The 141,799-nt window shown below is 33.1% G+C and overlaps 8 protein-coding genes and 5 non-coding genes across 20 annotated transcripts; all 13 read right to left on the reverse strand.

The window, feature by feature from the left end:
• Positions 1-4,540: 4,540 nt before the first annotated feature.
• TRNAE-CUC (transfer RNA glutamic acid (anticodon CUC)) lies at positions 4,541-4,613 on the reverse strand. The gene has a single exon. It is a non-coding gene; the product is annotated as a tRNA-Glu (tRNA).
• Positions 4,614-5,774: 1,161 nt separating this feature from the next.
• On the reverse strand, positions 5,775-5,865 carry TRNAY-GUA (transfer RNA tyrosine (anticodon GUA)). Its single transcript is given in 2 exon segments — positions 5,775-5,810; positions 5,829-5,865. It is a non-coding gene; the product is annotated as a tRNA-Tyr (tRNA).
• Positions 5,866-8,298: 2,433 nt separating this feature from the next.
• Positions 8,299-8,382, reverse strand: TRNAM-CAU (transfer RNA methionine (anticodon CAU)). The gene is given in 2 exon segments: positions 8,299-8,334; positions 8,345-8,382. It is a non-coding gene; the product is annotated as a tRNA-Met (tRNA).
• Positions 8,383-8,911: 529 nt separating this feature from the next.
• LOC127799488 (haloacid dehalogenase-like hydrolase domain-containing protein At4g39970) lies at positions 8,912-12,959 on the reverse strand. The gene is made up of 11 exons (XM_052333557.1): positions 12,512-12,959; positions 12,285-12,378; positions 11,978-12,022; positions 11,823-11,873; positions 11,550-11,624; positions 11,422-11,455; positions 9,951-10,006; positions 9,809-9,868; positions 9,515-9,574; positions 9,370-9,416; positions 8,912-9,286 (listed from the first exon to the last, which is right to left on the reverse strand). Exons 1-11 carry the CDS (start codon positions 12,850-12,852, stop codon positions 9,238-9,240), a joined length of 912 nt encoding a protein of 303 aa, XP_052189517.1. The 5' UTR covers positions 12,853-12,959; the 3' UTR covers positions 8,912-9,237.
• A 3,674-nt stretch (positions 12,960-16,633) lies between these two features.
• On the reverse strand, positions 16,634-29,699 carry LOC127799489 (uncharacterized). 5 transcript variants are annotated; one of them, XR_008022642.1, is made up of 16 exons: positions 29,527-29,699; positions 28,431-28,496; positions 28,308-28,356; positions 27,677-27,786; positions 27,290-27,391; positions 26,014-26,088; positions 25,819-25,922; positions 25,638-25,719; positions 23,828-23,920; positions 23,606-23,670; positions 23,151-23,163; positions 22,985-23,065; positions 21,745-21,853; positions 21,517-21,655; positions 20,274-20,421; positions 16,634-17,581 (listed from the first exon to the last, which is right to left on the reverse strand). XR_008022642.1 is itself a non-coding variant. In XM_052333559.1 (15 exons), exons 1-14 carry the CDS (start codon positions 29,647-29,649, stop codon positions 21,543-21,545), a joined length of 1,185 nt encoding a protein of 394 aa, XP_052189519.1. In that variant the 5' UTR covers positions 29,650-29,699; the 3' UTR covers positions 18,312-20,421; positions 21,517-21,542. The 5 variants fall into 5 exon arrangements, 3 of the variants coding, with proteins under 3 accessions (XP_052189519.1, XP_052189520.1, XP_052189518.1); XR_008022641.1 differs by having other exon boundaries at positions 20,270-20,421; XM_052333559.1 differs by lacking the exon at positions 16,634-17,581 and having other exon boundaries at positions 18,312-20,421.
• Positions 29,700-31,958: 2,259 nt separating this feature from the next.
• LOC127798724 (uncharacterized) lies at positions 31,959-36,472 on the reverse strand. The gene is made up of 3 exons (XM_052332283.1): positions 35,660-36,472; positions 34,998-35,108; positions 31,959-32,723 (listed from the first exon to the last, which is right to left on the reverse strand). The coding sequence occupies exons 1-3, from the start codon at positions 36,305-36,307 to the stop codon at positions 32,526-32,528; spliced, it is 957 nt and encodes a 318-aa protein (XP_052188243.1). The 5' UTR covers positions 36,308-36,472; the 3' UTR covers positions 31,959-32,525.
• Positions 36,473-37,333: 861 nt separating this feature from the next.
• LOC127798768 (polyadenylate-binding protein 2-like) lies at positions 37,334-46,023 on the reverse strand. The gene is made up of 6 exons (XM_052332367.1): positions 45,849-46,023; positions 45,609-45,711; positions 43,504-43,574; positions 38,198-38,389; positions 37,935-38,062; positions 37,334-37,836 (listed from the first exon to the last, which is right to left on the reverse strand). The coding sequence occupies exons 1-6, from the start codon at positions 45,984-45,986 to the stop codon at positions 37,788-37,790; spliced, it is 681 nt and encodes a 226-aa protein (XP_052188327.1). The 5' UTR covers positions 45,987-46,023; the 3' UTR covers positions 37,334-37,787.
• A 1,078-nt stretch (positions 46,024-47,101) lies between these two features.
• LOC127798767 (uncharacterized) lies at positions 47,102-72,317 on the reverse strand. The gene is made up of 15 exons (XM_052332365.1): positions 72,021-72,317; positions 71,848-71,936; positions 71,367-71,433; positions 71,137-71,252; positions 57,795-57,861; positions 57,597-57,645; positions 57,284-57,369; positions 56,807-57,072; positions 56,671-56,726; positions 51,986-52,071; positions 51,012-51,104; positions 49,247-49,565; positions 48,217-48,872; positions 47,800-48,034; positions 47,102-47,666 (listed from the first exon to the last, which is right to left on the reverse strand). The coding sequence occupies exons 1-15, from the start codon at positions 72,210-72,212 to the stop codon at positions 47,425-47,427; spliced, it is 2,619 nt and encodes an 872-aa protein (XP_052188325.1). The 5' UTR covers positions 72,213-72,317; the 3' UTR covers positions 47,102-47,424.
• A 1,168-nt stretch (positions 72,318-73,485) lies between these two features.
• On the reverse strand, positions 73,486-73,681 carry LOC127800923 (U2 spliceosomal RNA). Its single transcript, XR_008022908.1, has one exon. It is a non-coding gene; the product is annotated as a U2 spliceosomal RNA (small nuclear RNA).
• Positions 73,682-73,826: 145 nt separating this feature from the next.
• Positions 73,827-86,491, reverse strand: LOC127798824 (uncharacterized). 4 transcript variants are annotated; one of them, XM_052332445.1, is made up of 2 exons: positions 77,024-77,443; positions 73,827-74,256 (listed from the first exon to the last, which is right to left on the reverse strand). In XM_052332445.1, exons 1-2 carry the CDS (start codon positions 77,354-77,356, stop codon positions 73,978-73,980), a joined length of 612 nt encoding a protein of 203 aa, XP_052188405.1. In that variant the 5' UTR covers positions 77,357-77,443; the 3' UTR covers positions 73,827-73,977. The 4 variants fall into 4 exon arrangements, with proteins under 4 accessions (XP_052188405.1, XP_052188404.1, XP_052188403.1 ...); XM_052332444.1 differs by lacking the exon at positions 77,024-77,443 and adding an exon at positions 86,071-86,491 and having other exon boundaries at positions 73,849-74,256; XM_052332443.1 differs by lacking the exon at positions 77,024-77,443 and adding an exon at positions 85,945-86,490 and having other exon boundaries at positions 73,849-74,130.
• Positions 86,492-90,821: 4,330 nt separating this feature from the next.
• Positions 90,822-91,018, reverse strand: LOC127800921 (U2 spliceosomal RNA). The gene has a single exon (XR_008022907.1). It is a non-coding gene; the product is annotated as a U2 spliceosomal RNA (small nuclear RNA).
• A 7,156-nt stretch (positions 91,019-98,174) lies between these two features.
• Positions 98,175-99,722, reverse strand: LOC127798843 (VQ motif-containing protein 22-like). The gene has a single exon (XM_052332472.1). The coding sequence runs from the start codon at positions 99,475-99,477 to the stop codon at positions 98,596-98,598; it is 882 nt and encodes a 293-aa protein (XP_052188432.1). The 5' UTR covers positions 99,478-99,722; the 3' UTR covers positions 98,175-98,595.
• A 14,802-nt stretch (positions 99,723-114,524) lies between these two features.
• LOC127799921 (probable trehalose-phosphate phosphatase H) lies at positions 114,525-117,477 on the reverse strand. The gene is made up of 12 exons (XM_052334212.1): positions 117,322-117,477; positions 116,948-117,227; positions 116,674-116,814; positions 116,499-116,570; positions 116,312-116,404; positions 116,176-116,232; positions 115,969-116,070; positions 115,688-115,765; positions 115,491-115,560; positions 115,122-115,192; positions 114,948-115,040; positions 114,525-114,834 (listed from the first exon to the last, which is right to left on the reverse strand). Exons 2-12 carry the CDS (start codon positions 117,197-117,199, stop codon positions 114,724-114,726), a joined length of 1,140 nt encoding a protein of 379 aa, XP_052190172.1. The 5' UTR covers positions 117,200-117,227; positions 117,322-117,477; the 3' UTR covers positions 114,525-114,723.
• Between the last annotated feature and the right edge of the window lie 24,322 nt (positions 117,478-141,799).

Raw genomic sequence — 141,799 nt, forward strand, 5'->3', positions numbered from 1 at the left:
AAATATATATATACACGCCATTGCTGGGGCCATGGCGACCCCCACACACATTCTATCTCTCTCTTTCTCTCGTGAGGTGGGTCGGCAATGGCGATCGACCCACACACTCTTTCTCTCTCCAAATACACACACAGATATATATATATATATATACACACACACAAAACGCATGGCCGCGACCATGGAAAAACTCATTCCCCAACTGTTGGCAATCGGGGAATGAGTTTTTTTTATTTTAACTAGTTTTTTTTATTATAATAAATAAAATTTAAAAAATAATACAAATAAATAAATTCTTTTTAAATATCTACATTTTAAGTAATTATAAATTAAGTAATTTTATATAGGTGTGTTTATGTGTATATAATTAGGTATGTATATAAATTAACTAATTATATATATAGGTGTGTTTGTGTGTATATAATTAATACTAATTTTAATTTTTCATAAGCATTAACTAATTTAACACTATGATTTAAAATTTAAAATTAGTTAATTTATAATTACTTAAAATGTAGATATTTAAAAAGAATTTATTTATTTGTATTATTTTTAAATTTTAAATTTTATTAATTATTTATTACAATAAAAAATTTAATTAAAATAATAAATAAAAAAGCACGTCTCAACTACTTGCAGTCGAGGAACGCCCATGGCCATGACTGCCATGGCCACAGCCATACATTGTGTGTGTGTGGCAGTCGAGGAACACCTATGATCGCAGCTGTCATTGCCACGACTGTGCGTTGTGTGTGTAAATATATATATATATATATATATGTGTGTGTGAATGTGGGGTAGTCGAGAACATGTGTGTGTGTGAGTATATATTTGTGTGTATTCGAGGGATAGAGATAGAGAGTGTATGGGTCGGTTGTCATTGGAAACCCACCTCGCACCCACTGCACAAAGAGAAAGAGAGAGTGTATGTGGGTCGACCGCCATGATCCACCAAGCAATGACGTGTGTGTATATATGTGTGTGTATATATAGTGCAAGAGAGAATGGGCTGTGAGTTGTTAGGGGTAAAATAGATATTTTAAAAATATTATAGGATTTGATGGGAGTGTGGGCTGTGAAGAGTAATTTACTGGCTGCCGATAAAAAAAATTTATATAAAAATATTTAAATTAAAGTTCCACCTTCTAATACACCTAAAATAAATTGACATTTAATTTATTTTAATACAAATCTTAATCAAAGCTAAACCGACCAAAAAGTTAGGCTACTCTATTACTAGGCCATGGCATGATTTGTTTTGCTAAAGAAGTCAAATTGCTAAGGAAGCCAAATTTGACAATTCATTTGGCGTGGATTTAAAATATCTTAAGTTTGGGTGTCTACTTTTTTTTTTTTAAATTATTTATCATAAAATTTATAAATTTAAAATAAAGAGTGATGACATTGTTTTAAATAATTGGACGATATTATTTTGAATAGTTAGAGTGTTAATTTTTTGTTTGAAATTCTAAAAATATGAATAACTTAATAAATTTTTTAAGTTTTTATCATATTATATTGGAAGAAAACGAAAAATAGATACAATACGAAATGAAAATGAAAAAACTTAGATTGCATTCTCTTTATTATTTTTAAGTCATTTTTGGTTTTTAATTTTTTAAAATAATAAAAACGCTTTATCTTTGTTGTTTTTAAAAATATATTTTTGAAAACAAAAAAAAATTGTAAATAAAACTCAAAATAATAAGAAATTATTTTGAATATTTTCATTCAAAACAAAATTTAAACTCAAAACACATTTATTTATTTATTTATTCATATTTTATTATTGTAATGGAAAAAAATATTATAAAATTTATTAAATTTAAAATATTTATATATTTTTAATAATATATTAACATTAAATATTTCTAATTTACTGAATAATTAAATTTATTGAATAAAATATTATTAAAAATTATTTTCAAAATTTCAAAAGAGAACACGTTTTCTAATTTTTTATTTTGAGAAATAATTTTTTAAAATGACAAAAAGAACTCGTTTTCAATTTCTTAAAAACGGACTATCAAAATAGAAAACTGAAAATGAATTCAAAACTTAAAACTGAAAATTGAAAAACAAAGAAAATATAATTTTTTTATAAAAGTAGAAAACATAAAATGTATAAAGTACATAAATAACAAAATATAAGGGTATTTTTTATAAATATAATTATAAAAAATAGATATTCCATAAAATATAAATTTTATCAATTTTTTAAACAAAAATTAACACGAGTTACTTATTTCTCTAACATAGTCACCGGAGTAATAGAAATATAATTGTTTATATTTTTAATGTAAAATAGAAACACATTTTTGATATTTTTTAATATTATAAAATAATCTCAAAATATTTTTAAAATTACAAAAATGACTCAAAATATTTTTTTAGTATTTCGAGGTAAAAAAAAGTTTTAAAAACACCAAAATAGCACAATGTTGGTGTTCTAGCGCATTAGTGTTGTCAAAGAGAGTGAATATTAATTATCTATTCGTATATACTTGCATATTTATGATATAATAATTTATGATAAATACAAAATAATTTATTATTTATGAATAATACCTTACTTTAAGGCTTTTGACGTAAAAACACAAGTCAAACACGTCACCCGCACGATCAAAAAATTAAAAATAAAAAAAATAATCTCACGTGACAAAACACAAAATCTTATGTTAAAACTAATCAAACTTTACCATATAATATACGACGGTGAGTGACTTAGTGTGACAATCTTAACCTCATCTCTTTGGGGGGAACAAAAAAAAAAAAAGGAAAATAAACCGCGGGGGCGGCTGCTGCTGCTGCTGGCGGGCTGGCAATTGATTGAAGAATTGACCGACAGCAATGCATCATGTGCAATAAATTCAACAAATGGTCCAATTAGTCAAACCATTCAATTGGGGGTAGCATTATCTATCCAAAATCAGATTGAAAATTAATTTTAACTACAAAGGACTAATCAAATAATTAAATAATGTGTATAATTTATTTTTTTTATAATAAATCAAATATGTAAATTATGGATAACAATCGCAAGATTTAAATTTTGTTAAGGTACAAGAACAATAAACCTCTAATCACCATATTCATTATCATATCTTTATATGTTGTCTTATGTTTAAAAGTTAATGGGCATCATTATTATCACTTAATAGTAAATTATAAGAAATATTCACATTAAAGGACATGAACAAATTTAAATTCACATCTTTGTTATAAGGGATGAGTTACCACAATCACAAGATTAACGAGAATAATGTATAGATCTTATTCATGTGGGTTATAAATTTTTATTAGTGGGTGAGTAATAGATTGAGAGTATGAAGAGTATTTGTGAGAGTGGCCCAAATCATGCTTAGTTTGAGTGAAAATTACCTTTAATAAAATAGGTAAGTTACAAACATGCAAGTATGAGGTTAAGCGAAAATAGACGTTGTATCTCTAATATTTTGAAAATAATATTAATCTTTTTTACTAATAAGAATATAAGATAAATTAATAATTATAGCAGAAGGTTGAAGTTACGGAGTGAGAGGTGATTGCTTGATGGAAATAGTTCGTCGTTTGGGATGGTGCTACAAGATAATATATGGTCAAAAGGGTACGCAAAGATTCCTCATGTGGTGACGTTTAATGTTTAAGATAGAAAAAGTCACAGTGGTGTTATGAACAAATTGGTGAAATTGTCCGAGAAAAGTAGTGGTTGTTTCTCTAGATAAATAAGCAATTAAATGATGTTTAGGCGTGATTAAGTAAGGGCAAAAATCCAAAAGACGGAAGATCCCTATAAATGAAGGGTCAAAAGATATTTATGTCTTTTAAATATTGATGGTAGAACACGTGACATATATACACGATAAGTGAAAGATGTAGTCCCGGGTTAAGTATGAATTAGACTTGGTGAAAAAAACCCATGATAAGTAGTCTTGGGGGGGGGGGGGGGAATGATTTGTGATGCAGATTAATGAATTGTTTGGGATAAAATATCTCTTGTTGTTTTTCGAGAGAGTGATTCATGTAGATTGATATTATCATGCAAAGAATACGACTTTTAAGAGAACATCATTCTCTTAGGAACATATTTTTCGTTTGGAATAACATCTTTTTTCCAAAAATTGATGCTTCTCCAAAAACATGTCTCTCATGTCTTTTTCTATATTTTTTTTATTTATTTAAATATATTCTAAAAATATATATATGCATAAAGAAATGTTACTTGGACACATAACACTTTACATAAATATATTATTATACATTTATATTAATATAACATATTATATAATATTTCAATACAAAACGTCACTTCAAGTGTTAACATTAAGAAGTACAAAGCATTTTCTTATTTTATTTTATATTTTATTGTAAAATGTTTATTTTTAAAAGATATTTTCTGCTTTTTATTATTCAAACCTCAAAAAACAAATAAAATATTATATTTTTTAAAAGACTAAATATTAAATGCTTAAAGCGTAATTAAAAAAATATACAAAATTGTTTTCAATATTGGGATGATAAAATAAAAGCTCAAAAAACTTTCCGTTGCCGGGACTTGAACCCGGGTCTTTCGGGTGAGAGCCGAATATCCTAACCAACTAGACTACAACGGATTTGTGATGTGTGCATGCATGCTGGTAATTTTAATTATAGTTTAGAAGTAAAATATTTCAATTGTATATTATCTAATGAAATTGCATTTAATAGAGATAATTATTTAGGGATAATTACTTATATTCCCTTATAAGATGGATAAATACAAACTACCTAATGTTTTTCTCCCAATTCATTTTAGATTTGTAAAATATTTAAGTTTTTTTGTATGAAGTTGAAAAATAGTTCTATATAATTTCAATGCACGTAATTTTCGAAAAATATATATATATTTTTTATTGTAGGAAACACGAGAAATTTTTAATCAACACACGGTCTTTATTTATGACTATCTCACCCTCTCAAAACCTAAAGGTGTGTTTGATTGGAAAAAAATTGAAAAAATAAAATATTTTTCAATTTTATGGAAAACAATTCTCATCTCTCCTAGTTGTAATTTTTTATGAAAATTGGCCAAAAACATACTTCAATATGTTGGTATCATAAAATTTTTTCATGAAAAATTTTAAGCAATCAAACATGCAAGTATGAATCTTTTTTATTGATATGACATTTTCTATGAAAAATAATTTCAATCAAACACACTCTTAGGCTCATTATATCCCGAGGTTTGTAGGTCAAACAAATGAATCATGAATCAAAATTTAAAATTTAATCCTATGAATATATGCAGATTATCGACAATCATACATTGACAGATTTGATCCATTGACCTTGCATTTATCCGAGCATGAGATAATCTTCAATTTGCGTAATCAAGCTTGTGATAATCTCCAAAATATTAAGCAACAATCATTGGCAACCATTGATTTTTTATTTTATATATGATAACTTTTTATAGAGTTGAACAAAATTTTTAAAGATAAATTGAATTGTAATAAGATTAAAAGTTTAGTGGCTACCAAAAGACAAATAGAAATAAAAAAACTATTTTTTGACGAAAAATTATATTTCCCTGCAAGAAAATAAAATGACTAATATCGACATTACTTAACGAGCACATATCACTTAATAAAACAAAAAAAATTAAATATACTCAACCGAAAAAAAATGCCAAAGGGATGCAGGGCTCGATCTTAAATGCAAATATTTAAAAAATAAAAGAGAACCAAACATATATGCATAATAAAATAAATAAATAGGGCTGAAAAATAAATTAATCCGACCTGCCGGATTCGAACCAGCGACCTAAGGATAGCCAAGGGGCGCACCCACTACAGTCCTCCGCTCTGCCAACTGAGCTAAGGTCGGCTGTGCTCTAGGTGCCGTATTGAAATATTTTATATGTTTTTTTGTAGGATCTAGATCCCTATATTTCCCATATGTAAATATCTTAAGATGATCACAAACAAGGCTAATCATGAAAATAATCTGGTCCTTGGTCAATTTATAATTTTATCTAATTATTTTAATTTTAAAAATTATATTTAAATTGAACTCAATTTAGTATAATTTTATCTATCAATTTAAAAAGGATATGTTCATGCTGACTTTATATGTTAAGTATCATATAATAATAATAATATTTATAATATCCACATGTATATATAAATAATATATATATAAATTGTTGCACATAATTTGTTTACTTTTTTTTATAAGTTATATTTTTTTTTCTTATAGGTACGTGAGTCCCATAAATATTATTATTATTATATGACACTTGATATATCAAGTTAATATGAATATGTTGGATAAGATTATACCCAATTGAGGCAACTTCGACCTAATTATTAAAATTAAAAGAATTTGATAAAATTATAAATTTGTGAAATAAATGAGATTATTTTCTTGATTAACCCTAATAAATATATGATTTTTATTTTTTCATTAAGGATATGAGATTTTTTCTACTTGATGTGTTGCTAACTCTGGTAGAAGTATTTATTTGATTTAGATCGATCCAATTAACAAGTACAATACTATATATATAATGTATGTATTGCTATATTTATTTGGTTTTCGGTCTAAAATTAGGATCAGATCAGATTATATCAATTTTAAAAAATCTTAAACTAAATATTAGATTAAACTTAATCCATGTACTTTCACTTTGTGGAAAGTATCAAATTATGGGGCAACATTACTCAAATATTTAATTTGGTCTATCAAGTTGAGAGAATAAATATGACATTTTAAGCATCTTATCCAACCAATTCATCTTTTTTCAAGGTTGGGTCATTCAATTGAGAATGGGCCTATTTGTCACAACTTAAAAGCTGTAACTTTTAGTTTATAGTTTCAAAAAAATTGACATGTAGTGTTTGTTTTAACTTATATAATTATAACTTATAGCTTTTACTAGTTTTTAGAAGGGGTAAAAGTTGACTTTTTCAAATCTATAATACCCTAACTTTTACAACTTCTGCTTAAATAATTACATTTTTATGACAATTTTGTCCTTATTTTTAACAAAGAATTACCTTATTGTCTACGCAATCATGGGTTTTTCTTCTCCACCGCCATCTCCATTTTCAAATCTCTTCCTCTCTCTCGTCATCTTCCTCTCTCTCTATATTTTAATTAATTTGTTTATAACACTTGAAACTTATACATATACACTAATTAATTTTTAAATTATCATTCTATAACTATTAAGGGTATTATGGACAATTATACCAAAATAAGTTATTTTACAGCTTATGATATCAAACACCACAACTACTTAATTACAACTTCTAAGAAGATGCAGCAAACAGGTTCACAACTTATTTTAAGTTTTAGAAGCTATAATCTAAAAAGCTATAAGTTATAATTTCTTTATTTAAGTTACAACAAACAGGGCCAATGACACATAAAAAATAACAGTCTCTTTTAACAATAAATTTATATTATTTTTATTTAAAATATATTTGTTGTATATTATTTTTAATATTTAAACAATTATGTTAATTAATTATTAGATGATTCAAAACATGATACATTTATTACCATCTAATAAAATTGTTTGAATACTAAATATAAGATGTAATAAATACATAATGCTTAAAAATAATATACATTTATTATTGTTTAACCATGGTTAGTTTTCCAAATATTAAATATACTATATCTTTACCATACTAAAGATAAAAAGTATTACTTTGTATGCTTTGTTAATAAAAGATCATATGTTACAGCTAAACAACTTGGTTGACAATTATGCTATTTCAAACGGGTAAATTTTGCATTTCATAATAAATTGATCATTTTATTTTTTATAATCATTTTTTTTTATGGAAGTAGAAATTATCCTGGAGAAGGTTAGCTTAGCTGAGAGAAAAAGTTCTCTCGAAAAAATGTAATAAGGAAGTTTTCTTAGACAATAAAATCTTTTCGAAGAGACTTTGCATATCAACTCATATGACGAACCCCAGTTGAGCCACTATCTCGAGGAATTACAATGGAAGTTCTCTTGGATAATTACAGTACTTTGCTAATAACTGTTCACTCTCATGGGCAAAGACACGAATTCTCCCGGACAAAGGTATGAGTTCCAATTTCTGTTATCGAAAATTAGTATAATACATGTTAATATAATTCAAAAATAATTTAATGTTAAAATAACATAAATCTCATAATTAAGTAATTTTGATATTTATATTAAAATATACAATACTATTTCTCCTTAACAAAATTTGACAAAAATTAAAATGGAATTTATCACAAAAATAGAACTGCGCCAGAAAAATATCCAAAAACCGTTGGGGTGAGAGAGGCTCGAACTCTCGACCTCAGGATTGCTCAGAGCTATGAGACCTACGCGCTAGCCAACTGCGCCACCACCCCAATTGGTTCTCTCTTGTCACGTTTAAATATACATTAGATGTGACAATCTTCAATCTCCTCCCCCCCTTCATTTTTTTATTTTTTTATTTTAATATTCTATATTCTCCCCTCAAAACAATTCATTCAGAGATGCAATAATGCAAGTAACTTCATGGCAGCAAAAATTATCTTTCATGACCATTGAACGCGATCTAACTCAAAAATCTGAAAAATGAAATAAGTTCACCTAATCATTAAACTTTTTAGGATGGCTATTAGCTTTAAATTTGTTATGTTAGCATTCGTTTTTTTTTCCCCCTATTTTTGATTCTATTGTTATGATTTTACGTTATTGCAGATTTAATTTAAACTTTTTTTTCCTATTTTTTCTTATTTACCTTTTGTTAGGTTGAACCTTATTTTCATTGCAATATTTAATGAATTTAACAAAATTTTTCCTTTAAATTTCAATAAGCGTACCAATACATTATTCAAAGTGAAACCACGAACCAAACTGATATACCAACTAATCCTACCCCCCTCGCATACATACCATGAATCGGAAAGTATCACATTCCATGTAACCATGTTCATGACAGTTAGAACAAGAACTTATTACAGCGTTCAATAATACCTAATGTCCTAAACTATAATATACGCCTCAGAGGTAGAGCGGTCAATGAATGTAAAAATACATGACTATTCTATTCAAAGTTACCATTTTGCACCTTTTTTCCCCACAAAGAATATGCTTGCCAAAAACAGGATGGAAAACATGATAAGAAGAGAGAGCCACAATCAGTTCTAATAGGATTCACCAGATGTCTAGGAGCAACAGAAGCATCTGTACCAGTTTAATGGAATGTGATAGGCTCCCTAAGTGGCAGCAACCAAGCTCTGAAGTAGCAATTCCAAGTCTTTCAATCTGCATGGAAATTATTACCATTCGGGTATGCAGAAGGAATTAAAAGGAACTACCCGGGTGCAGAAAGTGTGTGGCCACTGTACCTGATATTACTTAAGTCAGGGTAGATTCCTATTGCTTCCTTAAAATCCTAAACGAAGTTAAGAAATGAACTTGATTAAGTTTGATGTAACACCAGTTGGTGGGGCGGTTGGGGAGGGAAAGGAAAAGAACCAGGATGGGGCTGACCTGATCGGCTGTTGATGATGTATAAGTAATAACACAAGACATCCCAGCACCTGTGGCTGCCTGCACTGGAAACTTGGATTAGAGCATGGAGCAAGAAATAAATTTTCGTTCTTTTTTTTGTTTGTTCGTATTGAACATGGAGATGCTACTTATACCAGTATTTCGATTTTTCAAGACAATTCAACAATCAATTTAATCTGCAATTTTTTCTGTGACCCACAGCATGGCCATGAAACCCTTTTTAGATTAAGAAAAATCAAATATTTGAGTGACGATTACAACTAGGAGGTTGACCTGTAGACCAATAACAGAATCCTCCACGACCAGACATTCTTTCCTCGACACCCCTAGCCTCTGCAAGGTAGAATACTTAACAGATATTATTAATGACAAGCATCAGAATTGGAAACAACCAGTATAATACAATGAGGATTACCTCAGCAGCAGTCAAATAAATTGAAGGATCGGGCTTCTTTTCTTTCACATCATCACCTAGAGAGAAAATAGAATTGAAAAGGAACTTTTGTAAATAAGATAAACCGACAAACAAATATCACACTCCACTTGCTATCAGTTACTACCCATCTAACTGGAACTCTTAAAATGGCATAGCATGATTAACAACATGTCAATATCGATATTGCAGCATGAGTACAAATCAAATCAGTTAATGTACAGCACCACCATGCATATCCATTAACAAAAACGACTCTCCAGATGTTAAAAACATATTATACCTTGAATATAAGTAAAAAGGCTTGGAGAGTAATCAATTCATAATAGATTCCTTTCATTCCATAACAAAACTTATTGCTTCATTTAGAAAAATTGATGAGCACCCTAATCATGAACAGTAGGTTGACCGTTGAGTGAATTAAATGAGTACCCGAAACATGAATTGCAGGCTCAAGTCAATTGAGAAATTCATTTAGAAAATTTGAGCACCCTAATTATGGGTCCAAGTGACTTGAACAACTTGAGTAAAATCCAAGTATGCCCCCAAAATGGGCCAAAGGTAAGTTAGATAAAGGCTAAGCCTAAATCCTTACCAGAACAGAACTACCAAGTATCAATTTTGCAAATAAACTGTAAGCAATTAAATTAATCAATTTTGTCATAAACTGAACAACAGCAATGAAACTAAGAGTGTTGTTAAAAAAAAAAACCTGATTCATCTGTACATACAAGTTTGTGCGATAAAAGTATGTGTGTGTGTGTGAGAGTCTCTTAAGAGATTCCCTCCTAGCTCAGGCTGCCTTCTCCTAATAAAACAGACTCAAGTTCGCATCCATAAATTTATGCCTGTGGAACCTGATGCTTCATGAGAAGTGGGTAGTTTATGCACGTAACATTAAAATCTCAACTTCTAAATCTCAGATAGAGTGTAAAAAAGTAGAACCAGATGCACACCAATGGACAAAAAACAAATTGAGGCAACCTTAACTTAGCCCAAGAAATTAGAGATAGTAGAATGCTGAAAGGTACCAAATTATTGACCACCTTGATTTGCTATCTGATAAGAGTGACTTGACGCCTAATGTTCACTATGTGCTGATTACAGTGAAGAAAACAATTTATCCTCCCATTTTATGGATCCTAACTGAGTTGAATAAAACTCCTATTGAACAATAAATTTACAGGCATTTAGTTGAATAAAGTTCTCGACTTTGAGATTGTATTTCGATAAAAGTTTGAAGTTGAGTAACAAAGAGAAGTATCAATTAAAAGTTTGAACTTCAGAATGGGGCTGAGACATAAAAATGGGGCTGCAAATTTGTCATTTAGCAGTCATATGTGTCCTACGCAAAGCTCAATAGGAAAAACAGGAAGACATTCACAAAAAGTGAATAACTTATCAAAAGGACGAAACAGTACAGAAAATCACTATATGAATATGGAAAATTTACCTGCAAGGAAACAGTCAAGACCTTGGAAGCGCTCCTGAAACAAGAGGACAGCAATGATAAGCAAATGTTTCTGTTGAGCAAAATATGAAGAAAAAGGAGTATAAGAATTAATATGAGAAAGTAGTTACCATTCCAATGAGATTTTCAAGGCAGAGTATAACGGAACTTTTAGTTGCAGCAGAGCAAACTGCTAGCATTTTACCCTACAGCAGTAAGCCACAAAGGTTTACTAAAATATGACAAAAAGGGCACTTTATATAAAATAGGATCTTTCACCTAGAAAACAGCCAGTAGATTGAAGAAGTCTTCAACAATATGAATAGAGATGCAACTAGAATGAAAAGCTTTAAGTTACCGTGACAATGAGATAATTGGTTTTAAAATTAAAATGTCTATCTTACAGCAGCCTTGGCCTCATCCATCAGCCTCAAAACTCCAGGTCTAGGCTCCACCTGCCGCCATTAACGACACAATTCCATTTCTTGATAACCACTCATTGAGAAGATCCTATATTTGGATACCAAACTAAGAAACACATATCGAAACATCTCCTTACGGTTCCAGATTTGATAATCTCTTTGTACCTTTCCGTCTTCCAATCCTACAAACAACCCTAAAACTGTTACCACAGCGACCAAATTGTTCTTTCGCATGGATTTGTATTCTCAATATGACTTTTAAGGGTCAATTGACATTGTAAATGTCATGCCAAGATCATAACTTGGTTAGGAAAAATCATAACGAGGATGAACAACAGTAACAACAATAACAATTCTTCAGTACTTGAACTTTTTGCATAGCAAAATCCACTGTTCCGCAAAATAATTTGAGAGTTTGGCCAGCACATTTAGGATAGTTAGTACCTGGAGAGTATCAATTAGCTTCACTCTGTTAGCATCATCCTCCGGAGGTGTCTCGAAGATCGTCGAAGATGGCCAACCGTGCTCCTTGAAGTACCTAATCGCGCAAATTCCATACGGACACGCCAAATCAACAACGTAAGATACATATCTAACTACATATATATGATACGAGGAGTAGAAAATTCCAGAATTGTCCAAAGGGGGGGGGGGGGGGGGGGGGTAAAGACCATCTCATCTTAGGTTTTCCGCCGCCGATGCGATTCTGGAGCTCGTCGTAGAAGTCGGGGGCCCAATTTAGGGGCTGAGAGGGGGAAGAAGAAGAGGGGCAGCGGACGCCGAAGTGAGAGAAGGCGTCGTTGTAGGCTTGACGGTGCAAATGCTCCGATTCCAAGATCACGCCGTCGCAGTCGAATATCAGAGCTTGGAGAGCATTTCCCGCCGAAGCGGATACGGAAAGCCGTCCGGCGGTGGAGGTGGATCGCAGAGGAGCGAGCCGGAGGGTGGGGAGAGAGAAGGGGCGGGTGCGGGGACAGAGAGGGGCGAGCAGGAATGTACAGGACGACGCCATGGATGAGTGTGTGTGTGGCTTGTAGAGAGCGCCAAAGGGCTGCGTTCGGCTTTCCAGAACGATATAGAGCCAACGGTCAGAAAACGCCGAGGAAGAAGAAGACGGACTCACGTTTGCTAAAATATGCTTACCGTTAGTTTATAACGAAAACGTTATTTTGAGATTCACTTGTAGTATCTTGTTATATTTTATGTCTATATGGAAAATTATTTTTGGAGGATAAAGGCTTGTCCTCTTTAGTCTGTTTTTTTTATGAAAAATATTATTGATACATTTTTGTGTACATCTTAAATTACATAAAGATATATCAATGATAAAAAAGTCTCTCATGTGACGCATAAAAGCGCTGCATGTGATGTAAAGGGTATTTTGGTTATAATCATCCCTTATGTAGCTCAAGATATACAAAATTGATTTACATATAACATGATTCGTTTTCTATTTTCAAGTTTTTAAAATATTTAAAATGCATTTATTTATTATTTTTAAAAATACATCTTATAAAACACACAAAAAATTTATACAAAAAATTCAAAACGCCAAAAACATGTTTTGGCTATTTTCAACTAAAATCAGCCCCTCAATCTAAAATACAGAAAACAACCACAATCTAAAATACAGAAAACAACCACTGTTTTCACCTCTTCTCTTTCACCTCTCTTCTTTTTCTCTTCAAGCTGGTTCGCCACTCCACGACACCGCCATCATTGTCATCCACACTTACAATCGCTATCACTACCATTACCTACCACGGCCACCACCACCACCACCATTGCCATTGCACTACTTGCCACAACCATCACCACTGCCCTCCAAGTTCAGATTTGCCACCACCACTGCCCTCCATTGCCTTCCATGCCCAGATTTGCCATCGCCATTGCCATTGCCCTTCACTACTTTCCACGCTCAGATTAGCCACCACCCGCCATGCCCAATTCCAACTGCCTGTTATCACCATCTGCCATTTTTTCTCTTCCATTTTTTCCTCTGCCATTGTCTCCACACCCAATGTAATATAGTTTTTTTATTAATTTTTTTCAATTATATTTTTAAAATTTTGAATAAATTAAAATGTTGTTATTTTATGATTTATATTTTTTTAATATTTATGTTGTGGATAATTCAAATCTCAAAATTAATATCAGATTTTAATTTATAGGTAAAAATAAATTTATTTTGAAATTAATAGTTGTGTGAAATTAAAAATGACTTAGAATGTACTTTGTAATTTTAATATATTATATATGATTAAATTATATAACTTGTATTATATTTGAAATTCTTTAAATTAAATTTATAATTTATTTTGAATCAATTTTTTAAATAAAATATCATAAAATAATATTTTACAAAATTTCAAAACAAACGCATTTTTCAATTTTCTATTTTGAGAAATAATTTTTTAAAATGTCAAAAAGAACGTATTTTTAAAAATCTCAAAACAAACATTCAAAATATAAAATTGAAAATGAATTCAAAACTTAAATACAAAGAGAACACTATATATCTAAGTGAGGAATTTTTTTTTTTTGGGAAGGAGGCACAATGTATGAGCATTGTAAGGATTCAAAATTACTTATTTACTCTTAAAGATAGCTTGTCTTCTTTATCAACACGAGTCTCCACTAACTGCTAGTAAAAAAAGAACATGTATTTGCTATTGACCTATATTATAGAAGATTAATAGATCTTAAAATTAACTTAGGGTGTGTTTGATAGGGGTGAAAAATGAGGATATAATTTATTTTTTATCTAAATTTTAAAAAATTTCATTTAACAGTTTTTCAATTCTATAGAATTTGATTTTCGTATTAATTTAAAAAGTGGAGATTTTTCTTAAAATTAAAAAATTAGAATTTTTAGAGAGTGATGTGAGAATTAAAATTTCATGAAATTAAAATTCTACCCCACTTTTCATCCCTTCATCAAACACACCCTTAAAAAGAAGAAGATTTATCCCATCTTGTACAATGAATTGACCTTGAGAATCTCGATGGCTAACCTTGGATTTCTTACTTGGTCAAACCTCAATTTAACCTATATAAAGAGTTTAGTCTAAATATTTAGCTCATCTAAATATTTTATATATATGCCCTTTTTGAGTAAATGATTTAAGCATTACAGATTAAACCAAAAAATTCTGGTACTATCTGCACCCTTGCTAAATAATTTTAACTCGTTTACAATTATTTCATGCTTATAGAAAAGGGTTCACCTTTTAATTTTATAATAAATTTAATTTTTTGTGCCATATATCAAATTTGGTATTTGATTAATTTTATAATAGATTTTAATTTTTTAATAATACACCAAACCAAGTATAAATAAATATAATTAACTAAAATAATTGTTGACAAAATTACATAAAATATTTAAAAATATTCTTATTTTAATTTTAACAAAAAAAAAGAAAAGGATTGGGCCGGCCCATATGTCAGTGTTCCAAACAGGCCTCCTGTCCTACACTTTGATGTGTTTTACACTCATCTATCAGTGTTTTGTAATTGGTTTCAAATATTTGTAATTTTTAAAAGTAGTTTATAATTTTAAAAAAATATTGTTAATTCTTTTAAAAAGTATTATCGAGTTGGTGAGTGTCAAAATTGACGTCAAAATAATAGTGTACAAATAACATTACTATTTTTAATAATATTTGTGTATTAATATTTTATATATTTATTTTAATATGACAAAATATAATGCATTAATGTTTGTTGATGTATGAAAAATATAAATATTTTTTTAACTTATTATTATTATTATTAATTTTTTTTTTTTTTTTTGGGGGGGGGGGGGGGGGGGGGGGGCGTGCACTGCGCATACCGAGTAAGTTAGAGAAGTTGCCATTTACAAAGAAAGGCATTAAATTGCACAGAGAAAGGTCGGTAACAGCTTCTATACAATCTCTATAACATCTCCTCAACGTGTACACACAATAAATGCTTACACCCACTGAATATATTTTGTCTCCAAAAGAATTCTGGGTCAGGGACAAGTGACAACCCCTCTGGCTGGCTAGCTAACTCCCTCCAAATTAAAAAAACGACAATTTATTAATTAACTAATTCATCCAAAGACAAACAATACAGTATATGGCAACCCTGGGCATTTATTCATCAACCCATATACATATATATATACTAATCAAGCATCTTTAATCACCAATTAATTAATGGGGGAGCTTGAAGCCTGACTTAGAAAAGTGTTGGGTTATGGGTTGAAGAAGTGGTTGCCACACCTGCATTTCCATCCAAGAGGCTTGTAATTGGAGTACTTGTTGCTGTAATAAGAAGAAGAAGAAGAAGGGGGTAAGGATGAGTCCAAAAACTCCATGGGCATGGCTCTGGCGGCTGGCTGGGGGCGGTGGCCGGCGGTGGGCATGGTGGGGACTTGCACCGCCAAGCAAGGGTGGCACTGGTTGCACTTGTTGTGGCAACTGGGTGGAGTTGACCCCAGCCTGGTCTTCTCTTCAAATGATAAACCCTAGACAATTAAGGCATGCAGCAGCAGCAGCTAAGTAAGTGTTCAAGTTAGCTATATATATATAGCTAGTACTCTATCTAATAAACAAAGAAAATCAAAATCCAGTCACTATATATATATATTTATATTATTATATATATATAGTGTGTGTGTGTGTGATGAGTTGAAGGCTTACCCAGGAGGTGTGTGGAAGTGGTTGTTTTTGAGTGAAGGAGGCGGCCGGAGAGAGAGGATGAACAAGGGTGGCAGTAATGGCAGTGGTACAGAGAAGAAACAGTGCTTTAATAAGAGAATTCATGGCAGCTGCTGATGAAGCATTTCATCTCCCATTAGCTAGCAATTGGACAAGCTGCAAACTGAACAGTTGTTGGATGCATGGAATGGAAAGGTGCAAAAATTAACCCAGATGCAAGTAATTTAGAGAGAGAGAGAGAGAGAGGTTTGATTCAATTTGTGAAAGGAAGAGGAGGAAGAAGTGGGAGAGGGAGCACAAAAGAGGGAGAGAGAGAGAGAGAAAGGTTTGATTTTGTGAAAGGAAGAAGTGGGAGAGGGGAGCACAAAAGAGGAAGTGGGGAGGGGGGAGAGAGGGGGAAGTCAAGTGGAAAAGAAGAGAGACTTTTACAGAAAAAAAAAGAGCAGAGCAGAGGGGGGTGGGTGGGGTTGAAAAGAACAAGTCAGTGGTGGGGAGCACAAAAGGAGGCCAAGAAAATGAAAGGAAAATGGTGGAATTTGACATCAGATGAGGATGGGCTTTTGGGTCTGTCCTTTCTTTTCTTTCCTAATGGCTTTGGATAGATTAGTAGCCTAGCTTGCTAGCTAGCTGCAGGGAAAGCGAAAGGACTGTTTGTCCTAGACCTGGGCCTTCACAAAAGATGAACCACAGAGAGAGCGCACTGTATATATAATCATATATATATATATTATATAATCAATAATGAAAACATTATTAAAACAATTCATAAAAAAAAATATGAAAAGAGGAATATATATGGGTGGAATTGGTAAAACCTCAATAAATGAGGGTGAGAAGACTCATCACTCATCATCTTCTTGCTCTTGCTTTCAGGTTTCAGCAGCAGACAGAACATGGGAGAGAGCGTTTGACTGCGATTGATTGAATGAATTAGGGTTGGTGGGGGGGCGGGCGAAGTGGGATTTCTTACCATTTATCAATCCATGCCTGCCCTTCTTGTTGCTAAGCCATAATCAGTGCTCTCTCCCCCTTCCTTCATTTTAGGAATTTTAACTGAAAAAGAAGAACACATATACATACATACATACATATATATATTATAAATCTGGTCGATTAATAAATTCTCTCTGCCCAAAACCAAAAGTTGTTTTCATCCTAGAAAACAGTGGAATCTGGGTGGCCTGGGAAACAAGCTCTCCTCCAATAGAATCAGACATTGATAATGGATGGAAGTGAAAACAAGCAGAGAGACAGAGAGAGAGATAATAAAGAGCATTGGAGATGCATGACACTGATTTAGAAAGTAGCAGTAAGTTCTGAATATGTTTTTGCCCTAACTGTAAAATTAGTCATGCTGTGAAAATTACTTTCGAGAAAAGGCTTTTGTGCGATAATATCTTTAGGGGTGAATAAAATTTCGATTAAATGAAAAGTAATGGTTCAATTTATAAACTGATTTAGTTTAATTTTTAAATTATTTTAATTCTATTTAATTTGTTTATTAAAAAAAATTAAAATAATTAAACTAACTGAAGTGTCAAAAACGATGTCATTTTTGACCAAATTATCAAATTAACTTCTTCATTTCAATCTCCAAATTACTTCAATTTATTTATATTTTATTATTTTTATTTTTAATTTTTTTATTCATTGAGTTTGAACAATTATTCGATCGATTTAGTTTCATTTTTAAAAAAATTTTGATCTATTCAATTTGATCAATTTAATCGAACCGAATGCTCACTCGTAAACATAGTAGTACTGTTTCACATTACCTAATATGGCAAATACACAACAAAATCTAGGGACTTTGATAAAATGAATAAATTACATTATAAATCTTGTAAATTTTAATTTTTGTCATCATGGTCGCTATACTTTAATTTTTATTATAATTATTTTTTAAAAAAATTTCATCAAATTTTGTTATCAAATATTGATGTAATGTACATGTTAATATAATCTAAGATTACTTAATATTAAAATTAACACAAACTCACAATCAAGTGATTTTAAAATTTATATTAATATATACCATGTTAATTTTACTAGCAAAATTTAACCCAAAAAAAAGTTTGAAAAATTGAATCATAACAACAATCAAAATTTAGTGACTATGCTGATAAAAATTAAAATATAATAACTAATTAATTATAAAAATAAATTTAAGAACTAATATTATACTTTATCTAAAATAATACCTTTATTTAAGATTTTAGAGGAGTAAATTTGCGCTCAATCAACCCAAAGATGTGACTTTTGCACATCTTAATCGAGGTGTGCATTGAACCGACTGGAATTTACTAATTTATTAAATTAAATTGAAGAATAAAATCAAATCAAATCAATTGATTAATTTAAAAAATTTTAAAAATCGAATTCAAAGTATATAAATTAAACTAAAAAAATTGAAAAAAAGTAAAATAACCAATAAAAAACACACAAAACTAAAGAAAACAATATCGTTTTATAAATATCAAAATAACATCGTCTTAAAGTTCAATCGGTTCAATTAGTTCGATTATTCTAATTAAAAAATTGAACTGAAAATCAAAAATTAAACTTTTAAGAAAAATTAATCAAATTAAATTAAACTAATTCAAGAAAAAAAATCAAATCGAATCAATTAATTCGATAAATATAACTTTTCTCTCCCTAGCCTCCACAAAAATAAATAACGTAGTTACTCACTTTCATATGTAACAATATTTATTGAGTTAACTAGTCATTGAGTTGTCACACTCACAAAAGTCTCTGCCGTTACTTAATTGAGATAATATTAAAAAGCACTTGATTTCCACTCAATTAAAATTTGCCAAGTTATCTTCAAAATTAATTTTATTTTTGTTTATATATGCATAATCTTTATAGCATAAAATTTGAAGTCTAATTTTACTCACATTTTCATTAAATAAGGTGTGATGAATGATTTTATTATGTGTAAAGAAAATTAATAGAAGATTAGGCAAACATATTTGATAAAATTAAGGATGTAAATGAGTCAAAGTAAGGCTCAGTCCAAATTTGGCTATGAAAAGTGTTCAAATTCAATTTGTTTAAATACTTTTATGTTCGGGTTTAATTCGTTTATTTTAAAAACAAACTTCACCGAAAATATCCCTATACCAAATTTGTTTACGAATTGTTCCCCGTATCTATAGGTATAAAATCAAACGAAACTTGTTCACGAAATATTCATCGAAAATATCCCTAAATGAAATGAAAACAAGATACTAAGAGAAATGCTAAAAAGATGTAAAAATAAAAAAAAACTCTTAGATACTAAGAGTTACAAAATCTTATAATAATAAAAAATAAGATGGTAAATAAAATCCATTGGGATTTTAAACACAGTTTCAGGACCCATTAAAAGCAGTTATACGGATTGACCGGGCCAACCAACCATTACAGCTCTTGCCTTGTGCAGCATCAAGTGAAGGGGATCTATTTCTATTCTTGATAATGATGATGAATGATGGATCCATGAATAATTCAGTCCTTCAGGACTGATCCATCAATCTTAAATGCGACTAAGACCATTCCACCATTTTCAATTTCCAACCAAAATGCCTCACAATCACAAGACAATCTATTTTCACAAATATAAATACATAAGTAAATGCTTATGCTATGATTGAATTGAACAAGTTCTATATATATATATATATATATATACAGAGAGCATTTGGATAAAGAACTAATATGATCGGATTATGATAATGGAAGAGAAAGAAAGCGTACTGACGAGACTGATGAATAACAAATCCAATAAAGGAGGCTGGCTTGGCTGGCTGGCAAGCGTTCACTGCAGCGACTTGTCCTTGAAGATTGGATGGATAGATATTTTCATTCATCATTTTTCGTTTTCATACGCTTTCTGGTTCAGTACCGATCTGATTCGCGGATCGCAATAAGGTCAAGCAGCAGCAGCAGCAGCAGCGAGATCCCTCGCACAGAGGAATAATATCTCTTTTCTAAACATACAGAGAGAGAGAGAGAGAGAGAGAGAGAGGATGCCGAGCCGTCCGTTACGTGAACTTAGGATTCACTTGGCTGGTGGACCCCCCCCCCCCTTTCCCTTTCATATTTCCACTTTTGTTTTTCTTTTTATTTCTTTTCGAACAAAAAAAAATGATTTTTTTCTTTTAATTGAATTGTTTTGAGTTTATCTGATTTCAAGATTTAAAAACAAATTTATAAATAGAATATTATGCAAATTAAAATTAAATAAGATAAGATGATTAACAATATTTCAATAAATAAGAAAGAAATAAAGAGCTCTCCAATTTTTTTTTTTTTTGTAAGGTCAATTTTTGGCATAAATCTATTTCACTTTCTCTAAAATTTTCTCTAAAATTTACGATTTGCCTGCTCCACAATCTTAGGTGAACGGGATAAATTTGTTGCGAGTCGAACCCTTAGATAGACACAGGAGATTGCACAATCCCGCACCAAGGCAATTTCAAACTCCCGACTTCACAATATTCTAAGCTCCCAAATATGTGCGGTGAATCGTTTGTACTATTCTAAGAGCTTTCTCAGGGGTCTAGGGTTGTGCGCAGCATGCATTAGGGATGATATACTGGTTACAGAACATCATAAACTAAGCCCTACTGATGTCAACAATGCAAAAAAAATTGAATTTGAAGAAAACTTAACCCTTCAAGAACAGAAGGTAAAATGTCATTCATACGGGGAAATGTTATTTGGATATTCCACTTTGACACTTTTGATAACACTTGTGCATGAATGTGTGAATAGTATTTCCGAATCCAAAATAATAACCCTAAATCTCAGAGAAAATCCTTGTTTATTTAGAACTTTAATCAAAATCTGAGAGGCATCATCTTTGCAGCATGCATTAGAGATGATGTAATTACTGGTTACAGAATATCATAAACTAAGCCCTACTGATGTCAACAATGCAAAATGTTGAATTTGCAGAAAACTTAACCCTTCAAGAGCATAAGGTAAAATGTCATTCATACCCGGTGTAGCTTCTGATGATTATATGTCAGCCTGAGCCCAACCCCTTGGAATTCCTGAATTCAGATCGATATGAATCCTCATCTTCAATTACTGGAGGTATAACCCATGTGCCAAGAGAAGGTCCAGATATTTTACCCCCTAAAAATAAGTTGAATTAAGCGCAGATCATAGTCGAAATAAGAAGATTTTAGCTTATGTAGCTAGGGTTTTGACGGGCTAAGCTTTACCTTCTTTAGTGGCTTCTTCACATCTCTTTTGGTAATTCTCTGACAGTTTGGGATCCAAAGCTTTCATTGCCTGATCATACTTCTGTTCAGCTTCACTAATGCATTTTGCCTAGTGAAGCAAATAGATGAATAAATAAGAGGAGAAAAGATCTACAAGATCTTCATAATTGATGTCCTCTAATTATCAAAAGTTCCAGAACATACATTAACTATGAGCAAATAAATTTGTACCATTTCAAGTTCAGATAAAAGAAGAGGGTTGTGTTAGGTCTTTGTAATATCCTTACTTACATGCACTCAAGTTTGGATTAGAAGGTCGCATGTAGCCAACCTAAGTAGTTGGGTAGATACTTCATTCATTTATTAGGAATTTCCATGAATAGCATAACATGCATAAACATAGAATATAATGATGGACTTTCTTCTCCTGGGGTGCATGATTGAAATATTCAGGCACCCATATTTTTGGGGCAGCAACCTTCCAATGCACAAAGTACTGAACTTTTTCTTTGCAGAAACGAGAGAGAGAGAGAGAGCAGATCATGGAGGCCAGAAATTTTACTTAAAAGTCTCTCATGCATTTCAATTCTGTTTATTAGAAATATTATAAATAGCATGTGGGAGTCTAGCAAACTATGGAATCGCTGGCAAGTGGCGTGGCGACTCCAATGGTGGGCTGCAAGCAGTGAAGGGTGGGGAAGGGAGAAGAAAATGAAAACGAAAAAAAAAAAAAACTGAAAACATCTTCTCTCTTTTCAAATTTTTGAAAACAAAAACAAGTAAATAAACACTATTATGTCTTTTTTGTTAAAATAGTAAAAAATGAAAATTGAAAAGAAAAACTTTACCAAATAGGCCCTAAGCAATATGCCTAAGCACAATGACAACAGAAATATGAAGATGCTGTTGTTTTTCATGAGTTCAAAACTAATTTAAAAAAGCAAAATAAATTCAACGTTAAGACCATAAGCACAGCCTTTACAGGAATATCATTGACCAAATAATGAAATAAAGCAAGCCATGATATTTATATCCTTTATCAGCAAATCATTTGGTTTACAAATTTACATGGAATGAGGGGGAGAAATGTTTTGATTCAGCCAAATGATTCTCCCCTCTCAAAGTTCCTTGAGTAAAAATAACTGTTGGCAGGTCCAAGGTTGGCTGGTGGTCATACAGTAGAATAATATTCAATCAGCACGTCCATAGTAATTAAACCTAAATGCACCCTCATACCTACCAGCATGGTTGGTGCTGTGGAAGCTCCATATATTCTGACAAACATGCGCAAAACATTGAAATTATTCTCCAACACATCGTCCTACAGAAAGAAAATACAATCTTTATCTTTGAAGGAAAGGATAACCATGTAAAACATAGAAGCACCCTGCCATAGATGGACTGACCTCATAGTCAAACCTACAGCATTCTCATGTCATCTTGTAACTGAGGAATCTGTAACATGCTTCCTCACATTGTAAAAAAAGAAAATAGTAGGATTAATCTGTCTTAATCTATAGTAAGTTTCAAAGAAAAAGAAGAAAAAGACTAAATAGGACGGACCTATAAGCAATGCCAAAAAGCATGACAGATGCACATGAATATGTATTGTGTCCAGCCAAAAATAAAAGTTAGGTGTTTCATAGAAACTTAAAAATACAAAATGCATATCCAATGGTTTAGCATGCAGCAAGCTCATGGCACGGCTATAGGTACCAATGCAAGCGACTCATGTATAGTTTGCCCGTTTCTTTGATCACATGCAGATAGTAGTACAAGATTAAAAGGTTCACTGCTTGTTTGGTAAATAATATTCCTCCTTTGGAAGTAAAATTAGTAAATCTGTGAAAGGTACACTCACAAATCATCAGAAAGCTCGACAAGGAATTCAGAAACTGATAGGAATTCCATGTGCAGTTCATTGACCTTCACAACAGCGTTGGAATAAATAAATTAATCTTGTGAAGTATGCAACTCCCATGAGCATGAAAAATTAATAATTCTAAGAATGGAATTGAGAAGTATTATCTAGTTTATAATACCAAAAAACAAAAGTGATCTGTAAACAATCAAAGGAATATACCTTTTCTCCTCTTAATTGGTATAAAAGAAGATTCAGCACCCGATAATCAAATGACTTTAGATGAATTGCTCTCATCACATCCTCAACTACAATCTGTCAATCATCTTCTGTTAAAAGGGTAACATGGCGGATGGATGCAGAATGAATGTTTTCACACAGAATTTCAAGGCCACAAAGAGCTCCTATTTTGAATTAGTTTAAACAATTAGGCATCTGGTTTCTCCAATTCAGAAGTTCTACAACGTCCCTTCCCCAACAAAAGAAAACACACATACAATATTCAGAAATAAAGGAATGTGCTAGATTCACTTCACAGGGATCTGGAAGGATAAAATAGTCTCTTGAGCTGCATAGCCTAGATAAACAAATATGGTAGTAATAATATTGGTCTTGCTCATTTCAAGTTTTATAAATGCTTTCAAGCATAATCTATAACCATAACAAAGGATCAGTATCATTGACAGATACGTATTCGACAAAAAGGTACAATAACTTCTAGTTCTCTCTATATTGTATTTAAAACAATATTTATAAAGAAGAAGAATGTGTTCAATTCAATTCTCAAGGACCTGGAAGTATGCAAAAGTCTCGAGTAGCATGGTCAAGATTATGGTTGTGGAAAACCAATTCCTACATAGGACTGGTGAAAGATGAAATCAGGTTTAGTGAAGGGTCAACAAAAGGTTCATATAGAGGATTAGAATGGGCTTTATATGCAATAATGTCTCAACATCGATTATTATGCTAAAACCAAAGTTAGGAGATATATCAATGTCACACATATTTGGTCTAACGCATTCTGACATCAATTGAATCATAATGTGTTTGTTGATTGCTTTATCTAACTCAGCATGTTTAGCGGGTTTCATTCAATGGTTAGGCAAAGCAGGAAGGCAGACTCATGAGAAAAAATCTATGACATGCTGAAGAATAGGCTAAGAGGGAAAGTGGTTCAAGAATTCTTTAGGGAAAACATCATGAGATTTTTTAATTACCAGATAGGTTTCCTTCGTTACTACAATCTGAGCATCCTTGGGAACTTCCTAAACTGCTAACAGTTTCTCCCATTATCTCATGCTCAAGCTCTTCATCAGTATTGTGTTCATGGTTTTGTTCCTCTGTGCATTCTTATTTATTTATCCTTCTATTGTTCTCCATAAGGAAAGTCAATAATGGACCACTAGCAATTAAGTGATCAAAATCCCTACAGTTAAGGCATTGTGATTGTGACTCAACATTTGAAGTTCTCCATATTTCTCTTTTATCTTTATGCTCTCTTGAAGGTGGCATATTAAGTGAAAGAGAAGCTAGCATTGAATTATTGTTCATAAAAGAGGTATGGTGTCTATGAGAAAAATTATCTCTACACTTCCTATCATGAGTTATAGGGGATTTATGCTTCTAAAAAAGTTTCTCAATCCTAGGGACCAATGTTGCAAGCTGAGAATTCAGTTGCTATCTGGAGGCAATATCGTCTGGGCCATTTGGGCATTCATGCGCTGAGGACCTTGTAATATTAGGTCTAGTAGGTGGATGTAGATGCTAATGTGTTAGACTCCATGGCACTCGTAGGTATACTAGATTTCAACATTTCTTTTTCCAATAATTAGTTGGACCAAGGCTAGACACTATAAATCACTAAGGAAGCTCAAATCTAAAATAGGGACAATGTGGGCTAATGGGTATATGTGTATGCAAATATGGAATATATGTAATAATTGGGGTGAAATAAAATTCTTTTGGGGGTGTGGGGAATTAAGCTTATAAGGTCACAGTAATTTCAGCAATAGCAGCCAGGAAATATGAATACCTTCTTATTGCTTGTTAACCCACAACAGAGCTTTCTCTCTAAAGCCCAATATTCTTTGCCATGCTTGAATTCCTCTTTTATTCTGAAAATATAAAGATACAGAAAGCAACTCAGCAAAACCCAGTCCACAATGGAAAACTTAATATAGCTTGTTTCTTTCACTAAAAACAAGAACTCGGACCGTTCATTCAAATTTCCATGATGCTCAAGTAGAAGACATAGAGGTCTGAATGGATCAGTTTTAAAAAGCTCTATGAACTTAATAGGGCAGCTTTGATTAGCTTCCTGCACACAGGCAAAATTAGTGGACCTTTTCAGAATTCACAAACTAGTTTAGGTAACATTGTACTTCTCCATTTAAAGATTGCAGTATTACCATATGAAGCTGTCGTTCTAAATCTGTAACTTCTTCAGTTGGCAATTTCAGTATTTTCTCATTTAATCTATCCAACTGTGTCACCAGAACCAAAAGAATATTGAGAAACAATTAGAGAAAGAGAACAATTACCACAGAGTCACATTGTCAAACTTTTCATAGGTTGCAACACTATCTACCACAATTGTAATAAATTGAGAATCATCTATGCAGAAATTCTATGGATACTTCAAGCAACAAGTCTTCTTCGCTCTAGGCCAATAAAGAAAAGAAAAAGATGAAGGGATAAGCTTGGTTTTGATCATTTAATCAGGAAACTAGTAACGATCCTTCAATTGGGAAGCAGAAATATTCAAGGAAGAAAATAATGTTTTCTTCATTCAGTTTCATGGGTAACTGAAATAAAATCAAAACAAAATTCAAAATTCTCATATTTCAGTCAAAATGGACATGTTTCATGATGTTTACTGGAACAGTGATGTATCTCTCAAAAGACAAAATTCTCATATTGCAACTGGGATGATTTTCGAACATCACTTCCAAAATTTACCCAAAAGGCCAAAAAAAAAAAAAAAAAAAAAAAGGATTTAAGGTTGTGTTTGGATAGAGATTTCAAATGATGTCATTTTAAATTATCTAATTTTGGGAGTGTTATTGTATGAACATTGACCAAATTGTAATGTTTCAACTTATTCAATCAAAACATCATGAAACATGATGTTTCAACCCAAACATGAGAACTTCAGTTTTTTGCTTTCATTTCATTTCGGTTACCCACGAAACTAAAATGTTTCAATCATTTTGACCAAAATGAAACAATCTTTTCTTCCTAGCTGACAATTAAATTGATTTACAATTTTTCTAGTCCAAATTATTATATACACCTCAGCCATGTCCAACTAGTCATATTTAGCTATGAAAATACAGACATATGGTGTTTGGTCTATGCTTTCAACTATTTCATTAAAAGGTTATCTTAGTGGACGAGGCTCCCCATTTTGCACGGGTCAATAGAGGATCCATGATTTCAACTATTTCATAATGTTTCCATGATGTTAGGGTTCAGTTTCCAAACAAACCAACACAATCCATCAAAACAATATTTTGATCCCTGGAAATATGTAATACTACAACTTCGCTGATAAATGATTGCAGTCTGCCTGGTTATTATATTCAGATTCTTGACAGAGCTTCACATAATTAACGAATCACTTCTCATTGTTTCCCCATTCAAGAAGAAGAGAAGATAAGAGGACAGTGCAGCATGAACACATACCTGATATATATAGCTTTCTGTGAATGAAAGAATTGGTAAATATCTGAATATTGATTGAGGCTTGTTAACATCCATGTCATGAAACATGAAATAGGATCTGCACTGTAGACAATCATCACATCAGCAATTGGAAAATTCAGATGGAGAAGAGTTTGCAAGAGGAAAAGACATTTATTGATGTTCCAAGACTGTAATCATCTTCATTAACTCTTTTAACATCAATAAAGCTCAAGTACCTAAGTCAGTTGCTTAATTATTCACAAAGGAACAGATAACAGTAAAGAGCATGGCCGCATGTGAAATAAAAATTGTAAAGACCAATTTTCCGCTCCCATGTTGCAATGCTCATACTAATACCAAATCTATTTGTGATGTAGTATTGCTTACAAAATCTTCCAATGTAGACTTTGCATCTTGCATTGCCGTCAGACCAACCATAGCCATGTCTTCATGCTTAGTTTGAAATGAATCAAAACCAGACTTATCTTGAGAATTGGCTGCAAGAAATAGTGTCGGATGTATGTGAATCAGTGAATCAATGAACTGACAGAAATGTGTTTATGAATTTTCATGTGTTTCAAAAGTAATATTTGTCAAACCTAGCAAGATAAAATTCTCCCATGTTTCAGAACCACACCCTAGGCTTGCATCTTTTCCGCATCAAATATCTTGATAGACAACAGTTCAAGTTCAAAAATAAAAGATAGTGGCAGCCTATGTTTGAATTTCAGAAAACAAAAATATGGAAATAATTTAATTCTTAAAAAAATGAATCCCTAGTGCAAAAGGGATTCATTTTTTTAAGAATTAAATTATTTCCATGTTTTTGAGTTTGAATTTTAACAAGTTAACTTTTCAAAGTTTTCTTTGTTTTTTGTTTGGTTGGGGGGGGGGGGTGGGTGTAGTTTCTCTCATCAGAATATCTAGTTTGTTGTTCAAAGAACCAACATTGCTGCACATGTAAGGAAATTCAGAGAACAATATCATAATAGCTCTTAAAACAACCATAAGGTCACACCTTCTTCACTGGGGCAGGGCAATGCTTCTTCAAGAAACACAGCAGAAATCTGTCAAAAAGAACAATCAATATAAACCACATGCAATACTAACAAAATCAGAGTGAGCAGAACGTAGAGTATACCTCGGTCAAGTTCTCATATATCAGCTGACACTTTTTCTCCAAGTTGAGTTCACCACATGGATGTAGCTTATATATTTAATTTCAAAACCAGAAAGAATCAGCAAAGTGAATATATGCCTTTGCATCTTTTTGTAAGCAGCAGAACATGCTAATATAGCACAAGTTTACATTTCAATACAAACGTAAAATATGCATAGAGGCATATTGCATGGATAATTGAAATCTATAGCCAGCTAATGTATTAACAGATTGGCAAAACCAAGTAAAGATTATACCACTTAGCAGCTGACAGTGAAAGCCATGCTCCCATTAATTTCATTATAGGCCAATACTATTATTAATAAGGCAAGTTTCAAGTAGGGATATAAGACAGAATGTATACAACCATAAGTCTAGCTGTTAAATCGGTGCATTTCTTCCCTGTATTGAGAGGAAAGAGACACATGAGTTCTTTTTGACTAAGACTAGTTCTATATTTGAAGGGTAATTTTGCTGGTTTCTCTTCGGATAGGAAATGCCCAAATTCAGAAACCAATGTATTCCACAGTTTGCATAAAAGGCTACACGAGTTTCACCACCCATGCCATTTATTTCACTATTCAAGTTGCATATTAATCTTACCCAAATTGAGATTCTCTATTTTGTTTTTAGAATTATTTCTCCTTTTCTTTTCAAAACTTTAGGATCAAGAAAGCCTTCACACGCACTAAACTGATCCCGAAATAACCACAAGAATTGTTACATGTAAGTCTTAGCTTATATTCCAGGTGAGAAATTGCTGGTTCCAAATCCAGAACAGACTCCAAAGACCTCCGAATCACTGTTCCTTCAGCCAGAAAATACCCAAAAAGCATATGATGTTACCCTATTCTTCCACAATCCCACAACAAATAGGTCCAATCCGCTTCTCCTCTGAATGATTCCATTTTTGAACCATTACGAATTCTTCTTCTTTCTTTCTACTTTTCAAGTTTCACGTAACGATTGGGAGACCCATATAACATTAACAACGGCGATAACAAAGGTAGGTTGAGTCCTGGGGATGTTACGATTGCAAGAAGAAGGAAAAACACAAGTGCTCGAACTGAAGGATTACCAGAAGGAGGATCAGATTGGCGAGGAAGCGATCGGAATCGGGATCGTTTGGATTGTTGTCGCCTCGTGATTGCATCAGCTGTAGAGTCCTCTGAGCTCGCTCCAGCGTCTTCAGCTCTTCCATTTCTTTTGCCGCTCACAGAGAGAGAGAGAGAGAGAGAGAGAGAGAGAGAGTAATTGTTTTGAGTATTTACTATTTGAACACTCGCTATAAATATATAACAAATTAATACATAAATATTGTCAAAATATTATAATTAAATGTTAAATAACGTTTTCATAATTTTATTTGGTTTAAGAATTACTATTTTATATATTATATTATGATATATAAATCTATCTATTTAAAAATAAAAAAATAAATTATAATTATCAATACTATTAAAAAAACTTTTATTTAAATTTTTTTAATACTTTCATATATCCATAATATAAGTTACCCTATAATGTATATATAATATATACAATTTCTCTTTTTTTTTGTTTTGTTTTGATATAATGTTAGTAATTCCAGAAGTTCTTGATTATAGAGAAATTTTTACTTAAATTATTTTACCTTTTTTAAAATCTATGATATGTCTTAATTCAATTCAAATGTATAAATTTATCACGAGTCGAATCTTAGGGTCTAACCCTTATAATAGATACAAGTGATTGCAAAGAATTGCATGGAGATAAAATTAAACCCACGATCTCGCGATTTCATAATGCTTTGAACCAAATCATATCCTAAATTTATTTTATTTTTTGTTTGATTTGGTTTCATGGCATAAAATAATTTTTCTAAATTTCTTTAAATTCAAAATTGCTCACGATTATGAACTAAGGTTAATTTTAAATAAGATTATTATGAATTTAAATATATCACATAATTTGTGAGAATTATTTATCAAATTTATTGATTATTGTAATATTTTCGATAAAAAAAAAAAACCATTTTACAAATCTTTCCATCGGGTTGTCCCATTCCCACCAAGTGTTCTGTTCAAAGCACTCCAATACTGCTCCACAAAGAAAAAGGAGAACTATTTGCTGCTCTATATATATGTCAGATGACATATTAAATATAAGGGATAATTATAAAAATAATTCATTTTTTTGAATTTATAATTTCATCTAATTCTTTCAATTTTAACAATTAGATCTAAATTAGTTTAAATGTGTGTAATTTTATCCATCAATTTAGAGAAAGTGTTCATATTGAGTTGACATAATAATACTTGTAAAACTCATATATATATATAGATGAAAGTAAAATATATATATATATATAATTTGTTGCATATAATTTATTTATTTATAGATATTGCATTGTTTTTATTTTTTTACTTATGTCTACATGTTAGTCTCACAAATATTATTATTATATGACACTTAATATGCCAAATTAACAAGAACACACTTTCTTTAAATCAATTTTACATATTGAATAAAATTATATCTAATAGAGTCAATTTGAACTTAATTGTAAAAATTGAAGAAAATTGATAAATTTGCAAATTTGGGAGAATGATTGGATTATTTTCATGATTAGTCCTAAATATAATTATAATATCACATTAACACGATGACAGTGTTAAAACTTTTTTAGTTTAGGTATAAAGTCCAATAGCAAACTCTTATGGTTTTGATTTCTTAGCATGACTCTTCATTTGATCACCACCACTCTTTTCAATTTGGGACTTTTGCATTTGACTCCCACAACTACTTTTGCTGCATCTCCCATAGCAGTTGCTATTTCAATTCACATTTAGTTAGGATCTCCTCTTACAATCCAAGGTGTGCATGCAATTTTCTTTTCTAGCCTACTGACCAAAGAAAAAGACAAAAATTACATATAAAAACGACCTTCTCCCAATTTCGGCAAAACAGATAAGTTCATGCAAGTCCGCATGGACAGCTCAGCTGGTCACAACTGATAGGCACAAAGTGCCTTCAAGGTGAAGTTTGGGACAAGATAAGCTCATGCAAAAACAAATGCAAGTTCCAAATCCAAGATACATACTAAAATTGCTTCTTTAGAAGCATATCACCAGTTCCCTTAAGTCTACTAAGAGAAACAGTGAACTTCAAGTATAAAGCAAGAAGAAAGCTAGTTTGCAGCTGGACAAGTATGGCAGCTATGATTTTCGCTGTCCAATGCTTGGATGGATGGGAAATAACCAGTAATCATTTACTAACACAGAAAAACTAGTTTACAGGAGGGAAAAAGGAGTCTTACTATTCTGATTGTTCTGTTCTTTCATATATATATATATATGTATACACAAGTTTGATAGTTAAATAGTATAAATGATCATTAAACTTTGCACAAAAGTACAAAAGATTACTGAACTTTAATTTATAATCAAAAGATTACTAAAGTTCAATTTAGTACATAATTCAATAATTACCATTAATTGCAGTTAAAAAAGACTAATGAAATGTTAATATTTTTGTACTTTAATGTAAAATTCAGTGACATTTTTATACTTTAGTGCAAAGTTTAGTGACATTTTGATATTTTTTGTGCAAAATTCAGTAATTATTTATGCTATTTAATCGTTCACGTTATTAGCCACGTCAACATTCCGTTAATCTCTTTTAACGACAACTGACGGTAGTTATGAAATTGTATATTAAATTGAAATTCAAGGATTTTTTTGTACCTTAATGTAAAGTTTAGTGATCATTTATGCTATTTAGTCCCAAGTTTGAGACACTCATGGCATAGGATTAATCATTTCCTACAATCTTATGGTCCAGTACAAAGAGAATAAATATTTCAAAGAAGAATGGGTTACGAAAGGGTATAGTTCATTTTTCTCTTCTTTTCTTTCTCTTCCTTATGATGTCTTGCATCCCTCCAAAGTGGAACTTAGGAACTCGAGTATATGATTCCTACAACAAGACCATGATGCCAAACAGAAAAGCCATTTCCCTCAAAAACTAGATTTACCTTCTCAGCTTTCAGCGGCTAAGGAGACAGTGTGTCTCATTTGGATTTACTGCTACAAAATCCTAGGGACTTTCTGTTTTAGCTTCCTTCTGGGTAGTCAAAGATTGGATTTGGGAGATTTCCAGCTGTTTTTGCCCTGCTTCAGCTGAGTTACACGTTTCAATGGCTTCCTGCCGTTGACTAGGCCCCCGCTTTCTGTCCCACACCTTCCCAATTTTTCCGATTGCCAGAATCAGGTCAACCTGCTTTTGTTGCTGATCCTGAATTATTAGAAAAATCAATAAATAAATAAGAAGTCAGAATCATAATAGCATTGGACCACCATGGGAAAAGAGAGCATCTTGACACTCAAATTGACTGTGTAACATGCCAAACCATAAAGTTAAGCTTCAGACTATTAGAGAACATAAACCAATTAAACATTCTTCAAATCACCAAGCAAAAAAAAAAAAGAAAAGAAACATTATTCAAATCTCTAGCAATATTTTCAGATCTTTCTCCAAATAGTGCTACTGGTAGCTGACTGTATTTGGCAATATGAAGCTCACACAAGAATAGCACTGAGTGTATATACAGGACTGACTTTTTGGTTCTAGTTTTCACTGAGAAAACATGGCAGTTTGATCCAGCATCAGAAATGAAAGGTGAGATGATTTACCATGTTGCACACACATGTGCGACCCACATTTTATGAGCAAACTAGTAGCATAATGAAAAATGTGGGATCTTCTGTTCAGGGTTTGGGCTGAAAAGAACATGATAATTTAATCTAGGCATCAGTAAACCAACCTGAACAGTTGGGTGCGCTTATAAGTCCATAAGGGCATTAAGTGGAAATATCAATGATTACATATAACATCACAAGGACTGAACTGGCAAAGACAGAATATAATGTGTGCATTTAAAGGGGATGAGGCTGCAGCCACCATGACGGTTTAGCAGGAGAGAGACATCCAACAACCAAATGCATCTTGCCCAGAAGAACTTCTAAAACCAATTAAAAGATTTTCAGCTTCCATGTGTTCATTATGGACATAAATTTCATCATTAAACCTTTGTTTTCATTCTTTCCTTTTCTCTTTCATATGAGTTCTATCATTGATAACATGCATCCAAATATCCAATGCTAGTCCTAACTAACTCCAAGCCAAATCTTTTTATGACTCCACATTATCGATTGCCCTGAGTTTCGATTCTAAGCAAATGTTTTGTTCCATAGTTATAGAATTATCAAGCCACACTAATGTCCAAGTTCTCCCAAAGCACAAGTGCAAATGCAGCATAAGTGCAGGCAAAGTGAGATGCATGCTAGATATGTTTCCATTAAATAAACTCACTGTTCTAAACATTATTATATTGGTTTTACACAATGATATTATATTTTTATAAGCTAAATAATGATATAAAAAACTTGGATAAAGGTCCTCACGTTCAAGACATTGCAGAAACATGTTGCACACAATAATTGAAACTACATGATAAATCTTCGGCATATTAAACAAAAAACTCACTTTGACTTTGATATATTGCATGATGATGTGGGCTGACTGGCTGAGAACATAAATAATTAAACTTTTATACAAGTTGATTGTTAATAATTTAAAATACATCTTCTAATTCCATATAATTACCTTCGATAGGCAATAACTGAGCACATGACTTTCTCCAACAAACAATTCCATCTAAATGCAAGTGCATGATTCCATTTAAAGGGGGAACTGTCATAGGTTGCAGGTGGGAGCTGGTATTTTCTAATGCCATTAACAAGGATGGAAAATGACACGCACAATTTAGTAAATATGAAAATAAGAAAGCATTATTTGTCAAACACTGGATGCTGAACCCTGGCAAGTGACATGTGACATCTGGTTGAGCTTGTGAATATAAGACAACATAAGGCCTGACTTGGAGATACACAAACCTTAAAGTTCAGTGCAAGGATTTTAACAGGCCCCATCATCAAACAGACAAAGGCAGCCAAACAGTGTGCTAATAGGGATACTAATATTTCTTCATTCAGCAACAGTGTTTGTTGACTACTAATTGGATGACCAGGAAAACTAATCTCCAAGGGGTCAAGACATCCCAATTCCAAGATCACTTTTTACCAAACAACCACAGACAATAATATGACTAAATGATTAACCAATTTAAACACAACAGGAGTCCAATTCTGAAATGTAAAACCATATTGTAAAACCATATTACGGTTGCGTTCTTTCTTTAATTTGCAGATGCAGGACACATATAAGGTCTTGAACAAAGTTCGTGTTTATTTTGAAGTGTGTATGTTCTGCCAGATTTTGGCATGTTTGGAAATGATGTTACATGCCTTGTGAACCATTGAACTGTCTCAGCTGGTCAGTCCACTAAAGTAACACATAAAAGACAGCTCTTTGACAATGATTCTTCTACAGAAAACTTTTAACAGTAACAATTTTGCAACAAAACAGTCCAAAAAATATGTAATGTGCTCCAACAGGTAGAAATCAGATGAATTGAGCAGGTGATGAAAATTATGTTCTCAGATCTACCTGCATTGCAAGCAGAACCTTTTGAATTTCAGAAAGCTCCTTCTCCAATATTTCTTCTTGCAGTACTAAAGCTCGAGTTGCCTCTGAATTCTTTTGAGCCAAAGCTGCAGCCTTTAGACATAAACAGGAAACTAGAAATCATAAAAACAAATAAATCAATAAATCTTGCAAACTAGATTGACCAGTGCTTCTTCATGAATAGGATGCACTATCATTATCCCTAGTGCTATATTGCCTTTCATTTTTGTAAAAAGAACTAAGAATCAAACTCTATTTCATCAACCTGCTAAAAGAGTCACCTTCTTATCCTTTGTCCGGTAACATGATAGAGGAGTCATGTTCTTTTAACATGGAATTCTAGATGACATGTAACTCTAATGATGTTATGTTCAAGTAAGAATATCGAGCTCATAAGTTACATTACTCCAATACACTATGGAAAACAACATAGCTTAAACCCTGCAGGGATTAAACAACTGTAATATAAATCTTCCTCATGAATATGATTCTCTGGATAAACCAAATATAATCACAATTATTCGGAAGAACCAGTACTTTTCTCATTAGAAATGAATTTAAAATCTTCTTCTTCTTGTTGTTAACAGAGCACTGTAAAGCAAACCGATAAAGAGTTGTCGAATAGCAGTAGAAGATATCACTACCTCAGAAATAGGCTCTTTCAAAGCCTTCCTTGTAACCCTAAACCGAATTCCCAACTTCTCAATCTGCCTCAACATAACCCTAATAATAGTGGCCGAGCTCCGAAGATCGTCTTCCAGTTTCTCAATCCTCCCAACCAGAACGGCAACCGGATCCTCAGTCTTCCTCGCGTTCGCGCATATTCTGCTCCACTGCCGCCTCCGAATCGAAGCGCCAACGGCCACCGCAGCCGCCAACAGAACAAACTGCCACTGCCACACCAAAAACCTATTCCCCAACCACGTAAAAACCGGCCTCTGGAAGCTCGAATTCACCGCGAAACCAATCGAAATCGCGGCCGACGGCGCCAGGCACAAAAATTCCACAACGGAGAGAAAAGCATCCAAGTTGAGATTCGCAGCGCCGCCGGCCCTCCGAAAGCTTCCGTCCGGTGGGAAGGCTCCGACAGCCCAGTGTCGGGCAGCGACAGAATCGAAATTAACGGGGTTTGATGAATTGGAACTCGGAGTGCGAAATTGCGGAAGATTTGAGAAGCGCGTGGAGGATAAAGAGGGGAAGAAAGTGCGAGAGGGGAAATGAGTGTTTGGGGAGAAGGAGGAAAGGCGAGAGTAGGGATTGGCGAGGAGGTTTTGGGCTGCGATTGCTGACATTGTGGGGATCGGATCGGATCCAATCTCGCTGCGATTAAGCCATGGTTTTGTGCTTCTGCGAGGGGGGAGAGTCTGTCAAACTTTGCTTCATCCTCAGCTCAGCCGGAAGTAACGATACGCCCAACGGTTGACAGTTTTTCCACTGCGTCACGGCCTTACCCTAAGATGCACAAAAATACATGGGGTGACGATTCGACGTTTCTAAATGTTTTTAAAATGATAAAAAAGTGTGAAAAATATTTTAAATTATTTTTATAATTTTAAAAATATTTTAGTAATATTAATAAAATATAAAAAATATATTTAAAAATCCATTTTCGTCTACTAAAAAGGTAACTACGTTTATCCATCTCTAATTTTTTTCTACCTTTAACTTAAAATTTTTATTTTTTTTAAAATTTAATTAAATATATTATAAAATTTATATTTATTTTTAGATTAAACAATTATATTTATATTTTTTTATTTACACATTTTTTTATTTTTTAAAAAATATCATTTACTTATTTTCATTTCTTATTATATTTATTTTTTATTTCTGGACAACATAATCCTTATCCCCCCACCTTCTCACTCTCTCTCTCTCTCTATATATATATATTACTTGACACTCAATTTTAATATCTAAGATGAAATTTTATATTAATATATTATATATTTAAATTATTTTGACACATAATATATCAATACAAAAATATATAAAATATATTATATTATATTAAATAATTAAATTAATATATATAATAATTTTAAATATATTTAATTTAATTATATTATAATAATAGTTCAAAATTTAATAACTTTTATTAAATAATATATTTATAAAATTATAAATAAATATGTTAATATATTTATAAGCAAAATTCTTCGCAAACTATTGACAAACTTCTAATCTAACATATTTACCATTCTAAAAATTATTAATATTTCTAATCGAATGTAAAATTTAACAAAAACAAGTTTTATTAATCTTAAATTTGACTCATTTACAAATCAAAATTTAAATTTAGACTCAATTTCAACTCATTTACCTCAAAAAACAAAGTCAAACGAACTTTTATTGAATTGAACACCAAACTGCTCGCAAATAGCTAGACTCAATTGCGACCCTACTCTCAATTTGTGGTAGAAATAGACTAACAAGCGGTGGGGAAGAATAGATTGTGCCAAACAATATCCAAACCCAGGAAATAATATCCGGAAAACTTGAGAGCTAGCTAGTAAAGCATTCTAAAAGGAAGTTTTAAGACTTCAAAGGCAGAGATGCCAGCACACATGTTGCCAATACATTAGCTAGAGTTAGTATAATGTAATAAGATAATGCTATCCTGCTTGCTCTATGTGACACGATGCAAATAGGGATCATAGAGGCCTCCCCTCCTCTATCTTTATATTGACAACATAGCATAACGTAAGTTTCTGGATGGACCACGCCACCCCATCCATCAAAGACTAGCGCTTCTTCCATCTTACATGCTTTTTAGTAATAGGGCATGTATCGCATCGCCCTCCTGAACCTGGGTGCCTTCCTGCAAATGAGAGTTGATAGCAGAAGTAATGAGAAGGTGAAGAACTCGCCTAGCAAGAGTTGAACCAAATCCCAAATGGGGGGTTGAATCGGACTCACCCATATCCATATGGATTGTAGAAATAAGGAGGTACATAAGGCCTCCTGAACCTGTAACCCATGTAAGGGCTGAAGCGCCTAGCACGGTACTGCTTCATCCCAGGAACATTAGTCCTTTTAGGCATAACCTGCAAGTAAATACGTGTTAAAACTAGTGATATAGGAGGCAGGTAACCACGGGAAAACGACAAACTGCTGCGCACAAAAAGGTTCTCAGAATTCCAACCGGTCTTGTTTTTGGTAAGAGATGATAAGATAATTACCTTCAATTGACGGCCATGTAATTCAGATTCATTCAGAACAAGAGCCTCTTGAACAGCTTCTACTTCAAGGAACTCCACATATGCAAAACCCTTTGGCTGGCCAAACTTGTCAGTCAGAATAGTCACTCTGTTCACAGTACCACAAGATTGGAAATGCTGCTGAACTTCTTCAGGGGTGCAAGCGTAATCAACCTGCAATATTGATATCCAATGGTAAAGCAATTCAATTTGAAAGATGATCATGGGCATACTTCTCTTTGAGTTCATTTCTTTTAAGTGAATTCATATTGGGATTGATAGAAAGAAATTAATGAAAGGGCACGATACTGGCAACATTAGCACTTCAGTGGTGGGAGTTGAAAAGAAAAGATACCACAGCAGGACTGGAGGCAAAGTTAAAATCACTAAAACATCTTAATAATGAATATTGAGGCTTGACCAATTACATCCTTCAACAAAATAAATTCAATTGTATTCTCAGCAAAGCTCCTAAATTTGACCTGTACATGGGACAGTGTCCAATTTGAACTCTGTTGCACTGAAAAGACACCATGATCCCAATACTGAATTCACCCCTACTCCACATACAAGGAGTTTTCACACTAACTTCGAATGCAACACTCAATTCATATCTGAGAAGCAACTTCACACTGCAATTTTACTAACAGGTGACTCAAACTACACATTAAAACAGAATAAGATGAATGATACGACTTCAAAAAAGAGAGAGAGAGAGAGAGAGAGAAAAATAGAAACTACAAACAGAATTCCAGTATGAAATACTTTAGTTTATATGATTCCAGATTTCCAATTGTCCAGCCCTAACAGCATATCCACAGCAAAACCAAATCCACATAAACATTCCTCATTCTAGAAAATATGTTCTCTAGTTCACAGGAGCATATCCTGGAAGATTTGGGGCCTATTTTATGGTTCCAAATAACTACTTCACGATTGTCAAACTAAACAAATTCTGGAGGATGCATATGGTAATCTAATTCTGCAAAATCCATTTACTAAAAATCTCAAAACAACCTAGTTTTAGGAAGTGATAAAAAGATAGTTCCAAAAATGAAAATACTATGAAAAATAAAATTATACAAAAACTCCTGTCTGGGTTTAGGGCAGCAAAGATCCTACTGTACAAGAGATCCTTCTCATAACAAAAAATAAATTTTGTTTATATCCTTTGTTCCTAAAAACAAAAGATATACTTTTAAACCCCCCCCCCCCCCCCCCCAAAAAAAAAAAAAAAAGATACAGTTGTAACCCTAGTCATATACAAAGGAACACACCCCTTCAGATCGGACCCCAAATTTCAACTACGAAACAAATATTGATTAATGGAAAGGAAAAGAACAAGCACTTGTAGGACCAAATAAAATTAAGAAAACCTTCTGACTGCCAAATAACTAATATATGCAACATCTAAAACAAATTTCTCATCAAAGACCTTACACCCCTGATGTAACATCTGTTGTTAAAGGATGTGTAATGCATGCATCTGTGGCTTCGGAAAATTATTTGTCATGTATCCGTTTATCTTCTCTGATACATGATTCTTGTTATCCAGCAGTAGTACCTATGCATAAACTAGCAAGCAAGTCTTTCAGTAACACAGTGACAACCATCTCATTTATATGTTTCAATGTTTCCTCAGCAAATGAGAAAGAGGATGTCTGAAACCAAACCCAAATAGCTACTTTGTGATTTTGATTACTTGAGCTCAAAACTTGATCTTAATAGATTGCTCTACAACTTAATGATGTTTATCAAGAACAACACCTTCTGATATCAAGTGCCATAGAGAGACACCATCAGATCCATATATAAACACATTGAATATTTATAGTCCTACTAAAGCTTCAAGATTTAAAATACCTTGGAATAGATTGTCCTTTCCAGAGATAGGAACATATTGATTAATAATTATCACTGAAAGTAATTCATGGTCACGCCACCAAGAAAGATAAATACTGTGCACAAGAAATAATTCTTTCCACTACCATTATTTTGGTAAAGAAGCAATGGATTAAAACCAAAAGAACAAAGCGGTCAAGAACCCCTCACCACCTAGATGTATCAGAGGCACCATTGTCCACCTTCACCAGCCGCAATCAAGCTCCGCAGGTAAGATTTAATGGAAATGATTTGCCTTATCTTGCAATTTGTAGAACTTGAAAAATCCTTAACACAATTCTTTATGTATATCTCAAACTGTCTCCTCAAATACTTTTGTCAGGAGAAGTACAGATGGTTACTCTTTCTGATAGTTTTAGACTTTTTTTTTCTTTTCTTTTCTTCTTCTTTTTCCTTTTTTCTGTTCCTTCTTTTTTCATTTTTCTATTTTTTTTCAAACGCTTCTCAGTCTCTTTTTTAGGGGAGTCCTTTTTTCTGCCCCCTCAATGGTTCATTTAATTTCCTGTCCTTTTCTTTTCTCCTATCCTGTAATAATCTCATTTCAGATTAAAGCCAATTCGTCTATCTAAGCATGCTTGTGTAAATCCACCCTCAAAACACAGGGTAACAATTCCAGCACTATTGAGAATAATCCTGCGACCATAGTAAGACAGTAAGTCAAACCATGAGTCTATAGTTGAAGTATCCACGTTAAAACATAAAAGGAGAATAACTGATTTTGAATATACAAAGAAAGTCGAACTCAAAATAAACTACTTTGTGATAATTGAAACTAAGATTTATTATCTGCATGCATCTGAAAATCAATAATGATGGAGTTTAAACTGTTAAAGATCAATACCAGGTTTTATATGTACCATTCAACACAAGGGAAAAGAAAATTTTACATTCAAACATACATTTCTGTCTCTTACACATGATCTGCAAAAGAGGTGATCGTGATTTCTAAGTTTTGACTCATGTAATTTAGGAGGTTGAATTTACTTTTTAAGCATAAAATTTAATCATCGCTTTTCACAAATAAAAAATTGCTATTTGGTATTGGTTTCACATTTCAAGTCCAACCATGAATCAAGTGTACTTGACAATATTCACAAGGAATAGGGTGATCTATAAATGAATGAAAAGTCAGCATTTATGTAGCCAACCCCACATAATTGAATAAAGGCTTGGTATGTTGTTATTGGTGAAAAACACTGATGAAAATGAACACCAGTGTAAGCAATAAACATAGCATGCATCATGAAATCATTTTCTGTCGAAATGCAATAATAGCTTAACGGAGAATATAATGAATCAAATAATTCTAAACACTTGCAACATTTCCAAAAGATTTACTTGAAAGCAAGAGGATTTATCATCTACAAGTACCTTCAATCTGGAACAGGAAAAGCATAGTATGCTTATAGAATATTACCAAGTCCACTTTCCCTCTAGGACAGGGCATAACCATAAAATGGTGAAGACAATGAAAGCAGCAACAACAACAATAACAATCACAAGTCTTTAATCCCACTAGCTTGGATTGGCTACATGAACTCTAGACCCCACCAACATATCTTTTGTAAAACTATTATATCCCACAGAATTATTAAAATTTTATATGAAACTCCGAAAAACTGATTATAACAACTAGAAATAGAAGGAATTTAAATTAATGAATGTAGTTTGAGACAAAAGATTGGTCCAAGTATGGCTCTTAAGCAGATAAGCAAAAGAATAGGCATCTTTAACTGAGGGACCAACGCTTAATATAAAATAGGTTGCTGGAGGATGTTCGCCTGCCTCCGCCAACCATGACAAACAAAGCCAGTGGCTGGCATCAGGTCTCACACGCCCACACACCACCTGCATGTTGGTGTGTGAGATTCAAGAGCATCTGACTGCTGGCACATGCCATCTGCCAACCATCGTCAGCCTCACCTCTTGCTACACATATATGCGCTCACATTGACAAGAAAATAATTCTACAATGAGAAATCGAGCAAAAGTACTTGGAGATTTTCACTTAAAAAGCAAAGACTTTGCTTCATCCAAGATTCTCTTTTTCTGTGACATGGGTAGCAGACTTTTCACTTAAATTGCAAATAACCTTTCGACTTCCCACAAAAAGCTGAAACATTCATTTTGTATACTGGGTTTTCTTAATTCTTTCAGGGTTTAAAGCCTTTTTGCACAAGGTGCATGAGTCACACACGGCGTTTCCTTTACAGCAGCGCCTTCTGAAAGGCACTGCAACTCAGCCATGCCAAGGTGCACAGGGCTGCATCCCTGTGCTCCTCTCGCCTAGGCATGGCTTTGAAAACTATGATGCTTCTTGACCAGGGTTTTAAACAGCCAAACCACAATTCCTTTTGAGCTTTTTGTGGAAGAAGCTCGGTAACTTTAATTGAGAGCAGTCAAAACGCACTTAAGTTGCATTTTTTTATTTGAGTTGTGAAGCACTATAAAGTGTGCTTCTAATGTGGACCGTGGGATTTGTTGTGTTATGCTGTGGCTGCTCATATGGAATCCTTACACAAAAACGGCTGTTATCAGATCTTAAAAAGATTTGAATCAAATCAGACATATGTTTAAAGAAAAAAAAGGGACTCCAGTTTCCCAGAAATGCCCGACTTTTGATGGAAGATGAAGAGTTCAAACCTTTCATCTTTTCAATAAAGATTTCAGCATAGTTTTCTTTATAATAGTTTATACTTTTTATGCTTACAAAAGTTTACACCCTGTCATGTACTTAAACTACCAGACTGTAATAAGGAGGATATTGTAAGAGCAAGATAGTAATTGGGGAGGTTGTTAGGCGAAGCAAATTGTAATGCTTGTAACTGTTTGTGGCGCCAATTTTAGCTGTGGAACTCTTTAAAAGCGGAGTCCCGGCTCATTTGAAAGGCATCGAATAACATTTGAATTGCCTTTTCTCACAATTTCCCTCTTAATTCCTCTCTCTCTCTCTTTTTCCCTCTCCCTCTTTGCTCTTCCTTCCTAATTCTTCAATTCCCTTCCCCCCCATCTATAATTCCTGCCTAATTCTCCTCTAAATAGACAAGAATTCCCTCGGTCAGATCAGTGATCTGACACACCCTTTATTTCATTTGTGCGCTTTACTTCACTTAAGCATGCTCTTGACAATGTTGATTTCAGTAGAATAAAGGATCTCACTGCATAACCAAGTATTTTTATGAAACCAAGGTATTTAGATAAAGGAGATAAGAAACACACTATACAGTCAACCTAATACCACAGGAAGGAAAACAAAGACAAATCTTATGCAGTGCTGCACAAAAAAGACAACTTAGAAGAGCATGAATAAAATTCAAATGTATGCCCTCATATTGCAAAATGACCTCAACTATTTCAAAATGAAAACATAGCATTGCAGTGCTCACATTGCCAACAAAGATTGATCTCGAGTCCACCTCTTCCTTGCTTGCCTGATTAGCAGCTGCAGTGGCAGGATCTGTGAAAAATAATAAAGTTGCCTTCAAATGTCTACAAACAATGGAATGAGGGAAAAATTAATTATTCAGTTGCAGTTCTGGAAAAGATTATTTGAATTGCTATGGTTAAAATGGAGAACACTGTGATGTTGTTCCCCATTTCAATTTGTTTCAGGTTTTAGTTCTCCAAAGGCAATTTATTCTTGATAAACATGGGGCAGAGAGCAATGGAATGTATTCAATACAAGAAATAGATGAACATGGTTGAGTATCAAGAAAAATCATTTGAATGTAAGACAGAAAAAGGAAAATAAGCAAACAACTCTGCAAGGATCAACTGCAAGTCCAACAAATGATCTAATGAAATAACACATTATTGCTTATTAAGTCAAGAACTTTCACAATTGAACACAAAAATATTAAAAGGACCTTTGGATGCATATTCAGTAAAAGGGGCTGAAATAATAGCAATAAATTGTAAAAAGTTGAAAACCTTCACCAATAAGCCCCAATGCCATGTGCCTGCTTTACTACTCCATTGACAACCGCACCATCTGAATTACACAAAATAATGTATCAAAAAGGAAAAGTTCTCTTCACACATGATGGCAGCCCTTCAAACTTATGTTTGCCAACTAGAGTGGGAATATGGAGTAGAAGCCATAAGAAATATTTCAGCTGTTTTAACCATTAACCTCTCACCCTCTGTTTATGCCCACATACACCGGTAAGAATTAACACCCAATCTAACTCTTCCTTTCTACTAAGTCCAATGCCTCCTCAACAATGCCAGTACAGCAACCAAATATCAATTTGAACACTTGATCATGGTTGTTAATGCTTAAGTTGGACAACATACCAGCTTTTTTATTGGCATCGCATGGTACCAATACTTGATGGAGTGTTATTTCAAATATATTGCTATAATAAATTAATAATATATTATAGAAAATATAAAATAGTAACAAAATTATCAATATGAAATGATAGTATACTCATGAAAATATTTCATTACCAATGATGATTTGCTTAAAAATGAGGGAAAAAAAAAAAACTATTCTATGCAAAACAAATAAGTGTTTGAGAACATATAAAAATATTCTTGCTGTTAGCAGATAACAATCCCACTAGTTGTGGTCGGCTAGATAAATTCTAGAATCTAGATCTCCAATCAACGCTAAACATGGCTAAATCCTCTGTAAGACCATTATATTCTATGTGATGTCTAATGGTTTCTTACCAAATTTTCTTTAGTTTTCCTCTCTTTCACTACGAATTCTTTCTATTTCATCTACTCACCTCATGTATGTTTCTGTCAGTCTTCTTCTCACATATTCAGACCATCTTAATCAAAACTCATTCATCTTATTTTAGTCTTATTTAGTGAGTTCATCCACAACAAGAGTAAATAGGTAAGACCCCAATGCAGATCATTTGACGTAATCCAATTATGATTTAGAAAGCCTTGGTATCTCCTCCCAAACCCTAAAGCACATTTCTACTTCATGATACATGTCCCTTTCTTCCTTATTTTTGTTCCCCTTCTCCTTCCTGCAAGCTACAGCAAGCAACATAAGATCAGTTAGCTAAGCTAGGTTCTCAGGAAGTGACACCAAATCTTTGAGATGAGCTGCCAGATATACAAGCTAGACTGCTTGTCCTGCAAGTGGGTGCCAAAATCTGAGTGACATAAATCAACTAGTAGCCTATTAATTTTCTTTTTTTTGGGGGGTGGGGGGAGACCTATGGCATGCCAGCCAGGCACCGCCGGTATTGGCCAGAAAAAAAAGAATGGAAACGAATGCCCCCGTCGTCAAGTCCTATATATCATTAGCATCCTTTTATACAATTCCTCATAGTATGTCTCTTCAGGACAGGTTAAACTCATCGCAGTTCTCCAAGCTCCAGGGTATTGCGTGTTCCTTTGAGGTTACAGCTATTTCTGAGACCAGAATTCATCAAACATGCTAAAACACAAATATATTCTAACCACGAGCCACAAATTGAGATCTCAACATCAAAAAGCAGCAACAGATTAACAAGGGAAGTCGAACCTTGAACCGCGCCCATTTCCTTCTCGACCTTAGCTTGCATCTCGCGGAGAGCGGCGGCTTCCTCTTCCATCTCCTTCAGGCGTTTCTTCATCTCATCCAGTTCCTGCAATCACCAAAATCGGATCCATCAGATTGGGGTGGTCCCGACTCCTCACCATCTTCCGTTGATCCTATCACTAGGGCTTTTTGTTTCGACTCTATACTTGCACTGAAGAAAACAAGAAGATTCGAGAGAAGTACCTTGACGGCGTCGTCGTCACCGGCGCCGGACATCTCGACGTCGGTGGCGTTGTTGTTGTGAGGGTCCGTCATGTCTCCTTCCATCTCACCCTCTACCGGGATTTCCCCTCCGTATACCTCGTGCTCCTCTTCCTCCATCTCCCCTTTGCCTCTTCCCCCTCTCTCTACCTCTCTAGTAGAGCCGATGTGTCATTATATTATATATTACATAAAATTATATTTCACGTCCGTAAATTTTACTTAAATTACACCATGTATGAACTAATTGATAAGATAATATAAACAAAGAATAATGCTATTGGTACATCTTGAGCTGTGTCATAATAAAAATTAAAATTTAATAATTATAATAATAAAAATTAATGTATAATGATCAATTTATTACAAAATATAAAATTTAAAAATTAATAATATAATTTACTTAATTTCTTAATAATTTTTTTGGACAAGAAGAGATCATCTAAAATATAGAGATAATTATTATAATTTAATATGATATAAGAGAAATGTATATAATTAGAATTGCAATCGAATCGAATCGAGTTGAGGCGGACTTTACTAAGCTCAGGTTTTGTTCACATGCCAACTTTTAGGCTCAAATTGAACTTTTTTTGACGAACCAAGCTTAACCTTGAACTTGACACAAGTCCAAGCTCAAGTTTAGACTTACCAACAAACTCAGTTTCTCAGAATCTATTATTTTATTTTATTATATATACATAAATTATGTTAAATTAATAAATTAGTATATATAATAATTTTAAACATATTTAATTTAATTATATTATTACAATAATTTAAAATTTAATAACTTTATGTTATATAATATATTTATATTTATCTATTTATAAATAAAATTATTCATGAAATTCTAATCAAACATGTATACGAACCTCTAATCGAGTTTATTAACATTCATAAATTTCTAATCAAACATGTTTGCAAGATTTAATGAGTCAAGTTTTACTAAACTCAATCTCACCTCGTTTATAGATCAAGTTTTAAAATTAGATTCAAACTCGACTTATTTACCTTAATGGACGAACTCGAACAAGTTTTTGTCAAGTTGAACACCAAGCCACTCGCAAGTGGCTCGTCTCATTTATGATCCTAACCATTTTGTCCTGTAAGAACATAATGTCTCATTTATGATCATAACCATTTTGTCCTGTAAGAACATAATGTATTACCTTCTAGCCAGATAAGTATCAATACATTAACCATCCAAGACATTGAAAAGAAAGTTACTAGAATAAAAGAAAAACTCATATGATCTAATCATATATGAAATCTTGAGCTCTTTCAGTCTCTGATGCACATGTACAACTAATATTCCAATTATCAATAACTTACAGAAGTCTCAAGAAAATCCTCTCCTTAACATTAACTTAATGGCAAAAGGAGAAAATAGACCTGAATTTATAACAATCCAATAGTGAAGAAGAAGGAAACTAAAAGCTCTCCCACAACAAAAACAGAGTATAATACCATCTGATCTGATGATGATTCACTTGAGTGAAATGGCTTTAGTCTACCAACAGTTACCAGTTCAATGATTTCAGCAGCTTCTTCAGTTTCAATTACCTTCTTCTGCCTTGGCTTCTTCAGGTCCAACACTAGGGGACTTCTTGTTTTGTGGCAAGGAAGAAGAACCATTTTCATTTTCATTTTCAGTCTCCATGCGCATGGACAGCCTTTCCAGCAATTCCTGGCAGTCAATAGCAGTCACCATGACCGACACATTTGATCTCCCTCTCCAGCATCCAATAGCTATTGTTGATGCATCAACTTGACAAGCACTCGATGCTTTTTCACCATCTGCAGAAATGAATCACAAGAGGTATTACTGAGGAAGATACATTCGAATTACAGTCGTACCAAAAATAAAAGATCATACAGGATTAGTGTGATTGGATGTGCTATTGGCATTCCAAACAATGCCTATACGAACCTTTTTGCAAGATCACCACGCAACAACCTAACATCAGCTTTGAAGCAGCTTCCCCAAATTCAGCATCAACAAAATCGGCAAACTTGATGGTTTTATACTGCAAGAGGTGTTTGAAGTCCATCGGGGATGCATAAAGGAGCTGTTTGGTCATGTGTGGAAGAAGCAGCGGCAATCCTTCAGATGATATCCTGAATGCACATGGAGACAAGGAACCTTCTTTTGATGATTGGCGTTCCTGAAATAAAAGAGAAACAGCTGAGATAATGGTCAATGCTTTTCCATTCAAAGCTTCTAGATACAGAACACCAGAAAGAATGCACTATAGCGAGCAAGCACAAATATCTACAACAAGCTGCAGAAAGAATTCAACAGAGGATGGAAAAGGTAACTCCTCAAGACAAAGATGAAAACACTTACAAACATCTTCAGGCCAACAGAAGTTATTTTCAGCTGCTGGCCCCCTCTCAGATTCAGTTCAAGCACTTCTTTAACTGATCTCGATACATAGTAAATTCTCTTCACATGGTTGGTATCACTGTTTCTTGTTACAAGGTGCCCATTAAATGGGAAGGACTCATCAATGCCGTAGAATGTCTTTATACTATCTACAATAGCATTATTTGTGTAAAATACAACAGGATCAACACCTCTCCACTTGCCTTGAGTCTGTAACTTTCTCTTCCCCCCAACTACCTTAGAACCAGTTTCTCCGTCAACAGGTGCTTGGGTCTCCTCTTCTACCTTTTCTTCACGAATTTTACTAGGATTGCTATCCTCAGCTTCCTCCAGTCCATTACCAAGTAAATCCTCATCAGAAACCACTCGAGTCTCCTCCTCTTCTTCCTTTTCTGAAGACATTTTACTAGGATTGCTATCCAAAGCAGCTTCCTCCAGTCCATTACCAAGTAAATCCACATCAGAAGCAGCTTCAGTTAACTGCTCTTCTGTAACATCTGTTGAGCTAGCTTTTACTTCATTTCTATCCGCTTTCACTTCATCAAGTAATTTCTCAGCGTGTGAATCATTATTGGAATTCAACTTCCCATTCAAACTGGTGGGTTTCTTTTGAATAGCTGCAGGAAGATAAATAAGGAAATCATCTTCTTCAGACAGTAGCATCAATAGCGTGAAAGCAAGGGATGGTTACCCAAAGAAGTGTATTTAACATGCAAGAGCACAATGGATTACCACTGTCATATATGGTCTCACAAAGAGAAGAATGTTTAAATACGTACACATTTCTATCCTATATTATTGCAATTTGCAAGTTTTTAAGTTCCTGAAATATGAAAAAATGGGAATTATGTGATCAGGGAACCAAGTTACCAGCCTACTTTGCTATGCGGATCACACACTACACAATAAGTATGCCATATTCTTGGTTTATCAAATTCAATAGTACCTAAGTTTTTCATAGTTATCTAAGCAAAAGGAAGTTTTAAGCTACCTGGTAAAGGGGAAAGTTTGCACAAGACAGCAATAAAAAATGCCCCGGTATTCTGATCATGAGGAACTATTCTCATGCAACGTTCTAAAGGAAGAGTTGAAACTTCCTCATCTAGATCTGTTGGAGCATCATCCTTCTCCAGCTTGAGCAAGTTCCTGTTGCCATCATCATCATGGGTTTCTTCCACAGTTTTATTGTGATCATTGTTGTGTACACCTACATGGCTTCTTCCAGAAGGAAGCATACTAGGAGTAACTGCTGCTTTGCGAGAGAGTGGAACATCTTTGTAAGAAGCTAGCCAGATACCCCTATCTCGAACCTGCATTTCAAGTTTAAGGTTGTAAACAAGAACATCCTGGATGCAATTTAAGTGATCAATACATTTCTGGACATATAGTACAAATCATATTCTATCAGTACTTCTATCTATATTAGTGGTATACTGCACAGGACACAACATATTTCACATTAAAACAAAGGGGATATCAGATCCTCGTTGCCAGAAAAAATATGAGCAGAAAGGTTCCGCAGCTACTGTCAATTTGATAAACGAGATCATCTTCTGGATCATAATGAGAGTTAGATCCTTTTACTCAAAATCCACTGCTCTGAACAGAGCTATGTATGGCCATGTTTACATGGCTTTTAATCTAGCTATGCCTTTAAAGCTAGATCACACGACTCTCATGATATTGAACCAGTAGTAGAATGATAGAAGGCCCTGGAAGCCCACAGTACTGGACCAAGGCAGGGTGCGGCAGCTAGCAGAGAGGCTGTCATAAGAAGTTAGGATGAGAGCACGGGCCGAGATTGCAGTTTTTTTTTTTTTTTTAAATGAGAGAGGGGGGATAGGGGCAGGGGGTCGAGTCTTGGCTGTGAAGGTTTAGACAGGGATGCAACAAGGCCTTCCCCAGCTCTAATAAGGTCAGTCATGCTCAAAATGCACAGCCCAGCCCATTAATGATAGACAAAAAAAAATTATATCTAGATAGGAAAAACAAAATTGTATGAATATAAAATAAAATAAAATTCATTCAAAATTATGCACAAGTCAGACATCCATACCCATCCCCAATAGGTTACATTTTTTTCAATTTTCATCCAAACCCATCCCATCAGAAATTTTTACGTCCAGATCCACCCCATTCGAGGTGGGTTTTGGGAAGTACCCATTGCCATCCCTTTATTTAGTATGCATAAGTCATATGGCATAATATTTCAAAAACACCTCTGTAGTGCAGTATTAGAGCAGGTTTTGGCAGGTAACCATTGCAATTGCTTATAGTATGCTTAGGTCGTATCTTGTATGGCACAATATTTTTTTCAGAAAAAACTCTATAGTGCAATAGATGTTCAAGTCTGGAGCATGTGTTATTACACTAAAATTCGTTCATATATCCAGAAAAAAGCATTAATGATAAACATAACTGCCTAAATTATTTCCAATTAAAGCCTGAGTAGATTTTCCTTCTTTGGTTATGTAGCAGACAACTTCATTAGACGGAAACTCAAAGTTGCCTCAGAACTCCCATTCTTCTCAACATCCAAGCAAGAGAAGCAAGCCACCATCATGTACACAAAATTTCAATTACAGAAGCAGAGTCCAAGGTCAAAATAAAGAAATTTCTGGATGATTGCAGAAAAGTTAGAAATCCAGCATGTTTAATGAAGTTACAAGTAGAAAACAGACATGCAACAACTTAGCAAAATAAATAAATAAATCAACAATAAATTAATCAAAATACAAAAGGAGTTAATTACACACCTTCCATTTCTTAAGACCTGGCCTGCATATGAGCTGAGGGAATTCATTGGAGACATCAACAAGTTCCACAGACCCCTCACATCTCCGCAGAATCTGAAAGAAATGAGATATTACAGTCAACATGCAAAAAGTAGAAGTTCAACAGCTAAAACTTAGCAAAACAGAAAAAAAGAAAAAAGGAATAAACAATATCAAATTGGAGAGCTAAAAGGAGAAACAATGCCACATATAAGTCTACAAGATAAAGCACAAAATAACAGGATCAGGATTGGAGATGACACCAACCAAGAAAACTTAGAAGTTGAGAAGGCTAAACTTGGATGGTGCGGTACCAGTTCAATACAAATGAAATCCAATGAGTTATCATTGGACACCTTTTCCTCATGGGTGTACTATGGACAAAATTATATTGACAGAAAACCCCAACGTCTTTTAATTACTACACATCCAACCTCATGCCTGTAGTCTGTGTAGCTCCTCAAAGGTGAGTAAAACAGACCCTTCTATTCATTCCTTGATATATAGGTGTCTTCATCAATGAAAGAAATAAGCACAATGCATCCACAATATTTATTAGGAGAACTATAGAGGGTCACTGTGGTTGTAACAAATAAGCATACTTTAAAAAAATATTGCATGATTAATATGATGAAACTAGCAGTGGTCATTGTAATATGAATGCAAAATTAGGATAAAGATTTATAGTGACTTAAAAGTGGCAATTTGACTTAGGCTCCTAGTACAGGATAAATAACTGCCAGCAAGTCAGCAAAAAATTTCACTAACAGCTATGTGAAAACATCCTATGATTCAAACCATCCCACCATTCATGCTTTCTCAGTACTTAAGAGAACTATTTGAATTCTTCAAAAGCAGTAAAAATCCTATAAGCATCTAAATTTGAGAATAACAATCAACCCCTTATTGTTACCATTTTACTTTCCAAAATGTTCCTTTCATAGCTGACACATTACCTCAGAAACTACAGCCTCATTTTCAACTGGATTCATTGAGCAAGTTGAGTAAACCATTCTTCCACCAACTTTAAGTAATGAGATCCCTGCACAATCAACTATAGAATGACCAAACATACATGGCAATGCCATCTAAATGGGAGCTTCCAAGAAAAAGAAGAAACAATTGAACTTAGAGCAGGCAGTTGATCTGGAAAAGACTCATCAAATGTTTTAAGTTAAAAAACAAGTAGATTTTCAAATCCTTCCTCTTCTAAGTACCATGGCCAATATAATCAAAATACAAAATGCAAATCTACAGCCGTGGGAAGAATTCCTTTCTTTTCAAATTTTGTATCACAAAATAAAGAAACCTCAAATTAACCTTACTTGTAGAGACTACTTGAAAATGTCAGGAAAACATAAGCACAAAACAATTTTTAATTATAAAACTCAAAATAAAAAAAGCTTCCAGAAATTTGATCTCCTATCTCACAAAACAAAAATCATAGGCAAAAGTTTTAAATTTGTTGAAAGCTCAATAAATAAAATATCTTACCAAAAGGGCATACATCACTAATTTGCAACATAAGGTATAGCAGTGAAACCACTTTCATATCCCAAGAAATCAAAGGAAACTTACAAAAGCAACAGGAAGAAAAAAGACAATGACATTCAGGGTGACTACAACAAGAAAGAAAGCAGTGACAGCTCAACGGATCAACTGAGTTTCATAAATAGTTAACCTCCATGGAATGCTTCGGTTTGGACTTCAGACGCAACTATGACTATGATACTTACTGTAATATCCCGAAAATTGAAAAAAATAAATAAATGATTATTAATTTGGTCGGGAGTAATTAATAATTGTTAAATATTTTTGGGTTTAAGAGAAATATTGATTTAATTTTTATTTGTGGTGATTATTGAATATTTGTGGGTTAAAAGAAAATATTAATTTATTTGAAAAAAATAATTATTAATGGAAGTTCTGGGCGTTGGAATGCCATTTTCAGAAGGTGGCTGAGGGTTCCTTTAAATTTAGTTTGGTGTGTTTATATGCTGAAGGGAGCAGCTGGCCGAGTGGCACGCGGGCGCGAGGGAGGCAGGTGAGGCGCGGGATCGAGCCAAGGAGCGACGCGCACGCTGGGAAGAAAAATTAATTTTTGGGCAGCAGAGGCGGCCCAAAACGGCGCCGTTTTGGGGCGCCAGTGCCAGCCCACTGCGCAGCCAGGTGGCGCACGCTGGCGCGCCCAGCGGCTGCCTCTTCCACGCCTCTGCCTTGCACGCAATTTAAGGCCAATTTGGCCAAGTATTTGGCTGATTTTTCTTGGGTATTGGCTGGTAATTTTGCTACTATAAATGCTTCTAATTGAAACTAAAATGGGGTTAAAACAGCGAGCGAAGCAGAGAGCTCGGAAGAAGAAGAAGAAGAAGAAGAAGAAGAAGAAGAAGAAGACGCTTTGTGGCTGGAAATTAGGAGAAAATTTTGTGGTTTAATTAGCTGGGTAAGTAAGTTATTATGTATTAATAATTTCGTACGGTTTGATTTTAATTATAAGTGTGATTTTGTTAATTTGGGTGATTATGCTGTGTTGGGTGTGTTAATTTGTTGTGTAAGTATATATATATATATATATCTCTACACGAGTGCACTGTGTGCAAGGCTGAGCTTTCTGTGTGTATAATATTTTGATTGTGAGGGTTGTGTTGCAGTGAGTGTGCCGAGAGCTAACGAGTGCACTGTGTGCAAGGCTGAGCTTTCTGTGTGTATAATATTTTGATTGTGAGGGTTGTGTTGCAGTGAGTGTGCCGAGAGCTAATTTATATATCTATATCTATATATATATATATATATGGAAACACAGTGTGAGAGTGTGAATGGCTCTGTGTGTGAGTGTAGGGAATTGAAATCAAAGAAAATGAAAGGATTGGCCTGGCCGTGTAAGCCTATTGGAAAAGATATGCTTTATGCTGTTAAGCAAATATATATATATATATATATTTATAAATAACGATGTAAGCAGCAGTGGTCTTGGCTGATTATATAGATATACATATATGGTTCCTGTTGGCTCTGTTATTGCACGAATGGCCGCCATGGCAGGGGAGCTTGTTGTGGGGGTTTATATATGTGTTCGAGGATGCCTATATATAAATATATATTGATACACATGCAAGGGCAGGTGTGTGCAGTGAGCAGGGAGGGTGTGCGTGTGTATGTTCACTGGGGAAGCTTAAGATAATTAATGGGTGTGTTCATTAGGTGTGTTCATGAGGGGAGAAATTGAAGTGATCTATTTATATATATGTATATATAAAGTTGAAAGATGAAATTGGAGGCAACAGCACGTCCATGTGCTCTTGGAAGTGCTTAAATATATTTATATATATATGTATATATTTATGTAAATGTTGCTTAAAGATTATAAGTATAATTTGAGTTATCTAAATAAGTAATAATAGTAATAGGAATGATTTAATTTAAAATAAATATGAGATTTATTGGGATTTTATTTACGGTGTGCCTTTTAGACGGTTAGATTTAATTAATGCGAGCTACGGGTTTTATTAATCGCTCTTAAACGTTTTACTTCGCAGCGGGAGTGCAAGGAAGAGAAGAAACGACCGTGTAAAGGCAAGCTCCTAACCCTCTTCTCGTGCTTTTCAATTCCCGTGAAAGACCCCGTGATTTCTCGTATTTAGTCTTCTCCCTTACTTTGTTTTGGCACTTAGCCTTATCTGTTAAATTATTATTCATTTGTTTTAATTAAATTAAATTCGAGACTTCTAGCATTTTATTTGTTGTGAGCCTATGGGGGTTTGTACTGCCCCCACTCCTTTTGGGAATGATGCCGGACCCAGCTTGGGAACTAGGTTCCTAGACGGGCGAGTTTATTTATGATTTTATCGGGCTTATTTACAGTTTTTCTCAGATTTATTTATGATTTGGTTAGAGCTATTGAGCAGTGGGGCAGGGGTCAACCGTTTGGTGATGTTGGGTTAGACTACGGTACGGCCCTGGAGTGGACCGTCGGACGGACACTCCTAGTCACTGACCGTTGGCCGGTGCCGGACACTACTGACTAGCTCTGCCGGTATGTGATTTACTGCATGATTAGATACATTGTATTACTGTTCATGATTTGATATGCACATGGGTACGGGATGCATATTGGGATATCCATTTATTGAGAATGCTTGGACACGGACATTCTAGTTTGGTTAGGTTGCATCCAGCGCGAGCATATGCATGGCGTGTGGTTTACTATGTGGGCGGAGCATGGCCTGATGCCTGGATGTATGGGCGCCTTGTATCACGTTGATGCTCACTACGCCATTGCATTTCTATGTGCATTGCATGGATACTGGTAGTATTTAGTTCTCGGACGGGAGTACCGTTCTGAGGGAGCCTATGGCTCAGTTGTTGGGAGTACCGACGGATACAGGTGACGGGAGTACCGGCCTGGGACAGCGCGCGCAGGTTTGTGGAGACATTTGTTGCCTTTCAGGGCAGCGGCAGGTTGGTATGGGACTTGGGTGCCAAGTGTCTTATGTGGGCCCCAAGGACCGGTATGTGCTTTTATTTTGTTATGCTATTGAGCTGTTGTGTTGTAGCGTCTCATGGCTTGTGTGTACCTGGGGGTTTATTCTGGGGGTGAGATTTCTGGTTTTGTGTAGCCTTCAGCCTTTTCTTCTTTATGCTTGTTGAGTCTCTCGACTCACCTTGCTTTCCATCATTCCAGGTAGTGGCGGCGTGGGCTATGGCAAGGGAGTCAGCTTTAACGGCAGAGTCGGTGTGGTGTACAGGCAGTCTCGTCAATCCCTATCCACTCTGATGTCTAAGTAGAATTTACTCTATTATTTCGTACTGTGCCAGGTCTTTTCTCGAGTCTCGTGTGTGTCGGCACAGGAGTTTGTATTCTTTTACTTATGTTGTGACCGCTGTGTTAGCGGGGTTACCCGTAGTGCATGCATGTCTTGAGCTTTGCTTCCGCTGTTCTTATTTTTGTGTATGCATGCCGGGGTGGTCTTTGTCTGGTGTTTATTATTTTTCTCCTCTCGTAGGCGCTCCCGTTCGGGTAGTCCGGGTGGCTGGGGATATCCGAGCGGGGGTGCTTACACTTACCTTGAATCATAGGGATCAAAAAAGACAGTGGTTTGAATTGTATTAAAAATGTGTGCACACGTGCGTGTGTGTGAGAAAGAGAGGGAGAGAGAGGTCATTGCCACTGAAAGGAAGCTGTCAACCACTTTTAGAAAGGACAATCTGGTGGAATTGAAACAGACCCCATTTAAGTCCAAAAAAGGGTATGAACTAGTTTTCATGCTTCACTTGCTTAATCAAACAAAGAGTCCAGTAAGACAGAGACATTCATAACCACCAATTCTACTTTTTAATGTTACAGAGGATCGCTTATGGGAAAGAACATTAGTCAAAGATTAAATTCTAATCCTCAGTTCTCATTAAACTGCATTAAACTTCAAGTACCATCAATCTAGGAAGAAATTATCCAATGTCAAAAAAATAAAAAATAAAAAACATTTGGCTTGCCGAAAACACATCATAAGAAAATATGCCCCAGATTAAGACAAAATCTGGAAACCTCAGTAGAAAGCTCATGGGAGAGTTTAATCTGTATGAGTTCATGCTCCTTTCAACAACCATGAAAAGAGGAAACAGGAAAAAAAAAAGTAAAAAGTACCTCTCATTGCAATCTGAACTTGTAGGCCATGGATCCCATTGCCCATTCCTGCATTCCTGTATAAGAGACAATGGTTACCTAGACACAAGAGAATTCATATGTGAACTAGTGCTATATTATATCGTCAAAGAACTACCATTTCCTCCAGATATCCGGAGCCTTGCGAAGAGTACCATCTCCACTGCAAGGCACATCACACAGGACCCGATCAAAAAGGAGCTGGCTTAAACTTGGTTCTGTTGCAGTCCCATTCCAGGAAGCATTAGCATAATTTTTGTATAAATGGCAGCTGGGAAAATGTTGTGCTTCATGATTAGTGACTATCAAATTGGCAGTGCACATTCTTTTTGTTTGGTGGATAAGAAGATTACATCGTTGGACATCAACATCATTTGCCATCACCTATACAATACATAAAGAGAAGTGAATATACATTTAGGGTTCCAGGAAGATCTTGTCAGAAAAACAGAGAGAAACATAACATGCAAGTGAATGAAAAAAGGATCACAATAGTGCATTTGGCCATTATATCTCATTGTGCATTAAAAATGAGTGGACGAAGAGCAAACAGAGGCACCAGACATAGTTGAAGTGTAAAAGAAAGAAATAGAACCATTCCAGCAGGCAATGATCCAGTCTCAGTTGGCTGGTATATCATCTCAAGCAACTGGAATGTTTTGGATCCAGGAGCTGCACACACTACATGGAGTAAAGGCAATAATCAGAATATTGACATGTGTGACCCTTCACCTTACATACAGCATTCATATTTCGCAAGTTCAAAAGTCCACTACAACATAGAAACTATTTGGATTTAATAATACATGTACCTTCAATAAGAAGCTGTCACACAGTAATATCACTTTGCCACTTAACAAGATTCAGTTATAAGCTCTAAATAAGAAGAAAAAAAAAAACCATCTTACTATCAAGAACGAAATGGCTTGGATGTACATCTAGAAATAGTGGGGGTACCTGAGTCAAAAACCATTAAAACATATATTTAAACAAGTGAAATTAAGTAACAGAGTACACTGGAAAAAGCAGGTGTTGACAAGAAATGTTTCAATTAGTAGAATGATATAACCACAAGGACAGACAAACAAAATGTAAAATCAACATACCATGCTGACAGCCTCCTGCCTTGTGATGTTCCCTATTTCATTTTCTTGCTTCAAGAATTCATGGAACCTAAAATTTTTTGTTCAGAAAATATCAATGAGGGAATATTGAAATTAGAAGAGTTCCACAGTAAATCAGGATTGCTTGAATAGTGCACATTGTACTCAGCAAAAAGAACAAAAAAAGTGGTGCACATTGTCATTGTTTGCACCTTCAAAGACTCGTACATGATTTGCCATGTAAACAATATTAAATCATGTCCAATATAAAAACGGTAATCTTTTCTAATATTTTCTTCCTTGGGTACAAAAGAAATGTTTAAATTTTCATTTCTAGATCATAAAGCAAAATAACACATACAACACTTTAACTTAAAAGTTAAAGCCACAATAACGTGATGGTCCCTTAGTATAGTGATAACACAAATAAAGCAGCAACAACAAAAATAAAAGAAAGAAGAAACTATATACATTTTATTATACATAGGTGAATTTAAATATAACTGGACAGCCCAAGATTTAAAAAAAACAAAAAAAGCATTGAGGCTTACGTGCATCAAAGATCAGATTTTTGCCACCGTAGGGACTTATGATGCAGCGAGTTGCATATAGTCATTCTTAACATATGAATATCATTGTCTGATAAATGAAAAAACTGCCAAAACCTCTCTCTCTTCCCCATTTTCATAAGTGAGATAATCATTGAACAAACTGACTTAAGAGTTAAGGGGGGATCCCTCTGTCCATATACATATATAGTTGTATACAAGTGCAAATAATCATTAACAGAACGTATGGTGGTGTCACAACCCTAGGATTTGTTTAAGGTTAGAAAGGGAAGTGAGAAGAGTTCACGGGAGAGAGAACAGAATTTGAAGGAGAAGATTGAATAGAATTAGGGAGAGAAGAGATGGAGCAGTGGAGAACGAGAGAGAGAGAGAAATTGAAATTTCAATTATCATTCAATATGAGAATTCCATCCATTTACAATAGCCTTATATAGGCATATTTGTCTCCTAACAGCCTTGCACATGCAGCTGTGTGCTCCTAACTAATTGCTAAAATATCCAAAACAAATTATTCTACTCTATTATAATAATACCCCTTTATTGCTCATAGGGTCATGACAATTCCCCCTTCCTTAAGAGAGTTCTTGTTCTCAAGAACTTACCGCAAATAGCCATTGCTCTTCGTCCAATTCTAACCTTTTCCATGCGGATCATCCTCCTTTCTTTCTACTTCTAGGCCTTTTCTTCTCCCTCGTTCTTAAGCGTCCAAGATCAATCTCTAGGGCAACCTGATAGAGTTCAAGTTTAGTACCAGTAGCGGTTGTTCCTGCACCTCCATGGTGCGCCAGAACTGCACATTGAAAGAATAACCAGTCATGAGAGCAATTATCCACCAAGTATATAAAGTCTTTTGGTTTTACCAAGTTCCCCAGGCTCCCCCAGCCTTTGCTAACGATGCCCCTTTGATCAGTTATTTCGGGAGCTTGGGCAATTGTCTGGGTCATTTCGTCAGGTTCCAGAATAGGAAGGCTGCCAAAGCCAATATAGATAGGCTTTCTACCACCTTCAATCCATTTCACAAGTGAGTCTGGCAGCACATAATTTGAGGCAAGGTCTAGAAAATAAAACCCAACAACATCAGTATTGCGTTCCCAATCTTCTACAATAGCTGTCCAATCAAGATTGGTCTCCATTTTAAGAGCACAATCAGCCATTGGTTCATCCCACCTGGCAGTAGACAGCAATTTGAATTTTTCAATAGGAGCAAAAACCAACACAACAACGATAGTTTTGTTTTCTTCAGCAAACCTTTCGACTCCTTCAGCTATATCCCTTAGTTTTCCTCTAGCTAGTGCTATCTTCACCTTCTCGTTGCCTATTTTAACCCAAGTCAAATCCATATTTTGTTCCAAATTTGATTGTTCCTTAGATTTTGATAAGTCCAAAATCCAAGGAAAGGCTTCAGCACCATCATCCGCATCAATGGCTGGTCCTTTAGTTGAATTTGGCTGATCCAATGCTGTTCCATTTCCCACAAACTTCTGATCTGGAACACCACCAAATCCTTTCACCCATGCACTAGGCACTGAGAGTAACGACTTGGCTTTGGCTTCCTCTACCACTTCATCAATTGCTTCCCTATTATTTCCTTGTAGCCTTTCAATAGGTGCATCTTAGGGTATTATTTTTTCTTCTAACTTCTCAATCACTGCAGCTGAATCCCTCTTTAATTCAAGAAATTCCTTAGTGTCTCTTGTCATTCCTGTCAATTGATTGAATGTTTCAAGCATCTCTTGTTTTGGACTTCCAAGATTATCCTCTGGATCAACCTCATCAACAACCTCCTTTCCAAAGGAATCAGAGTGTTCCTCTAACTCTCTTTTTGCCTTTGTTGCCCTATCAACCTGTTCATTACAGATTCCCTTTGGATAATGCCATTCACCTTTAATATCATTTCTAATGTTGCACTTCTCTTCCGGCTGCTCTATTTTTAAGAATTCCTCTTTGTTAAAACTCCTGCGATAATCATCGAAGTATTCATCGGGGAAGTTGTAATGGTACTTCTTGATTAATATCATCGCAAACTCCTGCAGCTTCTTGCGAAACATACGACAAAATTCCTCGCACTCTTTATGAATCCCACTGCTTGCTTCCTTGCGCCTTCATTGAACTAATTATCCATTTTCTTTTCCCATGTTTGATTCTTCTGGCTACACTGCTCCTCATACCCGTTGCTGCCACCTGAAAATGCAGCCTTCTTTGGCTGCCATTGGGGCTCCATTCCAACTAAAAATAAAGCATTCTTCTGCTGCAATTGAGGCTCCAATGGTCTCATACGTGCACTGCTCCCCTTAGTTGATTTTTCACAATCAACATACCTTGAAGACCAATGAGCTATATACATACTGTTCTTCTTTACCTCTCCAATTTAAACAAAGTTAACCAATTCAAAGTTGAAATTACCCTTTGCTTACCTTACTAGCAGCCTAGGATTTGATTAGAATTATCGCCTGCGGAATTCCTCTTCACTGATTTGTTGCTCAATCCCTTCATCGGAGCCATGGACAAGTCACCTTAAGCCTTCTCAATCTGGGCCAAAACTGTTCGTCCACCTCCTACCACCCAATCGGTCTTGCAATCTTGGACTTTAGCCTCTTATAATTTAGCTGAGACCCCACAGAATTCAGTGGCAGTAAGAGGACTTGGAAGCTGGGCAGTGGCTGAGATCCGCTACTAAGGAGCAACACCAAGATTGCTTGGGTTTGCTTGCCTTTATCACACACACACGACGACTTGGATCTAGTCGGCGCCACTCGGCACGTTGCACGACTTTGATGCAAGTCATGCTTCCTGAATTTCGCGACCGAGAGTCACGGCGGACTTGTCTTCAATACTCCAACTCAAATCTACTGAAATAACGAACGCCAGGAATTAATCCTCCGTCGAGAGCCCACACAGACTTACTGGAATGCTGGAACTCGTTGATTCCGTCGAAATCACTACTCGATCAATCCAAGTCCAATTCCTCCTTGCACCGGTCGCCACCCAATCACCGTCCACAGGCTCCAATTGTGAATCCTCTTGGCTTGCTTGCCTTCAATTCTGAACAAGATTGGGGTTTTAGCTGCGAGCCGACAGCCTTTTGCACTGATCGCTCTCCACACAAGATTACAACGGATTCAAGATTGCCCAAGCTTTGTGTGCGATTGCTGAGATTCAACGACTACCCCCAAACCTCCTTCCACTTTGCGCCTTCCTTTCTCGCCAGAATCAACACCTTTGTCTCACCCAACCGTCTTCGACGGACTTCCTCACCAATTGCAAGCGTTGTTTGTTTGCGACGCTTCAAGTATGCTCGCCTATCGACCCACTCCAATCGCGTACACTCCTCTGTACTAATCGATGATGGGCTCAAGTTCGGTGGATCTTCAATTGTCTATTCGTTCGTGGATCTTCTACTAGTCTCGCCAATCACCGTCGTCGATCATAGAGCTTTCTTGCCCACGCTCATCTTGCCCATGTGCAGCGACCTAGATAGGTTCCGAGAGTTGTTGATCACTGCTTGAACTCACCTGACTACTACCGGCTTCTGTAATCGACTCTGAACAACGTTTAGATAATTGCTTGAATTACAACGCCTATGAAATTGTTTTTGGAATTCTTCTTCGCCTTCAGCCGAGAATTGTATGTTCTACTTCAAATCGGCTTGCTTACTTCAAAATAGGATCGGACGACTACTGAATTTTAGAACTCACAGTCAAGGAATGACTGCTCTGATACCAATTGTCACAACCCTAGGATTTGATTAAGGTTAGAAAGGAAAGTGAGAAGAGTTCACAGGAGAGAGAGCAGAATTCGAAGGGAGAGATAGAATAGAATTAGGGAGAGAAGGGATAGAGCAGTGGAGAGAGAGAGAGATTGAAATTTCAATTATCATTCAACATGAGAATTCTATCTATTTACAGTAGCCTTATATAGGCATATTTGTCTCCTAATAGCCTTGCACATGTAGCCATGTGCTCCTAACTAATTGTTAAAATATCCAAAACAAACTATTCTACCCTATTACAATAATACCCCTTTATTGCTCGTAGGGTCATGGCAGGTGGGTGGGTCATTAAGAAGCCAATCAATAGACAAACACACAAAGAGGACTGATGAAGACTAGTGAGGGTGAAGCCGCTTGAGCATACAACAGGGAAAGCACGATATCTTTGTATTAGTAAGGCCTCCAATTTATGAAGGATGGAATTAAGGTTATGAACAAAGCCTTATAAAAAATAAGAAGAGCCCAATGATGGTACTTTAAATGATAAAGAGAGGCATTTTAGATAAGATGAGTAGCTGATTCAGATAATGACAACATCTCCCTTTCCTAATCAAACTGGCTAGAAGACATCCAACAAAAAACTTCCATCCTAGGCCATTATGCCACAACCCCAAAATTTAAGTGTGGATGCAAAAAAATGATTTGATGGTCCCATCCCTACTCCTCAGGGTGTAAGCACAGTTAAGGAATTGTAAAAAGTGTTAAGAAAAATAAAAAAAATGCTTCTCTTCAATCTTATTCATCTCTTACATGAGGAACTCAATTTATACAAACTTACAAGATTAGGAAGTTGCTAAAAACTGGTTAAGGAAAGATTTCTAAACCTAGATTAGGAAACTATACAAATTTAGGATACAAAAAATCAATCAAAGATATACTAATCTAGATCTAAAAGATACAGCTCTCATTTTAGAAAATATATACAATCAATCAATTACCCATCAATTAAATCAATCAATCAATTGATTGAGTCTTGTCTAAAATTGGGAACAAGATCAGAACCCTTAATTGCTGACACTCCCCCTCAAGATTGGTTATGGATATCATGCATACCAATCTTGCTTGTCATCCTTCTAAACACGGCTGCAGGCAGGCCCTTGGTTAGCACATCTGCTAACTGATTGTGTGATGAAATGTATGGTGTGCATATCAAACCACTATCCAATTTTTCTTTTATAAAATGTCTGTCCACTTCAACATGCTTCGTTCGATTGTGTTAAACTGGGTTATGAGCGATACTAATTGCTGACTTGTTACCACAATAGAGCTTCATAGATGCAGTCCATTCAACCTTGAGATCATTTAGCAAAATTTTTAGCCACAATAATTCACACATACCTAGGGCCATGGACCGAAATTCTGCTTCAGCACTTGACCTAGTAACCACATTTTGTTTCTTGCTTCTCCATGTCACCAAATTACCTCCCAACATGGTACAATAGCCAGAAGTTCATCTTCTATCTTCAACAGATCCTGCATAGTCAACATCTGTGTATGCTTCTAGTGTCCTGGCTTCTCCTTTCTTGAATAGAATGCCTTTCCCAGGTGCTCCCTTCAAATAATGAAGTATCCTGTACACAGCTTTAAGATGGCTTTCTTTCAGATTGTGCATAAATTGACTTACCACCCCTATAGCATAGGCTATATCAGGCTAAGTATGGGCTAGATATATCAACTTTCCAACTAACCTCTGATAAGTTCCTTTGTCAACCATATTATCTTCTAAAGCTTCTCCTAGTTTATGATTCGGGTCAATAGGAGTTTCAACTGCCTTGCAGCTAAGCAATCCAGTTTCATTCAGGAGATCCACTATATATTTTTGTTAGGAAATGAATATGCCATCCTTTGAATGAGCCACCTCTATTCCTAAAAAATATTTTAATCTTCTCAAATCTTTAATCTCGAATTCCTTCACTAGACACTCCTTTAATTTTGTCATACCTTCCTCATTATTTTCAGTAACAATAATATCATCCACATACACAATAAGCACTGTTACTCCCCCTGTAGCTGAGTGGTGTATAAAAAGTGTATGGTCTCCTTGGCTTTGCCTATACCCCATGTTAAGCATGAAACCTGTAAATCTTCCAAACCAAGCCCGTGGGGACTACTTCAGCCCATATAAGGCTTTTCTTAGTTTGCATACAACCGGTTCTTTTGTCCCATAACTTGGTGGTATTTCCATATACACCTCTTCTTCTAGATTCCTATGTAAAAATGTGTTTTTAACATCAAATTGATGCAGTGGCCAGTCTAGGTTAGCAGCCAAGGAAAGAAGAACCCTAACTGTATTCAGCTTTGCCACAGGTGGAAATGTGTCCAAATAATCCACCCCATACACTTGTGTGTATCCCTTGGCAACTAATCTTGCCCTGTACCGATCTATAGACCCATCAGATTTATATTTCACAGTATATACCCATTTATAACCTACCAGATGTTTTCCTTTGGGTAATTCCACCAAATCCCAGGTCTGATTTTTTTTTTAGGGCTGCCATTTCAGCCTCCATGGCATCCTTCCAATTCCTATTCCCTATAGCTTCAGAAAAATTGCGTGGGATAGGAATAGTGTGTAGGCTAGTAAGGAAGGCTTTGTGGGCAGATGACATCTTAGAAAAGGAAAGAAATAGATGCAAAGGATGTTTAGTGCAGGTTCTGGTTCCTTTTCTAAGTGCAATAGGCCAATTTAGATCATATGTATCTGTTTTGGGTGTGGATTCAATATCTGTCACAAGGCTATTATCAAGAGTATCAGTTGAGGAGACACCTAGAGATGGCTCTGAAATAGTGGTAGAATTGTCAGTGTCTTTTCTGCCTGTGGATATTTCAAGACTGGCAGGACTTGTAGGGGATGCTGGAGCTTGCACATGGTTAGATTCAGGTTTCTTCCTCCTTGAATAGACCTATAATGGACGAAGAGTAGATGATAACGCCTCCTCGGATGACACTCCTATTGAATCCTTTAGATTAGAAGATGGGTTCAGAGGGTGACAGATCATGATCAGAAAGAGATAAAGGAGAAGTCTCGCTAGTTACGGTTAGATTTTGTTCTGGAGTACTGGAGGCTTTGAAGTAAGATTCATTCTCAGCAAAGGTCACATTTGCAGATACAAAAAATTTCTTTGAAGGAGGGTGATAACACCTATAACCTTTTTGTGTAAAGGAATATCTAGTAAACACACATTTTAATGCACGAGGATCTAGCTTCCCTCTATTAACTGTAGGAACATGAACATAAGCTGTGCACCCGAATATCTTAGGCTGCCAGCTACTAGCCACATGAAAATCAGGAAAATGGTTAGTTAACAATTGAATTGGGCTATGAGATTCTAAGGTTTTGGATGGGAGTCTATTGATGAGGGAAGTGGCTGTTAGAGCTGCTTCTCCCCAATAATGTTTTGATACATTATGGTGAAAGAGAAGGGCTCGAATGACAACTATAAGGTGGCCATTTTTTCTCTCGACCACTCCATTATGTTGAGGAGTGTAGGGACAAGAGAACTCATGGATTATCCCTTGTTGCTGAAAGAAATCAGATAAAGATAGGTTGAAAAAATCTCTAGCATTGTCAGATCTAAACCATTTTATTCCTACTCCAAACTGAGTTTTGATCATGGTATAAAATGTAGGAAACACATGGCTTACTTCTGATTTTAATTTCAGCAAATACAACCAAACTACCCTAATACAATCATCCACAAAAATAACAAACCATCTTGCCTCAGAAATATTGGGAACATTTGATGGACCCCAAATGTCACTATGAATTAGAGAAAATGGAGATTCGGTCCTTTTATTGGATAGAGGAAAAGATACTCGTTTATGTTTTGTAAGTTCACACATAGCACAACTAAATTGTTTAAACTCAAGACCTTTGGCTAAATCAGGAAACATTAATTTGAGGGTGAGAAAAGAAGGATGACCAAGCCTATAGTGTTCTAACCACATCTTATCTTTATTGGATTGAGCTAGGCATGACATAAGAGGAAGAGACTGCTTCTTATCCTGTCCACCTGGTTACTCAAGGTAGTAAAGTCCTTCCCTAGCCCTAGCAAGCCCAATCATCCTCTTCTTGCCTTGTTCCTATATCTCACAGACATTAGAATGGAAAAATACACTGCAATTAGTATCTTCAATGAGTTTTTGGATAGATATGAGATTAGCAAACAACTTAGGGACATGAAGAACATTTTTTAGGGTTAGGTGCTCATGGAGGAGAACATCTCCTTGGCCGGCAACAGTGGTAAGAGAGCCATCTTCCATTGTGATTTTTCTTGAGCTAGAACATGGGCTATAGGAAATGAACAAGTGTGGATAGGAAGTCATATGGTCCGAAGCACCAGAGTCTAGGATCCAATAATTCTGGTGCAGATTTTCTAAAGCATGTAGGGAAAAAGATAAGGAAGAAGTACCTGTGAGGGCAAGAGAGCAGGTACCTTTTTTTGCCTTCTTGTCTAGGGACCCCAATAAACTCCTCAGCCTTTCGATTTCTGTCTTGTTGAGTTCAAAAATCTCCCCTCCCTATTCTAAATCCCTCGTTTCAGATTGTTGACTGCTGCCTGCCATATAAGCCTGTCCCTGCACTTGGCTTCTTGCTGGTCCTCCTTTGGGTGGCTTTCCATGAAACTTCCAACACTTCTCTATGGTGTGCCTAGGCTTTTTACAATAGGTACACCATAGGGAATCCCTATCTGTGGGTTTCTTCTCATCTCTAGGTCCTCTGCTTTGATAGTGAGCTTTTAAGGACACTAAGGCCGAGCTCTCATTCGAAATAGGTTCCAGCATTACACCCCTTCTCCCTTCTTCTGCTCGTATTAGAGAGATTACCTCATTCAAGGAAGGGATGTCTTCCTTGCCAAGGATTTGCACTCTGACTGTATCAAATTCTATGTTGAGCCCGGCTAAAAAATCATATGTTCGCTCCTTTTCAATAAATCTCTTATGTAGTGCAGCATCCTCACTGCACTTCGCCTCTAGACATTGGCAGTGGTCAAGTTCTTGCCACAGAATCTACAGCAAATTTGCATACTCGGTAACAGTTTTCGTATCTTGCTTGGTTGCTGCCACCCTTGCTCGTATGTCATAGATTTGGGCCGCATCCTTGACCTTTGAATAAGTCAGCTTTATGGCCTCCCATATGTCCTTGGTTGTTGTCAAGAACATGACAGTGTCACTGATTTCTAGAATCATGGAATTCCAGAGTTAGGACATCACCAACGAGTCTTCTTCATCCCATGCTCCAAACGTTGGATCACTCTCCTTTGGGCCAGTTCCCAACAGATGGTCAAGCTTCCCCTTTCCTTTAAGGAAGGTTCTGATCAGTTGTGACCACTTCAGATAGTTCTTACCATTCAAGCGGTAAGCTGTCTGAAGATTCTGCAACTCCCCCCTGGAGCCTCCATTTTGAGTTCCAATGACTAGAATCTTTGAGGTATGGCTGGATGCTGAATCGGGTGAAGGATCTTGAATGGTAGACATGCTCCACGAAGGTTGGGTGGAAGAAGAAAATAATACTAATGGAGAGAAGATTGAAAGAGATAAGCAGCAATCGTCCCAAGGAATCTGTTGAGGAATCCTAGGGCTTTGATACCATGTTAAGAAAAATAGGAAAAATGCTTCTCTTCAATCTTATTTATCTCTTACCCAAGGAACTCAATTCATACAGACTTCCTTACAAGATTAGGAAGTTGCTACAAACTGCTTAAGGAAAGATTTCTAAACCTAGATTAGGAAACTATACAAATTTAGGATACAACAAATCAATCAAAGATATACTAATCTAGATCTAGAAGATACAACTCTCATTTTAGAAAATATATACAACCAATCAATTACCCATCAATTAAATCAATCAATCAATTGATCGAGTCTTGTCTGAAATTGGGAACAAGATTAGAACCCTTAATTGCTAACAAAAAGTACGAGGATGAGTCCTGCACAACAAACTTGTTACTTATCATAAGGTAGTTTTTGAGTCACAAACTTGTTTGACACAGTGAGATCGTTTTCAGCACTACATATTGTAGGTGGTGCTCGTCCATCTCCATTTGGCACGATCCATTACTGCAGATAGTCAAGGGTGAAAGGCTCCCCCCTTTAGGCACTAGGTGCTAAATTTAAAAAAAATAATAACAATGTGCTTAATATGAAAAAGATAATCAGACAATATAATACATAACATTAACACACAAACTATAAGTTATATAACAAATAATAAACAATCTTAAATATTTACAGGGAAGCAAACAAACTGGCATGACCCAAGGAATAATTGAAGGGTATCATTGTAATAGGGTTGTAATGGTTTGTTAGTATATTTTTACAAGTTGTTAGAAGCACATGGGTGCTGTTAGGATGCTGTTAGAAATTAGTTAAGTAGCTAGTTATTATGCCTATAAAAAGGCCAATTGTAAGAGGAGAGAAATATGCTTGAATTGAATGAAAGAAACTCTCATTTCTCTCTCTAAGATTTCTCTCCAATCTCCGTCTTGTTTCTCCCCCCTTTCTCTTAATATCTCTCTCTCTCTCTACTGATTTCCCCCTTCCTACAATTCTGATTTCTCTCCTAATTCCTATCACAATCCTAGCTAACCCTAGGAATGTGACACAAACATACAATGTGTTAGAGTTTTGCATAGAGTCAAATTGGATCTAGAAGAAAGGATGCATGCAGTCCCGTGAAGGAGTTCGCTCGAGAGACTAAGTAGTGTAGGATGTTTTTTCTTATGTACATTATAAGGGGCATTTTAGACTTTTGTATAGGTTTAAAATAAACCCTCATAGCCGGCGCCCCAAACCTCTATAAATAGAGGAGAAAGGCACAAGTCTCGGGCATCCAATTCATTCTGATTATTGAGAATCCCTTGAGCGCTAGAGTGCAGTGAAAAAGAGAGAGAGATTGTGAGAGTTGATCTTGGAGCGATCTTGTGTAATCTCTTGGGGAAGGTTGTACTTGGGAGCGCTGGAAAGAGGGATTGTTGGGACTGTGTACTGCGTTTGATTTGCTGGTTTCTAGTAGATTGTTGTGCGCCTAGGGCGACTGGATGTAGGGCCAAATATTGGCCTGAACCAGTATAATTCTTGGTCTTCTTGTGTGGTGTGTTTGTTCCTTTTAAATTCTGTTAATTTCTGTTTTTGTTGTTTATTTTTCTTGTTCTTATATTTCCATTGCATTCGTGAGTGTTGGAGAGGGCTTATGAGAGGGTTTTTCTTGCCTAAGGGTATAATCTAAGAGTCCTAAAGTTAACACAATGTAATACAAATATTAACACACAAACTTATAGTATACATATAGCAAATAATAAACAATCTTAAATACTTATGGGGAAGCAAACAAACATACAATATAATATAAATATTAACACACAAAATATAAGTTATTCTATAATTGGTATAAAGTTATAAAATATATAATATTAACAGACAAACAATATTATATATGAAGTTATAGATTACACTCTTACAGGCTTCCAGTTGAAGCAAACATATATAACTCTTTCGTTGCAAACATTAACTAAGTATTGACTAAAAGTATAAAACAAATATATATCATAGAACAAAATTGTGGCTGTCGAGGAACAGTGAGCAGACTATGAAAAGTTACACTAACTGAGAAGCAGTGCAACAGTGACAAAAGGCAACATCAATAGCATACAACACAAGGAGGAGCCAGGCCTATTTGCTTTTCTTCTTTGTTTTATCATTTTCCTCTTCATTTTACTCTTCCTATTACACTGGGAGACCTTTCGCATTCCTTACACAGATGGCACTTTCCTACAATTGTTCTTTTGATTTTGATTCATTACAGTCTAGGTGAGAGCTTGCAGCACTTGACGCCTCAGCAGAGGCACTTGCCTAGGCAAGCACCTGAGTGAAGGAGCCTCATGTAGCAGTAGGCGAGGCGCTTCCCCACGCCTTGTGTCGCCCAAGCGCCTAGGCGAGCCAGGAGCGCCTTTGACTACACTGCATTACTGTACAGTTAAAAATTATCTACAACATGCAGATATATATATATATATATATATACATATATACATGTGTGTCTATATGCATTATAAGAAAATGCATGCCTTTCCATGAAACCTCAATTAGGGCTCTCCACCAATAATAATATCCAAGATGAACACATTATGCAACATTTCTTTTAAAAGTACATTATGTTATTATGATAAAGTAAACCATGTTTTGATGAGATAAGAACCACTATTTTTGGGTTTAACTATCAAAGCTTAATGGTGGGAAGCTGAGGCATGCAAACAGATGGAAAAGAATATAATACAAAGTCAAACATGTAGAGATATAGTCCCTGAAATAGCAATTTTGAACCAGGATTTTCCCCCTGACGGTGCTGCTTTATAGATCTAATTTACTTGTGAAAAACACAAACGAAAACAAAACAAAAAAAAAAAAAAAAGAAGAAGAAGAAGAAAAAAGATGGAAATTTTGTACCAGAGAATGTAGCCTCATGTGCATTGAGTTGGAATTAGTTGAGGTGAGTGTAAAAATTTTCTACTATGTAGCATTCACGTAATGCTGCAGGTAAGGAACCACATAAAAGTGCATGGTAACCATCTAGACTGTGGGAATGGAATCAATAGAGCATAGCATAATGTATCGTCCTTTACTGCATTGACCAGATAAACATATAGTTGCATAATCTTAAATTTCTGAACAGGTTGCATGAAGAACCACAAATGCCCAAACTTCATAAGAATCAGATTATGATAATCACATGCCCAAAATAACATTCTGTTGAAATTCATTAGGTCAAGTTTGAGAATGGGCCATTTCTACACCATCACTATCATGTGAGAGTGAATGTTAGTAGGTCATCAGAAAACAAGAAACTAATATTTCATATCTCCCCTTCATACATGGCTATCAGCAGCACCAAACATTCCATGCCCTAGAAGGAGCTAGATTCATACTTCTACATTTAATATCCCTATGCATGTTCATTCACATGTGGATGGTAAGCACAAAAAGTTATTGCACCAATCATCTCTACCTTTGAAGGGTTTGATTCTTTCTCAGCTGCATGCGAGAAAAATTTGACTGCCAAGCAAGATTCTCAGGGTACCAAGGTATTGACCTAATTCCCTCCACTTCACTCCCATCAGCAGCCTTTTACAAGCATAAAGAAAATAAATTAATTGCAGAAATTGAAAGAAAAATGAAGAAAGCTGGTTTGTTATCAGAATATTCACAATAACAGAAGGAAGAATTCAATTTGTCAACCTCAGCTTGAAGACAATTCACAAAGTCATTCTCTAACTGCGATCTAATGTCCCCACAAAACTGGCTACTGTAAACAATAAACAAAATAGATCAATCGGAATAAGCTTGGATACTTTTCTCTTAGTGAAAGAAGACTTAGTTCTGACACTAATATAAATAGAAACTGAACAATTTGAGAAAAGAACTTGACTTTCAAACCATCAGGTAATTTTGCTAAGGGAAATTTATCAAAATATGAGATGTTCATCATGTCTAACTTTCATCCCAAACAAATTAACCATTTCTTTAGCATGTAATCCCCAGTTGCACAAACAACATCTTGTAGAATAATAAAAAATTAAACATTGACACCTCCAAGATACAACAAATCAAATTCCCTACATGGTGGTTCTGGAATGCTTGAGCATCCAAAAGAGAAACTGTTCAACTGAGCGCGTCAAACGTATAATTCGTAGTGAAACCAAGAAAGAAAAAGAAAGACCTGGAATTGATTCTGAAGGCGGCAGGCAATGGCCTTCGAAGAACTTCAATGAACAGGTCCCACTCGTCAGGGGACACAATCCCTTGCTCCTATGATTTCACCATAACACATCAACCAACACATACATATAACAAATATGAATTAATAAGTGCAATTTTCTCGGGCTCCTGTACCTTGTAATACTCGTCGAAGGCTGGGTTTTGAGTGGCGAATGGCTCCCAAGTAGGATTGGTGGTGTTGGCATCATCGGCGTGGTTGAGATTGGCGGTTTCCGGTTGAGAATCGGATCTGCTTCGTTTCCAAACATTCTCTCTACTCTGCCGGAAGTGTTTCCGCTGAGTGCGAGCCCTGCCTTTGCCTCCCATTTCACTGCTTTTTCGATGCTCTCTCGCGCTCGCTGCTGAGTCCAATTACAGTAGAGAGAAGAGAACAGCGAGGGAGCGGGGGCATCGTCCAAGGGAAGAAGATCGTTGCCTGGGTCCGTACAAGTGGGCTTTGTTAGTGGGCCAAGGCCCGTGAAGGAGGCCCGCCATAATTGTGCCCTAGTGACCAGCTTTATTTTAAGGTGTACTTTGGTCAGATGAAAAATAGTAAAATTTGATGGAATGAAATTAGATGAAAATAGATTTTTTTTTTTTTTTCATTTGAGAGACTAATTAATAATGGAATAGAAAGATTTTTGGAATCCTTTCCTATATGAATATATACTCTAATTTGGAAAAAGACTAAAAGGGCTCCTGCTATCTATAAAATATTTTCATTATTTTTTTTTTATCATTTTATCTCTTAGGGAGGAGAAATAATCTTCTATTTCATCCATTTATAATTTTTAATATAAGAGACATGAATAGTCCTCAATGAATGTACAAAATAAATATTTTTTGTGTAGTATCTTAATCAAATCAACAATTAGCTTCTTATTTTTTAATACGCAACTCTATGAGATAGGAACACGTTATTAAGGCAAATATAAAAACAAACATAAGATCTTAGCTATTCACGTTATTACTTTATTATTTCTTTCCTTTAATATAAATAAATCATTTATTTAAGATTATTAGATATTCACGGATTGTAAAAAAATTAATAAAATAATAAGACTATTATCAAAATTAAGAGTTCTATTACAAGGCCAAAAAGGCTCGATACTTACCGAATAGGATCAAAAACATTAAAATACCCTCCTCAAAATAATAGGATGTCACTGCACAATCATCTCCTTTCTCCCATCTTCCATAGCTGCACGACCACCACCACTGTTCCTTCGTCTCGTTGCCATTTTCTACTGCGATAGCAAGAAAATGGCAGCGAGACAAGGCAGCAATCATCGAGAAGGGAGATAGGAAGACTGAGCAAAGACATAACTCCTTGATGACCCAATCATTAAACTTGGGACGGAGCAGAATAATCCCAAAATTAAAAGTAGACATCAAATCCATAGATGGTGTAGGCGGCCAGGCAGAAGTGCCACCCACAAACTTACGTCAAAACTAAGAACCTAAACCTTTATATAATCTCAGTTATAATTACTTCACCAATTAATCCTATAAAATTACGTAGTTACTAATTGTAATTTCTGTATAAAACGAACGGACATTAAAATGTATAAACCGGACTTCAACTTCACACTAGAATTGGATGGGGTACGCCAGGCCCGGGAAGCAGTGCAAGGCCAGGGCGACGTGCGAAGGCCCAGGAAGCAAGCTACCTTAATGGACCATCCCCCAGGAGAAATTAATTTAATATCGTGTGGGCCGATGGCCCACGTATCAGATATTAAACTGATAAGAACAGATACTACACTTGATCTTAGCCAAAAGGCCGAGAAAGGTATGCTTTGTATGTTGCCCGGCCCTCCTTTTTATACAAATGCTTCTTTACTCTCTTGCGCTATTCGTCCGATGTGGGAAATGGAATAGAAGACAACTAACTGCGATATATATATATTACAAAATTGCAATCCTTACAGATACGAATGCTTAAGATTGAGGATTGGATTCATTCCTTTCTTATTAAGACTCATATCATCATAATGTTCCTCACCATATGTACAATTGAAAAGTCCAATTGATGCAACAATATATGAAAAAATAAAGGGAACAAAATTAATTTTTCTAGGCCAGACAGGCCCTAGAAGGCCTCCATGGCTGCAGCTAATGCAAACATATCATAATCTGCACAATTGCACCCAACATCATTACATCCACACTCATAGTGATCATCATCCCACTTTGCCACCCTCCGGCGCCGCCTGCTCCCCGGCGACGCCACCGGAAGTTTAACCTTCATTGACACTTGCAGAGCGGGCGGCTCAACATCTTGATGATGCACGCGTCTCCGATCAGAAACAAAGCTCACCCACTCGTCAATCTCCATCTCCGGGGCCTCGGAGACGGTTTTCCATGGAACCTCGGCTCTGCCCACGAGATGTGAGCCGCAGAAGTTGCCAAGAACTGGAGTGGCGCTTCTTCGACGGAGCTCGAAAACGACTGTTCCATGGCGGATGAGAGCTTGGGTGGCCTCCTGGGAGGCCAAACACTCCAAGGAGAAGGAGTGGTTGAAGAACAGCGAGTCGGAATTTGAAGAGATCTCTTTGCTGTCTACTCTAACCCTCTTGCCGTTGCCTGCAGAGAGATAGCATCTCACAAAGAGCAGTGTGTTGGGCTTGAGCTCAATGTTTTTGGCTCTTATGATCCTCAGTTCGCAGCCAAGAGAGGAGGGAAGATCTTGAGGAGCCCCCATAATATTATTCACAGAGAGAGAGGGAGAGAGATTAAGTGTTTGTTGGTGAAGAGAGAAAGTGGGCTGGATGGGTACATATATAGAGAGAAAGGTGTATTAGTTTACAAAGAAGGTGCCCTTTTATGCACTACGAGATAGAGGAAGCAAGATCTTGTCTAGGTTCTATCTGGCCGATCGAGGATCTGAGGATCTAATATCAAATAGGTGAAGTGGACCACTAGACATTAGTTTATACTTCAAGTAGACATAAAGTGAACTATTTCAGATTGTGTTGAAGATCTCATGTGATCAGAATAAGCTCTCTTCGCATCCTTGAATGGCCCCTTAATTAGTGATGGGTTGAGTTGCAAGTTGCAACCTTTTGGTGCCTAATTAAACAACAGTGGCTTTAGTTATGGAACCATATTTAACTTTGTTTATTTTACTTTACTAGAAGAATGGTGGCTGGGCAACCAAGCTTTTTGTTATGTGAGAGTTTGATTTATAGTTATATATAATTTTTCTTTTCAAAAAGACTACTTTTTGAATTGAAAGGAGCAATCTTGAAAATACCCAAAATACCATTTGATGTAGTAGCCAGTTTAATTAGTCCTTGGCAACTTTTATTTTTGATAAGTAAAAATTTGATTAGAACAGTCTTATACTTCAAGGTTGTAAGACCTATCTCCAATTTCGTTATTACTTAAGTAATATGTTGTCATATGGTGCATGAATTTACATAAAAAAACTAATGATACTAGGAATGGCAATGGATCAAACATCGACTAGATAATCTTTCTATGTTCTTGTCCCATCACTAATATCGACAAAGTGAAAACTTATTATACATATCTCTTCCCATGTAAGATAAAAATTAAATACTTATACTTGTTTAATTTATATAAAAAATTATTTTCACAATATTTTTTTATAATTGTGAAAGAGAAAATAATTAAGGTGTTTTAAAATTTTACACATATATACAAACACACACACACACACACACGAGAAGAAGACAAATAAAGATTTTTATCTAAATGAAATAAATATTTAGCAAAATAGATAAAGAAAAATAAAGAAAAACTTAATTAAATTTGATTTAATTTAAGAGTCAGTTAATCCTATGAAGATTAGGGCTAAAGAGTTAAGGTTTGAATTCAAAATAAGTTTAAATCTCAAATATGGACTAGATATTCCTATATTCTTGCCCATCACTAATATTGACAAAGTAAAAACTTGATTATACATCTCTTCCCATGTAAGATAATAATTAAATACTTATACTTGCTTAATTTATATAAAAAGTTATTTTCACAATATTTTTTTATAATTGTGAAAGAGAAAATAATTAAGGTGTTTTCATATTTTACGCATATATATAAACACACACGCACACACACGAGAAGAAGATAAATAAAGATTTAAATGAAATAAATATTTAGCAAAATAGATCAAGAAAGATAAAAAAAAAAAAAACTTAATTAAATTTCATTTAATTTAAGAGTTCGTTAATCCCATGAAAATTAGGGCTAAAGAGTTCAGGTTTGAATTCAGAATAAGCCTAAATCTCAAACTTATAGGTACCCTAACCAAAGTGACATTCAAATTAGAAGAATGGTATGAGATCCAAGCCCAAGTCTATATTATATTTGCATGCTGGTGAGTTCACCTAAGGGATTAAGATATGACCATTTAGGTGATGACCATCGATCCCACAGTAAGCATATATAAAAGTATGATCTTCTAAAAATTAGATATCATACTGATATGTATTATTTGATTTCAAGTGTAATGACAAACGTCAGCGTCGATCGAAAACTCTATCAAAGAACTGAGCCTTGCCCTCCTTTAATTTGTAAATAGAATAAATCTCAAATGAGTTCAAACTCGAGAATCGCATCGCTGAGAACACATCAAAACCAAAGAAAAAAAATATTTACAGTATATATGATATGATCCTTAAAACAATCATCAACTTAAATTTATACCTACAAGAGTGGATAAAATTGCAATCCTTTCGTATACAAATGCTTAGATTGAGGATTGGATTCATTGCTTTCTAATTAAGACTCATATCAGTGTTCCTCACCATATGTACAATTGAAAAGTCCAATTGATGCAACAATATATGAAAAAATAAAGGAAACAAAATTAATTAATCTAGGCCAGACAGTCCCTAGAAGGCCTCCATGGCTGCAGCTAATGCAAACACATCATAATCTGCACAATTGCACCCAACATCATTACATCCACACTCATAGTGATCATCATCCCACTTTGCCACCCTCCGGCGCCGCCTGTTCCCCGGCAACGCCACCGGAAGTTTAACCTTCATTGACAATTGCAGAGCGGGCGGCTTAACATCTTGATTATGCACGCGTCTCCGATCAGAAACCAAGCTCACCCACTCGTCAATCTCCATCTCCGGGGCCTCGGAGACGGTTTTCCATGGAACCTCGGCTCTGCCCACGAGATGTGAGCCGCAGATGTTGCCAAGAACCGGAGTGGCGCTTCTCCTACGGAGTTCGAAAACGACGGTTCCATGGCGGATGAGAGCTTGGGTGGCCTCCTGGGAGGCCAAACACTCCAAGGAGAAGGAGTGATTGAAGAACAGTGAGTCGGAATTTGAAGAGATCTCTTTGCTGTCTACTCTAACCCTCTTGCCGTTGCCTGCAGAGAGATAGCATCTCACAAAGAGCAGTGTGTTGGGCTTGAGCTCAATGTTTTTTGCTCTTATGATCCTCAGTTCGCAGCCAAGAGAGGAGGGAAGATCTTGAGGAACCCCCATAATATTATTCAGAGAGAGAGAGAGAGAGAGAGAGAGAGATTAAGTGTTTGTTGGTGAAGAGAGAAAGTGGGCTGGATGGGTACATATATAGAGAGAAAGGTGTATTAGTTTACAAAGAAGGTGCCCTTTTATGCACTACGAGATAGAGGAAGCAAGATCTTGTCTAGGTTCTATCTGGCCGATCGAGGATCTGAGGATCTAATATCAAATAGGTGAAGTGGACCACTAGACATTAGTTTATACTTCAAGTAGACATAAAGTGAACTATTTGAGATTGTGTTGAAGATCTCATGTGATCAGAATAAGCTCTCTTCGCATCTTTGAATGGCCCCTTAATTAGTGATGGGTTGAGTTGCAAGTTGCAACCCTTTGGTGCTAATTAAACAACAATGGCTTTAGTTATGGAATCATATTTAACTTTGTTTATTTTACTTTACTAGGAGAATGGTGGTTAGCCAACGAGGCTTTTTGTTATGTGAGAGTTTGATTTATAGTTATATATAATTTTTCTTTTCAAAAAGACTAGCTTTTGAATTGAAAAGAGCAATCTTGAAGAAAAAATAAAATCAAACTAGGGGCCATTCGATGATTGCAAGTGAGATAGGAAGACCTTTGCATGCGGATCCTATGACAGAAGATAGGTCTAGCTGGGTTGGGTTACGCTAGGGTGTGTGTGGAGGTGAGTGTGTCATCTAAATTTCCTTAGTTTATTGGCATTGATCAAGGTATAGATGAAGTTTCTAGAAAACCATGTATCTCCAAGCTTCCAATTGAGTATTAGTGGATACCTTCGATATGCTCTCATTACCAAGTGTTTGGTCATCCAGATTCGCGATGCTCGAGACAGCCTAAACCTGACCCTAATGATGCAGAGTCTCGAAGTCAGGGGCATCAGGATGATGGATTTGTCAACGTGCAAGGTAAAAAGGGGAAGGATAAGGTGATTGACAAGAGTGAGGAAGTAGGTCCATCTACTTCACTCGTTGAGCCTAATCATGCCTTGATAAAGGCTTCATAAGATCTAGAATCTCATCCTGCTACAGTTCTCTGTGACCCAAAGGATATTGACACTCATATGATAAATAAGAATAAATTTTGTGTTCTATTAAAGGAGAGCAATGGCGATCCCTCTCCCGAGGAGTCGGAGGAAGAGACAGATAATATGGAAGATTTGGGAGACTCTAGTGTCCACGAATGAGAGAATGATGAAGACTTGGAGTTTAATAGGGTAAAGAGTGTGAGCTCAGAATCGAACAAGACGAGGACAATAACTCAAGCTAAGAGGGATAAGAGGAAGAAACGAGAGCATGAGAAGATTCAGCACGGGTCCATGAGTCCGGACACAACCCATAAGGAACGTTTATGATACAGATTGTAGCATGGAATTTGAGATGGTTGAATTAGGCCCATAAGTAGTGGGAGGTTCGTTCGTTTATTTCTCAAAGTAAATTGTCTCTGGTGGCTATTCTAGAGTCTTGGGTCTGTGAAAGGCAGGTTGAAGGAGTCTCGCAAGCTGTTATACCCTATTGAAAGTGGGATTTTAACTATGATATGTCTGATGGGGGTCGTATTTGGGTTGGCCATGATTCATCGGCCGTTAGTTTGGTTGTTCTGAACAAGTCACACCAGTTCATTCATGTTAGAGTGATTGGTCCTTATGACGTTGTAAATCCCTTATTCTTGTCTTTTATTTAAGCTAGGAACGAGGAAGCTGACCAAGCTCATTTATGGAATTCTCTAAGGGAAGTAAGGATGTTGGTTACCAGTGACCTTGGCTCATCTTGGGTGATTTTAATGTTTGTCGCAATAATTCGGAGATGAAAGGTGGAAACATCTCTCTATCTTCGGGTATGCGTAGGTTTAATGATTTGAATAGGGATTATTCGGCGGCTATTGCTCAAGAATCTGATTATTTTCGCATTCGAGCTAGAATTCGGTGGTCTGCAGAGGGGGATCGATGTTCTCGATTTTTCTTTCAATCTATGTTGGCTCGACGAAACAACAATGGTATCATTAGCCTTCATAAAGAGGATGACACGATGGCGGACTCCAAGAAGGAGGTGGCGAGCATCATGATGTCCTATTTCCAAAATCTTATAGGTCAAAGTGCTTGTCTTGCTCCTCTGTGGTTAGAGGATATTGCCTCGTTCATTATTAAGCGTTTGGAAAGGGATCAGTGAGAAGGGCTCATTGCGGAGGTTTCGATTGAGGAGATTAAAAACACCTTCTTTTGTATGGATGATGACAAAGCCCTTAGGCCGGATGGGTTCACTGTGAAGTTCTTTAGGAAGGCTTGGGAGGTTGTGGGTCTAGTTGTTGTGGAGGCGGTGCGTAACTTCTTCTCATCCGATCGCCTTCTAGGGAAAATGAATGCGACAATTATCAGTTTCATTCCTAAGGTTCCCCACCCTGAGGTGTCGTCCCAACTCAGACCTATTTCTTATTGTAACGTCTTGTATAAAGTTATCGCCAAGATTTTGGCTAATAGGGTCAAACCAATGCTCTTAGGCTTGGTGGATGGTTCTCAATTTGCCTTTGTGCCAAGCAATTCAATCGGGGATAATGTGTTATTGACCCAAGAGTTGGTTTTCCAATATCATCTCCATAAGGGCCCTCCCCGATGTGTGCTTAAGGTGGATATAGCGAAAGCTTATGACTTAGTGGAATGAGATTTCCTCATGATGGTGCTTCAAGTAATGAATTTTCCCCCGCAATTCTATAGCTGGATCCGCAAGTCTATTACGACGCCTCGTTATTCTGTTAAGATTAACGGTCAGTTAAATAGCTTCTTCCATGGGGGTCGGGATTTGAGACAAGGGGACCTCCTGTCCCCTTATCTCTTTGTTCTTGTGATGAAACCTTGAATGGTATTGTGAGCCACTACTCGAGGTCCTCGAATTTTCAATTCCATTGGAAATGCGAGCAGACTCAGATAGTGATGCTCATGTTTGCAGATGATATTCTCCTATTTTCCCATGGTGACCCTGTTTCAGTAAGTATCTTAAAATCCTACTTGGAGAGATTTGCTTCTTTATCTGGCCACAAGGCTAACCCTTTGAAGAGTGATTGCTTTGTCTCTTGTAGGAATGAATCTTTGAGAGAGAATATTCTTAATGCCTCTGGTTTTCGTAGAGGTGATCTGCTTATGAAATATCTGGGGATGCCTCTACTATCCACCAAGCTATCTTATGGGGTTTGCTAGCCTATTATTGATAAAGTTCAGAATAAGACTTGTGGCTGGCATAGTAGGTTGCTCTTCTTTGAGGGGCGTCTGCAACTAGGCCAGTCTGTTTTATCCACCATCTATGTGTATTGGACGTCTATGTTTATTCTCCCGAAAAGAGTGATCTATGAGATTGAGCAGATTATTCGTAATTTCCTTTGGAGTGGCAATGAGGAAAACCCCCATAGAGCTAAGGTAGCTTGGCGTGAGATTTGCTGCCCAAAAGAGCAGGGGAGGCCTGGGTTTTAAGCCTCTATATATATTTGGAATCAAGCTGTGGTTTCCAAGCTTATTTGGAGTTTGCTTGTAGGGGATAGGAAGCCCATGTGGGTGAAATGGGTGCATACTTATAGGGTTAAGGGGGCGTGTTTTTGACTTCTTAGAGTTCCTTATGTCTGTTTGTAGTACTGGTGAAAACTGCTCTTACTAAGGGGGGCTTTTAGATCCCATTTTGGGTGGAAGATTGGGGATGGTCGGAGCACGTTCCTTTGCCATGACCAGTGGCACCCTTTAGGCGTTCTCATTGATCGCTTCTCTCGCCAGTTGCCTTGGCAATTAGGCATTTCTATTATGGCTAAGGTCTCGGATGTTATTGAGGATGGTTCCTAGATCTAGCCGAAGACTTTCTTTCCATCTTTAGACCTTATTTGGAATCATTTTCCTAGCCTCCCTCATCTTCCTCGTTGTGATGAGTCATTTTGGCTTCCAGACTTGAACGGGATTTTTCCGAACAGGATCACCTTCTAGGACCTTTAGGGTCAGCGTCCTTAGGTTCCTTGGTATCGTTTAGTGATGTGGATGAGATGCCCTTAGCATTTTATGACAAGTGTGATTTAGGGGATTTGGGTGATGAGATGGCCTTAGCATTCTATGCTTTTTTGGGCAAATTCTTTCGTTTAAGTCTCGAAATTAGTAATTTTTCTATTTTAGAAAATAATTGATTCCCTAATAACTTTCATTAAGGAGTGAATTTTAATATGCCGTTTTGAGAGATTTTCCTTATTTCATGCTGATTTTTAATTTTGTAATAAAATCTCAATCTTGCTTTTTTTGGTAAGATTCGAGATTTAGGATTTTTGGATGTTTTCCAAATTATAGCCTATAAATTCTATGTTTATAGGAGATTTTGGATCGATTGATAAATTTCCAATAAAGTTTTTGTTGAAATTTTCTCTTAATTCTCTTTAATTTATTCAGTATTCTTTAGAATCAACGATTTATTGATTGAGTCCTATAATCCGGTATTCGTGAGCAAATCAACGGGTTATTAGAAAACTTTCGCTACGTCAGTTAGTTTGGTCGTATGTGAGTATTCCCTCCCATTGTTCATTCTTTGGTTAGCGATTCGAGAGCACTTATCTACTCTTGACCATATTAACCTATTTTTGTCTTTTCCAAATAGATATTTTCTTTGTAGGGCAGATGCAGAAAGTCATAGGCACATGTTTTTTGAGTGCCCATATTCTTGTGAGGTGTTGTCTTTCTTTCGCAGATTGAAAAAATTTAGCTAGCCTTGGCATCAATGAAATACTGGTGTGTGGTGGGCAGCTGCGAGATGGAATAGTAAGAGCCTCTGGTAGGTGGCTAATAGGTTGGCACTTCATGCTTTAGTGTATTTCATTTGGAGGGAGCGTAACAACAGGTGCTTTCAAGATCAGTAGAGATCCGCTTCAGTTGGCTCACTAGATTCAGTTCACAGTGTGGGCTCGTTTGACGACTGTCTATTTCAAGTCGTCTCTTTAAGGTCACGCTCTTCGTCATGTGTGGCGGCTTCCAAGAGACTAGATTGTTTCTCCCCATTGAGCGATCGCATCTTTGCTTTTGGGGGCTTGTTTTAGCTTTTGTTTTTAGTTGTAGGTTTTGTTATTTTGTTCGTTGATATATATATCTTCAATTCTTTTCTTTTTCTATTTGTTTTAGTTTTAATTTTCTTATCCTAGCGGGTGATGGTTGTTGTGCTTTAATCCCTGCTTTGCTTTGGCGGTTCGGGGTTTGTTCTAGCCTTAGGCTGTAGCTGTTTTGGCAATATTCTTATTTAATTTATTCTTATTTATAAAAAAAAAAATACCCAAAATACCATTTGATGTAGTAGCTAGTTTAGTAGTCCCTGGCATTTTTATTTTTGATAAGTAAAAATTTGATTAGAACAACCTTATTCTTCCAATTTCGTTATTACTTAAGTAATATGATGTCTTATGTGCATGAACTTACAAAAAGAAAACTAATGATACTAGGAATGGCAATGGATCAAATATCGACTAAATATTCTTTTTATGTTCTTGTCCCATCACTAATATCGACGAAGTGAAAACTTGATTATACATCTCTTTCCATGTAAGATAATAATTAAATACTTATGCTTGCTTAATTTATATAAAAAATTATATTCACGATATTTTTTTATAATTGTGAAGGAGAAAATAATTAAGGTGTTTTAATATTTTACACATATATACAAACACAGGAGAAGAAGACAAATAAAGATTTTTATCCAAATAAAATAAATATTTAGCAAAATAGATAAAAAAAAGATAAAAAAAAACTTAATTAAATTTGATTTAATTTAAGAGTCCCTTAATCCCATGAAGAATAGGGCTAAAGAGTTAAGGTTTGAACTCAAAAAAAGTCTAAATCTCAAACTCATAGGTACCTTAGCTAAAGTGACAAATTCAAATTAGAAGAATGGTTTAGGATACAAGCCCGAGTCTATATTATATTTGCCAGATAGTGAGTGTGACATCCCGTCCCCACTATCGGGTGTCACCGTAACCCAAGATTACGTCAGTAGGTCCTACTTCGGAGGCCGGCTATGCCCTAACAACAAGGGGATAAAATGAAGTGGGTGCCCTGGGTGGGGTCCAGGCTTCGCCGCCTTCGGCCATCGAGAACTCGAGGTCTAAGACTCATTTGTAGTGGAAGGACACTTGAGTCTCGAATCTGACCTATGCCTTACGAGCAGATTAATAAACTGCAATTAGGGTATAACATAGTTTGCTCATACAAAGTATTCATTAAAAGTAATAAGTCCAACTGGAAAATACAAGCAGCGTTCAACACATCCACAAAATAATTACATGACAGACACAAGTTACTAGGTCGCATTCCCATCATGGGTTGCCATTCTCATCATTCAGCTGGTCTTTGGCATACATCACCTTCCTTTTATTGGACTCCGAACTATCTGTGTGGTTAGTGGAAATGAAAGGGTGAGTCCTAGGACTCAGTAAAGGTAATATGTAATGCAATAAATTATTCAGCATGACATCATAAATAAATATGAAGTGCAACATGCATGCAAGTCTGTCCACCGCACCTATCTCAGGCTTTAGGTGGCCCCTAGTGGTTTCAGCTATGACCCCGTCCTAGGACCCTCAAGGTCAATAATCCACTGCCCCATGCCTAGTCACTTTCTCAATATCTTATACAAGTCATGACAAAAGAAATTTACACGCAGAGCATATTAAACCCTTACCTTGAGATACGTGCCGCCTGGTAATTTGTTAGACGAACCGTCAATGTAGCCAAAATCCCTTAACAAAATATTTGGCAGAGTAAGGTCAGGAATTAATTTAACAACCCATAATTAATTTGACTATCGACTCTACTGAATTAGCCAATTCTTTAATCGACTAATTTCTTAAATTAACTAATCTAAACATCAACCACCCAATTAATTAGCTTATAGCTTAACTAATCGCTAATTAACTAATTTAGGCAAATTATTTACCTTAAGCTGATAAATTCCTTACACCTCTTCTCTGCCTTGCGTCTTCTTGCCTCTCCTCTCAATGCCAAAATTCCTTCTCCTCAAGCTCTACTTCTTCCAAAATTCTCTTTATCTCAATTCCATAGCTGTCTACCTCTATTTATAGGCAAATTTGCCTTAGCCATCAAGCTTTAGCCCATAATTTTTTCAAATTTACCACAGATTTAAGCTCCCTAATTTCCTTCCTAATCATGACATTTATGTGCAGCCCACACTTTAAATATTTTTCCAAGCACATTTGCTCGCCTAGCACACATACACATATATATTATAATATTTAAATATTCTTCCATTTTTCTATTCATGTGCTTGCACTATGATTAAATGTGCACCCACTCATTTCATGTCCACCAATTCAATTCATGCCCACAACTTCTATACATGCACACATATATATATATATATTTATACTTATAATTTATTATATAATTAAAATTATAAATTCATAAATTATATTCTTAATCTCACTTCAATCTTTTTACTTTACAATTACATCCTCAATATTAATTTATTTTGATTAAAATATTAAAATTTCAAGATTAATAATTCAAGGTTTACTCGATAAATGCCGATTTCGTCCGTGCGCCTACATGGGATCTTTATTCCACCCGAAAATACTTCAAGGTTACTTCATTGGCAAAACCGAATCACCCCTAGGGTCTCCTCAGCTTCCCGAAGGCCCCTTCTACTACCATTCGGTACCAACATCCATTCGAGCTTATATACAAATTATTTATTTTCGGTTTGAGTGTTTCCAGCATCATTAGCCTCATCTCGAGATGTTCACCAATCTCATGCCCTCTTTCCTGAGCATCCAAGTCCTAAAGCATTTCCTGTCATCGATTCAACAATTTATAAATTTCTTTAAAATCTCATCTTAAAATTCATATACTAATTATTTTCAAAATCAGTGATGTTACAGTGAGTTCACCTAAGGGATTAAGATATGGCCATTTAGGTTATCTTTGCCCTTCATCGACCCCATAGTGAGTTTATATAGAAGTATGATTTTCTATGAATTAGAAATCACATTAATTACATCATTATTGTATTATTTGATTTCAAGTGTAATGACACACTTTAGCGTTGAAAAATCTATCAAAAAACTGAGCCTTGCCGTCCTTTTTTTTAAGTAGAATAAATCTCAAATAAGCTCAAACTCGATAATCGTTGAGAACACATCAAAACCAAAGAAAAAAAATATTTACAATATGATCCTTAAAACAATCGTCAACTTAAATATATGAGTGGATAAAATTGCAATCCTTTCAGGTACAAATGCTTAGATTGAGGATTGGATTCATTCCTTTCTAATTAAGACTCATATCATAATTGAAAAATCCTCACCATATGTATAATTGAAAAATCAATTAAAAAGTCCAATTGATGCAACAATATATGAAAAAATAAAGGAAACAAAATTAATTAATCTAGGCCAGACAGGCCCTAGAAGGCCTCCATGGCTGCAGCTAATGCAAACACATCATAATCTGCACAATTGCACCCAACATCATTACATCCACACTCATAGTGATCATCATCCCACTTTGCCACCCTCCGGCGCCGCCTGTTCCCCGGCGACGCCACCGGAAGTTTAACCTTCATTGACACTTGCAGGGCGGGCGGCTTAACATCTTGATGATGCACGCGTCTCCGATCAGAAACCAAGCTCACCCACTGGTCAATCTCCATCTCCGGGGCCTCGGAGACGGTTTTCCATGGAACCTCGGCTCTGCCCACGAGATGTGAGCCGCAGATGTTGCCAAGAACCGGAGTGGCGCTTCTCCGACGGAGTTCGAAAACGACGGTTCCATGGCGGATGAGAGCTTGGGTGGCCTCCTGGGAGGCCAAACACTCCAAGGAGGAGGAGTGGTTGAAGAACAGTGAGTCGGAATTTGAAGAGATCTCTTTGCTATCTACTCTAACCCTCTTGCCGTTGCCTGCAGAGAGATAGCATCTCACAAAGAGCAGTGTGTTGGGCTTGAGCTCAATGTTTTTGGCTCTTATGATCCTCAGTTCGCAGCCAAGAGAGGAGGGAAGATCTTGAGGAGCCCCCATAATATTATTCAGAGAGAAAGATTAAGTGTTTGTTGGTGAAGAGAGAAAGTGGGCTGGATGGGTATATATATCGAGAGAAAGGTGTATAATTAGTTTACAAAGAAGGTGCCCTTTTATGCACTACGAGATAGAGGAAGCTAGCAAGATCTTGTCTTGGTTCTATCTGGCCGAGGATCTGAGGATCTAATATCAAATAGGTGAAGTGGACCACTAGACATTAGTTTATACTTCAAGTAGACATTAAGTGAACCATTTCAGATTGTGTTGAAGATCTCATGTTATCAGAATAAGCTCTCTTCGCATCCTTGAAAAGGATTGAGTTGCAACCCTTGGTGCTAATTAAATAGTGGCTTTAGTTATGGAACCATATTTAACTTGTTTATTTTACTTTACTAGGAGAATGGTGGTTGGCAACTAGGCTTTTTGTTATGTGAGAGTTTGATTTACAGGTTATATATAATTTTTCTTTTCAAAAAGACTACTTTTTGAATTCAATGGAGCAATCTTGCAAATACCCAAAATACCATTTGATGTAGTAGCTGGTTTAGTCCTTGGCAACTTTTATTTTTTATAAGTAAAAATTTTATTAGAACAACCTGTAAAGGAGGCATCTCCAATTTGTCATTACTTAGATAATATGATGCCATATAGTGCATGAATTTACAAAAAGAAACTAATGATATTAGAAATGGCAATGGATCAAGCATCGACTAGATATTCTTTCTACGTTGTTGTCACATCACTAATATTGAGAAAGTGATAACTAAACACTTATACTTGCTTAATTTATATAAATAATTATATTTATAATTTTTTTTATAATTGTGAAAGAGGGAACATAATTAAGATGTTTTAATATTTTATACATATATATACACACACAAAAAGAAGAGGAAAAAAGACTTTTATCTAAATGAGATAACTATTTAGCAAAATGGATCAACAAAGATAAAGAAAAACTTAATTAAATTTGAATAATCTAAGAGTCTGATAATCCTTGAAGATTAGGGCTAAAGAGTTAAGGTCTGAACTCAAAATAAGTCTAAATCTCAAACTGTACCCTAACCAAATTGACAAATTCAAATTAGAAGAATGTCTTGAATCCAATCCCACGTTTATATTATATTTGTCAGCTAGTGAGTTCACCTAAGGGATTAAGAGATATGACCATTTAAGTGGTATTATAATCCTTGCCTTCACCGACCCCACAATGAGCCTATATAAAAGTGTGATTTTCTAGGAATTAGATATCACATTGATTAAATCGTTACTGTATCATTCGATTTCAAGTATAGTGACTGACTTTAAAATCGAAAGATCTATCAAAGAAGTTAGCTTTATCCTCCTTTTGTAAGTAAAATAAATCTCAAATAAATTCAAACTTGAGAATCTCTAAGAGCACATCAAAACCAAATTAAGAAAAAAAAAATATTTACCAGTATATATGATCCTTAAACGAACTAAATAATGATCAACTTAAATGTATACCTACAAGAGTGGATAAAAATTGCTCTCTCATTCTTACCCTGTTGGCTATAGAGTAGTAAATAAATAACCTAGCTAGCTAGAGTACAAAAGGTGGGCTCCTGTGAAAGATACTGAGGATCCTTTGAAGATGCTGAACAGATGAGCCTAACAAGTTAATCTGCGTGGACACAGAGAGAGAGAGATACGTATATACATATATATATATATATAAATGGTGGTTAACAGCTAGGTTGGGTAGTTAGGAAAATGATGTTTGGATTCATTCATGGTATCCTTATCGCCTCCAACATAAAGAATGGTCATATATATATATGGGTGTGAAAGTGAAATATGGGAGCATCTTCTCCACTTGGGGGGTTTGCTTCTTTTCTTAGATATTGATTGGATTCGGGGTTTCAAAAATTCTCAGTGTCTTACTTTGAAAACAGCAGCAAAAGGCTCCTTCTTTATGGATATGTTTTGGTTAAGTAGCTGTGACCCACCGCTGGATCCCATATCCCTTTGCCCTCCTCTTTTTCCTTCTTAATATATATATAACAAAGCTGTTACCCAGCTCAAAAGAAAAAAAGACTTGTAGATAAGTGTACACGTGCAACGTATAACACGCACGCATGTATAGCCGATCTGCTGTGGGGGCAGCTGCCCCCATTGCCCAGACAAAATTTTTTGAAAATTTATTATATTTATTTTGAGTTTACATTTTTCCTCTTGAACTAATCTTTTGGTTCAAAAATTTTTGAAGGCTTAAGTTATTATGATAATTTTACTTATAATTTCAATTCATCCTAAATATCCTCTCCCCCTCTTCTCACGTTCTCTAACCTTTCTTTTATTTTTATTTTCTCTAGTCTGCATTCTGCCTTTTCTTTCTCTTAAATTTATGGAGTATTTCCTTTTTATCTCTCAAATTTTATTAACAAGTTAGTGAGTATTGAAGATGAGTTTTAAATTTTCTTAGTTTTAATAAAGATTTTTTTTCTTAGCTATAGATAAATCCCCTTCTTAGTTCTTTTATTTTTTGACATTTTGATGGCTTTAAAGTAGATTAAAAGTGATTTAGATTATTTTTCTAATTTTGATTTGTTGATGAATGATGTGGATTGTAAATTAAAAGTGTTTTTGATTTCTACTTATCTTGGTCTATCACTCATAGTTTGCTTTTGAAACTAAAGAACTTTTTTGAGAAACATCTATTGGAATTTATGTAAAAACACTATAATGATATTTGATATAATATTTTGACGTTATATTACAATACTTTTTTTATTAATGTAGATAATTGTCGTATAATTTTTAAGTTTTACCTTTTTTTATCATCATTATTTGCCCCCAGTACTTGAATATTTTGGCTCCGCCCCTATGTATAACATATTTTAAAATATATATGTAATTAACTTAAAAATATATAATCTATAAATATAGTTAGAAAAATTAAAAATAATTAAAATATTAAAACACAAAAATACAAAAATAAAAAATTATATTTAATATATAATAATTTATTTATACTTTTAAGGTACAAAGACTAATTTGTAACCTAATAGTTGGCGATTAGGGGTGCGCCAAGCTTGGGCCATGACAGGCTAAGTAGCAAGCTAAACCCTAATGGACCCTCCCCTAATAAAAATTCCTTTTTTTTAAAACATAAAAAACATGAATGGTCCCCGATCAATGTATAAATCTAATATTTTTCATGTAGTCTATCGATCAAATTAACAATTCTTTTCTCAAAAAATAGTCATTTTTGATATGTAGCTCCGCAGACTAAGAGCATGTCATTGGGACAAGCTGAAAACAAACATAGGATCATGGTCTTTTTCTTTTTTCTTTTGCTACTGATCTCACATTGAGAATAGCTCCTTGTTTAGGGTCATAAGATGTTTCCTCCAACTCCAATAAATTGATAAAGTAGGGGACTACCCTCGACTAACTACTCTTATCTATAAATACAAAAATCCCTTCAGCCAAGATTTTCTCACACTTTTGAAAACTTGACCCGCCACAACCCAATCTAAGTAAGTTGAACAAGTAAATCGTAGGTCAAAATTAAAGACCTAATCTCTCAAATAGACACAAGTATAATCTATCAAGTTTAAAAATCTCATCAATTTAATATTTAATTTTATAGTTGTTAAATATTTAATTAATCTTATGTCATTACATAATTTTAAACTTGTACAAGAAGTGGAAGTAATTAATAGTAAAATTTCCCAAGCCCTTATTAATTAAAAAATGCAAGAAGCTTAACAATCATGACCACAATTGCAAAATCAGTTGATCAAACCAAAAAATAAGGAGTCAAATCAAGATTTTTAGCTCCAATGGAGTTTATCATAGCTAAATTCTCTCGCTAGAAATTTAACAACCTTGAAAAGAGAACCAGATATAATAAAGGTTGAATCGACTAGAAAAGATAAGTTGTAGGCAAAGGCAAAATCGATCGAAAAACAGACGCTAAAGAGGTGATACTAGCAAATCTAGTGAAAATAATTGAAAAATGTGTTATAGACATCAGATCAAATCGATGACAAAGAATAAAATCATCGATGGCGGCATCTATTTTATAGATCAAATATTGATACGTGATTTTAGAGTATTTTATATTTATTTTTATATTAAATGAGTGATTTATATATTTAGTTATTAATTTGTGTATATGCAATAAATTATTTTATATATTTAATTATTATTTATAGACAGATTACAATAATTGTAAACATGTATTTAAATTATTTGAGTTTGATTTTGAAGTAATAAATTTTTATAATAATAAAAAACATAAATAAATACATTAAATAAAACTAAAATTTATTAATAAAAATAAAAAATAAATTAATTATGATATAATAAATAACTAAATAAAAACAATCATTTTAAAGATAGCCTAAAGAGAGCCAGATGAATAACATAAATTTTCGCACTAGAATTGGATGGGGTACGCCAGGCCCAGGCAGCAGTGAAAGGCCAGGGCGACGTCCGAAGGCCCAGATAGCAAGCTACCCTTGTGGACCCTCCCCCCTTCAAAAATTAATTTAATATCATGTGAGCCGATGGCCCACGTATCAGATATTAAACTGATAAGAACAGATACTACACTTGATCTTAGCCAAAAGGCCGAGAAAGGTATGAATTGCTTAATCCTCGGCCCTATCTTTTATCCAATTGCTTCTTTACTCTCTTCCTCTATTCGTCCGATGTGGGAGCCAAATGGAAGAATGCTATACGACAACTCCAATTGCCTGTTAATACAAGAATGCTATGTGACGTTTACATATTCTTTTTTTATTTAATGTGTTTTGAAATCTGATTTTAAGTATATTTTATGTCATAATTATCAATGTTCTTCTGTCTAATATATTTAGAATATGATCTTAAATTTAATTTTTAAATTCATATTTGATTAAAGATGTTATTAATATTAATATAATTAGAATATTGTCCAATAATGTTGAAATGATACTTATAGCAATTAATGTGATCTAAATTAAAATATTATCCAACCGAGTATTTACCAATCTAAAGCCACCAGATTTTGAGACGATTATTTTTGCGCGGTCCCTGGTGCTAATACCCTCGATTACGTCAAGAAAGATAAATCGCAAGTTGTATCTTTGATACTTGCGTAAAACAAGAATCAAACTTGCAAACTATCGAATTGACACCGATATATTACTCATCCAACTGCTTGACATATGTCATAGGGCACAAGCCAATAGACTTTGATATTAATGGAGATTGATGCGTTATAAGTAAAAGTATATTAAAAGAAATTTAAAAGTCTAAAATAATTATTCAAGCCAAAAATATAAATTTTCTCTTAATTGGGATCTTAAATATAGCGCAAACATATTAACTTTGATATCCGAAAATTTCTTTGAGAATTTTGCTAAAATGATAGACATTATTCATAAAAATATTAATTTAGTGGATCTCGAAATATTAGAATAAATCTTATTCTTAAGAATCTTAATTCTAATAAATCTAAAAAAAATCTATACTCTATAAATATACGAGGTCTTGTTTCAAAAAATTGTATATTTCTAATATTGATTTCAGTACAATATTTAAGTTTTCAGTATTTGATTTAAATATCAGAATGTTTATGTACTCTACGTCTTCTGATCGTTCTCTTTCTTATAGAGTCTAAGTGACTTAACGATGACGTCTTCAGTCAATAAAATTATTGTTGTATTCGGGCGACAATAATAATAAAAATAGAAATAAATTAAATTAAAAAAACACTTAAATCAAACGAACCTAATCACACGTGATTTTTGTAAACCACAACACCCCTAAATCAGCTTATAAAACAAAAGGCACCCCTAATCAAGGTGACGGCAATCAATTACATCTGTCTGCAGTTAGAAGACGTGTAATCATCACATGAAGGCACGATGTATTTTATATTAAATTAAGTTTTGGGCCCACCAAATCTAATTGGAGTCGCTTCATCTTCGGCCCAGTCCAACTACTAATCATTATGGCAAAGTGAATCCCAGCATTTCATGGATACAGAGCAATATAGATTCAACGTCAAAATTACATTTTTGTTTATGTCCTTTCACATTTATAAATTTATATTTTTAATTTAATTTAATTTATATACTTCAATATGAATAAAATATAATATATACTTTATTATCTTATTTTATTTTTTTAACATATAAAAATATATGAGTTACATTGATTTAAAAATATAAATTCATAGGTATAATCGAAATAATAAAAAATTTAAATAATTACACAAAAAACATAAAATATAGAAATAAAAATATAAATTTGACCAAAATTCTTGTATAATATAAAGAGTTTATTAATATATAAAATGTGCATTATGTAGTTATTTATATACATATTTTGAGCTTATATCCTAAGGGGACGTTTGTTAAAATGAGCAAAATAAGGTGGTATCAAGATAAGATTGTGATATTTTCTGAATCAAGATATGGAATGATCAAGATAAGGCCGGGAAGCATTCCAAGATTTTTATCAGACTGTTTGTTAAATTTTTTAGAATCCACTGATAATTGTATTTTTTCTTTCCATGTATTTGTTAATACATATGATAAGCACTAAGATAAGGGTTTTTTTACCAAAATATCTCTATTATTAAATTTATGATTAAAATAGTATTTTATGATTAATATGAATTTTCAAAAAAATTAAGATTAAAATTAAAATAATATTTTATTTTTCAAATTCATGTTCAAAAATAAATTTAAAAAGAGTTGAAAAGAGTTAAATAAAATATATAGAGAGAGAGAAATTTAAATTTTAAAAATCAATGAAATGAATAATGTCATTTAAATTTTAAAAATTGTCAAAACATATAATAATTTAAAAATATATTAAAAAATATTAATTATAAAAGTTAAATAAATAAGATTTTTTAATAAATTTAAATCTTTAAAATGCATTAAATGACATTAATTATCTTACAAGGGACAGATAAGTAATTCAATCTTATCTTGAAAGAACAAGATAAATTTATCCGAGAGAGAATATCGGATAAATTTATCTTGAAAGAGGGAGATAAGAGGTCACGTGAAGCATTTTTCGGAAATGGTCAAATAAGGTTAACAAACACGTTGGAAATACCAAACATCCGGAATGCTTCCCATATCTAACATTTTCTCCAAATATCTTGGTTAACAAACACCCCCTAAGAAAATTGGTTGTTAGGCTGGACTTGTTTGTAGAACGATTCGAGCCTAATAAAGTCTTGTCGAATCGACTCAATTGTGAAAAAAATTTAAAATTCATATTAAAAATTGTCTTATTTCTTTATTGAATATGATATAAAACCATTCCTAAAAATACAAATCTTACTTAAAAATTATCTTATCTATTTATTGAATATGATATAAAGCCATGCTTGGCTTTGACTTGCTTCACTAGGCCATCTACGACCTAAATACTCTATTTGCGCCTAACTAGACTTGAATATGAGAGTTTTCTATAAAATTTGATGCAAACCAATTATATTCATAATTGAATTACTTAATACAATTAGAAATCTCTTCCTATAATCAAGATATAAATCCATCATTATTGATTACTTCATATAATCTGACAATTTATCGACAAATTTGAGATAAAATCTCTCTTAAATTCTAGGAAGACAATTTTAAGGGACAAAGTTAATTTTCTCGACACTATTTAGGATAATTACTTTTAAATAATGTCTAATAAAAAAATTTAATTCCAAATGAACAATTATCTTTAAGCTACTATAAATAGAGGAATACATCTCTTTTGAGTAAATATTTTTTATTATTTTACTTATGACTTACACATTTATGATAGTTGTACATCTCTGTTTTGGGTTTTTTTTTATTTTTCTTCTTCTCGATGCTGAGGTTTTTAGTTATTTGATAATTTTGCCTCTTTATTTTGTTGTGAGGGTCAAGATATGCCTTGATTAAATTTATAGAAGCTTTGTAATTTTTTTTATGTTAATGTAATTCTTATTTACATAAAAAAAGGACTTAGATATCATAATAATTTTTGGAGTAATTTTGGTGGCAAATCCATAGTTTTTTATTTTTTATTTTTGGGGGCTCTGAATCATCTTGGGATGTCACAGCCTAGGGACTGACACTGCAAAAATATATATATATATATATATTTTTTTAAATTAATATGATATAAAATATAACAAATTAATTTTATAAGTATGGATAAAAATATTACAATTAAGTGTTCAAATAGTATCTACAATTAAGATGTCACCCAATATATATTATCAATGACTAACCATATGTTAAGTTTAGCTAAAAACTTACTTTTACTTTAAAGATGTCAAATAAACTTATAATAATGTCAGGTTGAGAGATTATACCCGACATAGGTTGAGTTTGATTGCTCAAACTTTTTTCCTTTTTTTGGTGGGCAAGGAGTTGAGACGTCAACACATTATGTGGTGGTGCAGGTACATATCTTTTAGGTGTCTTATTCCTTATATTTTAGGTTCTTGTCCTTTGGACTAGGCTACCCTCCCTCTAAATCAACCAGGGGGTGTGGCATAGGCTTGTGACAAATGGTATAAGAGCCAATTTTAGTAGTGTAAGCAATGTGTTGGACAGAGGCTATGAGATTGAAGAGAATTGTGAAATAATGTTGGGTGATGAACAAAAATTAGAGAATGATGTGATAATTAAAATTTATATCATTCTTCGTATCATCTTTTTATTATTGATGTGTCATAGGCAAAATTTTATTAAATAATCAAAAAATCCTAGGATCCCAAAACAATGTTCAAGCTAAAAAAATGAAAATTAGAAGCACTGGGCCTAGAAGAATATAGTTTCTCAAAAACCGAGAGAATGTGGTCTCCTGGAGACTAGACAACACCTGACTCCAGGAGACCGTATCTCATCTTCGAGAGACATGGTCTCCTAGAGTTTGAGGAACCGGGATACTATCGAGTCTCCCAAAAACCAATTCAGAAGACTTTCACACTCCCCTAGAGACCATAAAATGTTAAAATCGGTCATGTAAATTTTTTCTTATGAGAGGATGCCCTAAAAACAAAGCGCAAACAGAATAATTCTGACATTCAAAAATCCCTTTGAGAGTCTTGTGAAGAGGGTAAACATTATCCATAAAAAATTCAAAACCTAGTGGACCTCGGAATATCATGATAGATATTATCTGTAAAGACTATAAGTAGATCTTGAAAAGTTCAATACTCCTCTATAAATAAATGATGAGAGCCCTTATTTCAAAAGAAATATGTATCTAATACTGATTTTAATACAATATTCAACTCTTCAGTATTTGACCTAAGCATCGAAATATTTGCGCAGAAACTATCTTGCATCCTTTGATCATTTCTTTCTTGCAAAATCCAAGCACATTGACGATGATGTTCACAGTTAATAAATTTATTATTTTATTCAAGCGACAACAATTGTGTTTTACTTATTTGATAAATTAGTAAAAATTAATAATTTTTAATAATATTAAATAATTATAAAAAAAATATTTAAATCCTTAAAAACGACGCTACAATTCTGATCCAGCAGGGCATGCTTGTCAATAATGCGAGCAGAGTTTTCGCGTACAAGTGCTCCAAGTTATTTGGCATTTATTTGGGGAGAATGAGAATGGAGCTTTACTTCACTAATACTCAAAATTCTGAACAACACTGCAGTTACCATATTGAGGATATATGTAGCTTCTAGCTAGGCCTCTCTCTCTCTGCAAAGGCATCCCATGTCCTATATATTTTGTACTCTTTCCTTTTCATAATAAAGACACCACCATGCATAGAGGGACTTTTATTAGGAACCTTTTGGGTTGGTTAGTTATTAGAATTGAAAATTATTTTTGAAATTTACGTGATGTACATAATCGTAAGACATATAAAGAATCGAGCCACACTTTCATTAAGCATATATAGTAGCTCCAGAGAGGGACAACATTGAGGCTTTGACCCTGAACTTTGTTATTTTGGATAGTAGGGTATTTAATTGTTGAAAAATTAAATAATTAAGAGGCACAATGGTGAAATTCTAAGTTGGGGTGCCACATGACCAAAATAATAAAATTCAAGGGTATTTTTATGCTTTCTATGTGTGTACAATCGAGCCATACTTCTATTAGGCATAGTAGCTCCAAAGTGGAACAAACATTGAGTGTTAAGTGACTCAAATACGACATTTCCCATTCACCCCTTTGGTGTTCGAAGTTCTGATATTGAATAGTTTTCAAACTTAAATTTAATATTTTAAATTTAGTGAGATGCTTTCATATTAACTAGTAAATCACACTATTTGTATCGATATTATAGAGTAACTTAAATTCCATTCATATTCTTTATGATTTAAATTTAGAATTTGATTATCATTAAGTTCCATTCCAAGTCAGATGATTAGAGTTATATTAAGTAAAAATTATTCCTTATGGTAATTATTTTTTCAAAAGATATAAAATTATTAAGAGATCAACTTATAATTCTTATAATTCAATTTGTCTTATAATTCTTTAACAAAATAGTTATTATAATTCAATTTATCTCGTAATAATCATTAAACTTTTAATCTTGTTACAACTTAAGTCTCTTTTTAGAAATTTCCTAGTCTATAAAAAATTTTCTATGAAATAAAATAATAAAAAATAAAAATAAAGAAGTAATGGTTTCCAGCATCTATTGCTTAACATTTTGAATATATTAGACAAATATACATATACATAATTATATATATATATATATAAATTGTAGTAAAATTTTAATAGACAAAGAAAATAATCTTTTTGCTTTTGGTGGGAATTTTTTGAACTTGAAAGAAAAGTGAATTGGAAGAAAACCCAACAATTTCTAAAAAAAATAAAGTTAGGTTGCATAGAAATAGAAACGGGAAATGAATACAATACGAAATTGAAACGGAAAAATATATATATTTTTAAAAAATAAGAAACAAAAATGTAGAGAAATGCATAAATAAAAAATATAGGATTTTTTTATAAATATTATAAAAAAATTATTTAATTAAAAAATAATTATAAATTTCATAATACATTCAAACGAATTTGGAAACAAATTTTAGAGCCGTCTCTAACTTCTTTATGGACAAAAATATATTTTTAATATTATGAAATAGTCTTAAAACTTTTTGAAATTACAAAAACAACGTGAAAATATTTTTGACCTTTTGAAAATGAAAATATTTCGAAAACATCAAAACAACACCCCAAAAATATTTTCATGCAAAATAAGAAGAAAGAACCCAACAATGGATTCTTCCACCACGGAGTCTGTAACAATAACTATCGGAATGGTTATTGACAATCGTTATTTCTATACTTTTTATATTTTGTATCTTTTATATCATAATTTTTTAATAAAACTTTGAACATAAAACTAAATTATAACAAAATTTAAAATTTAAAATTACTATAGAATAAATTAATTTATTACAAAATATTATTTACCGGACAAACTAATTAACTATGATTTGAATGGTTCCAAACAAGTGATAAATTAAATAGATAAATCCGGCCCCACGGCAGTTTAATTTAAAAAATTAAATACCTCTCCATGTGCTTAGGGCTCACCCTAATGTGAACAAAAGAATTGTCTTGCCTACTAATAAAGGTTATTAAACAGTAATAAGCCTTAATTTTCAACGATCTTACTGTTAATATGATCGCTCATTACAATTTACCCTAATTCTGGGATTAAATTAAAAGCAATGTTCTTGTCTGTAAAATACATAATTTAATGCCAAAATGAGATGAAAAGAAAAACAAGAGATCGAAGATGGCGAAGATACCAAAGATTTTCCGGCAAACATCAGATTGTGGCGGCGGCTCAATTAATATTCCCTAAATCTCGCCGCCACTCACTCCGGGATATAATTCGATCGGATTAATTAAGATAATAAGATGTACAAGCCGATGAACAAATTTGGAAAGATTTAAATAACAAATTAATTAATTAACAACCCTTCACATGAAGAGAAGATGGAATCGTATGGCAGAAGCTGCGGAGAAGAACACAGAAACGCAGGTTGATTTGATGGATTTGGTTTCCATCTGCGATAAGGATTGCATTGAATATTTCACAAAGAAGATGACGGAGAAGAACACACACTAATAACTGAGATTCTGATGCGTAGAATACAACCACAGCCGGCGTTAATGGAGGGTTTACTTTTTCTGATTCAGGAGTGATGATACTAACGAAGACTAATCTGAAGATCACAGCCATGGCTCTATCATATTCATGTCTTGGGCTGGGGCATGAAGATTCTTGAACTTGCCATTGGAGATACTCTGAGAATAGTCATAAGTTGCATGCATTGAATTACTCAGATGGTGACTGTGATCGGCAGCATTGTTGGAGGCCTCTCCGGCGGCCGAGCTCGTCGGGCGGCTGGTGTTGGTGGTTCCATCTGAAGAGACGAGGTTTGGGAGGCCATGGCGGAACTCGGATCCATCCAAGACACCCATTTTTAGATGTGGATCACCTGATGTTTGAAGAAGAGATTGAAGGGCGAGGGCTTGATTAGTCATGGAAGAACTCGGAAATGGAAATGAAGAAACAACTGGCGGCGGCAGCGGCTGAAGCTTCTGAGCAAACGGCCTGAGAAGATAATTGGGTGCCTGTGGAGCACCCAACGGGACGGATCTCATGGCGGAGGGCGCGGCAAAGAATGGCGGCGCTGGGATGCCGGTGAACTCCTGAACCATGGCTCTGAAATTGGCGGTATCGGTGGTGAGAACTGTCGTCGGAGTTCGCCGAGAAGCTCGAGACCGTTTTCTCGGGTTACGTACTCTATGGGTCTGATCATCATCAGTTGCCGCTGCTCGTGGGATCGTGCTTTCCGCCGCCGTAAAGCCGAAGAAGGTGGAGCCGGGGGCAAATACAGCGTCAAGGTTTAGCGGTGGCGGGGGTAAGGGGTCGAGGTAGGGATCAGATAGCGGGTCGAACATGGAAGAGTTGGAGGCGTCCGAGCGGCGGTGATGGGACGGCGGCGGCCGTTGCTGGTTGAAGAAAGCTGAGATGGAGTCGGCGGCGCGTGAACTGTACTCGTCGTCGCCGCCACTGGAAGTCTGTAAACTCCCACCCTTGGAATCCATATCTGCTATTCTTAAGCTTGGGATTCAGAGGAAATTAAAGAGGACTCCTCAAAAGAAGAGAAGCAAGCAAGCCTCGGATCATGATTCATGAAATTTGAGGATGATGATGGCTGCTACTTGCTTCGTTTTCGCCTGGTATGGACTGGCTGGGCTAGGGTTCCATCAAGCAAGGGGAAAGAATGGTCAGAGAGAGAGAGAGAGAGAGAGAGAGAGAGATCTGGTTTAGAGAGAGAGAGAGAGTGAAAACGGGGGGGTGGGGGGGAGGAGAAGAAGGGAGAAAAGACCTACCACCAAAGGTTACGTATGTTAAAAAGCGACATTTTAAAAAAGAAGCATATTTAACATATTTTATTTTTAATATTTAAATATTTGTATTAATTGATATTGCATATCATATTTTAAAATATTTTATTAGTTGATAAGATTATTTAATTAAATCAAAAATTAATTTTGAAACTTGTAAATAAGACGAATTTAAATTTAATAAATCTTGATTTGTTAAAATTTTCAAACATGTTTGCTTAAAATTTCATGAATATTAACAGATTAGATTATAAATTTATAAATATGTTCGATTATAAATATATTAATATATTTATTTATATTTTTTAAATATATTATTTAATATAAATTATTAAATTATAATAATAATATAATTAAATTAAATATATTAATTTAATTATTTAATTTAATATAATATAATAAAAAAACTAAATTTAAACAAAATAATAAATTATGTGGACTCCAAACTCGTCAACCTTTTATTGTGTTAAGCTCAAGCTTGGCTCACGAGTCATGTTTGGAATTAGCAAACTCGACTTAATTTAATTTAATTATAATTTTAAAAATATGTTATTAAATTTAAATATTTAAATAACATTTCCCAATTAAATTTCGGTTTTCACAGCAAACTAAAACAGCCTTTGACCAAGTCAGAGACAATATATATATATATATATATAAAATCTTTGGAAACTTGATGATCATCAGCCATCATCATTAAGAAGAACAGAGAATATTCTTCGGCAGAGTTCCTCCACTGATTTGTAGGCCGAATAATGATTATTGCCGACATATTCTGTACATATATATTTATATATATATATATATATTATCAACTTTTGCTGTTTGGGACGAAGGAAAATTCAATTCAAGCCAAGGAAAATTAGGACGGATGTGGATGGATCAGTTCAACGACACATGGAGTTCGCTGCAACCATCAGAGCTAAAAGCGAAGCCGCATCATTTTCTTGCTCCAAGCAATTCTTCAAACCTTCTATATATATATATATAAATATATAATCCATCCATGGTGTCACTGCGACCAGAAACCCTAGTCCAAATTTGCTTGCTTGTACTAAGTCCACACGTAAAGTTGATGGAGATGCAGCTGCCAACCTGCAACCCTTCACTTGTCTAGCGTTATTGAAAGTTACAGCCTATTTAATATTAAATAATATATATATCTTAATGATCATAATTTAAAAACGAAATTGTTATTGGGAGATTAAGTTTGTATATATATTTAATTTATTTGTTGACTTAGTTTTAATACATTATATATTTGTAAATTAAGCCTATTATAAGGAAGACCCTAATGCATGAATCCAATCCTAATACCCTTTTAATTAAGCCTATTTATTCGTTGTTTTACTACTTAGAAAAACAATTCACCATTGAGATATTCTATTTCATGATTTAAAAGTCTCAAAAGATGATTTTGTCAAGAATCTTATCCCATCATTTGAGAGTTTGACTAATATAAAAAGTAAAATTTTAATAGTAAGAGCTCTTTCACATTTTTTAATTTACCTAACTTTATAGTATGTATCTTAACTCTTTCTTAGGGATAGATTTAGGGGAGGGTTGGACAGCCTGTGTCAACCTCAGCCGCACAGACAACAATATATATAAAAAGAACGGTGCCTATACTGGCTTCAGTCACCTCAACTATCTGTCCACCCCACGCAGCTCATTGCCTACATGCTTCCTAGATTCGCCCCTACTTATTTTTAAATACTAATTTAATCATTGGAATCTTATAGAGGACAAGGCACTTAGTAAGTTAAATTAATGATAATTAAGAAAATATGACATTTCAGTATGTAGGTTAGTGTGTACATGGCCTTATTATGTTCATTCATTTGTGTAGAAAAGAAAATTTAACTTAAACCTTTTTATTAAGAAATATATTTTATTAGAGTTTATAAATATATTTAAACTCGTAAGCACTCTAATACCTTGCAATTTTATAGATAATTCGTCGAGTATCGAATGATAATAATTAATGTAATTAAATTTAAATGAGGAGGTAAATGTAACCCAACTTAGTCGTATCGAGTTGGGTTGAAAAGAATAAATATAACTAGATATTTGCAAGAACCTCGGGGTGGGTTGAATTTGGGTTGGAAGGGAAACAAAAACCAGAACCAGAACAAAAACTAGGAAAGATGTAAGAATTTAAAAAATATTAATTTATTTATATATAATAATAGTGAAGAATCAACTCATGGTTGAGGAGGTCTAATTATTAACATCATCAATAATATATATATATGATTCTAAGGACAATTGTCAATACGGGCAGTTGTATTCATTCATCCAAATAAAATTCCCCATATCTTGGTGTATACAATATATTCTCCAAATCAGAATTTCTTGGAAACCACTCTGCTCACGAATATTGCTAATTTTCTTCTCCTGTTTAATTATTCCTTCCCCACCCAACATTACTAAGTTCATCAAGCAAAAGCACCATCATCAATTGATCAAAAGTATTTCAAATAAATATATAAAGCAAACATACATACATATATACATATATATATATATATGGAATCACTTAATGTTGTTCAATCTTTGGATAGTCTAATCTCCAACAATCTCTTGATTAGCACTATTATAATAGAATATCGAACATCGAATATATACGCGATGGACCAAGTTTTCAAGAAGCTGACTCATCGACATTATATATATTGTTCTTCGTATAAGAGTATTTTAAACACTTTATATAGTGGAATTATCATTTTTGATTATAAAATAGAGCCGTGTATTATTATTCTTTTGACGTTAATAAATAAATGAGATAGATTATCTTCTTAATCAAAATGGGAATGTTTGATTGTGGGTCACTAATTAGCCCCATTAAGACCGTTTTCAAATTTGTAAGATGGGTGATTAGACACCACTTGAATGCCTTCATTTTCGTTTCCCCTCTTACTTGACTTCTAAGGTAGGCATTTTCATTTTTAATTCTACCATCATAAAAAACATTTTTGCTACAATAAAATATTATAATATTTTAAATAAATGTTCATCGGATCGTGTTTGATAATTTCATTTTAAGTTTTGATTTTTTAGGTAAAATTTACATACGAAGAGTTTTGGTGTGGTGATTTGTATTTTTAAATTTAATTTTTGTAACCGTGTAATTTATGATTTCAAATTTTGTCGGCAAACTTTGAACGAGATCTGCAAAATCTTTTGTCTACATGAGCTAAACAAAGTTCCATCACGTAATAGATGGAGTCCAGTAAAAATCATAATATATACAGTTTTTGTACAGACTCCACCACATAGCGTGATAGTCAATACACCGCAGTAACTACACGAGGGGTGCAGGTCACACAAGTCTCACCAAATATTTTAACGAATATGACCAACTCTAGATATCTTTTTATATGTTGTTAATAAGACTCAAGCCTGCACCATAAGTCAAGAAATTATTAGGTCTGCTGCCTAGATTGATTAATCAAAGATGACCAACTCTAGATATATATATATATATATATATATATGTAACAAATACCCTATGGTTTGATTGGGAAGTACCATATCCACTAACATAGTTTAATATGTTCAAAGTTAATGAAGGTTAATTTCTTTTGTTATCTTTTGAGTCACATGGGCAGGTGTGACTATTCTTGCTCATTCCCTCCCCCATTAAAGAAAATAACACAAAAGCATGAGGGTTGAAAATTCAATTGTTCCCCCCATCAGAGACAACTACTTCTCCTTAGCAAATTTTTTAGGTGAAAATATATATTTGTTTAATTTCCTTTTTGCTAAGTTCATCCAACTTATTCAGACACACACATGTTCTAAGATAATTTAGAATTGGATACAAGATTTAACTTGACTCAAGTAAGAGACTTTATCCACTTAAATATTGGATCTCCAACGATCTGAAATTAGATATTTATAGTCCAAATTAACTCATGAGTTACGATTTAATTGTTTTCATGGTACAATTATGATCTTTTTTCATTTTATCTCATAGTACGTCTATATAAAGATATAAATTTTAAGAGATAAGTACGATTAATATTTTATCTTAATTATTATTTTTGTTTCAAAAAAAATGAACTTATTTTTCAAAAATTATGCATAACTTCATTTTTTTTTAATTTTTATAACTAATGGATAATCGAACATAAAAAAATTAAAAATTTTAAATTAAGAACAAGCCAATAAAAACTAACAACAAAATAAAATGGGGTCTTAGGTGACTTAGTCAAACAGCCATAAGTGTGCTTAGACTTACGTGGTCCGGACCGTCGTAATTCATCAAAGCAGCCGGTGGAAATTAATTCTAAGCTTTGAATATTGTTCAAAGATCTCCGTATGCTTAAGATGTATACACAGAATCCGTCCACATGCGTTAGAAATTAAAATAAATTAAATAATCAACACGTTTGTATACTTTTTGACTTAACACTATGAAGAAAATATGACTCTTCTCAATGACAATGATGTAACCGAGGGAGGGGTCTCAATTTACGGCTCATTTGTTTTGAATTTGAGAAATTGAGTTTTGTGGTATCATTCTCATTGGAGGGTGGATCTTAAGTAAGCGTCCAAACTCTAGTAAGGTCGAGGTTTTCGATGTAGTCTTCGACAATTACGTAATATTTAGAAAAGAAGTTAGGTTGAGTATTAGAGAGTCGTTAACATAAATAAGTTGAATTTTCGATGATGAGATTCTCGATAAGATCATTTCTCGTAATTTTAGATTTTGAAAGATGAGTATGGATCATTTTTCTAAGTAGTGGAGGAGTGGGTAAGTTATGTGTCACATTTTGGTACATGTGGTGTGTAATAATTTGCTCTTCCTTTGGGAAGGAGTACTAGGAGCAAATTTATAAATAATCATAATGTCAAGTTTTCATTAATTGAACATGATTCTTGATTGCATCATCTTTCGAGATTTTTAAACTTTGAAAGAAAAATCTCGAATGTTGATTACTTTTTTAAATGGTAAAGGAGTGGGTAAATCATGTGTCACATTTTAGAACATGTGGGGTGTAATAATTTTCCTAAAGGAGATATTAAGGTGACTTTATAAATAACCACAATATCACCTATTCCTTGTCAAAAATAATTCTATAAATATATATGTATAAATGTGTATATATATAGGAGCATCGTATACAATTTTTTATTAAAAATATTGTAAGAATTATGTACAACATGACTTTGAATGTAAATTAAATTCACTGTTTTTAATGCGTTCCCCACTAGAATTGATATAAGATTGACAAAAATGCTATTTAAACGTAACACTTAATAATGTCAAAATAGCATTTTTGTAAAAGAAAATAAAACTGCCTATTATAATTGTGATTAAAAAATTTAAATTTAATTATGATTGAGATTTCAAATTTGACTGTGATTAAAATAGTAAATTTAGTTGTAATTGGAACAGCATCTATAATTAAAAAATTATTTTCTTAACTCATTTTTTGATTAAAATATGAATTTATTTAAATCATTTTTTAAATTCATTTCTAGATGAGTGATAGATATATAAATTGATACCAAATACCCTTGGAATTAGTAATAACTATATTATTATTGTAGTATCAATATTCTCGTAATGATATTTTGTTCTTTCTACCATGATTTTTCTTAATTTGGGTTTTTTACGTAAATTTTTTGTGTTTGTTTGTGTATTTGATGGCTTGATTGTGATTTATTTTTTTTATTTAAAGTCCTAACACTACCTTCAGAATTAATGAAAATAAAAAATCTACAACTAAATTAACGTTACTTCAAAGTGGTGCTTGAAATAATTTAATCCGTTCATTATGTTATTTGGATACTAAACTTTGACATATGTGATAGCATTCTGAATTAATATTTTGTACTGTAGATTATATCAATATATAAATATTATACAAAGTATCAATAAAAATGTTAAATTTAAATATCTAAATAGCCTTTCTGATATTAGTTATCCCGCCAGGAACACCACCTTGTTTGAGTAGGCATCAGACCTGAATTCAGGCCCATATTAAAAGGCACTAGTGGTGGTGGGCTAAGCCCAAGCCCGTAAACCAAGTTCTAAAAAGGATAGGGGGCCCAAGCCCATCAAGCAATTCAGGTCAAAGTCCACTTTTGCTCTTTATTAGTTTTGGTCAAAATCCAGTTAAAGTTTAGGATAATTATAAAAAATATTTTTAATATTTTAAAAATATAGTGAATACCCTTAAAATTTAATATTATGTTACAATTTTACCCTTTAATGCGCATGCCCCATTATCCATCCATGCCATGCTGCGTCACCTCTGCACATTTAATAGTACACGTTGCACTTTTTTTATTTGTTTTTAGGTAAATTTTATGGGGTAGTCAAGAGATATGTCGATATTGTGTGGATTAATTTGTGTTTTTCAAAGCTGTAATGATATTTATATATACACTAAGTCTCAATGTTAATAGAATTATAAGCAATCTTAAAAAATAATAATATTTCTTTATAAATTAGCAATTATTTTTCAAAAATTATAGACGCTTCATTTTCCCCCACCTCACTTGTCCTTTCCTCTCTTATATATCTTTTTCTTTGAATAAGTATTGTTAATTTCTTGAAAATTGTACGTTTAATTTTATGAATATCAAAAGTTGATGTACAAATAACATTTCTATCCTCAAAATAACATAGACCTTTTTTGCTTTTTATAAAACATAAAAATTAACTATTTTACCTTTATTTTTAAACCATTCCTCTATTGTTCTTTTTTTTCTCTACTCATTTATTTTTATGTTAAACGTCGCTAGCAGTACTAGTTCTCACGGGCGATAGATTCCTTTTAATAGGGCCTATCACTATCTGTGACAACAATGGAGTTCCAAACCGTAACAATGCTTTGGAACACCAATGTGATAAGAAATCCCATTGCGATGGTTAATTAACGGTAACAATGTTTTTTGACATAATAAAAAATAAATATTTTATATATTTTTGATCTCTTTTATTCTTTTTCTTTTTTAACAAAAAAGAACTCTACTATCACCACTACTCGAGAGAATCTCTTTGTCTCTTTCTTGTAAATTAGAGAAGCCCCAAGCGTGACCAATGAGCTTTCACTAGAAACCTTATAGGTTGCGAAAAAAGCTTTCGATGAAACCCCACTAGTTATATTGAGAGATTCTAAATTTGCATTCTATGGAATTTTTTATGAAAACCTATCAATTGCCAACCTTATGGCCATTGATCTTGTGGTGGTGGATGTAAAACTATTTTGGTGATGATGAATGGCTAAAAATTATTATTTTTTTCTATGAAATTATAGTTTATATAGAGAATGGAGGGTGAAGGGTATTTTTAGAATTTGAAAAATATTAACTTTTTTTAATTAACAATAGAGGAAAATGCATGGTAATCATAAAAGTTAAAAGAGTTTTGTACTATTTTTAAGAAAGATATGGGTATTTAGTACAATATAAAAAAACTTCATGATTTATGAAATTTATTTTTTATTTTTTTATCTTAAATAAATTACACACAAAATAAGTTAATCAAAAGTTCACATAAAAAAGTACTTAATATTTAATTTTTTACTTATACGTACACAAGAAGACCACATTTCTAGTGTGTTTATATATATATATATATATATATCTTAATTAAAGCATGGGCGATGTGGTCATTTTCTACTTAATCCTAACTAGATTTCATTCTCACGATGGATTTGTTTAGCTCAAGTAGTAGTTACTCAACAAACAAAACACATGCAATCTTCAATGTATGGATTGGTGCCAACTAGCGGATATCAAGCAAATAATAATTATATATGTATATATTTTTATAAATAATTAAAAATATTATAAAAACTAACTATTATTACATTAATCTTAAGATTGTTTCTTTCGTGGGATGGCCGTTCTTACACGACTCCCATCGCTTGTGCCTTTGATTTCGACAAAAAAAGTAAATTACGTGCGTGAAGCTTTGCATCAATACATAGAGCGATAATTGAACTCACAATCCATCGATACGAACCAAACATATTACTTGTTCAACAGCTTGACCTATGTCCTGGGGGCTTAAGATTGTTTTTTTCTTGATCAATGAAGTGGTTGTGAATAGAGATGTTGAAATTTGGTTCTAGACTCAATAAAATATGGTCTGATCCTCGGTTTGCATTTTTATTTCAATCGATCTTTGATCTAGTTCAATCCGAGATCAATCTAAAATTGAAAACTCATTTAAAAACTATTTATAAATAATAAATAATATATAATATATATAATATTATTAAAGTATAAACTAGTTGATTTTTGTTTAGATTTTTTTAATGAAAAAATTTCTTTGAAGATATATAAATATATATATATGTATTTTTTTTAAAAATTATATTGAAAAATAAAAAAAAATATTCAAGATTAATTGACTCAACTTGGACCGGACCAAATCAATTCAAGATTCTTGACAATTTCGCCCCCACGGGTATAGCCCAACGGTTGAGACCGTATAAGAGTTGGTCCCAAGAGTCTGAGACTTTAGTCGCTATATAACAGTAACAGGTCCTATATTCGAATCTCACTCTGAGTACTGTGATTTACCTCTTCTGCATAAATTATGAGGCTGAACTGCAGGGGCCTTAAGGTGAGGGATTTCATCTTTTGATCCCAAGATTCTTTGACAATTTGGATCCTAATCTAAAGTTAGTCTGGTCCAAATCGAGTATGGAATTCTTTTTTCTAGGTTTACATAAAGTTACGTGTTTGTCAAAACAAACTTACGTGTTTGTTTAACAGTGGCGGATTTTTTTTGACTTGTTTTCGTTAATTATATATTCATTCTATGGATATCTTTTTTATATAATTTTTTTATAAAATTACTATTTCCTCGATTACCAATACGTAGACACACGTATATGATGCAATCTACTATTCCTAGGAAGGAGTGATGTAGAATGGTTTGTTTTTATGGTAAGGAAAGAGAAAGGAAAAGAAGAGAAAAAAAAAAAGGGGTTATATAATGCATTGGAAGGGATCTCTTTGCTTGATTGGTTCCCCCACCAATAATTGAAGGTCCCAACTTAACTTAGTTTATTTCATTTTTAGGATACCAATGATGGATGTCCCAATGTAGTGGAGTCATGTTACTATCCCCTTTTCAAATTCCCATTTTACTTGGTTTTCTTTGCATCAAAACCAAGTCCCTTTTGAGTGGATTCCAACTCTTCTTTCAACCACATCTACATTCTCTCTACCCTTCTTGGAGGGTTTCCTCCAAATAATTAACCTATATATATATATTAAATAAATAAATTATTTTATTGTATTTGAATTTAGGGTTTAAGGGTGTAGTAGGTAATTGGAGTGTTCTCTTGCATGTGTTTTTGAGTTTAGAGTTAAAATCTTGAATATATTTTGTTCGTAGAATAATTTGAATCTATAACACTAAAATGAATAATAGATGTAGAGATTGACTGTGCATTACGGATGGAGTTAAAGTGATGGAATTGTTTTCTTAATAAAAAAATCTATGATTCAAATTAGATAGATTCTCATGATCACTCTTGTATATGAGATTGTTAGGCTAATTACTTTATACTTATTTTTTACTTAATAAATAAATAAATAAAATATTATATTAAATAATCCATAATTAACATAAAAATAAAAATTGTAATTATTACATAACTAACCCTAAACAAAAAAAAATTATATTTCTTTAAAGTCATTTGAGACAACTAAATAATTGTTGTCATATTTCTATCCTTCATGCGTTGTAATTTGTGATATCTCATAATAAATGTATATCTTGATCGATAAATTTATCTCAAATATTATCTTAATTTTATGAGTTGATAACATATTATAAATTAAAATATGATTCATTTACTATTAACTAATAACATTATTTAGAATTAAAAATATTTTATTTTGTTTAAAAATAAAATATACTTATAAAAAATAATGATTTAACATATCCACACATATATATATATATATATATATTGTCTGTGTGTTTGGTTTACGAGGAGGATAATGATCCATCAGTTGGGAGCAGCCGCCTCCAACGTGGGGAGCTTAGAATACATGTCTCTTGCATCAAGAACATGGCCGCCATATATATGCATGGCTGTCTAATATATATATATATATATATATACATATACACACTCAACTTGTCAACTCCAATAATATGTATACAGTCAACCCCAATAATTTGATGCTTAAAATCTTAATTAATATCAACTTCGATCTGTTCGCTTGGCTTGGCTTCACTTGACTTGGCTGTGTCCCAGCAATATATATATATATATATATAAATTTTATGTAAATATTAATTTAGTCATGAAATTCTCGATAACAAACGAGTATTTATATATTATGTATTTGTATTGACGTTTCAATTTAGTGTTTGTTGTCTACTCTATTAATTTAAATTACTTTATAACTGAGAGTTGACATCACAAATACCACACTCAGCGTTAAATAGTAATTTGAATTATGAGTATGCTTATACAAAGTAAGGGATTATCTTGAGATTGACAATACAACTATTAATTTTAGATAATCAAAGTCAACATAATTCTTGGTAAAATTATTTTATTTGAATGTATTCAAAAGTTGACGCTGATGAAGTTTTTTCTTAACAGTTATACATTTTCTATGTCAAGAGGGTTGTTGTCGATGATCAGAATTAGCTGATTGTGATTCGTAGGTTCGCAATGAGAAAATAAGTCAAAATGCAAGAAAGAGAAACAAAATAGAACATACACAAGATGTTTTTACGTGGTTCGGTTAGAATGATAAATACTCCACGATTGTTTTTTGGATATTCTGGTAGAGTAACAGTATATTATTCTTCTTGTTCTCCTTTTACTATAATATTTTGACTCCTATTTATAGTGAGGGGTGTTTACAATTACATAAAATTTGAAAATGGAAGGATAACATCACAGAGACAAGATATTTTTATTAATTTCATAAAATCGGGAGTGAGTTCCATATTACCAGGGATCTGGTTTGCCTTAAATAAAGTAGATGGATCCCTATCTCCTGTTATTCAGTAGCAATGTTGCTATGCGAACTGAACGATTGGGCCAACGAGTTAGAAGTATCGCTGGGAGTTCACTTGATTGGTCTTGGGAGTTCATTGAAGCTTGCTTGGTTCCGCGGTCTGAATTTGGGTCTCAGCGATATGTGAATTGTTCTGACGAGCTCGGCTTTGGGCTTATTGGACTTCTGGCAATTGGGTCAGCCGACTGGACTGTGTCCAGCCCATAAGTAGTGTGAGAAATACGCATAATAGATGCATATTTGTATACCTTATTAGTTGATTAAATTTTTTAGTGCGATCTTTGATTGGGGCTCGGGGGATGCCTTAATTTAAAATTGTAAACATTTTTGGTTGTTCTTAAAAATATTATAATTAAGTGTGTATATATATATATGCACTTAATTATATGGTTCACCAATAATATTCATCTTTCCTTCGTATCAAGGAAACTACAAAGCTGGTAGAAGTCCATTGATAATTAAAAACACATTACATGCCAATCACCTTTACATATGAATTTATGTGATTCTCTTTTTTCTGATTGTGTAAGAGCACGTGATAACGTGTAATAAATATATTTTATTTAAATTATAGCTCGTTTGCAAGAACTCACATATTTTTATTAGTTGGTGATCATATACATATATATATATACATTTTGTTGCAAAATTTATTACTAAGTAATAAGGGTGTTTAAATCTAAAAACAATGTATATTTAAAAAAAAAAATAATCTGCAGACATAAAGGATGCTTCAAGTTCAAGAAACTTTTCGCTTTGCAAAGGATTTTAAGGGTACAAAATTGTTCGCTTTACAAAGGATTTTAAGGGTACAAAATTGATATCGCATCGCAAAATTATTAACGTATTCATTCGAGAAAGTCAGTCTAAACTTAAATCTTAAGCCGTTTAGGGGGATGCCATATATCCACGCCAAGATGAAGACCTAGATTTGAGATAGATAGGGAGAATTTGACCGATCCCATTCTTATTAGGTTGATAGAGTCCTCTTAAAACTACCGAAATAGGAGCTCGAGAATTTTGGAGACCACTTTGAGTACTTCATCTCCAATTACCCTATAAAAAATAATGAGTCCCTTTTTAAGTACGATATCTAACTCGAGTTTATCTTTTATCTCTTGATTTTACAAAGTCATAGTCCTTTTTTTCTTTACTAATTTAAGCATTATAAACTAAACTACAGACCTAATGCTACCTCACTTCTTTGTAGTTGTAGCTCCTAAGATGGAGATCTTGAGGCTACATGTTTATCTTATAGTTACAATCCTTACGGTGTCAATCCCAAAACAAGTAGTAATTGACTCTAAAATTATCATCAAAAACTTAGGCCGCGTTCTTTTTATTTTTTTTAATTTATTTTTAGTTTTTGATTTTTTAAAATAATAAAAACGCGTTCCATTTACTGTTTTTAAAAATATATTTTTGAAAATAAAAAAAATTATAAAAAAAACTCAAAACAACAAAAAGTTATTTTAAGTGTTTTCATCCAAAACAAACTTTAAACCAAAACACATTTATTTATTCATATTTTATTATTATAATGGAAAAAAATATTACAAAATCTATTAACTTTAAAATACTTATATTTTTTTAATAATATATTAACATTAAATATTTTTAATTTACTGAATAATCAAATTTATTGAATAAAATATTATTAAAAAATTATTTTCAAAATTTCAAAGAGAACACGTTTTCTAATTTTCTGTTTTGTGAAATAATTTTTTAAAATGACAAAGAGAACGCATTTTCAATTTTCTAAAAAAAGACTATCAAAATAGAAAATTGAAAATGAATTCAAAACTCAAAACTGAAAATTAAAAAGTAAAGAGAACGCAGTCTTATTTTCACAGCTCAAATTATAATGGCTCGAGTCAACAAAGAAATGATTTTTTTTTTTTATTGAACAAAGGACAAGAAGAAATCATTTTTATTATTGCTTTGTATCCATATGCATGCACACATGCAGTATATATAGTCCATCTTCGCTCGAATCACATAAGATCTCCAATGGTGGACTTAATTACCTAATTAATTAACCAGTCCTGTTATTATCTAATATTTAATTAAATCTGTCCTTATCAAGTTGGTTGCAATAATTCTGTCCATTTTAAATTAATTTAAGAGAGAGAGAGAGAGAGAGAGAGAGAAGATTCATGATGCTGGAAGCATCACTAGGCACGACAAGATCTAAATTCTTGGAAAGATCAAATTTTTATCTAATAATATAGTTTTTGACAATGAAGTTAGTCTTCAAGAAGAATTTTAACTTTAATACTGGTTAATTTTTGAAATTAATTGAGAAAAAAACTTTACTAGTTGAGATCACACTATTTATATAGGTCGAGCTTCTAATAGTAGAGTGAGATTTTTGAGACACCACTCTTGAGGTTTTTAAATTTTAGAGTAAGGTAACTCAAACATTACTATGACAAGCATCTAAATTCTTGCAAAGACCAAATTTTTATCTAACTATATAGTTTTAAATGATTAAGTTAGTACTTGAGAAGGATTTTAAAGTTAATACTAGTTAATCTTTTAAGGTAGATGCGAAAAAACTTTACCTGTTAGGTACCATTTATATGGGTCGAACTTCTAATAGTGGAGTGAGATTTTTACGAGATCACCCTTGAGATTTTTAGATTTTAGATTAAGGTATTTCAATTGGAGATTATTTTTAACATAAATCGTGTGTCACATTTTAACAATGAAAACACATGAGACACTATAACTAAAGAAAAGTGAAACACCTAATAATTTACTTTTTTAAAATAAATTTTAAATAAATATAGTATTGAATCTCGTCCATTTATTCATGTGCTTATAAAAGGAAGAAGAAGAAACAAGAGAGAGAGAGAGAGACTGCACGATGGTGTCGAGCACTTGGGCGAATGTGTTTGCCGGCCAGCATGCTATATGTACATGTCAGCCTTTTGTTAATAGTTACCCATCAAGTGTGGAAGTAAGCCCTTATTTTAATTATTATGACACTCTTTAGGGCCCTCATTCCACACCACTAAGGGCAGCAATCAATTTAGTTTGGCATACGTATGAAATTTGGAAGAAGTAACGATAATGCCACAAAACTAGGAGTCTTCTAGCTAGTTTGCCATGAGTTTTTTCATATTAAATGCAAGTAAATTTAGTATATAACCTACCTTAATATTATATAAGCTAACTTAATGATAACGCCAACGAATCTTGGAGATAATTTCATAAATCACATGTTACCTTGACATATCCGAGCCCAAAAATTTTGAAAATCTGACTTTGAATATCTTAGTTTATATACTTCACCTCAAAAGAATTCAACTTCTATCAGTTAAACCCAACACTATCTAGTTCAATAAATTTGCAGTTCAAGATAACTAAGTCTATCCAATTTATAGATTATCTGTTTAGTTTGAAATAATTATGCTTGAGAATTTCATCTCAACTCACTTATGTAAAGGATAAAACCTCTACAGACTATGGGTAAATAATAAAAAAATTTACTGTTCATTACATATTTATTTTATTAAATTAAGCGTCGAAGATCATATACTAAAAAAACTAACTTGTCTTTTCTTGTAGTTGCTTGTGTCGAGACAAACTATATATGCTTATTGAAAATTAGTTATTTTAGTTTGTCATAAAGTTTTGGGGATACATATATATATATATGTATATGAGAGAGAGAGAGAGAGAGAGAGAGAGAGAGAGAGAGAGATGCAAAGCTTTCTAAGTGGCTGGAAAGTTGGAAACTTTTTTGCTTGTACATAGATGGATACAAGGTGTTGAAAAAGACAAGGGGGATCCAAAAGCTTCTTTTGTTTTCCCCTTTTTTGTTTTCTTGCCCCTTTTCTTTTTCATATAATATAGGAACAAGAGATTAATTAATTAAACTTAGTGCTCGCTGGATTAGGCATTAATTATATATAATGCTTAATTATGCAGAGATAACTTGTTAATCTCCTCAAGTCTTCTTCTCACCCTCAACTGACGCCGCAATGAAACCATTCCCCATCGCACCAGCCGCTGCAAGAAGTCCATCACCTATACTAACAGTTCAGTTCATTTAGACATTTAATTAAGCATAATAAGCAAATTAATTAAGAACACTAGTATTAATAATTATTCATGTCAATTCTGATGATTAGGGTTCTTGCCTCAGAAGGCTCCTGTAAATAGTAAGATGCATTGGTTTCCTTGGGGATCTTGGAAACAAGAATCCCAGAGCCTAGTCCTCTCTCTCTCAAAACCTACACATCGATCCCAAATGATTAGCTTTAGAACAGTAGCTAGCTTATATATTAATTAACTTAATTTCCAACATTGGATACCTTGAATGCATCCTCGTCCGTTCGATCATCTCCGATGTAAACAGGAAAGACATCACTGCAGTTGCCAAACCCTTCAAGCACAGTAGATCCATCAGAAAGCTTTTCAATATAAAATAATATGATTTATTATTAGTTAATATTCACTCATTAAGTGAGATCAAGTAGGGGCTTGTAATGGTAGATCTGGTGGTTTGGTTAAGGTTGTAGAAGTAGTTAAATTGTCATTAGTGATTTAATTTGGAATAACTTCTTAATTAAGTCATTATCTAAACCATAATTTAGTGATTTGGGTTTATATGTCGCTTTACTTAACTATGAAATCAAAACTGACCACTATGGCAAACACTTAAAAGTTAGAAATCAACTTACCAAGGGACTCCAACAAAAATTCAAGGGCCTTCCCTTTGTCCCATTTAATTGTCGGCCTGATCTCTATTACCTGTAATAATAATAAGAAGAAATAAATAAGTATTAATTCATTAAACTTTGACATATACATATATATATATATAAACAGAAAAGGAAATTAAGAAATGAAGAAATAAATGCCATTTTTGTGATCGCACCTTCCTTCCTTGAGTCAATCGAAGCTTTGGGTACTCCTTCAGAACTGATCTGACCTGCTGGGCCAGATCACTCCATGTCTGTAAGTTTTTAATTTTTTGGGGGCATCGAGTCAGATCTTTTTCAGCTTATTAATTAGAATATTAAACATGTATTAATTATACCCATAAAGTAATTAACACAGCACAGTGGCTAATATAAAAACAATTAAGCTATTGAGTTGTATATGGTACGAAAATTAATCAATTAATTAAGGTTTATCTTGTTGTCAATATTTAATTACCTCCTCATCCACACAGCGGAAGTGCACAGAGACACAGAACTTGTTGTGCTCCACCTTGGCACCTGGAATGGATTTAGTCTTCTCCGACAATGCTTCGTAAACCTGGGAATTTTTATCAGCTTTAATTAGCTTTTTCTCGCTCTAAAGGATAATCAAAGTGATTAAGCACTTAATTACTATGAAGATTAGTAATTAATTATCATCAACCTCGTTGATCATGGGCAGGAATTCACTGGCGGGTTGGAAGAGAACAGCTTGAGCTCCCTGATGATCGAATACATGAAATTATATATAAGTATGTATGTAAATTAAATGCAGCTAGGTTTAGATGATGATGACTCACAGGGTTGTGTTTGGAACCCTTCGAGGGGCCTTTGATGTCCATTCCATGGCTTCCGGCGTAGTACAGCTCTGCTAGCCTTACAAAGCTATACACCTTTAACAAAAGAGAAAAGCTAATTAAACCCATCAATAGAAGAAGAAGAAGAAGAAGTTCCAATGGATATGTATTACAGCAGTACTGGGAGCACCTTGTCTCTGCACCGGCCACTGACGATGGCCGTGGGAAAATATCTGGCGAGTTTTCTCACCGTTTTCCTCATCTGCGAATGAAATTAATTAACGAGCGTTTTTTACAGGGTCTGGAATGATGTAATCTTATTTATTAAAGAAGCGGATTGCATGTAAGATCGATGAAGAACAAACCGATTCAGACATGAAAGCTCGATCAGGATCGTCGACGATGGGGGAGAGGGTGCCGTCGTAGTCGAGAAACATCACTATTTGCTTCCCCTTGGAAGCACTCGTTATCTGCTCGAACATTTCCAGAGCCGATGGTTGATTGAGCTGATCAAAATATTCCCAAAAAAAAAAAAATCATTGTTATTTTCAAAGATTAACGTTGCTACTAGACAAGTGTTGTAATCGACTAGTTAATTGTTCGGCAAATACTAATTGATTTGGATTAGAGGGGGCTAACAGTGAAAGAGGTTCCGTCTTGAGGGACAGAAGGTGTGGCTTTGATATGGGTCGGAGAAGAAGCTCTCATGGAGTCAACCCAGGCGGTGAGTTTGGGAGAACCATTATTGGATTCAATGTTGTGGAGCAGCTTCTTTGAAATGGAGATGAAACTTCCTCCCGGCGGCGGAGGCGGCGGCACCGTGGACACCGCCATCGTTATGGCTATGTCAATCCCCGATTTGCTTTCCGAGACCACCACATTATGCTTCATCTTCTCTCGTCTTCTCTGATCAAACTCACTGCAAAAATCAATCAAAACCCATAATTAACTTATTAACAACACGAAAGATCAAACCATCCTCGTCTGAAACTTTAATCGAAATTAATCGACACCTAGCCAATTCACAGAACGATGCAAAGAAAGCAGAAACCAGAGCTCGATCTCTCTCTGCGTTTGAATCAATGGCGAAGAAAGAGTGAAGCCATGGCGTGGCTTTATAGCGGCGAGCGGACAGTGACGGTGACGGATGGAATCCCAGTTCCAGCAAATTCAAGCCTCATGGAACTAATTATTAGAAAACTGTCCAATCAAATAATATATACTGAACAGACTTCTACCTTAAATATATATTTTATATATTTGTCTAACATCTTTCTACCCAAAAAAGGTAAAATATAAAAAATATTTTAAATTTTTATTCTTTCAATATAAAAACCCACGTGACATCTTTTTTTTTCCTCCACATAAATATATTTTAAAATTTATAAATAAAAAAAATAACACATATATCATCCGATATATTATAAAATATTTAACAAATATTTTGATAAAAATTTTAAAATATTTCATATCTTGATTTAAAAAGTATTTAAATCTTATTCTCTGATACAACTTTATCTTAGTCATGCAAAAAGATTGATTAAATTTATATTTTTATCTATGTATTTTTATATTTTTTTAGATGATTATTTAAATTTTTTATCGTTTCGATTACACCCATATATTTATATTTTCAAATCAATTTAATTTTTATATTTTGACCTATATATCAAAATACATAGGTTAAATTGACTCGAAAATACAAGTTTAATAGTATAATTAAAACAACGAAAAAATTTGAATACTCACTTTGAAAAAAAAACATTACAAGAAAATTATGTTAAGTATATTGTATATTTTATACATTATATTATTTATCTAATTAATATAAATGTACAATAACTATTACAAGAAAATTATGTTAAGTATCACTCTTAAATGGCGAAAAAACATTTACTTAAAAAGCTGCCTTTTTGAGAGTCATGTATACCCCTCGAAAGGGATCAAATTTAGCCACATAATAATATTAATTATCCGGATTTCCCTAGGTTTTGTTAATGAAACGGGGTGACGTCACCGCTTACCTCTGTTCCAATAAAGTATGGATTACAAAAATTCACTTTTATTAAAGTATTTGGGTCACCATTTAATCATACAATTCATAATTTATTAAAAAAGGATTTAAGTATATTATTTAATGTATTTTGTAGACTTAAATATTATTTTTAATGTGTCATAAACAAAAGTTTATTAAAAGATTAAAATAACTTTTTAGACTAAAAAAGTATAATTTTCTCCTAATTAGGGAATCCAAAACAAAGACCAAATAAAATAATTCTGACATTCAAAAATTCTTTCATGAGCTTTATAAAAAAAATAAACATTATCTATAAGAATATTAATTCTAATGAATCCCGAAATATTAGGATAAACGTTATATATTTATAAGAATTTTAATACTAGTGGATTTTAAAATATTAGAATAAATATTATTTAAAAGAATCATAATTACAGGGAATTTGATAAAACTCAATGTTTTTCTATAAATAAATAAATTCTTAATTCAAAAGAAATACATCTCTAATATTAATTTTAATACGACATTTAAGTTTTTAGTGTTTGAATTAAATATCAGAGTGTTTAAGTAAAAATTTTCTTTTACCCTTTGATCGTTATATCTCTTACAAAGTTTAAGCAGTTTGACGATAACATTTTTAGTTAATAAATTTATTATTATGTTCGAGCGATAATAATTTTTAATAAATATTTTTATAAATAAAATAATTATTAAACAAAAAATATAAAAGGATTCATAACAAATAGTTAGGGCATATGGAGCTCGGACCCAAAGAACAATACAACAAGGAAGTTTTGTGAAGATATAAGTTAAGCATCCATAAATGTATATTATTTTTAAATATAAGTTACGTTCATTATATTTGATTTTTAATTAATAAAAATAATTTAAAATCAATTAGAAGAGTGAATCAAGTTTGCCCGGAAAATTTTGGCCGTACGCAGGCGAACAGTCCAATAATTTGTCCCAATATCCTAAAGATTCCACGTGGAACCCACCTCTGCCAGCATACAGCCAGCCGTCGCCGGAACGGCCACTGCCACGTGGAGGCACAACCAATGGCTCACTTGCTTTAGATTTTCTGGGTTCCAGCTATGCCTACAAATGGGTCGGTTTTTGTAACCCATTTCCGGGACTAAAGGGACTTTTGTGAAGATTAATTTTATTTTTCTAAAATGTTACTTCATTAAAACAAAAAATTAAATCGAGCACACATTTAAGATTTAAATTAAAGGTAAAAACTTAAAATATCTATATAAGTTATGATTTTAAAAGTTATATTTAAACTCATAATAAATTTAAAACTTGACGTAAGATTCTTTGCGAATAATAAGTTTTGTTTAAGGCAATTGACCCAACCCTAAATCCAAACAACATTATTAGTTAGAAAATTTAAATCCAAACAACATTATTAGTTAGAAAATTAAAAAGTCTGTATAGGTCAAAATTTTAGAAGTCAAGTCTAGACTCATAATAAGTCTATGATCTGACATAAAATTCTCTAAAAATAATAAGTCTTGTCTAAGGAAATTGACCGAGATGCTCAAACCCACACTACATTGTTAGTTAAAAATATAAAAAGTTTGTATAGGTCAAAATTTTAGAAGTTAAGTCTAAAACTTGACATAAGATTCTCTACAAATAATAAGTCTTGTCTAAGAAAATTGACCCAAACCCAAACAATGTTATTAGTTAGAAAGTTAAAAAGTTTGTATAGGTTAAGATTTTAGAAGTTTAGAGTCATAATAAATCTAAAACCTGACATAAAATTCTCTAAGAATAATAAGTTCTATCTAAGAAAATTGATTGAAATGTCCAAACCCACACTACACTATTAGTTATAAACTTAAAAAATCTACATAGATCAAGATTTTAGAAATCAAGTCTAAACTCATAATAAATCTAAAACTTGATTCTCTAAGAATAATAAATCTGGTCTAAAAAAATTGATTGAGATGTCCAAACCCAAACTACACTATTAGTTATAAACTTAAAAATTCTATATAGGTCAAGATTTTAGAAGTCAAGTCTAAACTCATAATAAATCTAAAACTTGACATAAGATTCTCTACAAGTAATAAGTCTTGTCTAAGGAAATTGATCCAAACCCAAATGACATTATTAGTTAGAAAGTTAAAAAGTCTGTACAGGTTAAGATTTTAGAAGTCAATTCTAGACTCATAACAAGTCTAAGGTCTGACATAAGATTCTCTAAGAATAATAAGTCTTGTCTAAGGAAATTGACCAAGATGCCCAAACCCACACTACATTGTTAGTTAGAAACTTTAAAAGTCTGTATAGGTCAAGATTTTAGAAATTAAGTTTAGACTCATAATAAGTTTAAGACCTAACATAAGATTATCTAAGAATAATAAGTCTTATCTAAAGAAATTGATCGAAATACCCAAACTCACACTACATTGCTAGTTAGAAAGACTTACCCTAGATAATATCTAACCCTTCACATGTCCCTATCTTGGCCCTTTCCAACCTTACTAGTCTATGTAAGAATGTGACTTTTCAAGAGTTAGTTACTTTATTAATTGTATCACTATTGTGTCATTCATGAGTAAAGTGACTCACTTGAGTGATAGAGGATTCCCTAGGACACTAAGTATCTATGATGCAAGAAAATATTTTGGGGGAGTCATTTTGGCGTTTTCGAAACATTAAAAAATATTTTTAGTTTGTTTTTGCAATTTCAAAAACGTTTCAAAACTGTTTTATAATATTAGAAAAATATTAAAAATGTATTTTCGTTCACGAAAATGTTAAGAGATAGAACATTTTCTATCTCTAACTCAAAATTTTTAAATTTATTGTTCGTTTTTAAAAGTAAGTAAAATTTTAATTTTAATATTTGTATTATGTTTGATTATTTTTTTAAATTAATTAATTATTTTTACTTAATAAATCATGATTTATGCATGACAGAATTTATGTTTATTTTTGTTTGAATGTATTATGAAATTTATGTTTATTTTTTGATTAAATAAATATTTTTTATAATTTTCTATATTAAAAATTATATTTACTAAAAGACCCATATATATATTTTTATTTATGCATTTTTCCTATATTTCTTTTTCTTACCTTTTTACAAAATATTATTTTTTTAATTTCATTTCAAATCTAATTCATTTTCTATTTTCGTACAACTTAATTAAGTATGGCCCATTTTTTTTGAAAGTAAAGCAAGTCTAGATGAGTTTCGCCTAAAGGATTGGTAGGAATATTTCTGAATTGAGAAGAATTAGTGGAACGTACTACCATTATATAAATTAGGTTGTGATTGGTCTCAAAACCCTTGTCACTTCTCAGTCACGCAAATCATCAAACACGTAGCGGGCAAGACAACCTTAGACTCGAAAGGCAAAGATGAATTAGATGAGATTGAGCTTCCATTGAAAACGCACCCAAAAGTATCAAAGTGAAGCAACATTAATGGGCAAGTATGAAACAAGTGATGAAGATGGACGTAAGTGCATGCATCCTCGCTTTGAACACGAGGACATGTCCGGCTTCAATATTCAAAGGACGAATGTGAATGTGATGCACACAGCTAGCAGCCTAGCAATCCTCAGTGTGATGTTACATGGCTTTAAGCAAGCAAGCTAGCTAGCAATCTAGCTGGCTATATGTATTAGTTTCTAGCCTATGTAGATTATATATATAGACCAAAATATTATTTAAAGATTCTAATTTTAATAACTCAAACTTATATTTTTATCTCTATACTTTGATATATTTTTTTTTGTGACTATTTAAAATTTTTATTATTTTAATTATATTCTTAAACTTATATTTTCAAATCAATTTAACTCGTGTAGTTTAATTTATTTTTATGTAACAAGTTAAACTTTTTATTATTTTGATTATATCTTTAAACTTACATTTTTATGTCAATTTAACTCATGTACATTAAAATAAATAAAATATGGCATGTATTTTATTATCTAATTTTATTTTTTTACACGTTAAATTAATTCAAAAATGTAGATTTAGAATCTAATCAAAATAACAAAAATTTTGAATTGTCACACAAAAAATATCAAAATACAATAGTTAAATTAACTAGATAATCAGGTTTAAGGATGTAATTAAAATAAGAAAAAGTTCAAAAAATCACACGAAAACATAAAATATGAGGACAAAAATATAAATTTAACCAATTTTAATAACACTCACGTATTAATGTTTTGAATATTTATATTAATAAAACACAAAATATAATATATATTATAAAAAATATCACATTTAAATGCGAAATAGCATTTTGGGTGTATATGTATATATATATATATATGTCTCTGTTGCTTGTTGCTGCCCAGCTATGGTATGACAGTAGCCTACTGCCGTGCCCAGCTATGGTATGACTGAAGCCCACTGCCATGCTTTGGCACTGGTCACTGAACCTAAATCTGTGCCTAACTTTATGTGTTGATTAAAGTCAATGTTATACTAATGAATCAGACTGACAAAATATTTTTGGAAAAATAATATATATATGTATATATTTAACCAAATTCAATTTTTTATTTCTATACTTTTATTTTTTTAATTATTTTATTATTTTAATTATATTCTTGAGTCTATTTTTTTGAATTAATTTAATTTTTATATTTTAATATTTTTTATGAAAATCTAAACTTTTATTATTTTAATTATACATCTATATCTGTATTTTTTAATTAATTTAAGATATATAATTTGATGTTTAAAAAAATATGAAATGAGTCAATTTAACCTCTTTTATTTACACCTCAAAACGAGATAAGTCAATTTAACATTTTTTTCTTACGTCTCAAAATATAGAGATTAAATTGACGCAAAAATATAGATATAAGAGTATAATCAAAATAATGAAAATTTTAAATTATCATACAAAAAAAGTCAAAATATAAGGGTTGAATTGAATCAAAAATGTAAGTATAGGGATGTAATCAAAATAATAAAAAATTTAAATAATTATATAAAAAAATATAAAAATAAAAATATAATTTGGTGGCGTATAGTTTGTAGGATAAATTATATTCATTTCCCTTATACTCTAAGTCATTTTTTTAAAGGGTTTTTTTTTTAATGGCTTAAAAGTGTTCTTGAAGATCCGTGTAATATATTCTCACAAATTCCTTAAAAGTTATTTTAATTTTATATTTTAAATTAAATACCAAAGATAACTTATTTGGGCTAATAAGTGAATGGAGAGGCATATTCATGCTCTTGATGCATCTCTTTCTTTATTTCTGTGGTTGGAGGATGATAATGGACATCTAATTAAGTTCCATGAACAAATACAAAAATATCTCTTATAAATAAAAAATATAAGCCAACAATTTAGATTTAATTTAAAAACCTAAGAAGGTCAAGCTTAAAGAGTTGGGGTAGATCCGAAACATGCTCAAAGCTCGACTCTAGAGTTATCTAAGCGAGGACTACAAAAAGAACTTAAGTCCATGTTTACACCCGTATTACATTGTTGATTAGTCAAGCTTACCCTAAAATCAAATTCAATCATACAAGTGATAGAATTTTGGTCTTTTAATTATTAGTCTTGCGCATAGCCTATATAAAGGCACGATATTTCCAAAATCAAGTACTTCATTAATTAGTCATTGATTGCATCATTATTATACCATTTAATTTATAATTGACTTATATCGAATGATCTAGCTATCATGGGACTAAGTCTCGCCTTTTTTTTACAGGTCGAGTAAGTCATAGACAACCTCGAGATTAAGGATTGTCCTAGGAATATCTCGAAACAAAAAAGAACCAAATGAAAGTATGGTCATTGTACAAATTAGATGGTGTTCCACCTCGAAACCCTTATTAGATGAGCTGTTATATATCCTTTTCATTTTTAAAGATAAAGCTGAGATGCAAACAAGGACAGAGCCTAACAAATATTATTGTTGGGGCTAATAAGTTAATACATAAATATAATTTCATGCATTTATATATCTTAGTACACATTCAAATAAAATACTTAAATGAGAATAAAATAGAAAATAGATAAATCTTTTTATTTTTACAAACTACTACACTTATTTTTTTTCTTATTATAATATATTGGGATAGTGTTTGTTAAAATAAGTAAGATAAGGTTGTATTAAAATAATTTATCCAAATGATGGAGAGATAAATTTATTTGAAAAATTCAAGATAAGAAGTCACATGACTTCTTTTTTGATAAATTTAACAAATGTAATAAAAAATATTTTTATTTGGAATACTTTCTATATCTCACTTTTTCTGATTTACATTTTGGTTGACAAACACTACCTGAAAATATTATCTTTACAAAAATTATTAATAAATAAAACATTATTGAAAGTTAGAGGGGTAAATGAAAAATCTTAGAGCTTAAGAGGGGTAAACAAAACTCTAGAAACTTAGGCTCCACCCACACGCAGAGATTCAAATATCACCTTATTAAGTTTCATTTAGGGTAAACGAACCTAGGAGAGCCTAATAATATTCCTTAATAATCAATGGATCACATGGTGTGGGCCCATGTAAGCTATAATAAGTAGTGGTTGGTTAAATCGAAATAATTGAATTGAATGGGCAGAAATTGACAGTTCGGTTCGATTCCATTTATAAATTGGTTGGATTTGGTTTGGTTTCTAAATTTGAGTTTTTCAATTATATATTTCAATTTGGTTCGATCTTCCTATTGAAAAAAATCAAAATAATCGAACCAATCAAAATTTGTTCCTAAAAGTTAATCGAGTAACACTTATTTTTTCCTTAAGTAATACTTATTTTTAGTTTTTTTTTATTGTTTTCAATTTTTTTAGATCTGAACAATTATTTGGTTCAATTTTTGAAAAATGTTATGTTTATTTAGTTTAAGCAATTCGATCGGTTCAATTATCAAACAGATATTTGAATGCTCACCCCTACTAATAAGACTTGATATAACTCGAACTCACAAACTTCAAATTAGAACCCAAAGCTAAGACGAAGGTTAATACATAAAAGCAATTAAATTACAACACAAATGGGGAATTTTATGGTATTTACCAAACTATATGTTACATAATTATTCAAATGATATGTCCTATTATAACATGAAATTAAGCTTGATATAAAACACAAATGATGTATTATATAATGACCCTCTATATTATATAAAATATCATTAACTTACATAATATAGCCATACTCTTAACTATCATATATATATGAAAGTTTCCATTCAATATATATGCTATTTTTAATTAAACTAATTATAAGATGAAATAATATATATATTCCAAAATCTTTTTAGTAGACTAGCAAATCTAAGGTTTGAGTGGTGCCAAGTTTATCTCCCATTCACAACACAAATATATATACACGTACATACGATACGTATGCATGCACATGCACGTAGATATGTGGATGCCATTCATGCAATTCGAAAAGGCTATTCGAATTTCCAACCACAGCTAGCATCTTGAATGACATGCACCAATAATGTGGGCCAAAAAATGATTCTTCCATGGCCAATATTCTTGGAAGGTACAACCACCACGCTTATATATATAGTTTAATCATAAACAATAATATTTTTTCCAATTTAAATTTTAATATTACAAAAAATAGGGGATAAAATCTACTTGGCACAAGCATGAGTATGCATAGTGATAATGGGATCTCCATTTCTTAGAGATAAAGCCTTAAGTTTAGTAAAATATTATAGATTTAATCAGGGCTGGCTCAAGGGGAGGCCACCAAGGCCTAGAGCCCCCCAAAAAAGGGGGCCTCAAAAAGTTTTCCAAAGTCAGTCTTGCAATTCAAAAAGAAGGTTGCTGTCCAAAATTTTTTACAAATGAGAGAAAAAAATAATTATAAAAAATTAAAAATATTTTTATTTTATTTTATAAAGAACCCCTAAATTAATAATGGCCTAAAACTCTCCAACCCCTTAATCGACCCTAGATTTAATTTGAGGCTGCAACAAAATAAGACTTAAAGGGTTGGGATTATTCACCAACCTAAGCCAAGGCTATCCGAACAAGAAGTACCAAGAAGGCTTAGGCTTGAGCTCAAGACAACACTCAATCCATTTAGAGAATTAAATATTCGACCATCCATGTGATATTATTTTGGTCTATATTGACCCTTTAGCTTGCTTATGTAAAGGCACGATTTTCTAAAAGCTAGGTACGATATTTATTACATATTTATTGCATCATTAATATTAATATTCTTGAACACAATAACTGATTCAACGTCAAAGGATCCATTAGAGGGGTTAGTCCTTGCCGTCTATTTGTAGAAATAACTAGTCTAGACAAATCCAATGATTGTTAGGACTATCTCAAAATTGAAAAGAATATGAAGAAAATACACAATTGTAACGCAGATTGATAATTCATCCCAAAACCCTCATCGCACACCTCTGGGATTTCACTCATTCGGGCAAAGATAAGTCTGGAAATCATTATCTCTTAACGAGTATTGAGTTTTTGAGTTGGAGTTGATCAATGAGTTACTAATAAATAAATAAAGTAATAATATTAACATAACCAAAAAATAAAAAAAAAAAGTCCGACACACAACACAAACCTTTGCAGATTTGGAAAATTCTCCTTGCCTTCGGTCTCTCTTACTGTATTTTGCATGCATGGCCACGCAAGGTATGGGATTCTCCTGCTCCTCATCACATGCCTTGTTTAAGTACCAGATCTTCATTAATCCTTCTACTTTCTGCTGGTCAAAATCGGTGCCAAAGTACGTATATTAGATGCGCTCAGACTACTGGTGGTGTTTGGCTGCTGAGAAAAATTCCTAGAAAGACGCCCGCCCATGAAGAAAATGTCTGGGTACAGTGATCCCGCTTTGTTCGCCTATATTATTGCTCTTTACTAACAATGTTATAATATTAATTTGAAGACATATGTTTGTGAAAATGTCCAAGATGATCCAATTTTGTTCGTAAGATTAATTTTTATTTTTTTTAAAAATATTTTATTGACAAAATTTTATAGCATCAAAATAGGATATTTATTTATATAATAATATAGATAAACAAATCGAGATACGTACCCTCTTGCATGCCTCTCTAGTTTTGGTAACTATTAATGCCTAATAATTTTGACCAAATTAATATATGATGATGGTACTTTCCCATTGTCTCCAAGATGGTCAGAATACTAATTTCAAAGTTTGAGAAATTATAAATATATATATTTATCCTAAAAAAAAACCCAGAACTATGATGAAATTGAAGTTTTAATTACGAGCCATCAGAGTTTTTGCTTAATAAACTTTAAATCCTAAACTTCTAAACCTGCTAGAGTTTTAGAGGGTTTCAAACATGATATAAAAAAGTTAACCTAATTTGCTATTTTTAGAGAAAAAAAAAACATTATTTTACTATTTTAAGGGTTGAAACACCATTTGTCAATAATAATTTGTCGTTTAAAAGTATACTTTAGGACAAAAATTGTATTTGTCCTTATAATCTACCTCTAAAAATGAAAATTAATAATTTTAATATTTAATATTTAAAATAAATTAAAAATAATGAAAGTTGCTAAGGGTCCTTGGGATTGTCCAAGTTAATCGTTGCTGTAATCTTAAGGTTGTCTGATGAAAGTTTGAGTGCATTAATGATATATAAAAGATATTTTTTAATTAAATTCTTATAAAAATGCATTTGATTGCGAGGGTGGAATTTGAGTGGAAATAAAATGAATTCTAATGAATTGAATTGTAGGGAAAATAAATTCCTAGAAATTGAAAGTTTAAACTGTTTGAATATTAGTATAATTTTTTATCTGAAAAATGATGTTATTTAATTTCTATCTTTTGGTGTTTAATTGGTAATATTTTTTTATAAAATTTGGTTATTTTCTTAGCATTTTGTGTTTGATAGACACATTTTTCATGAAATACAATGGTGAAAATATATTGAAAATATTAAATCTTGTACAGAAAAATTAAAATAATAACGTATTTTAAATTAATTAAATTATTTTTGTAAAGAAATAAAACTACAAAATTATTTTTTTTCTTTTTCAAAGAAATTATTTAAAAATATTTTTTTATTTTTATATATTTATATTTATTAATTATTAAAAATATAAAATATAAATAATACGTTATAATTTGCAAACCTTCCCCAACCCACCTGCCATTCTCCTTCATCCCCCACTCGTCGCCCACCCCCCTTCTCCCTCTCTTGCTTCGCTAGTTTCTGTTGCCCACCCCTTACCTTGCCCTTCTCTCTTTCTTGCTTTGTTAGTTTTTGCTGCCCACCCTCTGCCTTTCTCCATTTCTAGCCTCCATCAAACGACTCAGATCGTTGTTGACTTTCCCGCCTTGCTTGCCCTCCTCAATCACTACTCGCTCACTTCAGTCACTATTCACTCAATCGCTCTTGTCTTTGTCTGGTTCCATCACTCACCGGTGTCGACTCAGCCTCAGTCTCGCCAGTCGCCTCTTTGGCCCCTCATCCTCAATCGTCACTCGTCCTTGCTGGCCACCGACTCTCCCCTCGTTCTCTCGTTTGCTATCTCTGACTCTCTGGACTCTCTCGCTCGGTAAGTTGCTACTTTTAATTATCAAGAAAATTCTATCTCCCCTTTCAAGGAATTTGATTTTCATGATTTGAAGGAAAATTCCCTCACGTGACCATTAATGAAAAAATGAGTTTCCTAAAAAAAAAACATGACAATCAAACAATGTACGAGTTGAAAATTGGATTGGAAAATTTGCCTTTTCACCAAAAAAAAAAAAAAAAAAAACTGAATATCAAACGCGGCCTAAGATTACACCATTCATGATGTGCGGTGGGGTTTGTATTGTCTAGCATGCATGTCACTTGTGACTGATATAGTGCTCCAATCATTACACTGTGTGATATGATTTGTACAATCACTTTGTGCCCTTTATGGCTAATATATATAGGCTTCGATTATTACATTAATTGTGGAACTTTACCTAACTTGTGCGAATAGAGCAGTTTGTGTATATATATATATATATATGGAGTCAAGTCAAGTTCGTCTTTTTCTTCAAAACTATACTTAAAAAAGATGTAACGTTTACAGTGAAAATTTCTTTTTATTCAAACTCAAAATACTTAAATCGATTCAGATAAAATATTAAGATCCTAAACAATATTACAAACAGTTCGTAGCTACTTAAAACGAACGATCACTAGACATCAAACTCAAACTTAAAAAAGACGACTAAGTTGGTGGATGATAATGGTGGGAGTAGGTAGGTAGGTAGGGTGATGCATGCTCATGCTGGATGGTGTCCATGTCAATAATTGTTACCATAAATTAATTAATATTTTAGGCTTTTAGCCTTTCTGCCTTTGTTGGCGTAGTACATAACAAAACTATTTTCTGTCCCCTCCCTGGAACTGGAACTGAAACCATCATCTCTCCCCTTTGTCTTGTGTGTTTGTTTATTTCCTTTTCTTGTGTTTTTTTTTTTTTGGCTCATTTATATTTTTTTTTAACATAAAAAATTTGAGAACTTCTACAAATACGATTTTCTGCCCAAACTATCTTACCCTTCTTTAAAAAACTCAAAAAAACTCATGATCTACGTATTTCATAATCCTATCTCACTATTCTCTAAAAAAACTCATAGCCTGCCTATTTCACGATCTCAAGTAAGTGGACAAGTTTGTTGCGAGGTAAAAGTTAGAAGGCCCTAAACCATTGAATAGATACAGACAATTACACAGTCTTGTACGAAAGTAGAATTGAATCCATGATCTCACATTATCTCAAACGTGTGTGGTAGACTCTTCGCACTATCCTAATAGATTAATTTGTATTAAGTTAATGTTTTTAATTATAAAAATACCACTGTTATAGTATTTTCTTAGAAAATTATAATTATGCCATTCGTGTTGTATTTTATATTATATTAATCCTAATATATAATGCATTAATGTTTAAATATTATTAAAAATTTCATAATCGAGTGCTTAAATAGTATTTTCATAACTTTTATAAGGCAGGGTTAATCACTGCTTTAAGGGTTATCATTAAATTTTAATAAATATATCTTGTTTTTAGATAATGTACAATTATTTTCAATTGTAAAATAATTTTATTCGTAGATGATAAATGTATCGTGTGTTCTGTAATATTTGATCAACTAATAAAATTATTTTAAAATAAGGTGAGTTTATTAAATCTTAATCATTACTTATAGCATTATCTATAAAAGAATTATCAAATTATTATTATTCATACATTACTTTTGATTATTCTACGTGAATGCAAAATGGTTAGTAACAAATACTTCCTTAAACGGAAATATTATTTGAATACTTAAATATGACGTTTTTATTATATTTTATAATAATATTTTATATATTTACAATATTAATATGATAAAAGATATAAAATATCAATACCTGATATCACTATAAATATCAATCTTTTAAGTGTGAAAATAGCATTTTCACTCTTTAATTAGATAACTAATTAATTAGAAAACTAGTAAAATATATATATATATATTTTTAGCATGAGAACTCGAGGAGTCCCTGATCACATATAACATTTATCTCAGACCATCCCACTTTCTTCAAAACTCACGATTCGTCTTATCTCAGTCTAAGTGTATAAATAGATTTGTTGTGAGCTGAAATTAAAGACCTATCCCTTAGAATAGACACACGTAATTGCACAATTTTGCACTAGAACAAAATCAAACTCGCTATCTTGCAGTATCCTAAATTCCTAAACATGTGTGATATATGCTACATCTAATATGAAATTAACTAATTGTATTGTTACACTCAAACTTATCTTTTTATAAATATTATCTAAAAGATTAAAATTCAATTGTATATTTAGAGTGCGTAACACAAACGGCACCTCAAATTTAAATTAATAATAAATTATAGGTAAAAAAAAAATTCCTAAAAAGAACCTACATATGACAAGACCCAAAGCGAAAATGGCTAGTGAAAATTTAGGGTATTAATTGGAGTTGGCTTTAAGTTGGATGGGATGGGATGGATGGAGAGTGGAAGAAGTAATTATTGGTGGGGCGAAAATGACAAATAGCAGTGGGGAGGAAAGAAAGAAAGAAAGAAAAAAAAGAGGAGAAAAAGATGGATTATTCAAAGCAAACGCATTGGAACATTGAGTTCCCTCCAAAGAGATCTCCATCCATCCATCCATCAAACAACTAACATAACTGCCAACCAAATAGAAATGAATGGATTCGATCTATATGCAACATTTTGGTCATGCCTGGTGGGCCCCATCCAACATCAAATCCCACCTCCATCAACCAACATGGGATCAGTAGATTTATTTTTTTTCTTTTTTTTTTACCAATTCTTAAATTTAATACTCGAATTAACACTCTACATTGTATCGACAAAACACTTATTAGCAAAACTCTTGTTTGATCGAATATGTATATATATATATATTTAAAACACGATATGTTTATAATTAATTAATAAAATTATTTTAATATTAAAAATAAAATATAATAGATACACATTATGTGAAAAATAATATATTTTAATTATTATTTACAGATGATGATTAACATTATATATATATGTATAACCTCGTGATGATTTGAATCCTAATCTGGTAACACTTAATCAAATCCCAAGTGGTGCTCACTTTAACAAAGTAATGATAGATACAAAAGTCTTGTACTTCCCATGAAACCCTTCAATCTGACGTTGATAATGATGATGATTGATCAACAAAAAGGGGTTGCCATCATCTTCATCTTCATCAAGAGCTTATCCATCCATCCATTAATATCTTCCCTCCAAGAATAATCAACTATATCTCCAACATAAATGTGTTTATGTAATTATGTTAGTGTTTTTAAATTAATATCATTAACGATTTAGTTATTTTTCACCGATGATCTCCTTTACCTCGTTGCCAACTGTTTCTTATCGTGCCACATTGCCCACCTAGCAGTCTCGTTTTCGAGCATTATCTCTACCAATTCCTCAACCCCCCTTGCAAACTCCATTCATTTTAACTCATTTACTTTTTCATCTTCTACATTCTAATCGTTGTCGCTCGCTGATGAAAAAAGTTATGATGAAAATGGGAGTTGACAAGAGGGTATCTTGGAGATAAGTTACAAAATATAGAAGGATAATTTAGGCATTTTGAGACACATGTATTATACGTTCTAAATCAATTCTAACAGTGTATGCAATAAATTCAAAAATAATATTCATGAATATAATTAAAATAATAAAAAAATTAACTTATCAAAACGAAAAAAAATCAAAATACCAAAGTTCAATTATGGGCTTGGCCGTTTCTTTTTTCCTTTTTTTTTTTCTCAAAGAGTTTCCAAGCTTACATGCATGCATCTCTGTTTATGTTATATGAAAATGAGAAATATTTTCGATAGAAAATGAAAACGTGAAAATGAATATTTTTAAAAAAAATAAATATAAATAAAATTCGAAACGAAAATAAAAAATATTTTAAAATTAAGCAAATGACTCATATAAAACGTTTTCGTTTTTGTGTAACATAAACGTCTGTTCCCTTTCTTTATCTTTTGACCTTTTTTCTTTGATTTTTTCTCATCAACGGGGGCGTCACTTCGCCATTTTCCCGGAAAATGTGTCGGTGATCATCCCGATGCTGGGGCTTTCCTACTAGGGTCCAGCTCGGCATGATGCCCTTCCACGTTGTGATGATTAAGAACCGTGGAAACTGATATTTTGGTATATATATGTGTGTCTGTGTGTGTGAACCTTTTTGCCTTATTAATCTAAACGAAGATCATGGATTGATTTAATCATTTGATCCCATTCCCACCTAAACTGTTAGCATGTAGGGATAAGAGGAGTTTCCTATTCTTGTTCAAAAGGTGAAATCGCTCGCCTCGAGTGTTCTCCACACCTGATTCAATAGAACGTGAGAGGAGGTTAATCATGGTGATCCAGCCGGACGTAGTGGCTAGACTCGAGCTCACCGCGCACAAGGAGTCTCCCTCACTTTGGAGAGAGATACCCCACACTATCGCTTGCGAGACTCGATCATTGGTCTTGGTCCAAGATTCACCACGAAAGACACTTTGTGCTCCCTTCTTGATCAACTGAGCTGCCCATGTGGGAGTTGTCTGTATGTATATTTTTGTTTCTTTTGAGAGTTGTCTGTATGTATATTTTTTGCTTTCCTAGTTTTATGTTTTTTTTTGTATAATTATTTAATTTTTTTTGTTATTTTAATTATAATCTCGAGTATAAATACAATCATATACATAAAGATAAAAGATTGCCCTCAATATATACATATATATATATATAAATCATCATCAACCATTGCCATTTCAACGAGTCACTTCAAAACCCACCTTTTTAGGCCTCCTGTTGGAACCACAGACCTTCCAATGTTCAACATGGCATGTAGGGGCCTTGCCTTCCCCTGGTGGTGGGTTCTTCCATTCCGTGGAAGAAAATAGAATGGGTTTTAGGGTTTTTTTTTTTTTTTTTTCTTTCTTTTCTTCTTAGGTAAGCAATAAATAGTAAAAAAATAATTATTAGTGATATGATCTTAATGTTAAATTTAGATGATATTAACCTCTGCGTCTTTGATGTAAAAATTTTAAAAGTTTGATACATATGCACATGACACTTTCAACAGCAGTAACATTAAGAAAAATAAAAACTAACATAGTTTATAATAAACCTCTTTCAAAACAAAAGGAGGGGGGGGGAAGCATCGATCACACAGATGAGCTAGGGTTTCAGATTTTCAAGTAGTTAAAGCACCAATGACCTAGTTAGGTTAGGTACGTAGCCAGCTAGCTAGCTAGCTAGATACTTGTCTACTCCTATTCTGATAGGCACCGTCTGTTTTCTCCAAAAGGGAGTGGCTGCTTGTGGTTGGCGCATCCAGTCACACACATATTCTAGCTTCCATGACACCACCATCCATTCAGTTCAGTATCACCAGACATCAGACATCCGCCCATCTTTGAAACTTCCAAGAGAGAGAGAGAGAGAGAGCTTTGAATTGAAGGCCATTGCAGGAGTAGGCCTGGCTATACCCCTCACTCATCATCAATCAGGAATTTGGCCAAATACATCTTTTACCATATGTACTTGCATTGTCTTTTTTGTTCGGATATTTGAATTTTTTTTATTATTTTAATTATATAATTTTAAATTAATTAGACATCTTATCATAGTTGATCGTGTATGTTAAAATATATATATAAATTATTTCTCATGCACGTGAGGGGTAATTTAGGGATTTTGGTGTGCAGGAGCAATTGTGACTAGATGTGCAGTTGATAAAAAATTGTACAGTTTATAAATATAATTAAAATAACAAAAAATTTGAATGTTTAAACAAAAAAAAGATGCCCAATTGCAAGAGCTATAATATGTATTTAGCTCACAAAATTTTGTTGGTTTTGTGTTGACATTAGAGCATTCAATAATCATCAATTCCCATGACCTCACAAACTCAAAAATATTATTTCAACATTCAGTTGTAATATTTATTATATTATTTATGTATTAATGTGTTATATTAATATGACTATATAACCGATGAATTCACAAGTATCTAAATAGCATTTTCGTTCTCTGTTTTATAAATTGTATATGTATTTTTTATTTTAATATTATATCTTTTAACACGCTCTTTTATCTCTTGTTTTTTAATTTCTTAACTAATTTCCAATAAATTCATAAATCATACAGACAGTGTAAAGTCTATTAAAATTCATTATAAATTATAAAAAAAAGGAAAAAATCCCAGCTAAGGAAGAAAAAAAATTCATAAAAAATTAAAAAGTTTATTATTTTTATTGATTGGGCTTATTATAAAAAACAACAACTCCGAGTTGGGCCTAATTTTAAAGATTGGGCTGTTCTCGGGATGCCTTCATTGGACTCAAAATAGAATGGGTTAATAATATTCCCAACCCATTCCAATCAATTGGGCCCAATACCAACCAAAAAAAGCCCAAAAACACATGAACCCATTAATTTAATCATTTTTCAATAAAGCCTAATGATAAAAAAAATGATAAAATAAAAACTTAACCTGCGTTTCATAATTTTGATTTGTTTTTACTTTTTCTTTTTTTTTTGTTATAAAATTAGATCACTTTTTTATTTTTTTTCCAATACTTACAACAATAAACATATTTATGTTGAGAATGTTAGAAATTGCGCCTCAATATCTAAATCGAAAGAGCGTTGTGGTGTTTAAAACGAAAAGTCTTGTCATCTAATTTGCAAAATGGGGGTCAAGATTGTTCGAGATATCTTCAAAATTGCCCTTCAATACTCAAGTCAATACAAGTCAAGAGCTAAGAGAATAAGTAGCCACGACAGAAAAACAAGTAAAACCACAATCAATAAAAATTGAACTTTTTCGTATTTATATGCTTAGCTCGGGCCTCCTCCAACTAAGTCAGATCATAGCCTTTAATTGGGACTTAATTGAGCCCTAACCCGTTGAATCTTATCACTACATCAAATGTATAATGTGGTATATTTTTCTCTCGACTTGTTTATTTTTATTTTACCACTATTATGGATACAAAAAATAAAACAAATTGATGTGAAACTCACTATAGTAGGTGAAAAGTCTTTCGTGCACGTCCCAAACTGTTGGACTCTGCTTCTAGAGGCATAATTTTTTTTATTTTTTTGATGTATATATAAGTTACAAGCATGATGATTTTGTTAAACTTCCAAACCTCCAATAGGTACTTCTTGTAGCATAACTTCCGGGGGACATGTATGTTCTAGCAATGATAGTGCTTAAACAATTGCTGGTTATTTTTCACTGTTTATTATAATAATAATAATAATTATTATTATTATTATAATGCAATCCAAAACTCATATATAGACTCTTGTCTTATACAATCATCACCATCTCTTCTTGTCAACAACCCTCAATCTTTTGATTAAATGCCAAACAATCCCCACCAAATCTCTCTCTCAAATTTGAATAATGTGTGTTTTTATATTAATGTATTGAGAAAGGCAATCTTCTTAAATTATAGATTTTAAAGAGGTGTTTGACACATTATGGTTCTTGTAAAAAAATTGACTTATTTGATTCTTTATAAACTTATTTTTTGTTATAAATTAAGCTAATTTTTTGACCAATTAATAGAGTATTTGGGTATTATAAAATTCTATTAATAAATTAAATTTTAAAAAATAAATAAATTCTCATTCGCATAGATGTATATTATAATGCTTAGAAATTAAATATCCATGAATTGACGGATTTAAAAATGTTTAGTGTCCACTCCAAGTATTTTGAGATAAATAATCCGGTATTGGCATCACAAAGACCAACATTTGAGTAAAAAGTCTTTAAGTGCTTAGGAAAATTTGGCAAATGAAGATTGAGAGTTCCGCATTTATATGAGCAACCATTTAAAAACTTTCTCTCCCATTTGTATATAGTTGTAAATAGTTTTTGTTTTGTTCAAAGGAATGTTCTTTATTTGCTAGTATAGTTTCTCTTCTTTCTTTTTTTTTCATTATAATGCTCGGGATATACCCTAACATAAATCTGTAGACAATTTTTAGTTTCTTTTCAATGAATTTTTTTATTCACAAAAAAAAATTCTACTAATAAAATTTGAATTCATGACCTATTAAGTTATCCCATACTCAAATTTGTTGTCACACGAAATTTAATCTTCATTTAAAGTTTTTAATATATATAAAAAATAAATTACAACTCTCAATTGTCATCTAATTAGGGGTGTGTAAATCATAACCAAACCAAATTAATTGAAAAACTAAATTAACTGATAATTGAAAAAATCAAAATCAATTCATATAAATCAATCTAATTGATTAAAATAAAGAAGCACAAAAAAATTAAACTAACCGATAGCAAACACTTACAATTGAAGAAAACAATGTTATTTTATAAATATTAAAATAATATTATTTTAAAATTCGATCGGTTCGGTTAATTCGGTTATTCCTACAAAAAAAATAATTTTTTTAAAAAAAATTAAACAAATCGAACCGATACACGAAAAAAATTATACAAAACCAACAAGTTCGATCGATTCGATTCGAGTAGATCAAATAAAATGAACTTCTACTCTCCCCTACATCCAATAAACTTTCATTTAAAATTTTGTATTTTTCAATTTACACGTATATAATACAAGTGGCACATTTAATATATAACACTTAACAAATAAATACAAATCTAGTGGATTAAGGATAGAATCATAGAAGGATTCCTTAGGCAAAGGTTTGGGCAAAGCAAAGCATAAAAACCACCTCAGCAACGCATGTAAAGCGGAAACGCCAACTTGGCTCTTATCTTTCTTTTCTTTTCTTTTCTTTTACCCCTAAAAGAATAAACTTTTCCGTTTCACACTCATCTTGCCCGGCCCTAAGCGGTTGGACACGAGACTCTTTGTTGTTTATGCTTAATTTTATTTTATTTTTTTAAAATTATTTTCATAAACTCAAGCATGCCACCTTTTTTTATCGTCAATTGTTGTCGCTTGAACAAAATAATAGATTTATTGATCGAAAACGTTATCATTAAGTAGCTTGAAATTTACAAAAAAGATAACGATCAAAAGGATGTAGTGAAGTCTCTGCACAAACATTCTAATATTTAAGGTAGACATTTGAGATTTGAAGGCAGTATTGAAATTAGTATAAAAAATATACTCATTTTAGAATAAGAACTCATCTATGTACAAAGAAATATAAAACTTACCGGGATCTATTAGGATTAGAATTTTTTTAAACATAATATTTATTCTTTTCACAAAATTTTTAGAGAAATTTTTGGATGTTGGAATTATCATATTTACGCTTTATTCAGTACTCCCTCCAATTAAGGGAAAATTTACATTTTTTGCTTGAATCGTTATTTTGAGTTTTTAATTTTTTTTAATCTTTTAATAAATTTTTGTTTATGACACATTGCCCGGGAAATAGATAATCAAGTGGGGATGCAATGTAGCTAGAAAGGATAAGAAGAAAGCCTTGTTGATGCCATGAGCTTTTGTTGAATGGATTCTTAGACTAAGGAGCCCTTTTCAGAGCCTCTCTTTTTCCTTTGCTCAATTTGCTTGGCAGCGTGAACTTTGTCTTTGCATTAGTTTTTGTCCCAAAGAAAAGAACCCTACATATATATATATATATATATATAGATTTGAGTGATTTGTCAATCACACGAATGTAATCAGGGCATGTTTTTGTGTGACGTCTCGTTTACTCATGATGTAAGGATGATTTTAGGTGTCGTGTGACGTCTCGTTCGAATAATCTTAGATAAAGATACATCAATATTTATTATTATTTAATTTATAAATTTGCAAACATTTAAAAAAAAAAAAAAGAACAAACGTAAACCCTAAATCCTAAAGTTTAAACCATGTAGGGCAGTGACAAAAGGTTCCCTCCAACCCAAATTCCTTATCTCAGCTAGGGATAAGATAGCAGCATGCAAGATCAACGGCTCCGGTGCTTCCACCTGTCCGTCCAGATAAGAAATTGCACCCCTTTGGGCTGAGAGACATCCATCCAACCCCAGATTCTTCCTCCTCTTTTTATCTTTGCTTTTTCTTCTCTTTTCGCTTTACTCACCATATTGTGCTTACTCTACATTTATTGATATATAGAAATGTTATTTAGATACTTAAAATTTAATATCTTATATTATATATTATATTGATACAAAATATATCAAATTTAAATGTCGAAAACATTTCGTAATTAATGTTTATCATATCAAGGATATTAAGATAAATAACCTAGTGTTGGTATTACAAATATGAACGTTCATGTTAAAAGCCTTTAAGTTTTTAGGGAGATTCGTCAGGAAGAGTTTGAGAATTCGTACTTCAATAGATATCTTTTACAGTCTCTTTCTATCAATTGTATATAAATGAATTTACGTTATTTTTTTAATTTAGAAGAGTGTTCTTTATTTGCTTCTTGTTTAAAAAAATAAAAAAAAAACTAATTAAATGTGGCTATTGTAACAAAAAGTCCCAAAATCATCTAAATATGTTTTAATCAAATCTATATTTCTGAATTAATTTAATCATTATATTTTGACTTTTTTTCCTATGGCAAATGGTATTTTTTATTATTTCAATTACACTCTTATACTTCCATTTTCGATTCAATTTAACCCATGACTTTAATATGTGAAAAAAAAATAAAAAAGATTAAACTAACTTATCTTACTTTATTTTTTTTATATACATCAAAGTATAGGAGTTAAATTGAATCGAAAATATAAGTATAGGAGTGTAACTAAAACAATGAAAAATTCGAATTACCACACAAAAAAAAAACTCAAAATACATAAGTTAAATTGACTTAAAAATGCAAATCTAGGGGTATAATTAAAATAACGAAAAGTTTCAATAGTTACACGAGAAAAATGTAAAAATACAGGAGCAAAAATATGAGTTTGGCCAAATATTTTTTTTTTGGTGTTATTAATAATAATAATTGTCATTAAAGTTACAATTAAATAAGTAAACAAACAGGGCACAATGTGGCAAAGAGAACAGATATATCTGTCTATCTTGTGTCGCTAATTGAACTTTTAGTGACAGTTTATTATCATTAGAGACACATAATATTACATTTAATGACATTTATTAATTTTTTACCTCTAATAATTATATTTAACTTTAATTATATATACTTAAATGAATTGTCAATTAGTGATGATTTATTAACATTTTTCCTTTTTAGATAAAACGACTTTGTCTTAATATTTGGCACATAAAAAACGAAAATAAAAAAATTAGACGAAATCCTTGCAATTAAGCAAAAAGTGTGTTAAGTTTGGGTTTAAACCTCAAAAGGAAAAGGAATGAAAAAGGAAAAGAGAATAAGAATGAAATAGCTATTTTATTTCATCGCCATGTTTGGTATGAATAGGATTATAATGACCATTCAATTCTATTATCATATTCGGTACGTTTACCGTTTTGATAGAAGGAAATTGTGCAAATCAATCGGCTCACAAAAATATAATCTTACATTATAAAAATTAAAAAAAAAATTCTTAAAAATGACATTTAATTTCAAATAATTATATAATTGTCAAATATATGTGAAAATAATAATTTTTAATTTTTTTTATAAGATTTATATACGTGTCATTTTGTAATTAAAAAAATACTATGAGGGTGAAAAAGTGATCGTGTCACTTTCATCCATTTTTTGTTTTGTCATCTTTTTGATTGAATGGCCATTTCTCAAGGAATCGGTCATTGCGAGAGAGAGAAAAAGAAAGTGAATTCTTTTTCTTTTTTCTCTATCTCGCTGTATCGAATGTGACCTTATAATTTGTCTTTTGCGCTATAATTTTCGTAACATCTCACAGTTACACTTAGCGTAACACGTGAATGATACTTATGTATTAATGTGTTGTATTTTATATTATATTAATATAAATATGTAACATATTAACATATAAATATTATTAAAAATATCTAAATACAGTACATATTTCTGGTTTAAGTTGCCTTCACTAGAATCCCAACTCCACTTGCAATTTGTACTGATCTCTACCAGTCTCCATCCACCTTTTTGGATTCTACCAAGTTGGCTAAAAATGCAGATTTCTTGAGATCAATTTACCAAATTGGCCATACAAACAATTATTTGATTTTCACTTGAAAAAAGGCCAATTAATATGTCACTCATCTTCCAAGCCATCACTCTACAAGTTTTGAGTTTATGACTTCCATTTAATGTTTAAGGTTTTGGTTTGTGATTCAAATTCTAAATTTATCACTACTCTTGAATAATTTTACATTTACGAATTTAAATAGAAGCATTCTATGATGCACGAAAACGTCTTGAGGCAGTCGTTTTAAATTATATTCAAAACGCCAAAAAAGACTTGGAAAATTGTTTTTGGAGAGATTTCTATAATTTGAAAAATATTTTGAGACAGTTTCATAATATTAAGAAAATATAAAAAATGCATTTTTGTCCACAAAGAAATTAGAGATGAAATTTTTTCATTTATAGTTTAATTTTTTTAAAAAAATGCATTATGAAATATATATTTATTTTTAGATTAAATAATAATTATTTTATAATTATTTATATTTAAAATTATAATTAAAAAAAGCTAATATTTTTTTTTATTTACGTGCTCTATTTTTATTTTTTAAATTATATTTTATTTTTATTTTATATAGTATCTATTTCTCCTTTTCTTTAATTGTAATTTAGTAAGAAGACATATCAAGAGCCCAAGTATAATCTTGACTCGAGTCTAGACATATCAAATGGACCGACCGTGTCGGTACGACACTGCGTGTTAGTTAGGGCATGTGACCCAATTTATGTTGGGTTGACCTCTTAAGAAACAGATTCTTTTAACTAAGATTATGCCTAGCACGATCTATATAAGTTTTAAGAGTAGCCAGAACAGAAGCCCATGACCAAATTGATCACTCAAGAGAGTGCAAATTTTAGTTCCAACTAAACCCTTTTGAATTAT

Source organism: Diospyros lotus, chromosome 4 (genome assembly GCF_014633365.1).
Source record: "Diospyros lotus cultivar Yz01 chromosome 4, ASM1463336v1, whole genome shotgun sequence".
NCBI lineage: Eukaryota > Viridiplantae > Streptophyta > Magnoliopsida > Ericales > Ebenaceae > Diospyros > Diospyros lotus.

Coding starts and splice junctions, on each gene's coding strand:
- LOC127799488 (XM_052333557.1), bottom strand. CDS start 12,852: ATGGCGTCGTCCTGTACATTCCTGCTCGCCCCTCTCTGTCCCCGCACC. Junction 12,023..12,284: donor AGCTAATTGATACTCTCCAG/GTACTAACTATC, acceptor GGTTGTTTGTAG/GATTGGAAGACGGAAAGGTA. Junction 11,625..11,822: donor TGGATGAGGCCAAGGCTGCT/GTAAGATAGACA, acceptor TTACTGCTGTAG/GGTAAAATGCTAGCAGTTTG.
- LOC127799489 (XM_052333559.1), bottom strand. CDS start 29,649: ATGGAAGAGCTGAAGACGCTGGAGCGAGCTCAGAGGACTCTACAGCTG. Junction 27,392..27,676: donor AGTCTACATTGGAAGATTTT/GTAAGCAATACT, acceptor GATTGTCTACAG/TGCAGATCCTATTTCATGTT. Junction 21,656..21,744: donor TGAAGAAGCCACTAAAGAAG/GTAAAGCTTAGC, acceptor ACTTATTTTTAG/GGGGTAAAATATCTGGACCT.
- LOC127798724 (XM_052332283.1), bottom strand. CDS start 36,307: ATGTCAGCAATCGCAGCCCAAAACCTCCTCGCCAATCCCTACTCTCGC. Junction 35,109..35,659: donor TGAAAGAGCCTATTTCTGAG/GTAGTGATATCT, acceptor TTATGTCTAAAG/GCTGCAGCTTTGGCTCAAAA. Junction 32,724..34,997: donor AGGTTCTGCTTGCAATGCAG/GTAGATCTGAGA, acceptor CTAATAATTCAG/GATCAGCAACAAAAGCAGGT.
- LOC127798768 (XM_052332367.1), bottom strand. CDS start 45,986: ATGGAGGAAGAGGAGCACGAGGTATACGGAGGGGAAATCCCGGTAGAG. Junction 43,575..45,608: donor GGAAATGGGCGCGGTTCAAG/GTTCGACTTCCC, acceptor TATTTTTCACAG/ATCCTGCCACTGCAGCTGCT. Junction 38,390..43,503: donor GATCAATCTTTGTTGGCAAT/GTGAGCACTGCA, acceptor TCAATATTGCAG/GTTGATTACGCTTGCACCCC.
- LOC127798767 (XM_052332365.1), bottom strand. CDS start 72,212: ATGGGAGGCAAAGGCAGGGCTCGCACTCAGCGGAAACACTTCCGGCAG. Junction 57,862..71,136: donor AAGAATCAAACCCTTCAAAG/GTAGAGATGATT, acceptor AAAAAATTTTAG/GTTCCATGAATTCTTGAAGC. Junction 52,072..56,670: donor AGTTCAGATTGCAATGAGAG/GTACTTTTTACT, acceptor TTGATTGTGCAG/GGATCTCATTACTTAAAGTT.
- LOC127798824 (XM_052332445.1), bottom strand. CDS start 77,356: ATGGGGGTTCCTCAAGATCTTCCCTCCTCTCTTGGCTGCGAACTGAGG. Junction 74,257..77,023: donor ATCTCGTGGGCAGAGCCGAG/GTTCCATGGAAA, acceptor GGCAGAGCCGAG/GTTCCATGGAAAACCGTCTC.
- LOC127798843 (XM_052332472.1), bottom strand. CDS start 99,477: ATGGATTCCAAGGGTGGGAGTTTACAGACTTCCAGTGGCGGCGACGAC.
- LOC127799921 (XM_052334212.1), bottom strand. CDS start 117,199: ATGAAGCATAATGTGGTGGTCTCGGAAAGCAAATCGGGGATTGACATA. Junction 115,561..115,687: donor GATTGACTCAAGGAAGGAAG/GTGCGATCACAA, acceptor TTATTATTACAG/GTAATAGAGATCAGGCCGAC. Junction 115,193..115,490: donor ATTTTTGTTGGAGTCCCTTG/GTAAGTTGATTT, acceptor CTGTGCTTGAAG/GGTTTGGCAACTGCAGTGAT.